Source organism: Artibeus jamaicensis, unplaced genomic scaffold (genome assembly GCF_021234435.1).
Source record: "Artibeus jamaicensis isolate MK-2021 breed Jamaican fruit bat unplaced genomic scaffold, CSHL_Jam_final scaffold_1031, whole genome shotgun sequence".
Classification (NCBI taxonomy): domain Eukaryota; kingdom Metazoa; phylum Chordata; class Mammalia; order Chiroptera; family Phyllostomidae; genus Artibeus; species Artibeus jamaicensis.
This window is the reverse complement of record NW_026522026.1, coordinates 5,898,618-6,042,796: the sequence shown is the minus strand read 5'-3', so window position 1 is coordinate 6,042,796 and position 144,179 is coordinate 5,898,618. Positions and strand designations below refer to the sequence as shown.

Sequence of the window (144,179 nt, the reverse complement as noted above, 5' to 3'; positions counted from 1 at the left end):
TGCTGGAGATTTCTCACCGGACTGTGCTCCATGGTCAGGTAGGCCAGTTGAAGTTGACAGTGATCAGATCAAGACATTAATTGAGAACAATCAACATTATACCAACAGGGGATAGCAGACATACTCAAAATATCCAAATCAATAGTTACTGGTGAAAATAAAAAATGTGTATTGTATTGTACAGAAAAAATCTAAATGAAATTTTTGACCAACCCAATATTTATAGTATGCATCTTAACTTTTAAAAAGTGGTAATATTTTATTTTCTGTTATAAAATTATTCTATTAAATCCAAAAGAGGCAAAGGAAGTATAGTAAGAACAAAGAACATTGAAAAGGAAATAAAGACACATATACAGATAATTGAACAAAAGCAGAAATAAGATTTGGAAACTAAAGAAATAATAACGAATCCTTCTATACTACTACATGCTTGGCACTATATTAGGCACTTTATGCTGTAAACTCATTTAATCTATGACAACCTGGTACTATTATATTATGCACATTTTCTAGATAAGGAGATTGATGCATAGAGTGGTTAAAAAAAAATACCTGCCCAAAGCCACATAGCTAGCAAGTAAAGAGGAAGCATTTGAACAAATGGTTTGGCTCCAGTTTGTACTCTCAAATATTATAGATACTGTCACTGAAATCAGTAAGCAGTCTTGAAATGTCTACTACATACTAGGCATTGTATAATACATAGGAAAAATAAGACAGTTTTGCTCACAAGAAATTCATAATGTTATGGGAGAAACCCGCAGCTAATTCACTTTGGGAACAAGTAAGAGAACAACTTAAGCCTGATGGGAAAAATCTCAGGTTTCAAATCAAAGTGGCTTGAAGAATCTCTCAGTGTGAAAGCTGATAAAGATGTAGAAAACACAAAAGAGGGTAAATTTTAGGTAAATTAGTCATTACTGGCCCTGATCATTAAGTAAATAAGCTTTGGAAAAATTGGTTTCAGGCTAATTTATTTTAGTTAATCAATTTTAGGCAACTGTTTTTGTTTGTTTAGAAGGACTGGTTTTATATAAAAGCCTATTGAGCACCTACTATAAAAACAAGTGATAGTCTGAGCATATGGAGATGAATATAAATTGATCTCTGCCCTAAGGCTGTGAGTTAGAATCACCAGAAGAACTTGTTAAAACACAAAAGGCCTCACTCCCAGATTTTCTAATTCACTAGGTCTAGGGTCTGACCAGAGAATTTCTGTTTCTAACAAGTTCCCGGGTGATGAGGTGATGCTGATGGTACCTGCAGCGGACCACATTTAGAAAACCACTGCCCTAGAGCAATCGCAAACTGACAGAGAAGGATATTGATATTTGGGAAGGCTTCACAGCTGAGTTTGTAATGAAAGGGTTTTGTAATGGAAGGCCATGGGGAAGGGAATTCTGGTCCAGGTTTGGCATTTCCAAAAGCAGGGACTGTCGGAGAGGGCTCTGGGAAAGCAAGTGGTTTAGGTTTTTGGGAACTAGAGACAACTTGTAGTGGACCCAGCAAAAGAAGCAGCCTTTGCCTGGGAAGCTAAGGAGCTTGACTTACTGTAGTTCTTGGGGAATCAAAGAATTTTAATAAAGACAGGGGAGAAACTATAATAAATTCATCACAAAGCTCCTTTGACACTCATAAAAGTTAGTGATATCTGCCTCATTCTTTAAAAAATAGAAAAATAGAAGTTAATAATGCAATAGTACTAAAAGCAATTATTTCTAAATGATCTTTTTTCCAAACAAAAGTCTGGAAGTGGTCTGCCTTTTCTGTACAGAGGGACTTTTATTAGACATTTTATTGAAACTCAAGACAAATTTATTTAATGGTGTAACAATACTTAAATAAAAGCATTTCAATTTCTTTTTCATTTCTGGTTGTAACCAACTACCTAGGAGGTAAATATAGTTGATTTTTTAGGTAGATGAATTTAAAATAATGTGTAAGCCTGAGGGGTAGGACTTTTCATTACTTAGGTTTACTTTGTTGTTTAGTATAATATTATCCAGCAGGATTTTTTCCATATTAAAAAGCCAAAGAACATTGTAAAATACTTAAATTTTAGTAGAATTAGAGCCAGCATAATAATAATACACATTTCTCAGGGATTATACTGAGACATAATACTGGTAAATATTTTAAAGAAGCGGATAAAGCCAAGAACAAATTTGGAATAGAAAAAACAAACTGGAAACCATTTAAAGAACATTCGTGTTCTACAAGGAACTACGAAACGAGAGGCTTTGTGCCCACTCATCGGAAGCTGTAACTAAGAATTGGTGGCAGCCAACCTGCACTGGTTCTTAGACTGGAGGAAGTTCCAGCATAACTGGAACCCATCAAGGGTAGAGTGTGTGCTAAGAGTGGAATGCCACAAAGGGAAATGTTTAATTTCCACAGCGGTTTGTAAATGCAACTGTGAATGCCTAATTCACATGAACAGTAGGTGGAAGGGACACTATTGTTCAGAACACAAAAGATGAAGAGAGGTAAATATCCAAAGCTCCCTCCCAAAATGCAATAAAAATTCAAGTGAACATTAAATGAAGTGGGAAAAAAAACCCTCCTGTCTACATGCAAATAAGTTTCTATAGCAACTAGCTTAATTCCAAAAACTGTGGGAAAAGACTCAATAAAAATGTAATAGGAAAAGGAAAACAGACTTAGGAAAAGCAGGCCTACTGCCAAAAACTTAAAATTCCCCTTTCTTTTTTCAAAGCATATCTATAAGTAGCAATACTTTTTTAGCAAAAATCACTTTTTTCCATTTAAAATTGAAATTGAATAAAATATAGCAAAGACATCTCAGTATTTCAAATCTGTTTACACTTTATTTTCTCTCTCTCCCTCTCTGTGTGTGTGTGTCTCTCTTCCCAGGCACATAACAAAGGGATATTTTCTTTTGACACTGGACAAGAAATGTGAGATTGCATATTTAAAAACCACAGAATCTTCTTAATCGTGATCATAATATTTACTATAGATTGCTTGTAAACCAAGATGCTAAACTGTACCTGCAGTAAGCAGACATTTCTTATCTGGCTTAGTCTTGCTTCATTTCCTGTCAAGCATTTACTGTAACAAATGACTCACTTATTCACTGCCATAGAATAAAAAGTATTGCAAAACTTCTTTGTTCTGGGAGACAATAGGATTTAGGGGACCAAATAGTAGTTTGGGGAGACAGGGTCAGTGAACACTAACCTGTCTTTGCTGTTCCTTGCCTTTGGATTTTAAGCAAAGCATTTATTTATATATCCATTCACTCATTTAATCATACTCATTGAACTCAAAAGGGATACCACAGTAGTTGTAAAGAAAAGCTAACTTAATAACATGAAAGAGGTTTGACAACATAAAATGCTTTATTTTTTTGAATATTTTATTTATTTATTTCTAGAGAGAGGGGAAGGGAAAGAGAAAGAGTAGGAGAAAAACATTAATCTGTGATTGCCTCTCATGTGTCCCCTACTGGGGACCAGGCCCACAACCCAGGCACGTGCCCTGACTGGGAATTGAACCGGTGGCCCTTTCCTTCCTAGGCCCATCACGTGCTCAATCCACTGAGCTACACCAGCCAGGGCAAAATGCTTTATTTAATAATATCTTCAGATATTGAAATATCATATATAACTTGTTAAATCATATTTTTGATTATATAAAGTATTCCCTGAAAATAACTAGGGAATTAAACTCTTAGAGATATTGTCAAATCTTTTAGGTCACTGAAAAAAACTGTTTTAGAGCCCAAACTGGTGTCCTACTTTAAAAGTTATCCTGACTTCAAAATAGAATAGGACTAAAGTTTATTCAATGTATTCATTCAGCAAACATTTAATAATACCTGCTAAGTGCCAAGAACACAGTCCATCCCTTGAAAAATTAGGCACATATAATGCTCTGGACACAATAAAATAATGAAATGTTGTTGAAGGGAGACAAGTGAATAAAAATAATTTTCTGTCAAATGTCCATAAATGGAAGCCATATTGGTAAAATTTACTTTAGGAAATAGAAAATAATATTTTTTCAGCCTCATAATCACACTCATTTACTAAAATGTCTGGATAACAAGCCTATTTTCGGTTTTGGATTGTTTTGGATTGTTAATGTAATATATTAACTTTTTTTTAAATAACAAAAGTAATACAAATAACTCCAGAGTGTAAAGTAAAAATGGAAGTCTCCAGTAATCTTGTTCCTCTGAAGTAACCACTATTAACATGTTTATTCATCCTGATTTTTTTCTATGCACTAAATTATATAATAGGTGACCCAAGAAAACAGAAATTTCCAAAGTACTGGGAAATCTGACTGTGAAACCTCTTCTATAATTGATGAGAGCTCAAGAGAGTCTTCAGTTACCCAAAGATTGCCAACAGTGTACCGCCAACACTGTATGCCTCCCTCAGTCAATCAGTGGTCTGTCGTGCTTCTTTGCCACAGCCGCGTATGAGTAGCCCGATACGGAGAACATATCTATCCAACTCCTTCCTAGTCCTGTTAATGTCCATAAAAGTAAGAGTTGAAAACTTCAAATCACAGTATCAAATTTTGGTCATCACCCTTCACAAGGCTTTAGCATATCCTGCTAATGATTCCTAGACTCGAACTTCATGACATCACATGTTGGGTATCACCAGCAGGGAGGCCTTTAATATGCCCCATTTCCCAGCTAGTATTCTCATTCTATTGACGTTTAAATTTTAAGAGACCCTCATAATTCTGGTCAAACATGCATGTAAAAAACAGGTTAATATTTGTTTCTTCAATGAGTATTCTTGAACACCTGCTTTATGTCAATGAACATTTAAGAAGTAATACACCGAGAGGCCATCAAAACCAAAATTCTCATTTTATAAGTAAGAAAATTAAGATCCAAGAAGTGAAGAGAGTTTTCCAAAGTTACACAGCCAGCTGGCTAAGAGGAGTCAACTCAGGACCTGTGTCTATATTCAGGTTAGGGGACTGTCGCAGGGAAGGAAGCTTCTAGGAGATGTATGCTCCCCAAGATAACAGAACAAAAGATAACATTTTAAGATAAATATACAAGATGTAGCATGATTAAGTATTTAATAATCCTTTACAATTTCCAAGAAATTGCTACTGAGAGCAGAAAAATAGAGCAACATATAAGAAACATCAAAAGCAAGATTAACAACTTAGTCTCCTTTCTGAGTAAAACACTCTATATGCTCATGAACTGCTCATAAGATGTTTTAGATCAAAAGATTTTCAACAGGCAGAACAAAATCTGTGCAAAATTCTAGGAGTACATGAAGGGCCTGTGGCATTAATTAAGCATCTTGGATCAGGCTCTCTTGTAAATTATATAAAGGAGTAAATTGATGCTGACATATTTCTATTCCAATGCTCTCTTTATGGCACATTTTAGTTTGCAGATACATAATCTTAGGAATAAAAATATAATAGAAGAAGAGCTGATAGTGATTTTAATCTACATCTTAATTGACCTTACTGAATTTCCTTACCTGATTTTGGCATTGTTGTACTCCTTGAGTGACAAATTTCCAATTCACAAATACCCAGGATATAAAACAGACTATTAGACAACTATAATATTTACAAAATAAACTTTTGGAAAGAAAATATTTTTGTTAGTTGGGGTCTGGTCTTACATGAAAGGCATTAAAGGAGCTTTCAAAAATTTTCTTTCTTTTTATTGTTGTCTTATTACAGTTGTGCCAATCCCCCCTCCTGTTGCTCTGCCTTGCCCCGCCCACCCCACTCCCATAGTCAATCCCCACCCTGCTGTCATGCCCATGGGTCGTTCATACTTGTTCTTTAAGTAGACCCTTCCCCTTCTTTCCTCCCTTAACCTCCTCCCCCATCCTCTAAATTTTTTCTGATTTGCAGTTTGCCTTTCAGTTAGGCAAGCTTATGAGACTTATGCACTTAAGAGATTTACAAGATTTAGTCTTACAGGATTTAGACATTCTCGTTTGTGAGACCAGTAAAGGCTTTTGAAAGAAATACATTATAAAGTCTCTAATTTTTTCTTCATTTTTAGTTTGTCATTCCCATCTAATCCTTCTATTAGAAGATTATCTCTGATAAAGGGTTAATATGCAAAATACAGAAAGAATTCATACAACTCAAAAGAAAAAACCCAACAATTCAATTTAAAAGTGGGCAGAGGGTTTGAATAAATATTATTTCCCAAAGAGAAAAAACAGATGGCCAACAGGTTCAAAAAAGGGGGCTCAACATCACTACTTATAAGGGAAATACAAATGAAATACACAATAAGGTATCACCCCACATCTATTAGAATGGTTGTTACCAAAAAGATGCAAAATAACACGCGTTGGTGAGGATGTGGAGAAAAGAAAACTCTTACAAAACAAGTAAGCAAAATATAACCAGAGACACTGAAATTAAGAACAATCTGACAGTAAGCAGAGGGGAGGTGCAAGGGGATAATGGGGGTAAGAGGGAAGGGTTTTCAGGAACAACTATAAAGGACATGTGGACAAAACCAAATGGGGGTGGAAGCAGGGAATGGAGTGGGGATGGCTGCGGTGTGGGGTGAGTGGTGGGGGGTAAATGCAGATAACTGTACTTGAACAATAAGATTGTTTTTTAAAAAAATAAAACTCTTGTGCAGTGCTAGTGGGAATGTCAATTGGTACAGCCACTATGGGAAACAATATGAAGATTCCTCAAAACATTAAAAATAGAACTGCCACATGATCCAGCAATTCCACTTCTAGGTATTTATCTAAGGAAATGAAAACACTAGCTCAGCAAGATATCTGCACAGCCATATTGCTGCAGCACTATTTAAAATATACAAGATATGGAGACAACCCATGTGTTCATCAATGGATGAACAGATAAAGAAGTGGTGGTACATATGCACAATATACAGTGAGGTACTAGCCACAAAAACAAAGGAAATCTTACCACTTATGACAACATGGATGGCCTTTGAAGGCATTATGTTAAGTGAGTAAGTCAGATAGAGAAAGACATAACATATAAACTCACTTAGATTAAGTGGAATCTAAGAAGAAGAAGACGAAAAAAACTAAGCTCATAGATAGAGAACAGAGTAGTGGGTGCCAGAGGCAGGGGCCTGAGAAGAGTAAAATGGGTAAAGGTGGTCAAATGGGTAAAGATGGTACAAACTTTCAATTATAAAATAAGTCCTGGGAGTGTAATGTACAGTATGGTGATTATAGTACCATATATTTAAAAGTTGCTAAGAGAGTAAATTTTAAAAGTTCTTATCATAAGAAAAAGAAAAAATATATAACTATACATAGTGATGAATGTTAACTAGTCTTAACTGTGGTTATTATCCACATATATAAATACATATAATTATGTTGTATACCTAAAACTAACACAATGTTATATATGTTATTTCACAATATAAAATCTCTAATGATTTCTATTTGTTTACCTTGACTTTATATGGTGAAAAGTTTAGTCCTACTAGATAACCACTTAAATAATCTATACTAATTTTCTACATAAGGGTTTAGTGAATAATATTTCTACAATAAAGGTTGTGGTTTAGAAATTTCAAGATAATTAGAACCACATTTAAATGTAAATATGAAAAATAGCCTGATGAAATAACGTGTATCATGAAGAGGTGGAAGGACTATGTCCTAAAGGTAAGACTGTCTACATGTGAGCCCTGTGCCTGCCACACATAGGCAGATCTTCTAGATGTGGAGATGCCTTCTGACAACTCTGAGTTTTTTATTTTTATCTGCTAAAAATGATAAGTGTAACTTTGATTTCTTCAAAATGGTGCTGTTGAAAAGATCAAATAGGTTGATCACACATCCAAAAGTTTGTAAAGCACTATAGAAAATCAGAAATACAGTATTAAGATATTTGAAAAACATGCAAAGTAATATTTCTTTTTTTTGTTTCATTCAAACTGGAGTAAACTGGAGAGGTTTATAATAACATTATATATTATATAATGTTTACATTATATATATAATGTTTATAATAAAATTATATATATATAAATTTCTAAACCAATAAAATAAATTAAGGCTTTATATATATGTATATAAAGCCTTAATTTATTTTATTGGACCTTTAACACACAACTCAAATTTCAGATAACTATATTTATTGTCTCAACTGGTTTTGATAAGACAATATTGTTTATAGGATAGCATGCATATGTCCATCCCATTAAGAATTTTAATCAGGACTCTGGCCAAGATGGAGGACTAGATAGATATATTTTGCTTCCTCACACAACCAAAAGGAAAACAATCAATTTAAAAATAGAAAACAACCAGAACTGCCAGAAAATCAAACTATATGGAAGTCCAAAAACCAATGAGTTAAAGAAGAAGTATTCATCCAGATCAGTAAAGGGGGCAGAGTAGGGCAGCTGGGGTGTGGGGGGAAGAAGACCTGTGGCAAGTTGGTGATGGGCAGACCGGGCAGTCCCACCTTCACGTGCGGATAAGCTGGGAGGAAAAACTGGGGACTGACAGACTGCATAACCCAGGGTTCCAGCATGGGAGACTAAAGCCTCAAAAACCTCTGGCAGTAAATATCTGTGGGGGTCTCAGCATTGGGAGAAACTCCCAGCCTCACAAGAGAGTTTGTTGGAGAGAAACACAGGGTCCTAGAACGTACACAAACCCACCCACCCAAGAATCAGCACCGGAAGGGCCCAATTTGCTTGTGGGTAGCAGGGGAAGTAACTGAAAGGGGGGCAAGAGCTGAGCAAGTGGCATTGTTCCCTTCTGACCCCTTCCCCACATACAGTGCCAGAATCAAAGAAGTGGGTTGCTCTGCTCTAGTGAATAACTAAGGCCCTGCCCTGTACAATGCAACAGGCAAGCTGAGAAGAAGAAACATGGCCCAAATGAAAGAACAGATTAAAACTCCAGAAAAAGAACTAAGTGATGAGGAGATACCCAACCTATCAGACGCAGAGTTCAAAACACTGGTAATCAGGGAATAAGAAGCATAACTGGTAGATACAAAATAGACAGGTGGAGGTTAAGAAAAGTATAGGAAATGGGGAAGCCAAAGAACTTATATGTATGACCATGCACATGAACTAAGGAGGAGGGGCAATGCAATACAGTGGGTGGATTCAGGGTGGAGGGGGAAAGGGGGAGGAAACATGGGGTAACTGAAATAGCATAATCAATAAAATATAATAAGAAAAACAAATATTGATCATCTGGGTTTGAGGAAAAATATTTTTCTCTCCATAAGAACTATCATAAAGCCACTGTCATAAAAGAAGAGGTAATGAAATGGTAATGCAAACACAAGAGAATAAAGTGCCATATGGATATTTCAGCAAGTTAATAATAAAAATAACATGTTGTTTGAATTTTATAATATTTGTGGTATTTCTAGTTTGTGACTTTTCTCATTCTAAATAAATATTCCATTTTATACCTAAAAAAAAAAAAGAATTTTAATTCTAGCCAGTGTGTCTCAGTTGGTTGGAGCATTGTCCTGTACCAAAATGCTGCAGGTTCAAATCTCAGTAAGGCACATACCTAGCTTGTGGGTTCAATCCCTGGTTGGGTCTTATATAATTCCTGGTCTGGGTGCGTATAGGGGGCAACTGATGGATGTTTCTCTCTCACATCGATGTTTCTCACTCTCCCTTCCTCTCTTCCATCCTTTCTTTCTAAAAAGCAATTTAAAGAAATGTCCTCAGGTGAAGATTAAAAAATTAATTTCAATCAGCTTCCTAATATGTGTCAAGGTGGGTGTATGGGAAAAGGTACATTAGATACAGATTTTTTACTTTACTAGTAAAACATTTACTAAATATCTTCTGGGGGAAAATACAGAGAAGGCTATTCTACCAAAATTTAGGGTGGCCATCTTCAAATAGAGAAAAACTTTTTTAAAAATGAAAAGAAACCCAACTTGAAAGATGATCAAAGAAAAGCCTCCAGGAAAGTCTCTTCTCCACCCAGTCAAGAAGGATACACTGAGAGCTTGCTTAAAAGAGAGAGGAAAGAGCTATAGGACAATAAGAATTGTTGATATGAAAGATTGTAAGAATGGCATCCTGGGAGTAAATCAGCCAAGGAAGATAAAGCACAAGTGTTCTTATGGGATAGAGAAACTGAAAATGCTTACAAAAAGAGAGATGCTAATGAGCTAGGGGGCTTCAAACATCCCTAAGGTTACGTGTTAAAGAAAGAGATATTTATGTCCGTGTCTATCTCTGCCACTAGATTTTTAGCTCCTTAAAGCAAGATGCTATATCTTATTCATACTAGTGTCTCCCCGAGTAACTACCTAAGTTCCTTGTTCATAAAAGGTACTCAGTGGGTATTGAGTTGAATTTCAATAAAAGATACCTGTATTATATCAGCAGGCTATGAAACAGTGCTAGGAATGAAGTAAGACAAATCTCAGTAAGTATATATTGACTTATTTATTCATTCTACAAATTCTTAGTGAGCACCATATTCTGGGAAAGCTCTGAAGAGAGAGCAATGGATCATATGTTAGGTTTGTTTTTCTTTACAAGAATATGATCCACATCTTCCAAGTTTACCGTTAGAAAAGTTTCTTGATAATCAGGAGACAGTTGGACCGCATGGCCCTGCCTTTCCCCCCTAACCTTCCCAGCCATCGGGATGTTTAAATTTAAAGTGATTGGCACTGAGACAACCGTACTGGGATGGGGGACTGGAGGAGGTGCAGGTCCTCCTTTTGGCACTATCCATGCTTCCTGTAATACAGCTAAAATAGTTTATTTAAGATTGGGAGATAACAAAGGGTAAACAAATGTAAATAATAGCATGCACTCGGATCATCTGGGTTGAAACTAGACCTTGTCCCCAAAGCACATGTGCTTCGGGGGAGGTGGAGGGAAGAAAATTATAAACCAGAGTTGGAGGTAGAAGAGGGTATGAGGGTGTAAGGGGACTAAATGGTAATGAAAAAAATGCAATACAAATAAATTATTTTAAAAAACCCCAAAGAGATCTTAGCTATGTTCTTCTTTCTTGGCTCTCCATACCATATGGTGGATCATGGGAATCATCTAGTTATCTTTAATAGTTATTATTCAAGAGTACATTTTTAAACATTCTGACTTGACCTTTGGAGATTCAATCTCATTTTATATCTATTTTGGGCCTACCCACTCAGTAAAACTTTCTTATCTGAGGACTAGCCTCTTTCCTTGGCAGTTATCAACAAGAAAGACCTCGTGCTACAGGCTCCATGAGCTGATAATTCTCACAAGACATACACACATATAGTAACTGAATAGGTGAGAAAGTTAGTCTGTACCATGAGAGTACTATACTCTCCAGTTTCTTCTTTCATTTCCTAAATAGGGAAATGGGCTCTTTATCTATTACAATAATAAGAATAATATAAAACAAAATTTGTTACTTGTGTCTAGCAAACCAAGTTCCATATTCATATCTCAGAAGGGGAAAAACACCCCTGTGTATATGCAAGTTCAAAATTTGGCTCAAAGCACTCCGTGAAGGGAAGGGATTTGTGGTGGAAAGATAGAATAGAAAGAGAAGCTACTCTTTTCAAATGTCTCCTATGTGCTAGTATAGTTTGAGCAAAACTCACAAATATCTCATTGGGTCTTCACAACAACCCTATGAATTCAGCTCATCTTATAGATGTGGAAACAAAACATAAAGGACCTAAGTAAGGAAGTCAGTTCGTGTTTAATTTGTAATTATTGTGCTGCATTGGATTGAACTCAGCTTAATGTAGTCACTCAATAGATATTTACTGTGAATTAACTATGCACAAGCATTACAATACCTCATAGAAGAAACAAATTACTTCCACTCTAGTAATGGATAAAAAAACAGTCCACTAATGAGGACATCTTTCATATCCACTGAAATAATATTTTCAGATGACAACAGTAGGGTAAATGCACCCATCCAGTGGTTTAAAAAGTGAATGTCTGGTGAGAAAAAAAGAGGTAATAAACATGTAATAGTATACTCCCTGAACATGTTCATTCAGGTTAAAAATTCTCAAGCTGTTTAAAAATTGAATTTGCTCAGTTATATTGAGTCATTCATTCAGAGACAGCCTGAGGGCTGGGACATTAATTAGAACCAATTGTAGCAGTTCCAAATCTAACACAGATCTCCACTTTAAAAGGCAGGGGGAGGATGGAGTGGGGAAGAGCTTCTTGTTCACAGAAAATAATTGTTTCAGAAAGATGAAAAGAAAAGACAAGTACGAGGGGAAGTTGTATCACAAGGTAGGAAAAGAACGGAATAGAAAACAAATGACTGCATGGACTTGGACATCAGTAAGACCTGGATTTGGATCCTGATTCCCTTGAAGTAAGTTATTTGACATCTTTGAGCCTCAGGTTTATCATTTACAAAATAGGGGAAATTATACTACCACTTATGGTGATTGTAAATGTTAAATAAGAAAATACAAATAAAATGTCAATGGGACCTTGGGACCTCTTAGTAAGTGGTTCCTATTACAATTATTAAGTGATTTAAAGAGACTGCATCCTTGAATTTAGCGAATAGTGCCATATTAATTTAATGAAAGGCTAAGCAATCTTTAAAATATATTTTACAACAGTGGTTCTTAATTAGTGTGTCCCCATTCATGGATTGGGGGGTGCATTTTGAGAGTTTACAGGGAAGGTTTTTGGACATCATAGTCATGCCAATAGAAGTGGGAAGTGATAATCAAGATTAGTGGACAGGGGTTGGAGATGCTAGAAATTCTAGAATTCTCAGGGAAGTCCTGCACATAAAAACATGCATGTGCTCTACAGTTATATAGCATTTTGATCAAAGAATTTGTGTTAATTTCAGTTGAAGAATTATAGAAGTATATTGTTTGAGTTCCCAGTAATCAGATAAGAAATGAAATATGAATTCTACTTCTGGATTTATTATTTAAGCAAAGTCATTTTACTTTTATTAGTCTATTTATCTGAAAAACATAGGCTTAAGATATTCTGTTATTAACACAACAAGATTTACAGCTTTCTGGCTCTCTAATTCTAAATCAAGACTGCTGATTATTGGTTCAGGCAATACTTCCCCAAGGGTGCTTCATGGAGCACTGGTAAGTTAGAATGTGGGTCCCCAACCCCCACCCATAAACCAGTATCAGTCTGAGGCCTGCTTGGAACCCGGCCTGGAGCGAAGCTCACCTGAGTTCTGCCTCCTGTTGCCCAGCTCCCCACATCCATTCACAGTAGACAAGCTGCCCCCCCACCCCATGCCAAAAAGGTTGGGATGCCTGGGTTAGGACATTAATGGGTATAAGAAAGTGGGGTTCTGTGGCCTGAGGAAAAAACTGGGTTAAATGAAATTAAACATGTTTCTGTAGGTAAGACAATTCAATTTCCTTGCTAAGCTTAAGAATATTGTGAATTTTCAAGAAAAGTACAGTGGATAGCTTTTTTTTTTTTCCAGTATATAAAGACCACAAAATGTCCTCCTCTCCCTATATCCTGAAAATCCCATGAAAGTAGCTTTCTGCATGGCGGATGTTGAGACACACTAATTCAAGATGATGTACATTTAATACAGTGTTTTAGAAAAGCTTATATTTTTGAAGGGCTGAATCCCCATGGTTAATTTTCAAGCATTATAACAAGCAATGGGGAAAACAGTTCTGTGTAGCGATTTTTTAAAATCACATCATATGGTGGAATCCTAACTTGTAAGTTCAGGTTGACAGAAAGGAGGAACTGAAAGGTTAGCAAAAGAAGACAAATTAAAATGTGTACTGAGCATGAGTCATTTCAGAACTACAGAGTGAAGGAGACGTTCTTTTCACAGCAAAAGATTCCTCTGTTTCATCAATGCTGTACAAAAAAACCCCATGTTTGGTTGACTAAATCAACATAATTAAATTTGAAAGGTCTTTTTATTTTTCTGCCTGTATTTTTTACAGTGCAAATTCATTAATGAATAGCTATTAAGAACAGCAACAACAAAATATATGACCTCCAAGGAAATGAGCATTCCCCTGTGATTTAACAGGTTGCATGTGAGCACAGGTATAGGACAGAAGCCGTATTTTGCCGGGTCTTGATTTTACCACTGAATGCTGAACCTCCAGTCTCCTGCAAAACACTTCTACCCCTCGCCTTGGAAAGACAGCTCAGAATAGATACAGAAGAAATGTAATATTACATATGGAAAATAGGAAGAAAGATGATTGAAATATTAGAAATACTACGTTTTCTTGATTATTTGGGGGAGATTAGGCCACCAATACAGGTGGGCTAAAAAGTAGAGTAAAATTCTAGAAAGAACACAAATAACATTATTCCTGTTGCAGAAAAGAGCATAATTTCCTTAATGATTATTTTAAAGGTCAGTTAGTAGAAGTTCACTAAATTTGTTTTGTGTGGGTGTGTCAGCAGTTGGTACTAGTTTTAAAAAAACTAAATGTTTGACATTTAAAGTTATTTTAGATTATACAAATCTCACATTTCAAAATGTAAATTATTTAATGAGTAGAATATCTGTTGAAAAATTCTATCATCTACTTTATTTGCTCTGCTATGCAGTGTGTTTCCGGACCAGTTTCCTGCACAGGATGGTTTATGAAAACTAATTTTAATAGCATACCAAGTAAAACTTAATCTACTATCAAAATAAAAACTAAACTAAATAGCCAGATAACGGATTCTAAAACCAGGTTAAGGCTTAACAAACATATACAGTCCTTAAAGACATAAACAATACTGAAGTCTAAGTTTTACCAAACACTTCTCAAGTCTTTACACGCACAACTCATTATCACTCTAATCCAGGGTCCAAATTCAGGACATTTATTGTGAGTCAACCCAGTAGTATGTCTTCTGATAGTAGGCAACATGACAGGTAGAATGTACTCATGATGTATTCTAGCCAAAAATGTATGATTTGAATCCAACAAACCCTTAGATATAATATCCGGTTTACTGGGGATAAACAGTCCCCACAGGGGACTGTGGAACAAACTAAATGATAACACAAGGAAGCAAATAAACAAACCAGAACATGTGACATTCTCTGGATCAATTTTTCTGGTTTCTTCAGCAAGACAGGACCATAAAATAAAAGTATGGTGCTAGATGAACAGGGTCTCATCCATATTAATCGTTAAGTGTCGTGTGGTCCTAAATGGGAGGCTTGCTCAAACCAGCTTTAAAGGGCATTTTTGTGTCACTAAGGAATTTTTAAAACTACATTCCGTGTTAGGTAAAATAAACATTTACTAAAATAGGTAGACATCATCAGCTGATAAATAGCAAGTTACAAGACAGTATATATAGTATGAGTTCATTTAGTTTTAAAAAATACACAGAGAACTAGAAAAATTACACCATTAGATGTTAAATATAGTGGATATATAATGCTTTTATTTTTGTTTGCCTATATTTTCTACAATGTAAATTCATTAATAAGGGCCTGTTAAGAACAACAACAAAATATATGACCTTCAAGGAAGTGACAGTGTCCCTGTGACTTACCAGGCTGCGTATTAGCAAGGGTATATGACAAAACCCAGGTTCTGCCAGGTCTTGATTCTACGAGTGAATGCCTCCAGTCTCCTGCAAAATGCTTCCACCCCATTCCACTCTTCCCCCCCTACTTCTCCATCAGTCACGTATTTCTGGGATTCTTTCACAAGTTGAGAGTACGTACTTCTTGTCTCCTAAAGACAGAAACAAAAAAAGACTTCAGCTTCTCACCGTACCCCAGAAGGTGTTGGATGAAATTCTTTCTCTGTCGGGCCTCTTACTCACTAGAGCCCCAGGAGGGAGGAGTGGCCAACCTGATGGGCTCTAGAGCTTGACATTTACTGAAGCACAATTTACTGATGGGTAGATTGCTGGGTCGCAAGTGCAACTCTGCACTTTTTTCCCCACACCGGATGGAGTAGACTGCGTGTCTAGTTCCAGTATGTTAGCTGGGTATCAGTATGTTAGCAGAACCTCTTTAGTGCTTCCCACCATGAGGCCGTGGCCTGCCACCCTCTGTTTCACCTGTAGCTGCCTGTCCACCATTCTCTCTCTTGCTCCTCACAGGTGATGACATAAGTCAGTCAACAGCAATCTTCATTTCTGTGAAAAAGAATACCTCACTTTGACTTCAGCCCAATTGTGTAGCTAGTTCAACTGTCTCTTCAGCAGTGTGGACATATTTTTAGAGGCTATATTCTTAGTTCACAGGCCTGTGCTCAATCCACTGAGCTACACCAGCCAGGGCTTTAAAAAATTATTTTTATTTATTCATTTTTAGAGAGGGGGGAAAGGAAGGAGAAGGAGTAGGAGAAAAACGTCAGTGTGTGGTTGCCTCTCATGTGTCCCCTACTGGGGACCTGGCCTGCAACCCAGGCATGCGCCCTGACTGGGAATTGAATCTGCGACCCTTTGCTTCGCAGGCCCATGCTCAATCCACTGAGCTACACCAGCCAGAGCTAGAGGCTATATTCTAAGTGTCCTTTGTTGAGAGGAAAAAATTCCAGAAAGATGTACTTGGTTTCTGAAAGAAATATAAAAATTCTTCAAATAGAAAATTTACAGCACAGGAAATATCAGTTCCTTACAAGACATTACAAAAATTATGGTACAGTACATGCTTTTAGAGTAACATACCAGATAGTCAAATCTTGATCAAATGTACTATGTATTTCTACCTCTTTGCTTTTTTAGGCACCCCTTCTACTTCTCTATTAAGTGTGTTATTTTAATTAAAAGGCATATAATAAAAACAAAAACAAAATAAATCCGAATGTTGAATGTCTATATTTTTTGCAAATTTGGAATATCATGGAAATTTCTTATCGGAAAAATCATCCTCATAGCAACTAACCATAACTTTACTAACAGAGTCACAATCTGTAGCTCATTCTTGCTACACAGAATTGCAAGTTGCTGTGAAAAACAAGAAACCAGAAAAACAAAAGCATATCCTTCCTCGATGCTTTTAGCATGAGAACACAGTGATGTCTGGTGTTTTTGCTGAAGCAGTTATGTGTGTCAACCTGTGTACTAGCATATATTCTTCTGTCCACCAACAGATTGGTCAGGTAAAAACATTAGTTTAATTTACCATACAATTATAAATCCTGCACTATAAAGGAAGGAAGAAAAAGAGTAAGGCTGGTGGATAGGTTAGTTCTGCGAAACAGATTAGGTTGTGCTATCAGAAAACAAGGCATTTTATCTGATAATGAAGAAATTCATTACAGGTAGAGAGCCAAAAGAGATATGCTTTTGACCAGTTATTTGTCTTATTGTAACAACATAATTACAAAACCTAAAGTAATATGTAACAATTTTTGTTATTATTTTCCATAATATTTTCAGTTGATTATGTTCGTCTTTAAGTTGTTTGAAGTATGTAATATCCTGTTTTTATTCCTCTATTTTTGATAGATCAGGAAGCTGAGAAATGAAGATCCTTTGGCAAACTGCCAAAGGTAGCAAAACTATTTAATGGCAGAGTTGGTCGTAGAACACATCATTCCTGTCTCCTCATCCAAAGAGAACAGATCTGTGTATTTCCAGTTTTTTAAGCTAGATCACCCTAGTTTGTAAAGAGATTACTTGAACTAAACACATGCTTTGAGTATTTTCTAGTTATGTCTTTTCCTTATGTCAATGTATTTTGTTTTTATGAATTTTTTTACTTGTGATAAAATCTCACAGAAAAAAGCACAGTAGCTGCTCTTTGAAGGTAGCTTTGAAAATTTTATAACGTTAATATAAATCAGCAGAAACCCGTACCCTATATTTATTCATTTAGACAAGAAACATTGTCACCTATTGTCAGACTTAACATTTAGTATTTCATTTGTTTTCATGCCAACCCTGCAAGTACGTACATATTATACTTATGTTTCAGAAGAAGTGAAGCAATTTGCCTGGGGTCATGTAGTTACTGGCAGAGCCAGAATTTGTATCCAGATCTGTCTTACTCCCAAAGTCACAGGATTTCTACTCCACCAGTTTACATGTCCTTCTCTCAAAGTGCTGTGGGTGCTCAGATGGGAAGAAAAATATATCTGATTGGGAGAGGGATCAAGTAAGGCTTCAGGAAGGAAGGAGCATTTGAGTTAGTGCTTGAAAGTGTGCTTGTTTTGATCATGTGGGAATGGAAGGTTGAGAAGTGGAAGCCAAGAACAATGTGAACAAATGGACAGAGAGGGACAGTCAGTACACGTAGAGGACAAGTTCGGATGGAATCTAGGGTGAATGAAAAAGAAATGTGTTACATTAGCAAGGTGTTTGAGGTTATAGAGATCCTTGAACAAGAGGCAGTGAGAGGCTTTACTAACTACCAGTGGCCTGGAAATAGAGGTATGAATATAACACACACACTCCTAAAATTTCAATGGTATCTGGATAAGTAGAATGATTCTCTTAAGAGGAGTTCCCCCCGCCTTTAATTTATAAAGAGTAAGAAAACCCTTCTATTCAATGACTCTGAATTTAAATGTAGATGGTGCTTTGGATATCAAAAGCAAACTCTACTGACCTTTCATTAAGATAGACAGATAGATAGATAGAGATATTAAATATTGGTTTCTAAAATCAGGCCATGGAAGTTTTATTGAGTGTCTTGCTTTAATTTAGATAAACATAATTATAAGTTTACCTTGTCATGGTAAAACTTTTAGTTATGAAGCTCAACTGTAAGGCTCATCAGCCACCTGATGTTGAAGAACTGGATTGTATCTATGCTGCACCTGTACTGAGGCTGCCCACTAGTTTATTTACTGTGGCAGCGTGTTTAACTAAAACATTATTTCCCAGCTTCCCTTTCAGCTGGCTGTGTCCTGTCATTAAGTACTGGCCAACGAAATCTAAGTAAATATTTTTTTTGCATGGGCCTTCCAGGAAATTGCTTAGTGGTAGGGGTGATTTTGTTCTGCCAGGAAAATGGATGTGATAGCTGGAATCCCAATGGCCATAATAGCTCTGCTAACCTCTTTGGTGCCTTTGAACAGAATAGAAAGAACACTGATCCTCGCAGATGAATTAGAAAAAGTTCCTCCTCTGTGTATATGCAATACATCACACTATACAGACCCCACTCACTTCTTGGTCTGGTGCCTTTGCAGTAAACAAACTGCACAACCATCTGAGGTGGCCCTGACAGCCATACTGGACCATGAGGCAGGAAAGAAAGGCATGTTCTACAGATAGCAAAGCTAAAGAGAGAAGGCAGCAGGTCCCTGCTGACCATGGATGTGCCATAACAGCCCTTGAATGGGCTACTTCCAGACTTCTTTTGCATGAGAAAAAAAATTTTGTCTGTCACTTATTTCTGATTTCTTTCACTAGCAGCTAATTGCTAGTAAATTAAGAACACATGTCATGTTTTGAGAAGTGCTACTATTAATTACTTAATTAAACAAATGTTCCTTGAGCATTATGTATCAGATACTCTGTAATATGCCAATAAAGACAGTTTACAATCTAGGATGTGAAAGACACATGTGTACTTACAAAGATAATTACAGTATACTGTAATATGGTTGTTCGGTCTCCATATTGCACAAAGGCATGTATGTGGCTAAGAGCTGAGTAGGAGCTGTGCTTTGACAGACTGCATTCACCAGAGGGGGATACCTTTCTCATATACCATCATAAATAGATGCCCCTTTTTAAAGACTAAAATTCAAGCCAATGATAATGCCTTATTGTTGCTTAGGTCGGTAATTTCCAAACTTATTTTAGCAGCAGCTAGCCATCTTTGAAAGAACTGTCATGAATAAACATGTATTAATCTGGATGTTTTGGTTTTAGTGGTCTAACTCAAATTAGTTTAGATGTATAAAAAATTTACTTATTTATTTATACTTATTATAATGGAGGTGGGCATAGTGGTCTAAGGAAATAAACAGTAGGGCTCTTAAGGAAGGCTTCACAAAGGAAATGATCCTTCAGCTAAAACTTGAAGGGTGATTTCAAGGAGTGGACAAAATGAAAAACAGCATACTATGCTGAAGAAAGAGCAGGTACGAAGATATCTAAAAGACAGCATGTCCTGTTTCAGAGATGAGAAGTAGAGAGAAAGACTGGTAGATAAGTGGCTATAGGTGGGGGTGGTAGGAGAGATAGCTTATTAAGAGACATACATGCTTGTGAAATTAGGTTTTAGTTTACAAATTATAGGAAGTCACTGAAAGGTTTTAAAGAAAAGAGTAATATGAATAGCACATGTTTTAGGAGGATGTTGGGATTATACTTTATCCCAAGGATACATTAATAGACAACATGCAAGAGCTCATGCAAAATGTGACAGGCTGACTTAAGAGAGCAGTACATTGAAATGGAGAGAATCAATTAATGAAAATATTTAGTAGATCAAACTGTTGGTTCACAGTGAGGATGGTGAAGGATGATTCCTAGGACCCTACACTGGGTGATCATTCGTATGATTGCATGACCATTAGCATGGTGGTACAATTTTGAATGAAAGAAGGTCACACAAGGTCAGGAATAGACAATCAGCACAGTTTAAGATATACTGATTTTGAAATATGTGCAGACCGACTCTAGGTGGACATATTCAGGAGGAAATTGACAATATAGATCTGAATATGTGGTAAGAACTCTGAATAAGAGGTGTAGATTTAGAAGTAGTAACTGTAAAGATGTACAAGCATACCTAGGAGATATTGAGAATTTAATTCAAAAGGACTTTAATAAAGTGAGTATCGCAGTAAAGCAAGTTGTAATCTCTTGCTGGTGGAGGGTCTTTCCTTCAATTTGTAATAAATGCAATGTCTGTGAAGTGCAATAAAGCAGAACACAATCAAATGAGGCATGCCTATAGTTAAAACTTGTATAGCTGGCTGTCTAAGATTCAAAGAGTTTGTTTGGAACCAAGATGAAAAAAATGTGAGAGACTCAAAAAGGAAAAGAGGTCTATTATGGCCTTCATGCTGCCAAATATCTTCCCACTAAGCAGTCAGTGTCTGATATTGCCATTGTTGTAATTTATTCCTTTAGGTTAAGGTTGTATCTCTAAGTAATTGCTTCTTAAAAATACCTTTGGGACAAATTAAATAGACAACAGAGTAGTTTAATGAAGAGAAAAAACGGAGCCAGCTATCCAGAGATCAATTTCTACCACTGACTTAGCCACTGACTGTCTGCATGATGTTCTGCAAGTAACCTTGCCTTAGGTTCCTCCTATGCAAAATGAGGAAGAACAGGTGACCTTCAATGTTTGGTAGACTGCAATTCAACCGATAATACTGTGTTACTGTACTGTGATTTTTCAAATGTACTTAGCAGCAGTTAGTGTTCTTTGAAAGAACTTTCCTGCAGAAACACAATGTGTTAGGATGTGTTGGTTGCTGAGGTTTAACTCAAGTTAGTTTACATGCAGAAGAAAATTTACTAGTTAATACATACTATGTGAAAAGGTGCAGCTGGACTCCATGGATGGCTGGAACCTGAGACTGGTGCATCAAATGACTCCCTCTCTACACTTCTCACCTCTGTGTGATGGCTTCATTCTACACAGGGTAGTATGTGGCCAGTCTCAAGACTTCCCTTTTCCTTCCTTCTTGTCTCAGACTACCATTATGATGGAATAGCCTTTCCCCCCTTTTTCCCTGAAAACATTCTGGGAATGCTTGCTTTGGCTTAAGTCATATGGCCCACACTGCAGCCAAGAAGTTGAGGGACTCTCATGAGCTGTAGTTGGCACTAGAATCACATGTTTATAGTACAGGCAGAAATAGTTTCCCAAAAGAAAAGGAGTATTGTTCACAGAAAAATGAAAGTTACCAGGCAGGCAGATGGTCAACATGTAAAACAGCTAAACCAGAAGCTTTTCAACTTAGGTCTCACCTATATGGTCCTCTTTGAGTATCTTAGGTGGCTTCTGAAGCATACCTTTGAAGATCCCACAAGGATCCTTGGAATATAGCATTCAAGTAATGGATTCTATTGATTGGTTAGCATGCCAGGTGCCTGCAGGTCCTTGACAAATGAAACCACTAGATATTTACTGAGGGTGGTGGTGTGTCTACCTAGTAGAAAAATTCCTGGAATACAGGGAAATTCTACAAAGAATGGTTCTGATGTTGATGGAGTTGGGGTGGGCATTCTGAATATTCAGGGATCAAGAGGATTGAGACAGAGAGTGTAGAAAGAGTAGGCAGGAGAGCATCAAGATGAACTTTGCCTACTTAGAGAAATAATAATTTGAGAAAATTGTTATTTCTCAATTCTCAATCTCATTTTAGCTAAGGCTAACATATCATATAGCACACTATTAATAATGGTGGGAAATGTCCTTATTTATTTAAGACAGTGGGATGGCCCTTGATGTCATCTGCAGTCATTCCAGAGAAAGGAACAAAGAGTACGCTGATGGAAACAGAGCTGATGGACCTGGAAAGGGACGGAGGCAATGAGTGAAGCCACTTTTCCTGAACAAACATACCTATGGTAAGTGGTGCCTCAAAAATGTTAGAAATAAAGTAATGGGGATATAGGGAGAGAGAGAAAGAGGACTAAGATGAATAAAATCTGAGAAGATAAAGAGAAGTGTATAGTCAGGTAAAATGTAGAACATATAGCCTTACCAGGAGTCTGGGACATAAAAACTCTAGATCATTTTGATTAGTACTTGTTTAAAAGTTGTACTAATGAATGTTATGTAAAATACATTTAATTATTTTACCAATTACACCTTACCAAATAATTTAAATGTGATACTTTTTTGAAAAGTTATATAGCTACTAATATAAAAATGTATACTGAAATCAGTAAAATCAAATTTAATTTTTTATCAAATAGTAATCATGTTCTCAAAATATTTTTCAATTCTTGCTTTTTGAGCAAGTTTTTCAAAGTAATTTCAGAAAACAAAGGAACACAATTACAAGGGATATTATAGATCCAGCTACCTGTGCTATCTATAGGAAAAACACAAACAGATTAGGTTTACTCAGATCAAATATTAATTGCTAATTTGGAAAAGACAGGTCATTAGAACATGAAGTACTTTTTTTTAAATTCAGAAGCAATCAACCAATTTTGTAATACAAGTAAACATAACCATTGCTTCAGAAAAAAAACTGTGTCTACACAGCAGTACTATTAAATCAATTTGATCAAGAGGTTTTACCTAAGCCAGAAGTTTTCACTTGTATAAATCGCTTCTTCAAAGACATTTTCTTGTGTTCTTACTTTTAATCTTAATTAAAAGTTGTAATACCTGACAAACATGGAAAATTCCTATGAAATAGGAAAAGCAGGTTAAAATGTTGTTGTAAACATTGATCTACTATAAAATTGCTTTTTAAAATGGCTTAAGTGTTACTCTTCAGTTGGAATTTCTTTTGAATTGGACCCTTAGAGGAGAGAGGTTTTTGTTTTTACATCAGTGAAGGTTTCTCAGTATTTTCATAGCGCCAAAAAAAAAAAAAACTATTTGAAATTATTTCTCAATTCTCAATCTCATTGCAAATGAGTAAAACAAAAATCTATTTTTGGATGATATTATATGTAAAAGCACTGCTTTCCTTTTGTTTTTAGCGAGTCAATTTGTTTGCTATGTATTGCACAGAGAACATCCCTGAAAGATTAACTTTAACCTGCATTCAATTGACCTTTTTATAATAAAATCCTCTATGCCTAACTCTGAATGTCACAATTACAATTATTCAATGGATTGGACAATTAGTATTTAAAACTTAAAGGCCAACAATGAACATCCCCTATATAAATCTGAGCTGCAGGACCAGCAAACGTCACCATTTAATTAGTCCTCCTTTAACATCCACGAAGGATCTCCCCTCCTTCCCTCTTTCCTCACTACAAGTCAGCCTGTGAACATGGCATGAATCGCTCAAGTGAAAATGCCAGTACCATCAGCCTTATCCTCCTGGGCATTGTTGTGACTATTAATTGTGTGTTACTTTTCATACTTTCAATTCTGGTTTGTCCTGTGAGAATTTCCTGTTTATGTATCTGCTTCCCCTATGACTGTGAGCTACTGAAGAATAGGGACTATTTATGCTTATCTTTGTATCTCTGATACTAAATACCATGTCTGGTGTATATAATACACCCTCTATGCAAGTCTGTTGTATGTGAATAAATAGCTAGGAATCTATATAGCTATAGGTATTAGAAGAAGCTTAAATCTGTGAGAATATGCTGTCATCTCATATTTATTTCCCTCTTTTTTTCAACATTTGTTAGTAGTTCTCCTTGAGAAAGAGTGTTTGTGTGCCAAGGAGAAATGCTGTGGTAAGATGCTATTGAGGCAGGTTTACCATTCTAGGTTCCTGAAGTGACTTGTTTGGCCTTGTTGCTTACAATGCCTAAAATAATTATTCATTATATGTCAGTTTAGACTCAAGATAGTTGAGAACGAATGGGACTTTTTCCAAGTTTAAGATAATTTTGATGCCTATTACAGAAGCTAGTATGGGAGTGGTGTTGCTAGGGAGAGACACAGAAACTTAACACAGGTGGAAAACAAAACTTCCTGAGGTCTACTAAGCCGTTAAGGGGCTTCTTTGCTCATTCATTCACACTTCCTGGTAACAAAGATGAAAGTGGTGAAATTGTTCTTCTGCAATGATGGACTCTTTTAATAGCTGATCAGTTTGGGCTAAATGGTGATTTGCATTTTTACCGCACCATTTTCCCCCAGGAGTTTAAATTGAGATTTTTTGATTCAATAATGGGGCCTAAGAGTAACTGCAACCAACACAACGTGCTTAGTGTGCTGAACACCCCTCTAGGAAAAAAAACCTGAACACTGCTAATATGCCCGTGACCAGCACTTGTAAGTACACAAGCCTGGAGTATGCATTGAGAAACAGATTGTGCAAAATTGCAACAGCAGTATTCTGTCTCTAGAGCTGGCATGATTTGCTTGTTTTTGGACTGCTGGTTGTAACAGCTGAATGGAACTGACCCATAAAAACAAAATTAAGCCCCAGAAACTTAAAATGTCAAGGCCACATTCAACAAATAAACATTCATATTTCTAGTTTACATTTTGATGTTTTCATTCTGCAGCCAAAAAACGTGATTATATCGCGAGAAGGGAGAGTGACAAAATAGGACGTGATTATCGCAGAGCGTCAGAGGTTCTTTTATTTACCTTTCGCTGTACAACCTACAGACATTACACATTTTAAAAAAACCCACTGAAGATGTCAGGAAACATTTCTTTCGCTCACTTCACCTCACCTGGCATCTCAGTCACCCAGACCAACGCTCAGCTTCTCTGTCAGGTTCTGGCGAACGTGCAGTAAACAGCGCCGAGTCCACGCACAAACGCGGGGGAGGTGGCTCGTCAGTCTCTCTCTCCCCGCACCCTGCATTTGTGGATGTGGGTTTTTTAACATCCTACCAGCCTTCCCAGCTCAGCTCGACACTCAAGAAAAGAGAGTAAGAAAACAGAGTAAAGCTGAAAATAGTAAGAACCCTAGGCCGCCGCAGGCGCACGCGCACAGGACTTGGCGCCTAGGGGGCGTGGCCGAGGCGGGGCGACGGAGCTCCGCCTTCCTCCACTCACCCCACCCCTCCGCTCAGGGGAGTGACTGACTCCCGCCAGGCCCTCCACGTCAATCAACCCTTCTTTCACTCCCTGTACCTTGTTATTAATCTCAATACGGATATCGCGCGGACGCCTCTTCCCCGGCCCTCGGGGGTGTGAACGTGTGTGAGAGCAAAGGCACCGAAAGCTGGCGTTTCTGTGTAGCAGCCTCGGCCCCGGCAGCAGCAAGCGCAGCAGCAACCCCCGCAGCGGCGGCAGCCTCAGCGCCAGGAGGCCAAGGCCAAGGCCAGGCTTTGCGCGGCTCTCGTAGTAGTAGCCGCGGCTCCGGCGGCTGCGGGGACGCAGCTTCCTCCGACTGTGGAATTCTTCTCGGCAGCCGCGGGACCTCTCTTGCGCGCCCAGGGTCACCGTCCCCGAAGCCCGGCAGCGCGGCCCTCATCCCCCTCCCCGCCCCCGTCCGTCTCCTTCTAGCTCCCATCAGCAGCCCTCCTCACCGCTGCCTCTGCGGTTCTTCAGGCGGCTCGGCCCGGCCCGCCCGGCCCGCCCGCCCCGCGTCCCCTCCGGCCGGTGCCTCTTTCCCCCGGCGGGCTGCCTGCATGTCTTTGCTGCCCTCAGCCCCGCCGCCACCGCCGCCACCGCCTCCCCCGCCGCCGCAGCACCAGCACCAGCCGCCCCGCCGCCGCCGCCGCCGCCGCCGCCCGGACCCCGGCGCGCTGAATGCAGGTGAGGACAGGGCGCAGGCCCTCCGGGCCCCTCTGCGCTCCCGGGAGCCCGAGCCCGGGTCCGGACCCCGCCGGCCGCGGCGGCTGCCCTTCGCGGTGGGAGGGAGCGAGGCCCGCCCGTGGGTGTTTGTGTTTGCGTCTGCGGCCGCGGCCCCGGAGGGGAAGCATCTGTGGGGGCCTGGAGCGCGCGCGCGCGCGTGTTTGTGTGTTTTCCCCTGCCGCGGGGAAATGGCTGCTGTTGCTCCTCCTGGGCCAGAAGAAGAGAATGAGGTAGAGTGTTTTCGTACCTCCGGGTAGGATCGAGAGTGATGGGAAGAGGAGCCCGTCCCCGGGGAGATGAGGTGGGAGAAGGACTACCGCCGTGTGTGTGGGCTGCGAGTTGGGACTTTGGCGGGCGGGGAGGCGGCCGTGAGGAGCCGACAGCTAGTGGGTGTGTGTCGGGTGCGGGGCTGCCCTCGTCTCCGTCGGAGGTTCCGGGGGTGGGTGTTGGGGGTGAGGGGCTTCCTCGCTCAGGGCCCGGGACTCCGGGGGTCCGCGTGTCCGGGACCCTCAAGTGGCGTGCCCCTCCCCCTTTGTGGCCGGGGCGCCGGAGCCTCTCGGCCGAGAGCGGCCGGGCGGGATCCCGGCCCGGGCGGGTGCGTGAGTGTGCCGCGCTTTCCCGGCAGCCCGGCCGGAGCGCTGCGGGTCGGGGCCGCGCCTCTGTCCTCGCGGCCGCGGCAGGAAGCGCGCCGGCCTGCGGCGCGGCCTAACCGCCTCAGCGCCCGCCCGCCCGCCTCCCGGGACGCCGGGCCAGGCGGGCCCGAGGCGCTGTCTCCGGCCCGGGCAGGTGAGGTCGGAGGCGGGACGTTCCGCTGGACGTCGCCTCCGCCGCCCGCGCGTCTCCAGAGGAGAGAGGAGGGCACGGTCCGACGTCGGAACTGCTGGCGCCCCCCAGCCCCGCCGGCGGTGGGACCTGAGGGAAAGTGAATCGGAGCAGTGAATCTCGGGGATTCGCGGGGTCCAGATCCCTTTCCATTCTTTTCTTAGGGCTACGTGGAGGGACTAGTGCACATTTTTATTTTTCATTGCAAATACTTTGTGGTTGGTAGCGTGTATGCATTTTTTTTCAAGATAAAGATTTTCTTGGAGGGGCGAGGGAAGAAAGGGAGGCTGGCCTCCGGGTCCTGTGGCGTGGGTGAGATCGGATCGATTTTGTGCATTTGAAATTGTTTTATCCTGCCTCCTAGGGGGAAAGGCGTGTACTCGCCGAGTGTAGGCCTGTGAGCAAGGGGAAGTTCCTGGAGCTGTCATCCTCCTTTAACTCCACCAACTCTTTAGCTTAGGCTCTTTAGATGGATTTGTGTGCTGGCAGTTTAGCTGAGCTGTTTGTACACATTGGAAGCACAGCACTACCTCTTGGGCGATACTACCTTATTACTTCCAGTTATCTTAATTGCCAGTCCACATAGTTGTGCACAAACAGACTTTCCCTCGGTCTTCCAAACCTACATCACGCAGCCTCTATTGTCTACTCAGAGTACTCCCGAAAAGCTATTTTGAGAGTAGTCTAAGTAAAACGCAACTCTGAAGAGAAATCTGCCAATAAGGAACGATGCATTTCAGAATTAAATATAATTGGTATTTGGCTAGTTATTTGCTGATTTCCTTTTTCTAGCACAAACACCCTCTTTCTATTTGCATCTATTTTAGCTCATCTAGCTAAAACCCTCCGGATATCATGATGTAGATTCGACCCTTGCAGGCCATGCTCTGTATAATAGCCAGAGATTGGTCCTTTCTCACAAAGAAATGTTCCATGCTGTTCACTACGAAGTGGGGGTAAGAATGAGTGGCATGGGGAGGGGGTGGTGGAGAGCTGTTTTCTGTGACCACTACTGGAAAAACAACACACAGTTGAATGGAACATCGATTTGTTTTACAGACCTCAGAACTCTGCCTGCGCCATTTTTCTTAGCTATTTCACCTTAGGCAAGGTACTTAATGTCTATAAGCCTCTGTTTTCTCATCTGCAAGAAGGATAATACACTTAGAGTAAAGTTGTCTGAGGATAGAATGAGGAAACATCTGTTTGGCATATAGTAAGTAGATGCATAGATAAATATTACTTCCTCTTTTTTGCAGACCTGATTGGGCATTGAAAAACGTAAGTACAAATATCTATTTAATTACTGAGAGCAGTATCAATGTGTCTAAGTTAAAAATCAAAGCAATAAAACATTGTCCAGTTTTTTGATATTCATAAAGTATATGTAAACAACTTTTCAAAATGTGTTTTTAGAATTCTCTATTTTTTAGAAATGACTGTCATTGAAACACCTAGTGTACTATTTTATAAAGACTGAATAGTCATACTTAATATTTTTTCATATTTTCAAATAGGCCGTTTCTCACCTTTGTTATTCTTTTTATGAGTTCTTGTTATGTAGTACTGGAAAAAAATTAAGTTATATGTATCACATACATGTTCCAAAGCAATCAAGCATTAAAAAGGATCAAAGAACTAGAATTTACTTTATATAGGTCCACAAAGTATAAGTGCCACAAAAATTTCTGTGTCATTTGTTTAGTTTATGTTGACTGGTTCTGGTAAACAAAACTTCATGGAATATTTTCCTGAGTGGAAGCAAAATATCTTCTATCAACTTTGAATAATTTTCCATTTTTATAACTCTGCATGGAGTAGTACAATAAATTGCTGTCCACTTAATTTTAATTGTGGAAAAAAACAGTGTCACGGAGTTAAAGAAAAAGGCAACACAGGTTAAATAAATGATTTGATTTTATTTATTTGCTTATTTATTTTAGTGAAGGCAAGGTGAAGAGAATATGGGAGAAGTTTTATTGGTTTAAGTTTGCTATATCTTTATTTACTAATGCCAAGTTTCCCAGTCACGCTTCATCTTATTATTATTTATATCAGCAATGTTGAGCTTTAAAAAAAATTCAGTGAAGCACTATAATTTCAACAAATTTGTGAAGGCTTTTTGGGGAGGATAATGGGGTTAACATTTTTAGAATGTAAAATGCCATGGTTTTGTTAAAAGTGAGTGCATTATGGGTATGTGTACATTTACAACAAATAAAATCTGCTATATAGTTGCATGTAAAGGAATAATTCTTACCTTAAAATTATAAATAATAATTCTTAAAGAGATTTTATTTATTTATTTTTTGAGAGAGGGGAAGGGAGGGAGAAAGAGAGGGAGAGAAACATCAATGTGTGGCTGCCTCTCACATGGCCCCAACTGGGGACCCGGCCTGCAACCCAGGCATGTGCCCTAACCCAGAATGGAACTGGCAACCCCTTGGTTCTCAGGCTGGCACTCAATCCACTGATCCACACCAGCCAGAGCTGTAAGTGATCATTTTTAATACTTTAAAAATAATAAAATAAAGTTTGCTGTTAACTAAGTGTTTGGTAGTTTTCACTAAATATTATAAACTGTAATATTTTAAAACATTTCATGCTTTTTTAATTTGGGAAAGTTGAGGAAAAATTTCTCTGAAATATGAATACAGGTGATGCTGACTAATATATTAAGATATGTGGATAGTAAAAAATTATTAACAGTGGTACTGCTTATGCTATCATTTAAATTAAAGGAATTATGTTACATCAAAATCAAAGTGGCAAATTGTTTAGATTTCAAAATGTAATGTTACTTAAATGGGCTTTTAAACAATCTTATCAAAATATCACTGATAAATGTCTTTAATTAGAGGGAATTGAAATATTTAGAGCTGTGCATGTATTACTTTGGGTAATGCTAATTAAGGTAATAAATACACTCCAGAATTTCAGCGGCTTAACACATACATGTTTACATTTTGCTCACATAACAGTCCAGTGCAGGTGTGCCTAGTTAGCAGGCTTGTGGCTTTCCTGCATGTGGCAATTGAGGGACCCAGACTCCTCATATCTTACAGCTCCACTATTCCCTAAGGCCTCTGAGCCCTGCCTATTACCCACAGATTGTTTCTTAAGAATCCCCAGACTTAAAGTGACAAACTTCAGCCCACATTTCATTGCTGAGAATTTGTCACAGAGTCTTATTTGAATGCAAGGGGAATGGAAATGTAGTCTCTAGAGAGTGGACAGCTTGGGGCTTTTGACAATGTTATACTATAGCATATATTTATGAAATTATGTCTAAAAATGAATTATAATATTTAAAAATTGCTTTCCATTTTCAAAGAATAAAATTGTGGGGAGGGAAAAGAAGAGAGTAGAGCCAAAGGAGGAAGAGGAGGGAACAGGAGCTTTCTTCTGTAAGTTTGAATGACAAGTGAATTTCAGTTATTTAAACATAGAAATAGCTGAGAGAATATAATTACAGTTGTACCTAATAACTTTTAATGAGTTTCTTCTTTACTATCCAGTTGTTGATTGCCATCATGATGTACTGGGTTCTGGCTGATGGAGTTATTTTTCTCTGTACTTTGAAATCTGTTCATTTTAAGTTTTAGTTTCTGGGGTAGAGTTTCATGGGAAATACATTTTTGAATTTTCTTTTGCTGTTGAGATAGAACATTATAATTATTACCGTACACTTGAAGAAATATCTCTTAGGGGGACCTTACTATGTCTGTTTGCTGTGTTTGTAATTCTAAAGTCATTGTAATTAAGATATGTGAGCCTTAACCCAGAAAGAACAACAAAATCATCAAGTAAACAACAAAGGCTTAATTATTAACTTGTGCTAGTGTTTTACGATGAAAATACTACAACTTTCTTAAACTGTACTAACATTGAACCTCTCATACATTAAATGCACTTTATTTCTGGATAATTTTATTTTTAATTGAATCACAGCTTATTCTTTTACTTCTTAGGATTCTTGTAAAGTGAAACCTCAGCTCTGTGGTTCACCTGTACTTAATTTTATTTTGAAGAGTTTGGTTATGAATATGGGGAATTTTATTTATATATAAATATTAATATATTTATAGTATTAGGGTTTATTTCTGGACTTTCAGTGTTATTCCACAGATCTATATGATTTTCCTTATGCCAGTAAGTACTGTCTTGACTACTGTAGCTTTATAATTGAAAAGTATGATTCCTCCAACATTTTTTTTTCAAGATTGTTTTGGCTATTTTATGTCTCTTGATATAGACAGGAAGACTTTGGAGTAGTCTGTAGTCTGGTTAACTTCTCCATGGTAAATCTTCCTAGTATTTACATTTTGAGAATTAAAAACCTTATTTGAGGGTCTATTTTCTTCCCATTATTATGCTCAATTCTAAAGAAAAGTAAAAAAGAAGTAGAAGAAATCCTTGTGAAGCTTACAGCTTGTGAATAAGGCAGGTAAAACAATTTAGTTATTTCAAAACAATAAACAAGTACAAGTCACTATAGTATAAGCTGTTTACAGACATTCTGAAAGGGAGTAACAAAATGGAATGAGTGGATCAGGGACTACATAAATAAAAGTTTTATGAGATATAATTCACTTACCATAGAAGTAGTCCATTTAAAATATATAACTCAGTAGTGATTAGTATATGCATTTGTGTAGCCATCACCACAATTTTAGAACATTTTAATCATCTGAACTGTAAATCTTGTATTAACTCTCATTTTCCCCCACCTTTACTTCTAGGCAATCACTGGTTGTTTTTTTCCCCCTGACTATATATTTACCTCTTCTGGACATTTCATGCAAATGGAATCTTAATATAATATGTGGTCTGTTATCTGGGCTTCTTTCTATTACTCTGTTTTCAGTGTTCATTCTTGTTATATACTTCATTCTTTTTATGGCTGTATAATATATACCCTTGTGTAGATATACCACATTTTATCAACTGATGGATATTTGAGTTGTTTCTACTTTTTGGCTACTGTAAATAATTTTGCAATGAACATGCATGTGTAAGTTTTTGAGTGTATAGTTTTTTTTCAGTTCTTTTTGAGGATATGCTGGATCATATGGTGCCTTGATGTTTAAACTCTTGAAGAACTTCCAGACTGTTTTCTAAAGCAGTCTCATCATTTCACATCTCCATCAACAGTGTGTATAAGGGCTCTAATTTCTCTACTTCCTTGCCAGCATTTGTTATCTGTCTTTTTGAGCATAGCTCTTCTACTGGACGTTAAGTAGCGTCACATTGTGATTTTGATTTGCTCTTCCTAATGATGCTGAGTGTCTTTTCATTTTCTTATTGGCCACATCCGTATCTTTGTTTCAGAGATGTGTATTCAGATCTTTTGACCATTTTAAAATTGTTTTTTATCTTTTCATTATTGAGTTGTAAGAGTCCTTTGTATATTAATAGATTCAAGTCCCTTATCATATATATGATTTGCAAATATTTCCCTGCATTCAGTGCTAAGTTGTATTTTCACTTTCCTTTGAAGAAGAAAAGTTTTTAATTTTGATGAAGTCTAACTTATTTTTTCTCCTGTTATTTGGGCTCTTGGTGTCATATTTGAGAAACCCTTTACGAATTTAACGTCGCAGTGATTTACCCTCCTGTTTCATCCTGTGTTTTAGAGTTTTAACTCTTACATTTAAATCTTGGATCTATTTTGAGTTAATTTCTATATGTGGTCTGATGTAGGAAGTCTAACATTATTGCTTTGCATGTGGAACCCACTTGTCCCAGTACCATTTTTTGAAGAGACTCATCTTTTCCTATAGCATTGTCTTGTCACTCTTGTCAAAATCAGTTAACCATAAATGTGAGGGTTTATTTCTGGACTTTCAGTGTTATTCCACTGATCTACATGATTTTTCTTACACCAGTAAATACTGTCTTGACTACTGTAGCTTTGTAATTGAAAAGTGTGAGCCCTCCCAACATTTTTTTCAAGATTGTTTTGGCTATTTTGGGTCTCTTGTATTTTTATATGAATTTAGAATTTGCTGGTTAATTTCTGCAAAGAAGCCAGCTGGGATTTTGATGGGAATAGTGTTGATCAATAGATCACTTTGGGAAGCATTGCCATCTTAATATTAAGTCTTCCTATTCATGTACAGGGATCTTCCCATGTATTTAGATCTTTGTTTCAACAATATTTTATAGTTTTCTTTTTTAAAAATATTTTTATTTATGTATTTTTAGAGAGAGGGGAGGGAAGGAGAAAGAGTGGGAGAGAAACATCAATGTGTGGTTGCCTCTCATGTGTCCCCTAGTGGGGACCTGGCCTGCAACCCAGGCATGTGCCCCGACTGGGAATTGAACCGGCAACCCTTTGCTTCACAGGCCTGCACTCAGTCCACTGAGCTACACCAGCCAGGGCATCAGCAATATTTTATAGTTTTCATATTGTCTTTTATAATTATTTTGTTGCATTTATTCCTAAATATTGTATTATTTTTATGCTATTGTAAATGGAATTGTTTTCTTAATTTCATTTTTGAGTTGTTCATTGTAAATGTATAAAAATATTTGTGTATAAATTTTTGTATTTTGCATCCTTACTGAACTGTTCATTAGTTCTACTGGATTTTTAGTATTTTCTGTATACCATGGATCATGTCACCTGTAAATAAATATAGTTGTACTTTTCCAATGCGGAAGCATTTTATTTCAAATTATTACCTAATTGCTCTGGCTAAAACCTCTAGTACGTTGTTGGAAGAAGTGTCAATAGCAGATATCCTTGTCATGTTTCTGATCTTGGGGGGAGTGCCTTCAGCCTTTGACTGTTAAGTATGGTGTTAACTGTGGGATTTTCATAGGTACCTCTTACCATTTTGAGAAGTTCCCTTCTCTTTCTAGTTTGTTGAGTGTTTTTTTATGAAGGGGTGTTAGGGTTGAGTTTTGATGAAAGTATGAAATATGGATTGGAAAAGTAAAGACTGTGTCCATTAATGAGTGGCAGTAATAATGCTTAACTTGCTTAGGAAAGAAAGACTAGCCTCCCTGCCCCTCTGTCTCTTTTCCCTTCTCATAATCTTCCTCCCCTCCCTACTCCTTTAATGCTCTCTAATTGTCTTCCCACTGATCCATAGAAACATATGGTGGGCCCTTAATTCTTCAGTGAAGATTTTCTGAATAATTTAGATTTCTTGAGCAATGGAGAATATTGGTTATTTTGAAAAACCCTAACAAAAATAGTGTGGACAATTTTGTTCTGATTAGTTTGATGGCTAGGTTGGAGGGGAGAATACAGGAAGCCTGGAGATTGCTAAATAAAAAATGAACTACTAATCATAGAATGTAAAAGAAAGGAACACACCTTTGTGGTATGGTTAATGAAGAATTCCATGTTTACTTTGAACCTGGCTGTCTTCTGACTTTTTTCCCAAAACATTTCAGTATTGATAGTTTTGTTTTTGTAAGTTTTCTAAAAAATATTTAATAGCTTTCTTCTTAGGAAATTTTGCTCTACAAGGCAAGGGTATGTATGTTTCACTTGACGTGGTTATTATCCTCTATTTAATTTTTGAAACTGTTTTTCCATGTGGCTACATTCTGATTAGATAAATATTTTTTAAAATTTATATTCTTGTCTTTCATGTTATAAGTGTCAGAAGTTAAATAACTTTGGGTTTAGCTACTAATGCCCTTTTAAGGTAGACTTGGAATGTGGTAATAGAATTTTGTTTTGTGTTCTCTTGTGTAGCAGGATTATTACTTTTCATTATTTTTTTGTCATTTAAAAATCTCATTCCAGATAAAATTTATTTCTAATTATTTTCAAAGAAATCAGTAGTTCACTTTGCTGTGTGACTCATTTATACTGAATAGATATGTGATGATTTGGGGTGTTCATTTACTAACAATAGAAACCAATGACACAAAATAGAAGTCATAACACTTTATCTTCCTTTTATTTGTCTTTTGCAGAGAAAACTCCTCTCTGTTAATCTTACAGTTTAGAATCTTATTTTTCTTTTCCCAGATAATTTAGATTCTCTAAAAGAGTAACAGACCAGAATTATATAATACCAGTTACAAATACTGCTAAGAGAGTAGGACTAAACTTAGTATATACCAGCTTTAATGCCTGCACAAAAACTTTATTGGAATCTTTACATGTGTATTCATTGCTTTCTGGTTTTAATGTTTATATTTAAACAAAGCAAAACCAGAAAACTGACAGGTTATGTTTTGCTGTAGATTCATATTGAGTACAGTCTTCTGCAGCATCTGTATGTAAGTTTATAAAGTAACATTGTGAATTGTGTACAGAATAACCTTGAAACACTATAAGAATTTTAATGAGTAGAAGCATATCTATCATATTAATAAATATTAAGTGTTAACTAGCTGTAAGCTAATGTAATTCAAGTTTCTGGAGACTAAAATGTTATTTAGAATATGGTCTTTTCTACCAGGATATGGAACTAATATTTATTAAACTACTGAGTACTAAGGACTGTGAAAAGCCATACTTTAAAAAGCTTTAAATATGTAATCTAAATTTGTTTTTATGAAAATTCTGTAATTTAGTGTCATTCTCATTCTGTATCTGGTTAAGAATGTGAATTTTGGATTCTTTGCTTTCTAGCTCTTGGGAGACTCATTTAACTTATCCATGCTTCTGTTTCCTCGTTTGAAATAGAGAGATAATTCTCCTTATCTTACAGGATTGTGGCGAAGATTAAATGAAATAATACCTGTAGAGTGCTTAGAATAATATGTGGCACATCCATAGTAAAAAACAAAACTAAACTAAAACTCTCCATATATGTTAGCTATTATTGTTTTTTATTATTAGGAGACATAAAGTTAAATAACAAGTTGTAAATGTTCGTAAAGTGAATATTTAAAATGGGATGTTTGACTCCAATATATTATTAACACTACTTGCAATTAGAGAGTAACCCTGGGTAAATAGCAAACAATAAAGGCCGAATATGGTGAGTAACAGAGAACATTAAAGGCTACAACATAGAGTACATACAGGTTTGTAACCTTACATGGGATGGATAAAGACAGGAGGTATAGAAGTTGATCTCACGTTTACCCTTAGGAGAAGGAAAAGGATCAATTACTGGGTTATTGCATCATCCTTTTTGCTTATATTCCAGCATCCATTAATGGTACTTTAACTTCTTTTCCTTTGTATGCATTGTCACCAAAGAAATCCATAAAAGTCCTTGGATGCTGCTTAACTTCCTTACATAAAATCTCCTATATGTTTTTGGTGTAGGGTTTTTTTTTGTCTTTTAACAATTCCATTCATTGCTGGCAAACCAAACCATAGTTTGCTGACCCCTAAATTCTTAAAACTCTAATTGATTTAATATCAATTTGCATGAATTAACTTCTTAGAATTCTAATCGATTTAATATTGATTAAAATTTATATTCTTGCTTTATAGTTGAGGAAAATGAAGCTTAGAGAGGTATATTTGTTGAAAGTCATATATATAGCAAGTAAATGTCAGAGCTCAAGTTCAGATTTAGGTTATTGGAATTCCTAAACCTGTGTACTTTCCAAGATATCCTGCTGCCTCATTGCTTTTAGGATAAAATGGAGATTTCACAGCATTATATATAAGGCTTTTCTTGATCTTGTCCTATGTACCTCTCCAGTTTTATTGTTTATTACTCCTCTCTATGCAACATACTCCCTAGCCTAGCTATCCTGAATGACTTATAGCCTAGATTATGCTTTCTTTGTGCTTACAATACTTTATATTTTATGGCCTCACTGACTTCTTTGATAATTCACCTCATGTGCTCTCTGCTGTAGGAAACCTTGCTGACACTTCCAGTCTTTGCTTTATGCTCTTTCTTTGTGCTCCCCCAGCATCTCATGCATTCCTCTTTCATAACATTTACCACACTGTCTTGTGTTTACCTGATTTATATCTCTGCTTTGCCATTAAACTGCGAGTTTTTAAGGGCAGAGATACCTCACCATTATAGCTCAGGTGTTTGATACATCCCTTACTAGGTACTGAGTGTTTGGTAAAACATATATTGTAGGCTTAATAACTATTTATTAAATAAATGAATACTCAAATGGCATTTCAGGCATTAGAAATTACATCAATAATTATGTAGTAGCAGAAATGCATGAGTCTAGATTCAAGGATGAAAGGGAAATTGAGTTAATTTCTGGTTAACTTCCAGAGCTTCAGTGGGAATGAGGCTGATAAGGCATATTGGGGAATGATTATTATGGGGTTTGAGTGCCTGTGTAAGGAATTAAAGTTACTTACTAAGTTGAACTCTAAAGCTGCGTCGTTTTAATCTAAAATTTGAGGTTCTCTTATTAATATCTAAGTTTTATGTTATGATACTGTTTTAGATGGCATTTTGTAGGGCATACTTATATGATTGTTTTGATTAATAGTTACTGTAAATGTGTCTCTAGATTGATATAATTACTGATATTACCTTTAAAGACATTGGGAACATTGAGTGATTTTTGAGTAGGCTGATAGTTTGAAAACAATTATTTAAGGTTAACTTATTTGAGGTCTGCAGAATGAGTTGAGAAGATCAGAATGGGTAGAGGGAGGCTCTTTTTTAAAGAGTCAAGTTAAACATGAAGTGATAGGTTAAGAAATAGATTTGAGTTAAATATGAAGTGATAAGTCAAGAAATAGATTTGTGTCCATTGGGATAGAAAAGAAAGCTTTTAACTGATATTGGTGATTGAATGTGAAGGAAGAGTCAGATATAACAGATATCAGAAGGAGATGATTTGGGGAAGAAAATTAGGAATTTTGTATTAGATAAATTGATTAAAATTGGAATGACTTCTATTTTTTGTAAATTTGGTCTCTGATTACTTTATGCCTGAATAACTAGAATATCCTCATGATTGATTTCCCTTATTGCTTCTAATGCATGGGTGGATATGGGTGAATGTTGGTATGAACAGTCTAGTGGTCTGGAGGACATTGTGGAGCCTTTTTAGAATAACAGTTTTGAGTGAATAAAAGAAAATAAGGTGTTATACTGAAATACTAGAATATATGAAAATAAATTTGTGATAGATTTAAGATATGTGTCTCTTTATCAATGCATTTAAATGACAAGATCAAGCAGTGAGTGTAACTACCATGATTTTGAACTAGTGATACATATAGATATATATCAGTGATATATATATATATTTGAAGTAGTGATATAGATGATATTTTGAGACATCTGTAACAACCATAATGTGATATGAAGATATAATTTGTGTTAGTGACAAAAATCACAGTTGCTATTAATATTATTAGGTCATCTAGGTCTATTTGAAAACTAAATTTTAACTAGAGGTTAGTGAAAATGGTGATATAATATTTTTCTATACAGATTTACAGATTTTCTGAGGTTTATGGATCCCAGACTTAAAATCCTTGCTTATTATATTGTCTCCTGGGTTCAATCTATTCTGTGTATTTTTGTCATAGTACTCTGCTTTGTAGATGGTAATTTTCTAGATGTCTGTTTTTGGAAAAAATATGTGTTCTTTGTAAAAAAAATAAAATGATACTGAAGAGCATAATTTTCTGGTTGTCATCAAGACTGCTAGTAGTGGTATAGTACCATTATCTGTTTCTGGGCAGTATGTATGTACTGATAGAACTATTTACATAAACACACATAAATAGAATCATACTGTTTGCTCTTTTTTAATTGCTTTTTATTTAACAATATATTATGGCCATTTTTAAAATCAGTAGACATACTTCATGCTTTAGCCCTGGCCAAGGTGGTTCAGTTGGAATGTCATCCTGCAAACTGGAAGCTTACAGGTTCGATTCCCCATCCGGGCACATGCCTGGATCCCAGTTTCAGCCTGTGGTTGAGGTGTGTATAAGAGGCAACTGATCAGTTTCTTTCTCACATTGGTGTTTGCCTCATTCTTTCTCTACCTCCTCCTCTCTCTAAAATCAGTAAGCATTTTCTCAGGTGAGGATTAAAAGATACTTTTATTTAATTATTTATGTGTTTCAGGTGTACAGCTTTGTAATATGTCATTGTGTTCACTACTCCAAGTCAGTCTCCTTCCTAAAAATTTTACAGCATTGGAATTGATATATATCACATAGCACAAAATTCCCCATTTTAAAGCATTTTTGTTCTATTGTGAACACTGTAACTATCAAATTATAGAATATTTCTGTCACCCTCAAAAGGTACCTCGTACCTGTGAGGTAGCAATTTCAGTTTACCCATCCTGCCATCTGTTGGCAACCACCAATACACTTTTTGTCTCTGTGGATTTGCCTGTTCTAGGCATTTCATGTAAGTGGAATCATACAATATGTGACCTTTTGTGCCTGGCTTCTTTCACTTACTGCAGTGTTTCCCAGTTATTCCATGTTGTAGCATATAGCACTACCTCATTCCTTTTTGTGGTTGAATAATACACTATTGTGTGAATATACCATATTTTGTTCACTTAATGTCAGCTGATGGATATTTGAGTTGTTTTTATTATTTTGGCTATTATAAATAATTCTGCTATAAACATTCATGAGCAAGTTATTGTGTGAACCTATGTTTTCATTTCTTGGTTATATAAGTAGGAATTACTTGGTTAAGTGGTAATTCTGTATTTAACTTTTTGAGGAATTGACATACTTTCCACAGCAGCTACATCATTTTACATTTGCACACAATATGCTTTTTAATGCTAAATTGTAATTCATTTTAATGTGATATAATTCAGTGCTTTATTGATTGGCAATAGATTTCCTTCGATTTGTCAATTATCAACACTAATGCACATATACCTTAGCACACTTTTTTTAAAAAGATTTATTTATATATTTTAACGATTTTATTTATTTATTTTTAGAGGAGAAGGGAAGGAGAGAGGGAGAGAAATATCAATGTATGGTTGCCTCTCATGTGTCCCCTGCTGGGAACTGGCCTGCAACCCAGGCATGTGCCCTGACTGGGAATTAAACCTACCACCCCTTGGTTCGCAGTCCGGGCTCAATCGACTAAGCTATGCCAGACAGGGCTCCTTAGCACACTTTTTTAAAGGATAAACTCTAGAAGTAGACTTGCTGGGTTAAAATGATTGCACATTTAAAATTTTGATACATCTTGACAGGTTGCCCTTTAGAAGTATTGTGTAAAATTATATTCCCACCAATTTCATAGTAGATGTCTATTCCTGAAACTCTTACATTAATCTTTACCATTCTGATAATAAAGAAATACGTATTTAAATTCATGATTATTTTATTAATAGTGGAGTTATATTTTCCACATTTTTTGAGCACTGTATTCTCTTGTGATATACCTCATCATGACCTTTACCCCCAGTTCTTCTCTTGGGATGTTTACATTTCTTTTATTGATATGTAAGAGCTGTTCATATTTTAGAAACATTGCCTTATTGTCTACTGTAAATATTATGGAGACTTTTTGCTTTAGTTTCCTCTTTACATACTGGCTTTGTGACTTCTTTCTTATAAACGTTAAAATTTTTTTATATTGTTTAATCTGTCACTCTTTTTCTTTAGGTCTTAGAAAAATTTTCTGCCCTCCACCATTATGAGGTGATTATTCTGCATTTTCTTCTAGCAATGTCTAAAATTAAGTTTGTACTGGTATAGGAAAAGAAGCTTTGATTTTGTGGTTGTACTTACCCATGTTCAAATTCCATTCCAGTCACTTATTAGCTGTGAGTTATTGGATATTTCATAATTTCTGTGTACTTCAACTTTCTCATCAGTAAAATGGCAATTGATAATATGTAGTTTATAATTTTAGTGAAATGCAATGTGATAATGCATGCAAGTAATCTAGTACAGTATCTGGACACAGTAGGGCATTCAGTGCATGGTTTCTTCTCTCTTCTAGTCATAAACTCTCCCATGCTTCGGCCAACTTAAATTCTGATTCAGAAGATAAGGGAAGGGAAGGTTTCAAGAAATGGAGGGTATACTCAGTTTCAGAACCAGAGAAGCCATACAGACTGAAAAGAGGATTGAAAATTGATTTAGTAATTTGACGTCATGTATATTTCATGAGAACATTTTCATTATTATTTTAATAGGATAAGAACTAAATAAAGTAATAACATACAGGAAGAATAATATGTACATATGCAACATGTATCAATCAATATTTATAGTGTCTTTGAGAAATAGTTGTTACTGTTTTCTTTTTTCTCTCATTGTTAAAATGCTTTTAAGAGGATAGGGTTAGCAATAGTAACATATATAGTATATTTATATTTTGTGTATAAATTGTGCACAAACTTATGTCATTTTTGCTATTACTAGCTATGAATTATAGTACTAGCACGTTTTACAGTTAATCATCAACCTAGTCAAGAACTGCTCCAATGGAATTTTATTCTCTGTAGCTCTTTTATGGAATTAACACACACATCCCTCTAAGAAATTACAGCTTTTTGTAAGCACTGTTACATATATTTTGTGGAAAGCAATTTTAAATACATTTGAGAAAGAAATGGGAAGTGCATAAATGTTTATAATATAATAGTCATTGCTTATATTTTTCTTATCTTAGACTCCAAAGTTTTAGGACAGGGAACACAGTTCTAACAATGAAAAATAATGGATTTTTGATAAATGCTAACAAAGCATTACATTTCTTTTTCTCTTTTTGTAAAACAACCTCAAAATAAAGTTTTAAAAATTGTTAATGAGAAATGTTTGTTTAGCTCTTAATTCACATGGAGAAATAAAAACACGGACTATGTGCCACTTGATTTTAGAAAATCATATCAAACTCTGTTTCTTGACTCTGGTAACTGTTGTTCCTAGTATGTTGTAAGTATACTGTCCTCATTTTGTCAGCCTTAAAACAAGAAGGAAATTCTGAATTGATTAGCTAGGAGGAAGGTAATGAGTTTAAGTAACAAAACAGGACATTTGTTCCTCTATGACATTTGATGAATTTGTCAAGTTGGCATTTTGACTGTAGGATTGAAATTCAGAAGAGTTTTTTTATTTAGTTTGCTTTGTTGCTTTTGCAGAGTATCTATCTGCCAGGAAAAAAATAGGAATTCACGTTAAAGGCTCTGCTACCTTTGTGGGAAATGATGAACAATACTCTTCCTTCTGCTGACGAAATCTAGGTATCTGTATTTTACAATGGCTGGTTTTTGCTTTCACATGGGGCCAAAGTATCCTTTTCCTGGAACCAAACTTGATTCAAAGCCTTTGTAAGTTCTCTTATTCTTTAGCCTTGTAAGCAACTATTTTAGGAACTATTTTAAAGCTGACACCCATTCCCTTCAAACCTTTTCCGCTCACTACAAAACACCACCTTCTTGGCTGTCATTTGTATGAGTATTGTGGGTACTCTCATTAGGTGTTTATTCATGCCAAAAAGTTAACTATAGTTTAATGCTATCTGCTTTGGATCAGTGTGAATCAGCATTGGCCCTGCCTTTTAAATTTTTTCATAATTAAGTTGCTGGCACCTTAGAACCCTTTCCTGGATGGAGCTTTTCTTTGTGCCTTATCAAGTTCTGTCCCAGACAGAGTTTGGTTACTGAAGGGCTTTCTGTTTCACACCACTGTTTTTAATGGAGCCTTACAGGTTTAGATATGGCTTTTCCAAATTCTAAACCTTGGTTTTCAGATAAACAAAAACTAGTTTTAACACCTTTTTGTGTATATTTTGCTGTGAACTGAAACATTGTATTATTTGGTTCAGGTCAAAAGTATGGAACAGCTATGGTTACTCTCAGACTTTCATAATCAGTCAACTTTCTGTTAAAGATTTAATGCAGTTACTTTCCCCCCAAATAGAAAAGTTAAAATAATTAAAAAGCTATTCGTTATGAAAATGATTCATTAATTAAATCCTTAGTTTTTGATATTATCATTTACTTTTCTAGTAACAGAAACCAACGATTTCTTGAATTAGTGTTTATATTTTCTTGAGACAATACAACATTCTTAGTTTATACAAGGATGATATTTTGCTTACATAAACAAACTTAAGAAATTGTATTTGTAAAGTATCACTCAATTCTTTGATTTACCACTAGAGAGGCAGAGCCTAAAATTGGAAGGAAGGAGAAGGAAAAAAATGGAAGTATTTTATTTCATTTAAAGTGTTAGACTGTAACTTCAATTTTTTCACAATTAAACATGTTGGACTGAATCTAGTTTTTCTAGTGGATTTGTTACTTTGATAGGAATTCTCGTACTCTTGATATACTTACTGTATTTAATCTAAATGATCTGTGATCCTTTTACAGCTGCCCTTGTAATTTGTTTCAGTTTGAATTTACTCTTGAATTTATTGCAGCATAGATGTTTTCATTCCTTTTGGGTTTGAAGAAGGACTGTGTTGTGAATTCCTGTTTACTCATTTTTCAGATTGAACAGTCAATTCAATTAGGAGACTACTTTTCTTTGGACAGTACTTGTTATTGATTAGCAGTTTTTGGAGAATACTTGCAGTGATCTTAAATTGTAGACATCCTTGCTTTTGTCTTTTCCCCTTCCAACTAACTTTGGTAGGTTAATTATAGGGGGAAAGAGGAATTCAAGGAGAATTTGCAACAGTCGGATACAGAAACTTTTGATGATCTTTATGTCAGGAGTCTGCTGGAAAATAGACAAATGACTGCATGCCTATCCTTGAATACATGCCAGATGTATTGGATGGATCCTTCCTAACTACATAATAGCCTCTTGAGTACATAACAGGGTGGAAACTTTGTTCCAATTCTGTGGCTTTTTTTCTTGCTTACTTGGATACCTTCTAACTGTCCTTTTCAGAGGGATGTGAGCTCTATTGGGTTAGGGTGACAGAATTTGGAGGACAAGAGTACAAATAGAAAAATTCAAACCATTTTTCTTACTTTGTCAGGGTCTATCTTAGTGACTTAATTAGGAAATGAATGGAGAGAGGAATTGTTGGTGTGAAAATTCATTAGAGAAATGGAAGCATTGTTTCCCCTGTTATCTCTAAGTTTGTTGAATAGTAAACTTCAATGTAATGGGGGTTACATTTGTTGTTCCTGTGTCATAAAAATGAACTGTTTCTGAATCACTATGTACTCATTCAGGTTACTTGGAGTCAGGGTATTAAGGGTATATTAGGATTTGGGTATCCTTGGGTCTCTGTACAAACTATTTAAATATCCTGCTAGTTAGGGTTGTACTTGTCTCCTTGGGACTTCTAATGGGGCTATACACTTGAAGAAAAATGAGAATTGTGTTACCAACTTATTAATATGTAGGACTTGTTTTGGGCTGTTGTAAAATCAAGACCTATTTGGACCTTCTGCTCCTCAACTCCCCTACTTCTAGGTAAATTTTTAAAAAATCAGTTTGCCTATGAATCAGTTTGCTGAAATTATCAAAATTGTTTTCTTTTACTTAGCAAAGTTATTTTGCAACTTATGTTGTCCTGTGTATCAATAGGTCATTTCTTTTTATTGCTGAATAATATTTTATTGTTTGTATTTTACCACATTTTACCTATTAGTCTGTTGATAAATATTTGGGTTGTTTCTAGTTTTGGGCTGTTACAGATAAAACTAAGAATATTTGTGATCAGTTGAGTTTTAGAGTGGCTGTATGTTTTCATTTCTCTTGGGTAAATGTCTAGGTGTAGGATGTCTAGGTCATATCATAGTTCTATATTAAACTTTTTAAGAAAATTGAAACTGCTTTTCAAAGTTGAACTGTTTTTCATTCTTATCTGCAATTATAGTTATTCTGCATTCTCACTTGGTCACTGTTAAATTTTAGCAATTCTAGTAGGTTTAATTTTCTTTTCCCTAATGACTAATGACATTGAGAATCTTATGTGCTTATTTGCACATATCATTTTTGGTGAAGTATATGTTAAAATGTTTTATTAAAAAATTCTTATTGAGGTTTTGAAAAAGATTGTATTTATTTATTTGTAGAGAAAGGGGGAAGAAGGGAGAAAGAGAGGGAGAGAAATGTTGATATGCAAGAGAAACACTGATTAGTTGCCTCCTGCACACCCCCAACCGGCAATCCATGCTTGTGCTCTGACTTGGAATCCAACCTGCAACCTCTCAGCTCATGGGACAACACCCAACCCACTGAGCCACACCAGTCAGAGTTCCTTCCTGAGAGTCATTTATGCTGCATACATATTTTTATTGTGTGATTTGCAAGTATTTCATCCCAGTTTGTGGATTGTTTTTTCTTTTTCTTAATAATGTCTTTCAAAGTACAAGTTGATTTTGATGTTGTTCAGCTTATTAATTTTTTGTTTTATGGGTCATGCTTCTGTTCTGTTATTTAGATCTTTGCCAAACTCAGAATCACTAAGATTTTCTTCTGTGTATTCTTCTAGAAATTTATAATTTTAGCCCTCACATAATGAAAGCACCTATAATTTAGATGTGATTACTAAGGGAATTATTAATACATGTTACTGATTTTGAGTTTTTATATATCCTGTGAGGTAAAGTTTGAGGCTCATTGTTTGAATATGACAATCTAATTGCTACAGCACTACTTGTTAAAGATTACTCTTATCTATTGAATTACCTTGGCACCTCTGTTGAAAAGTAATTGACCATATACCAGGGTGGGCAAAAGTAGATATAGTTGTTTGTGTGGAAAAAACCATATAGCTTATGATTATTACAACAGTTTTATTAACTCAAAAGAATGTTACAGCTGTAAACTTACTTTGACCACCCTGTGTATGTGTGAATTTACTTCTAGACTCTCTGTTTTGTTCTCTTGATCTGTTTGTTTATCCTTATGCTAATATCTTATTTCTCTGATTACTGTAGCTTAATAACTCTCAGAGTCAAACTGTCTTCTAATTTTTTCCTTTTAAAGTTATTTTTGCTGTTTTATGTCATTTGTATTTCCATATAAATTTTAGGGGTAAGCTTGTCAATTTCTATAGAAACTACCTGCTGGGATTTGATTGGGATTATATAGAATCTATAAGTCAGTTTGGGGAGAATTAACATTTTAGTGGTGTTGAGTCCTCTGTTCTATGACTATGATGTATGTCTCTATTTAGGTCTTTAATTTTTATCAGCAATGTATTATAGTTTTCAGTATACAGGTTTTGCGCATCTTTTTTCATATTAACTCAAGTATTATGTAAGTTTTGATGCTATTATAAGTGGCATTTAAAAAATTTCAGTTTCTGATTGCTTGTTCCTTGTATATGAAAATACAATAGATTCGAGGGGTATATTTATCTTTAGTTTGCATCCTTACTATACATACTTATCCGAGTAGCTTTTGTAGATTCTGTAGGATTTTTTAAATATATGCAATCTTATTGTTTGACAATAAGGGTAGGTTTAATTCTTCCTTCCAGTCTTAATGCCTTTTATGTATTTTTCTTGTTAGATTGCATGGGCTAGAACCTTCAGTACAAGTTGAATAGAAGAGCAAATATCCTTGCCTTCTTCTTGATCTTAGCAGGAAAACATTTAGAATTTCATTAAGTATCATGTTACCTATAGATTTTTCATAGATACCATTTTTCTGCCTGAGTATATATTTTTTATTTATATCATGTTTATTAAATTTATTTTTATTTAAATATAGTTGCTGTACAATCTTGTATTGGTTAAATTAATTTCAGGTGCCCAATATAGTCATTTGACATTTTTACACCTTAGAGTGTCATCACCCCACTAATTCTAGTAATCATTTTGTCACTGTGTAAACTTACCACAATATTATTGACTATATTCCCCTCCCCCTTTTTACTCACTCCCTAACTCCCTCCCTTCTGGTAACCATCCGTTTGGTTTCTGTTTTGTGAGCTTGTTTTTGTTTATTTGTTTGTTTTGTTTTTAGGTTCCACATGTAGGTGAAACTATACGGTATTTATCTTTCTCTGCCTGACTTATTTCACTTAGCATAATACTCTCTAGTCCATCCATGTTTTCACAAATGGCAAGATTTCACTCTTTTCTTGCTGCATAATATTCCATTATGTGTGCGTATACATACACACACTCACACATTTGTTTTTCTCCATTCGTCTATCAACGGACACCTAAGTTGCTTTCATATCTTGCCTAATGCAAATAATGCTGCTGCAGTGAACGTAGGGGTACATGTATCTTTTCAAATCAGTGTTCTAATTCATTTTCATTGGATAAATACCCAGAAGTGGAATTACTGGGTTGTGTGTTCTATCTATTTTTAGGTTTTTGAGGAATCTCCATACTGTTTTTTTATAGGGGCTCCACCAGTTTGCAGTTCCACCAACACTGCACAAAGGTTCTCTCTTCTCTATATCCTCACTAACACATTTTACCATATTTTGCTGTGTATAATGTACACTTTTTTGCCCAAATTTTTTAGGGATATATAAGGATGCACATTATACATGGGTATGATGATTCATACTGTAGATATATTAATGGGGTATAATAATCTCATGCATAATGTACACAAAAACATGGATGTGCATTATACTTGGGAGTGCATTGTACATGGCCAATATGATATTTGTTGAGTTTTTGATAATAGACATTTTGGTGTGGGATGGTATCTCCTTGTGTTACTGATTTGCATTAAGTGAGAGTTCTTTGTTTTTAAATAGGAATAGTTGTTGGGTTTTTTTCAGATGCTTTTTATACATCTACTGAGATCATGCACATATTTTTAGTTTGGATATATGTAGGTGCATTATATTGATTGTTTTGAATGTTAAGCAACTGCACATTCCTGGGATAATTGCCACTTGGTATGATGTATCATCTTTTTATATATAACTAGATTTGATTTGTTACAAATTAAAAAACATTTCATGTGCTCTCTTTTTCTGGTTTTGGTATTAGTTCACCTCATCTTTGTGGAAGAATTTGTTTTGAATTTGTTTCTTCCTTAGAGGCTAGTAATCAAGGTTGAGAATGACTGGGCCATATATGATCTTTGTTTCCCCCTGTTTCAAAATTTTATTTCTGTTCTCATATGATAGGATGTATATATTTGTATAAATGAAGAACAACTCATTTGCCCTATTACTTAACAAGTGAGGTGGCATGAGAAAAAGAAATGTTTTGGTAGGTATAGCCCAAAGCACGTCAATATTTGATTTGAATTTTTCAGTGAAGCAGAATTGACTCCAAGAAGCTGAAGATATATAGTAGAGGAGAAGACAAAATTTCACATACTTATATTGGTATGCTAGAGTTGGCTTGTGCTGGATTGAGAGTGCCAGGAATTTTGCAAGCCAGTTATTAAATACAACCTATTAAAATTAAGTTATATAACAAAATTAAATCCTACTAGAAAAATACTCAAAATACGTTACTTCCTAGTCATTTTACTGCTGTCTTTGCTATTGAGGTTATTTATGTCTGAAATATAAGTTAGCGTTAGTAGGCATCCTGTTGATAGCTTGAAATCTGCCATTCATATGGGAGACTTTGTACCACAAATGCAGGTTGGAGTATTTGTACAACAGAAATAGGCAAATGCTACAAATAGAGCTTATTTTGTTGATTAACTAGTCCTAACAAAGTGGTAGAGGAAATACTAATAGTCCAGCTTAAACTTTAATACATTCTAAGTCTGTTGTGAATAGCCCAAAATATTAAAGAAACATTTTTCTGGAATAGACAATCATTATCAACAAAAAAATTGCTCATGTCATTAACAGACAAGTAAAGTTCTGACAAGACTTTGTTTCACTTTTGTCTTTTTAATGTAAATGAAATAAATCATCAACCATCATTAATGTTGGTACAGTATTCATTTGTTGGTTGTAGCCATAAATTGGCTACAGAAACAAGAGTTCAGCAACAAATTAACTAAAACATTCTGTGAAAGTCTGTTGGCTCTATGGAACTTACAATAATAGGTAGTGTACAGTTTTTTATTATTTGTTAATTTTGTGATACATGCTTTATTTTAGTAAAATTCATAATTAATCACACATATACACTCCCATACTTTTCCCCACCAGAGAGCTTATCTGTCTTCTGATACTGAGCAGTTTCTGTAGTTAGTTACATTAGCTGTGTCTTTCTCAGTTCCCCTACCCAACACCTAGGAATTGATAGCTGCTGCTTAATCCTCAGGACCAGGCCCGGAGTTTTGGTGAAGTTTCTTTTCATTTTCCTGCTCTGTCCTCAGACTTTTCCAGGTCTGACATGTGAGGCAGTATGGCACAGGGGGCAAACACAAGGCCCATGGGCCAAATCTGGCCCTCCACCTTGTTTTATCTGACCTGGCACCTTGTTTCTACCTGGCGGCAGTGCCGAGCTTCTTGCCCCTAGTTAAGGAGTAGTGACATTTATACAGTCTTAAAATTACATTTGACCCTTTGAAGGTAGCCACGAGGCTGATGTGGCCTCCCAGTGAAAATGAGTTTGACCTCCTTGGTATATTGGGTAAGACTGGGACTATCAAATCACACTACCTGGGTTAAATCCCAGGTCTGCCAGCCACTAGCCATGTAACTAGAAATAAGTTCCTTGTACTTTTCTAAAATACAGTTAATTAAAATACTTACAACTTACCATAGTTGTGATTTCTAAGTGAATTAATACATGTAAAACACTATGGATAATGTTTTAATATGGTTGGTGCTAATCAAATGGTAGTTACAACCTGTTGTTTGTCTCCATTTTGAAGTTGCTGAGATGCTCAGCCTTTGGTGGAATACCTATCTGCTTGTCCTAGCACCTAGAGACAATTTTAATTGGCCAGGATGTCTTCTTTAGTCAAGAATTTGTGGGCATATGGAATTCATACCTTTTCCCCTTTCCCTGTATCATATAATTTTCCCAGTGTACTTGACTTTCTGATCACTCATTTAACAGGTACTCTGGACTTATGCTTATATCATTTTTGTGCAGGAATTATCAACATTGGAACTATTGACATTTTGAGCAAGATATTTCTTGTGATTGATGGCCTGTCAAGAGCATTGTAGGATGTTTAGCAGCATCCATGACTTCTACTTAACTACTTGCAGTTAGCACCATTCCCTCAAGTCATAACAACTAAAAATGTCTAGACATTGCCAAATGTCCTGAGGGGCAAAAATCATACCTGGTTGAGAGCTACATTTTTTTTTTACTTTTACTTTTTAAAGACTTTATTTATTTATCTTTAGAGGGGGAGGGAAGGAGAGAGGGAGAGAAATACCAAAGTATGGTTGCCTCTCATGGGTCCCCTGCTGGGAACTGGCCTGCAACCCAGGCATCTGTCCTGACTGGGAATGGAACTGCGATCCTTTGGTTTGTAGGCCCGTGCTCAGTCCACTGAGCTACACCAGCCAGGGCAAGAGCTACGTTTTTAGAGGGGACTTTAGTGTGTACTGTGTTAGGAGACTGTGACTTGTTATTTTAGTGTTTCTTTGAATAAGCCTTACTAATCAGCTCTTACATTTTAGACTGCCATTAGTTTTATTCAATAGATCTTTCTCATACTTTCACTTTAGTATAGTTGTTTGATTTAGTTGCTGCTACTGGGGTTGGTCAATAGAGCATCTTTTATTGATGACTGTTCAAACTGATAGCTTAAAAAAATTCTTTCTTGCCTGTGTAGTAGGTTCTATGGATTTAGGCATCTGGGTAAGTTTTCAGAGGATAACACCCAGACCTAAACTTTTTTTTTTGTATGTCATTGCTCTTTGGTTTCAAAAAGACAGAGAATCACATATTGTACTGATTTCGCTTGTTACGATATGTTCAGAGGTAGTTGGGAAAACAAATATTTCCTATGCCAAGAAAGGAAATTATTGCTTGGAGGAAGTTCATTGTCTTTAGGCAGTCATAAGGGAACTTTAGGCTCTTAAAAAAAATAGTAACCCAGGGTATTCTATTTTAACTAAAATTATTGAAAAACAAAAGAACAAATACAGTATAAAATATTACTTATAGTAAGTTCTTAAAACATGCTTTTGAATATAATCTTTATGCAGTCAGATATATGTATGTATGTGTATATTTTCTGGGAACAATATGATTTGTAATCCATAAATTAAAAATATTTATTTTCTTTGATATAGTTTGCCTTATCATAGTATTTTCATAATACCAAATGATTTTTAAAGTATTCTTATGTGTAAATGAGTGACTTACAGAAGAAAAATATCCTACATTTATATTTTAAATTAATACCCAAGCAAAATCAGTTTAATTTCCTTAATCAGAACATGGAAAAAACTTAAGAAAAATATTATTGATGCAACAGATGAATAACCCTTAGGGGAATCATGCCATAGTACACATATATAGTTTTAAGCTTAAAATAACTAAACATTCCACAAAAAGGTTTAAATATATTGCCTTTGATCAAAGAAAATACAGATATTTAAATGGTCACAGATTTTTCTATAACTCATTAATTTTGTAAATCTAAGTATTTTTAAATTACCTTTATTGGCAGAATTTTGTTTATCATTTTATTATTTATTAATTTATTTTTTGAGATTTTTATTTATTTATCTTTAGAGAGGAAGGGAAGGAGAGAAGGAGAAAAATATCAATGTATGGTTGCCTCTCATGTGTCCCCTGCTGGGAACTGGCCTGCAACCCAGGCATGTGCCCTGACTGGGAATCAAACCTCGACCGTGTAGTTTGCAGGCCCATGCTCAATCCACTGAGCTACACCAGCCAGGGCCTGTTTATCATTTTATTAATCTTTTCATTTTTATAGTATAAGATTGTTATTTATCTAGGTAATTTCCAGATGTCTGTAAGTAGTATGTATATGCCTTTCTCAGTATTGATGACATGTTAGGTTATTATCAGAATATGGCAAAGATTACTTTTTAAAATGTGAAAGATCTGCCTATATCTTCAAATATATGTTCAAATGCCTTTAAGATTTGTAATTTAAAGATAAAAGTTTTAATTGAAAAATAATAACAAAATACTACACATCTATTGAAAATACCAAATGCTGACAAGGATGTGGAGCAGCAGGAATTGTTTTCTTTTGAAATTCTTAAAAAATGTTTTAATTAGAGAGAGGAGGAGGTGACGGGGGAGGGGAGAAACAACAATGTGAAAGAGAAGCATTTATCGGTTGCCTTTCTTATGTGCCCCAATTGGGACTGAACCCACAACCTAGGCACATGTCCTGACTGGGAATCAAACCCACCACCTTTTCAGTTTGCAAGACAACACCCAGCCATACCTGCCAGAACAGGAACTCTTTCATTACTAATGGGAATGCAAAATGGTACAGCCACTTTGGAAGACTCTTTGGCAATTTCGTATAAAACTCAACAGTCTTATCATATGATCCAACCATTAATCATACTCCTTTGTATTTGCTCAAATGAATTGAAAACATATGTCACACAAAAACTTTCACGTGAATGTTTATAGCATCTTTCTTCATAATTACTAAAACTTGGAAGCAACCTAGATGTCTTTTGATTTAGCTTAATTCATTTTACATTTTCCATGTTGTGTGGATCAGTAGTTCAGTCCTTTTTATTGCTGAGTAGTATTTCATTGTATGGCTGAACCATAGTTTATCTGATCATCAGTGAGAGGACATTTAAGTTGTTCCCAGTTTTGGGTGATTAAGAATAAAGTTGCTGTATACATTTATGTACAAGTCTGTGTGTGATCATGTTATTTTTTTGTTAGGGAAACTATCTAAAAATGAGATTGCTAACTTGCATGTGTGCTATTTGTAACTTAATGAGAAACAACCAAACTGTTTTTCAAAGTGGTGGTACCATTTTCATTTTACCACCAGCAAAATATGAGTGTGTGTATGTATGTGAGTGAGTGTGTAAAAATCCACACAAGTATATTGGGAGGTTGTATGCAGCATCCTTGTCAGTCCGAGGTATTATATGATTAGTGGGGTAAACTACACAAAGGGCAAGGATGTTGTTCATCTTGTTCACTGTTGAAGTCCTACTGTTTGGTATAGTACATGATAGTGTGTCTGCAAAAAATATTTGTTGAATAAATATTAAACTGATCAGAAACATGGAATTCCAAAAATCTGAATATTATGGGTTTTTTTCCACAATGATGTGTAACTTTATCATCATAAAACATGGGTTTCCTTTTGTTTAGAGTGGTGACAAATTAGGAGATAACATGAAAACTTTGGGGTTCTTTTTCAATGTTTCATTTATGGACTTGAGTTGAATATGTCATTGAAGACAAGTGCTATCTAGAGGCTCTTGGTACAGAAGTAGAGTGGGAATACTAGTGAAATTGTTATTTATCTCAGGGTGTCTTCTAAGCTTTAGTTGCCACCAGTCTTTATGGTCTTACTATATGCAGTGTGATTTGCTAGGTGCTGTTTTTTAATTATCAGCTGATGAGCCCATTCAGGAAAGGTAAAAATATTTTTATGACATTTATGATGATTCATAGTTGTGTATAGTTAAAAGTAAATATTAATGAAGAAATAGAAACTTTATAAATGCTGCAGTGTAGGGTTGTTTTGCTTTATTAAAGGAGGTAAACTTAGATGTATTTTCTCAGAAAGGAAAATTATTTTGCCTGGCTGGTGTAGCTCAGTGGATTGAGCGCGGGCCTGGGAACCAAGCAACCACTGTTCGATTCCCAGTCAGGGCACATGCCTGGGTTGCAGGCCAGTTCTCTCCCTCTCTTCTTCCTTTCCCCTCTAAAGATAAATAAATAAAATCTTTAAAAAAAAAAGAAAGAAAATTATTTTAATGGTTAAGACCAAATGGGAACAATGTATGTTAGTAAAGGTGGGTGTTGAGTAAGTGAAAAAATAATGAGTTCCATAACCTTTGGGAATAAATGTTAATGGAAGACAGATTTATCTGAGAATGTGTAAAGATATAATGTCATTGACCTTTTGCTCTAAAATGTAAGCAGAAATTTCTAATTTAGGCTTAATTTTGTCTTCTTCCAGCTTGGGGAACTCTGGCAGCATTTGTATCTCTGCTTAAGATTGCAAACTACTGTTGAGATGATCAGTTACTATTTCCATGGAAATAAGTCTATTCTAATGATTTGTATTTTATAGTTGGATTCATTGAGTTAGAAGTTTCTGATTCATAATGAAGCAGTCTTTGATGGTTTTAGCATCCTCTCTTTCTTAGTCTGAATTTAAAATGAATATGTGCCCCTATATTCATTGCAATATTATTTACAATAGCCAAGATATGGAAGCAGCCCAAGTGCCCATCAATGGATGAGTGGATAAAAAAGCTGTGGTATATATACAATGGAATATTGTTATTTATAAAAAGGGAATGAAATCTTACCATTTGGGACAGTTTGGACAGACTTAGAGAGTATTATGTTAAATGAAATAAGTCAGTCAGGGAAAGACAAATACCAAATGATTTCACTTATATGTGAAATCTAAATAACAAATATCATATGATCTCACCAATTAGTGGAACCTAATCAACAAAACAAACAAGCAAGTATAATATAACCAGAGACATTGAAATAAAGAACAAACTGACAGTAACCAGAGGGGAGTGGGGAGTGGGATGACAGGGGAAAGAAGGGGAAGGTTTGTCAAGGAACATGGAAAAGACCCATGGACAAAGCCAAAAGGGGGTAGGATTGAGGCTGGGAGATAGGGGTGGGTGGGGCAGGAGAAGGTGGTGGTGGAGAAAGTGGAAACAACTGTGTTTGAACAGCAATAAAAAAATAAATTAAAAAATTACAGTGTAAACAAACAAAATTAAACAGACTCATAGATACAGAGAACAGACACATGGTTGCGAGAGGGGTCAGCTTTGGAGGACTGGGTGAAATAGGCCACAAGATTAAAAAATACAACTCGGTAGTTACAAAATAGTCATGGGGGTGTAAAGTACAGCAGAAGAAATATAGTCCATATTGTAAAAACGTTGTATGATGGGTACTGGAAAAGTTTACACTTTGTAAAGTATATGATTGTTTAACCACTATGCTATAAACCTGAAACTAATAACAAAATAATGTTAATTTTAGACTGTAATTAATAAAAATAATTAAAAATGAAATAATTTGAATTGTGCTGAAAATAGGGTGCTGAGAGGGAAACCGTGGTTTAACACCATAAGTACTTCTGTCTTTATATACACTGTAGACCCTGCTGTAGACCTTTTTCAGTCAACTGCTTCAGATGACCAATATTGAGAGTATAGTTGTAACCTTTGACAGACTGCTCTGATTTGGCTCAGATTATTATTATATTTTTATAGGGGAGAGAGTTAGTTATGATGCATTATTTTCCTAGCCCCAGATAAGAAACCTGAGTTTGAGATTTTTTAACAGTAGTATATTTGGCTCTATTTCATATATATTTTTTAATATGCTATTCATTGAAACAGCATGTTATGTAGTTATCTTGTATTTTATTTTGGTTTTGAAAATTCCCAACTTAAATTTTCCCAGGGCTCCTTCAGTCATGGAAAAAAAAAACTTGTTTATTTTCAGAATAGTTTGTGTAGGAACTAAGAAGTAGGAGATGTTCAGGTTTTTTTCAGGACTGATGCTTACTCTCAGGAATTTTGTGCTAGAATCTAGGAGGCCTGTGTAAGTGATAGGCTAAGGTCCAAGGAATGAAGGAGAGTAGATTTTCAAAGAAGCTTATGTGGTTAGTATTTGGAGGGCTCTGTGGAGTATTTTTTATAGTGTTGAAATGGGGTCAAAGACTGGGAAGTTTAAAAGGTTGTGTTGAGAAGAGGCTTTTAGTTTATTTTGTTATGTGATCAGGATCCCCAGTATAAATCAGGTTGATGTAATGGAAGGACCCTTTGGGAACTAATGTACGATGTAGAAATTAGAAACTTAGAAAAACTAATTCAAAAACCTGCTTTCAGGTTTTTCTTTCGTTCATTCAAATAAACGATTGAACAAAATAGAAACAGACTCATAGATACAAAGATCAGACAGGTATTTGCCAGAGGGAAGGGGATTTGGGGCTGGATGTAAAAGGTGAAAGGATTAAAAAGTATAAATTGGCCGTCACAAAATAGTCATGGGGATGTAGGGTACAGCACAGGGAATAATAGTCAATAATATCATAATAACTATGTACAGTGGCAAGTGGGTACTTGAAATATTGGGTGCCACTTTGTAAAGTATATGATTGTTTAACCCTATGCTGTATATTTGAAACTAATAGAAAATAATATTGAATATAGACTGTAATTGAAAAATAAAAAAACAATAATGAACAAAGAAAAATATTTCTCATCCTGGAAAGCAGAGAAGGATGGAGATGCTTGGAAGCCCTCCTAGTTATTTAGTTATCTTTTTTAGAGGTAAGGCAGTATATTTTTATCCAGTATTAAATAAACTTTTTTCAAATGGTAAAGAAAAAAAACTTCTTCCATTTCATAAGTTTGAAAAAGAAGATAGGAAAGGAAGTAACTGTTAATGCTTTCCAAAATAAAACATTTCAATTTCGTGGATAAAACAGTGAATCTGTCACTCAGTCATTAAGCCTTTGAATGACCTATATATGAGAAACCATATATCAGTGTAACATTTAGAGATTTAAATTAGCTTTGCTTATTATTTTATATTTTAAGTTATTTTAAAGTAGGTTTTTGTGGTATGTCTCCAAGGGGGTTGATACTGAGGAATGGGAGAGAAAAATAAAACTGAATAGAAGGAGTCAATAATACCAATTTTCTAAATTTGAGTTCTCCAAGTTGTTAGTAGCACTTTGAAAATCGCATGTTTGGGACAGTAGTGATTGCTGGAAGTATAGATTCTATTAAAGTACTTAGTTGATCCAAGTGAAAAATGTTTTAGCTTCAGTCAGACAATCCAAATCTAGATAAGTAACTTGTATTTTTATGGGCTTCCTAATCAGATCGAAAAAGACCTCTGACCCTTTATGTGACAATATTAATACTACTTTGGTTTTTACATATTGTAGGAATATTGGTAAACATGTTACGGATCTGTTTTGCAGAAACATTTATAAATTTTAACGGACTTACAAAGGTTGAAACTTGTGAAATATTAAAAATATATAGTTTTATATAGAAACTGTTTGATGATTACAAATAGAGGGCCAAAAGAGGTTTTTAAAATACTTAGGGAAGTTGAACACGTGGATTTATTACCATTTCTTGAGGTTAATTTTTAGAAAAACATTGATTGTTAATTGGCTCTGAGATGGGAAGGGTGGTTGGAAGATGGTATATTTCAGGATTATAAAACATAATCATTCCATAAATACATATTAAGTGCCTACTATGTGGAAGGAACTGCGTAGAGATATAAAAGGGATATGCGTCCACACAGAAATAACTCACAGTCTCCTTAAGAAACTTGTCATCTAGTGAGAGCCCATGATTAAAACAGCCAAATTAAATTGGCCTCTAATCCTATGCATTATACTTTATAAGAATGATTGAGTAAATTAATGAAACATACGTTTTTGCAAATTTTGTAGTATTTGTTTTTTATTCATCCTCATTGTAGGTAATGGATTTATAGCATGTCTTTGGATTTGGATCTGTTTGATTTAGCTTTGATCATGGCTTTGATCTTATGTTTTTGTAGACTCTTTATTAGTATGCAGAGGTACTCAGAGACACATGCTTTGTTGTACACAGTAGAAAATTCTGAAAACCTTGTTATTTAAAAATTTTATTTTCAGAGGTATTTTACATAGGTTGAATGTGGTAGAAATAAATTTTTTTCCATGTAGAAAATGATCTTTTTCTTTGTTCTGTTTGAAGATCTGGGACAGTTATGGGAAATAAAATACGATTTACTATCACCCAAGTTGTATGATAAAATTAAAGCAGAAAGATGTTAATTAACCTGGAAATTTGGAAGCTAATTACTATAAGAGATCAATGAATCTGGAAAACTTTCTCTTTGCCCCTTTTAGGAAGAGTGATAGAATGGCTGTTTTTAACTATGGAAGTAAGAGGGCAAATTATGGTATGGGAAACTCTAATTATACTCATAAACTTGCTTTGATTTCTTGAGACATGACAGAATACCTGTAATTTCTTTTCTCTTTTTATAACAAATTTCATACCGCATGAAAGTAACTCTTCCATTGAGATACAAATTCTGAACTCTACTTAGAAACACTTCCAGATTTAGACACTTTTTTGTGTGTATGTGTTGTGTGTGTATATTAAAGTATGAGCAAAGAATCAATTGTAGATACTATAAGGTAATTTACTGACAGCATGCAGGAGTTTAATTAGGTTTAGAACTTTGTTATTTACTATTCTTGTTAGATCTGAACTGGATTTTATTTTCTACCAGTTACCAAATGGTAATCTTGTATTGGACCCCTTTAATGGTTACTTTAAGAGCCATTTGTCATCTGTTTCATACATGGACACTAGAGGAGTTTTATGTCCACTTGATCACCACTTTTGATTGTTCAGTGGTTATTTTGTTAATTACACAAAGACTGTGAGATATTGGTTTCAGTGAGGGTGGCCATGTAAACTCATCATCCAAATCTGACACTTTTGTGAGTGAAAAGGACTGACATTATCTAAGAACAACAGATATAAACTAAGCCTGGCCCATGTAAATCCAGATATATGATCATCCTAATTAGTAAGCTTTTGATTGCAAATAATAGAAAACACAACTCAAACTAGTGTAAACAATAAGCAAAATGTATTGTTTTGCAAATCCAAAAACAAAACAAAACAGTGTCTGGAAGTACTACAGGTCTGGAATGGTGAGGAAATCTGGCTTTCTTCCTGTACTTTGTAGACTCTGACTTCTATGGCTGGCTTCCCTTATAGTTGTTGGATGGCTGCCAATAGCAATTTGATCATTTATGATCAGCGGGAGAGAGGGACCTGCTTCTCCCATAAACATAGAAGAGTTTCAAGCCTAGCGATTGTTAGATACTTCTGAATTAATTTATGTGACTAGGGGAATGTCATGTGCTGGTAGTTTGAGGTATGGGATATCCGAATATCACTGAGGCAAGAAGGATAGGATTATCCTGATTCTTTGAGACTAGTCAGAGTCCATTGATAAAACTGGTATAGGGTCAGTCTGTGTTGGCAGCAAGGCAGCTAAATGACGGATAATGGATGGAATGAATGTTTGGAAGCAACCGCAATGTTCATTGTGAAGTCCAGTGTCACTTCTTGTTTGAATTTTCCCCTGTGAATCTTTGACTGAATTCCTGCAAGAATGTAGCATACTGCAGACATATTTTTCTTCTAGTGAGAATTTGTGGTATAAAATCATTTAGTAGCCTGGCAAGGGGGAAACAACAAAAGAAAACTGAGTATCCTATTTTCCTCTCTTCTTCCTATAAGACTCTAAGGATTTTTTCTCTTTTTTTACAGACTAATAGGGATGCCAAAGGAAAAATATGATCCTCCAGATCCTCGCAAAATTTATACCATCATGTCAGCAGAGGAGGTAGCCAATGGGAAAAAATCTCACTGGGCAGAATTAGAAATCTCGGGTGAGTAGAATCTGAAGAATTTAATTCAGGGTAGAATGAACAAGAGTTGTATTGTTATATTTTTTATTTTGCACATTTTGAATTAGATGAAACAATCAAGAAACTATACTGAGATATCAATGTTTATCTATTTTATCTATAACTAATCTATCTATATTTGTTCATAAAATACCTTGAGCCAGAGTTAGCATCTGGAATTGAAGACATTAGGAGTCCATTTTCTAAGTAAAATCAGTTTTCTTTTCAAAAACTTTTTAGGTTTCTATTTGTTTATTCTTAGAAAGAAAGGGAGAGAAACACCGATGTGAGAGGGATGTGAGAGAGAAACATCAGTTTAATTGGTGGCCTCTCGCACACACACACCCCCAACTGGACTGGGGACTTGACCTGCAACTCATGCATGTGCCTTGACTGGGAATCAAACCAGCGACCTTTTGCTTTGCAGGATGATACCCAACCAACTGAGCTACATCAGTCAGGGCTAAAATCAGGTTTTTTGACATAATAGATTTTGCTTTGGCTTTTGCAGTTACTATTTTTGTAAGTTGAAACCTTTATGATCCTCCTATCATCACAATGTTGGTAGAGTAGGAAAGCTAGAGGCTGTTTATTTCAACACATGTGATAACTATTATATGGCCTTACATACTTAGGATTTGGTAAAATTGAATGTGATTTCTAAAAATTCATAAACTCAGTCTAATAGTGAGAAACATAATAAACTGAACTGAAGGACTTTCTGCAAAATACCTAATTAGTAGTCCTCAAAATTGTCAAGGTCAGAAAAACAAGGAAAGGATGAGAAAGTGTTATAGACTAGAAAAGACTAAAGAGACAGAATGACTAAATGCAAAATTGAATCCTGGAACCCAAAATTGTAAAAATGGGTGAAATCCAAATTAAATTAGTTAATAGTAATTTAACAGTGTTAGTTCTAGTTTTGACAAATATACCATCGTAAGATAAGATGTTAATATTAGGGAAAATTAGGTGAGTATACAGGAACTCTGTATTATCTTGGTAACTTTTCTGTATATCTAAAATTATTACAAAGTTTAAAGTTTATTAAAAATAGAATATGAGTACTCTTTTTCTTTTGTGAATCAATATAATACAGATTATATATATAGAATGTAGTTTTTTTCCCCAGGAGGCTTTCATTGGGAGTGTTAAACCCATGTTATATTGCCAATAGCAAGAATTACCTGTACATTTAGCTAAAAGGTAACTGGATGAGTAGGTGATGGATAATCAAAAGAATGAATATAAATTTAGGTTAGCCTAGGATTTCTCAAGTTGGTACTGCTGATACTTAGGGCCAGACAATCTTCTGTGGTTGTGGGCTGTTGTTGTGCACTGTAGGATGTTTGGCAGCATTTCTGGCCTCTGCCCACTAGAAGTCATAGCACTCCTCTAGTTAGACAACCCAAAATGTCTCCAGATTGCTAGAGTCTCTTGGGGATCGAAGTTGCCCCTGGTTGAGAACCACTCAATTAAACCCTGGGTAAAAGTGAAATAAATTTCTCTTAAAAACTTTGTTTTCCTATTAAAATGCAAAATCCTAGTTGTCATTTGAAGCCTAATTATATTGTAGATAGCGTGAAGGGATCTGTGGTAGAAAGAACCCTGAACAGAAGATCTAAGTTTGAGTTTATTGCTGCATGAAAAGTAACACTTTCCTTTTGAGATTTTGTGCCCTCTCTACCTCCTACTGCTTTTTAAATTAGAATCAGTTGTTTGAAGTAATATATAATTAAAATATCACTGTACTGTTGTAAAGTTTATAAAATGATCTTTTTTTGGTGGGTTAATCATTTTACTTGCATTTCACTATTTCTTTTTTTAAGATAATTTCTTTTTTTATAATTTATTATTTTTTAAAGATTTTATTTATTTTTAGAGAGAGGAAGGGAGGGAGCAAGAGAGGGAGAGAAACATCAATGTGTGGTTGCCCCTCATACACTCCCTACTGGGGGCCTGGCCTGCAACTCAGGCATATGCCCTGACTGGGAATCGAACTGGCAGCCCTTTGGTTTGCAGGCCAGTGCTCAGTCCACTGAGCCACATCAGACAGAGATTGATTCTTTTCAGTCCAGTGGATTGAAAGAATCCAATGGATATAGTTTAATAATGATAATTTTCATTGGCATATACAAGTGAGGAAACCATAAGGCAGAGTGTTTAAGTTTAAGTAACTCACATACTCTCAATCAAGTAGTATATGGCAAAACTGGGACTTGAATTCAAATTTCTTAAGATTCCAGAAATTGCAGTAAGCATTTAAAATAATCTCATGGTGTGGTCTTTAGTAAGATATCTTTCTTTTATTATTTTATATTATTTTTATTATGTTTTTATTTATAATCAACAATTTAAAAAATTTAAAAGAAATAAAGTTTATAAAATAAGCTTTATGCAAGTTGTTTAGATAATAAATATCACATTTTATAGAAGCTGAGGCTGAGTGATTTGCCCAGGCTTATATAGCTAGTAAATGGTAAAAATCAGGACTCTGAACTGTGTCTTACGACTTTCTAGTACATGTTCCACTATAGCTATAAGATGCCGATTTGTAAAACTTAATGTGTGACTATTTCTTCTAGTATGTTTACTTACTGTATAATATTAAACCCAAGTTAGTGTATAATTGTAACATCAGAAAGCTGGGGAAGAAGTCTCTTTTAGGGGTAAAATGGTTTTCCTTCTGGCTCATGTAAGGTTGGTTCCATATTGTAGTAATTACTCTTGCCTATTTAAGTTTGTAAATTAATTTAGGCATAGATAAATCTTGCAGTTAATTTTTATGGAGTATATGAGAAATACTTTTGTTAGGACTACGACTCAAAGTAAATTCATGATGTCTTACCACAAAAGCTCAATTCAGCCCATGCTTTCTCCTTGAGACCATATGATAACCTTGATTCTTTTCATTATGCCACATCTCATTTAATTCTTGAAGGGTCCATAAGAAAGAATGGTTGTCAAGTGAAAGTGTCCTGAAACTGAAGAAGGGCCAGGTGTGTTGGTATTGCAGTCAAATGGTATTAAATATAAAATTAAATGTCAAAGATAAAATACCTGTATATATTTGCAGACTCTTCTACTACTTTTTAGTTCTTGTAGTTCAGTCTTTGTCTTGGGCCTAGAGTTTAATGCTTCAATATTTTGCTTTTTAGGTAGAGTGCGGAGCTTAAGTACTTCACTTTGGTCATTGACACACTTGACAGCGCTGCACCTAAATGACAATTACCTTAGTCGCATTCCACCTGATATTGCCAAGCTTCATAATCTGGTTTACCTGGATCTGTCATCCAATAAACTCAGAAGTTTACCAGCAGAACTAGGAAACATGGTGTCTCTCAGGTGAGGAAATATTACAGATATGACTCACTTTGTGAAATTCTAAATTTACCAAATAAAAAAACTATGGGATGTTACTCATCTTGCAGTAGGGTTTCCATATGTGTTTCCAAGATCAAGTGATACCAGTTGCCCATGCACAGTGTTTCAGTTGGCCTTCCTTGACCTTTCTTTTTCTTCTTTTAAATTTGGAGGTTTGAGGTAAAAATGTGCTTGTATTACTAAGTTCTTTTGACAGACTTGAGGTGGGGTAGAACTATTGTAAAATACTGACTAAGCTCAACTATATGACCATAAGACTAATCAGCAATAGTTGGTAAGATTTTTAGGAACATATCTCTGTTTTATATAATATATATATATATAACTTATTAAGGAAATCTTAAAGCCCGATAAATGGATTTGTTTTTAGTTCTTCAGGGTTCTTTAAGAATGCACATGAGAAATTTTTTTGGCAATCTTAAAACCTTTTATAAACATTCCCAATACAAACAAGGATTGTTTTTCTATATTTATATGCTGAGTAATTCTTTGAAAAAAATTTTGCTCTATGTTTAAAATTAAACATATTATTTTAAAATCATGTTTCTCATCATCCTTTTATTGTTTTTGTTCATTTTCTATTTTTAAGATATGTTTTAATAAGAGAGCTCATCTAATAAGAAAGCTATGTATTTTTTCTACAGTCTGAGCAAAATTTTATAATCATAAACTGAGACCTTATCTATGCTATCTTATTATTTGTCCTACCTTATGTTGTTGTTATCGTGTTTTTTAATTCTCACATGAGGACATTTTTTTCATTGTTTTAGAGAGAGAGGAAGGGATGGAGGCAGGAAGAGGGAGAGAAACATTGATTGGTTGCCATCTTGTATACATCCCGTCTGGGGATCGAACCTGCAAACCTCTTGGGGAATCAAACCTGCAACCTTTCAGTCTATGGGATGATGCTCCAACCAACTGAGCTATACCAGCTAGGGCTATACTACCTTATGTTCTATTTTTTGTGTTTATGTTCTGTGTCAGTGATTGTTCATCATAGTATCTTGATGTAATATATTTGTAATCAGTTATAAAAATTGATACAAGTGATTGGCTAATAATAATAGTTAAATTCTGAACTTTAAAAAACTTACTTTTTTCTATTAATTAAACTAGGTTCAAGGATATCTGTTGTTTTGGACCATAAGAATACCTGTCACTCTGATATGATAGGCATTTGGCTAAGAGAGAAAGAATAGATTTACCCTGAAAATGATATACAACTCCTACACTGTTATTAATCTGTGCTAGATAATGAGAGTAAATTATGGAAACATTGTTAACAGTTGTGGCAGTTACACATTTTGTAGTACTTTAGTATTACATAATAGTTTTAGATAAGCATATAGAAATGTGCTTTGAATGTAAACATCACTCAAGGTATGTTGGAGAGAAGATTAAGAAAATAATTGTAGATATTAATAAAGCTTGACAAATTCAGCTAAAGCCTTTTTTTTTTAAACAGGGAATTGCTTTTAAATAACAATCTGTTACGGGTTTTGCCTTATGAACTTGGTCGGCTTTTCCAGCTACAAACTCTAGGTTTGAAAGGTGAGTAACTTTTTTAAAATGTAGCATTAACATTCAGTACTGAGATATTCTGAGTCTTTTAAAGACAGTCACCATATAGGTCAGGTTTTAGTACTTTCTCTTGAAAGAAAAGTGGTTCCTTAATATTGAATTGAACTTCAGGATTTCAATGTGCTGACATCATTTTAACAAACTTTTATGGGGAAATGTTTTGTTATGTTTTTATATTTTGCCTTTAATTTTCTATAACCCTAAAATGTCTTAGAAGAGGCATTTCAAATTAACACTAGTTTTTCTGGTGTCTTAATTTGTTTTTAAAGAATGACACAATAGAGTAAACTTTAACCTTAGCTGGAATAGCTCCTGTCAAGTCCTGATAGAGCAGATAAAATTGCATTGCAATTTGCATTTAATTACAAATTAAATATGTGATTGTATGAGGCAAAACATTATAACAGTAAAAATGAACTATACCTAGTAAGTATAATTATTCTAAATAAAATGTTTTAATCCAACATGCACCTGATAATCTTGTGTCAATTGGTTTGGGGTGAAAATCATACTGATTTTATAGTGACATAAATACTGAAATTTGTATAATTTTCTTTTATGGCATAAAAGGGTTTGTTTTAAATTCAGAGGATTAGTACAGATGTACTATATTGCTTAGACATTTTTTCTTTTTTTAAATCATATTGTTTATTACAGTTGTTCATACTTTTTTCCCTTTGCCCACATCTACCCAGACACCTACCTTCATCAGTCAATTCCCATACTATAGTCCGTGTCATGCATAAATGCTCCTTCACCTTCTTTTTCCCAGTCTCCCCCTCTCCCTCCCCAGGGACAGCAGTATTGGTTAAACATTTCATTCTATGCATGTGAGGAATGAAGATTAATCAAAGCCATATAAAGTATACACTTTCATGTATTTTGTTTTCCTCCTTCAAATATTATTTGAGTGTCCATTTACATGTTTTATTTGCAGTTGCTTATTCATATAATAGAGCATTAAAAATTAAACTTGAGTAAGAGTGGAAAGAATGCTGACATTGTTGGTTGAAATGACAGAAATGGTATTAGGCTTCCTTATACAGTTAACCCTTAGTGGTTAAGTCTTATTTTCTTGGTTTCTCTGTAGAATTTTTTGGATTTTTTTAAGTTACGCGTGAAGTGGAAAAATATTTTCTTGAGAATTAACCCAAGGCATGTGAAATTTAACTGTTGGGATATTTTACCTAATTCTGTATACCCTATATCTTATTTTTATATAGTTGAAACAGCCATCCAGCTAGAGTTGGAGTGGAAATAGGTCTGTTCCTTTCTAAAAATAATTATGAAATGGTTGTAATTTTTTAATAATCTTAGATTTATGACTTATAAAAGTCACATCTTTTACTGATTATAATTAATTATTTTTGTCTCTAAGAATAACCATTTTAACATCAATCAAAACAGCCATTGTCTCCCTTGTAATATTGATAGAGAAACATCAGTGATAAATGAATAATTTACTATTGAATCCAGTGGACTGACCTTTTGTACTGCACTTAGCATTCTTGAAAAAGCACATATTATATTACTGTTTCATAACTCTATTCTATTCTATCTCATATATAGACATGCCTCCAGAAAATTTATATTAAGTATCAACTGAATGAATCATTCTGAATATCTATTATCTACTTATTACTTCTTTCTATTTTACTGGTCAAAATGTTAGTCTTCTGAACTACAGTAGCCTTTGGATGCCTGAAACCAGTGATAATACCAACTCCTATATATACTATTTTTTCCTATACATTTCTGTGATGAAATTTAATTTACAAATTAGGCACAGTAAGAGATTAGCAACTAATAATAAAATAGAACAACTATGAAAATACTGCAATAAAAGCTATACGAATGTAGTCTCTCTCAAAATATTTTATTGTGTTGTACTCACCTTGTCACTTAATGGAAGCACATTATGGCTTCTCTTGGGCACATATGAATTGTAAGGAGCACTATGCCTGTGTATTGGGGCCATTTTTAAGTAAAGTAAGTGGTACTTGAACACAAGCACCGTGGAACCTCAGCAGTTGATGTGATAACTGAGATGGCGGCTAACAGGCAGGTAGCAGATGCACCATGGATACACCAGACAAAGGGGTGATTCATGATCAGGATGGGATAGCACGAGATATCATCATGCTGCTTAGATGGTATGCAATGTAAAACTTATTAACTGTTTATTTCTAGAATTTTCCATTTTATATTTTCGGACCTCAGTTTACCAGCATGTCACTGAAGCTGTAATAAGGGAAGGGGAGAGTACTGCCTTTTTCTGGCCTTTGATCCTAGTGCGCTTTTGTCTACTGATTCACAGTTGTGAAAATCTCTTCTTAGACCCGTAGTCTTTTAAATGAGGCATCAGCTCTGCTTTGCCAGCCTCAGCTCCACTTTGTTCATGCCTATAGATATTCTTTTTAATTAAATTATAGTTTGTTTTATGGGAAATACCTATATGCAGCCCTTTTCTATGAGTCTGCTTATCTGGCAGTACCCCTTTCTGTTCAGATGATCCAGTACAGAAGAGTAAGGACCTTTTAGAAATGAAAGAAAATCAGAGTCTTTTCTGCCTTCTTTCAAAAATTAAAGAGGGTAAAAAACAGGATTGGTTTTATAAAGCAATTGAAGGAATAAAATACCCCTATTTGAATGGTAGCTTTAAATTCTTAGGAAGGTAAAGTCTGAAATAATTTCTTAATCAGTTTTAATAGCCACATAGTGGTATTTTGTATACAAAATGGGAGGGGTGGAATGAAGCATTTAGGTTAGCACTGTGATATATATATATGTGTGTGTGTGTGCATGTGTGCACATACATATATACATATACACACATACATACATATATATATAAAAGAAACAATGAGAATGATCTGCCTCTGAGTTCCGTTTTGTCTTAAAATTGAAAAAAGGTGTGCTTTCTGCTATTTTCTCAGCTACCTCTGAAACACAGATACTGAAGTTTTGATAATGATTTTGATTATCTGGGCTCAACAAGATAATTTTTAGAAATTCTATTTTGAAAAAAAAGAAATTCTATTTTGAGATTTAAGGAATATGTGCAAAGGGTAGGTATTTGAAGAGTTAGGATAAAAAGGCCAATTTAAAAAGTACACACATGGCTAGTCCAGGCAAAATAACCACATGCATTCTAAAGGAAATAATAAGATGAATGACTGTACACTCATTACCTGACATTCTCAGTACCTTTTTTTTTTATCAAGTTTTTAAAAATATTTTATTTTTAGAGGGGGGAAGGGAAAGAGAAAGAGTGGGAGAGAAACATCAATGTGTGATTGCCTCTCACATGACCCCTACTGGGAACTTGGCCCATAACCCAGGCATGTGCTCTGACTGGGAATCTAACAGACAACACTTTGGTTCACAGGCCTGCACTCAATCCACTGAGCCACACCAGTCAGGGCACTTTTGTCTATTTTGTATTGTGAATGTCTTCTCCCGCTCTGTAGCTTTTCTTTAGTGGTATCTTTTAATGGATAGATTCGATATTTTTATTGTAGTTGAATTTTAAAGCCTTTCATACTTAGTGCATAGTATGTCTTGTTAAATAAACCCTGCCCTTCCCCAGGTCAGAAATACATTTCCCTATATCACCTCCCAAAAGTTTTGTGAGGTTTTACTCTTCACAGTTAATTTTTTCATTCATTTGGAATTGAATTTGAATATGATATGAGGGATCTACTTTGGGAAGGGGTCTAATATTTTTCCTTCTGAATAACCAGTTGTCTAAGCACCATTTAGTGAAGAGTTTTCCCTTTTCTCACTGTTCAGCAGAGTACCCTCTCACATCAGGTATGTCTAGGTTTGTTTCTAGGATCTTCCATATATCTAATCAATTTGTCTAACTGTTTGCTAATTACTACATTATCATAATTATTATGGCTTTATATTTAGACTTAATGTCTGGTTTGGGAATTCCCCTTATTTTTCTTCTGCATTGTCGTGACAGTGTGGGTGTCTTGTATCTTCCTCATGCATAAGAACAGCTTGTTACCTTTCATAACAGCTATTGGAACTTTGGAACTGCATTGAATATCTGGATCAATATAGGAAGAATGTATATCTTAAATATATTCAGTCTTCCTATCCATGAATTTGTGCAGCTTCTCCATTTATTTATATCTTATTAATGTCTTTGAATAAAATTTTATAACTTCCTGCACACTGGTCTAGCACATCTTTTGTGGGATTTGTTTTTAGGCACTTTATTAGTATTTTTCCAATTATAAACCATGTCTTTTTTATTTTAAAAGACATGGTTTCTCCTTAGTTGCTCTTGTGGTATATAAATATTGTATAATTTTTTTGAAAAATGGGCTTATAGTAAGCCTTCTTGGCTATATTTTCATTCTTTCTAAAAACTTGTCTGCAAGTTCATTTGGGTTTTATATACAGATAATAATTTCATCTACTAATAGTGACAGTTTTGTTTATTCCTTTCAAATTCTCATATATTTAATTTCTTTTCTGATTTTGATGTATTGACTAGGGTGTTTAGTACAGTATTAATAGAAGCCTTAATACTGGGCATTCTTCTCAGTTTTAAAGGAAATACTTTTTCTATTAAGGGAAAACATAAGAAAATATGTTTTCTATTAAGAAAGATATTTGCTCTGTATTTTTTATATATTTTTTTAGTTTCTAGAAGTTTTCTTTTATTCCTGCTTTCCTAATTCTTTTTCAAGTGCTGAATTTTATTAAATGCTTTAATTCATCTGTTGATATGATTCCATTATTTTCAGTTAGTAGGATTTATATTTGTAAGAACTATTGAGGCTTTCTCATAGTTAATGAATCCATTTTGTTGGACTGTTTCTGTACTTTTGGAACTTGTCAGCTTTTTAAGTTTTCAAACTTATTTGCATAAAAATATTCATGATATTTTAAAATATAGCTTTAAACTCTGTTCTATTTATAACTGTATTACCCTCTTCATTTTAAGATTACTTATGTGCCTTCTTTTTTTTTTTCTGATATATCTCCTCAGGGACATGTCAGTTATGTTTTTTTTCAGTGACTTAATGTAATAATTAAGATACTTTGCCAAGTTTTCCATTAAAATGGTGGATTTGTTTATTTCCCTATGTAATTCAGTCAGCTTTTGTAGCCTTTGAAATTATTAAGTGTACCAACTATGTGCATGTATTCTGTATATTGCTATACCTTCTGGTGAATTAAACCTGATATTAGGTAGTGAGCCTCTTTTTCTCTTGTTAGGCTTTTCATCTTATAGTCTATATGAATATTATAGCTATATACGTTTTCTTTTGGCTAATGTTTGTCTAATACATCTTTTCTCATCTGTTTACTTTCAACTTTTCTGCGTACTTGTTCTTAGGTGTATCTCTTACAATAGTATATAACTGGACTTTGTTTTTAATATGTGGCTTCAGACAAGTTGCCTTACCTATATTGTAATTGTTGATATTTTTATATTGTTACTGTCTTTTTCATTTTACTTTTTGTGATTTTTTTCTTTTTTCTTCTTTTTTTTATTTTTACTTTTCTAAAAATAGGGTTTTTTCCTCTTGTTTTTTTCTAGATTGTTGGTTTGGAATTTGTACCTTTTATTTCTAGACTCTTAAGTGATGAATTTTGAAACCTTACCTTGAATGTATTTTTGAGAGTAAAAATTTTAGTAACATTTTTACTGAGCTATAACTTATATTTGGTGAAATTCATCCCTTTGGTGAATGTTGGTGACAGACATATGCAGTTACGATGTGATGTTGAGATGACTTTTCTTCTTTAGTCTGTTTATATGCTGAATTGTGTTACAGATTTGCAAATATTAAACCAACCTTCTATTCCCATTTTATTTTTTAACTTTATTTTTATTGTTTATGCTGTTACAGTTGTTCCCAATTTTTCTTCCTTTTTTCACCTCCTCCCAGCCCTACCCTCTCCCTTCCCCAAGCCAGCCCCCACATTGTCCATGTCCATGGGTTGTGCATAAATGTTCTTTTGTTAATTCCTATTTCCATTTTAAATACTGTGTGGTCATTATGTATTCTCCCTTTAATATGTTGTTGGATTTGATTTGCTGATATTTTATTGAGGATTTATACATTTATGATGATAATACATAATGTTCTGTAACATTTTACTTATAATGTCTTTGGTTTGATTTCAGGATACTGCTTGCTGACCTCTTAAAATGAGTTGGAAGGTGTTTTTAACACTTCTGTTTTTGAAAAGAGTTTGCATACATTTGTATTACTCTATTTCTAAATGATCCGTTAAATTTTCCAATAAAACCATATGGGTCTGGAGTTTTCTTTGTTGAAATGTTTTAATCTAGTAATTCAATGTTTCTCATTGATACAGGACATTGAGGTTATCCTTTTCTTAGTACAGCCACTCTGGCTTGCTTTTTGTTATCGTTTGCATGGCATACCTTTACTTTCAACCTCTTTGTGCCTTTGAATCTATAGTGTGTCTCTTGTGGACAGCATGTAGTGAATTATGTTTTACTATAAGTCCTGCTAGCCTCTGCTTTTTAATTAGAATTTAATACACTTTTAATGTATTTGCTGATAAGGTAGGATGTATGTCTGACATTTTGCTGTTTGTTTTTTTATGTCTGATATTCTTCTTGTGTCTTTGTTCCTCAATTAATGACTTGTGTTTCTTTAAATGGATATTATCTAGTGTACCAATTAAATTCCCTTGTTTCTTTTGCTGTTATTTTAAATTATTTTTTCAGTGGTTACACTGAGAATTACAATTAACATCTTAATTTAGAACAATCTAATTTGGATTAATATCAACTTAATATCAATAATATTAAAAGAGGCCCTGGCCAGGTGGCTCTTATGTGAATAAAATTGTCTCTTATATGAATAAAAAAAGTAAAAAACAAAAGTTGCATTTAAATTATCTTGCATTTAAACTATGTAGTTACCTTTACTAGTACTCTTTATTTTTTCATATGGATTCAAGTTACTGTCACTATTCTTTTATTTCGGTTGGAAGGGATCCCTTTGGTATTTCTTGTAGTGATATGTTTGCTAGTGATATGCTCACTCAATTCTTGTTTATCTGAGAATGTCTTAATTTCTTTATTTTTGAAGGCTATTTTTGCTACATACAGAATTTTGGTGGACAGTTCTTTTTTCTTTTCAACTTTGAATATGTCATTCTTCTGTCTTTTGGCCTTTATGGTTTTTGATGACAAATCAGCTATGGTGATCTTACTGAGGATCCGTACATGATGAGTCACTCCTTTTGCATTGCATTCAAGATTCTGTTTGTCTTTGACTTCCCACAGTTTTATTACAGTTTGCCTAGGTGTGGATCTCTTTCATTTTAATTTACTTGGAGTTTGTTCAGCTTTTTGGATGAGTGTATTGTTCATCAAATTTGAGGTGCTTTTGGCCACTATTTACTAAAAAATTTTTCTGCATTTTTCTTGCTTTCTCTTCTGGGGACTTCTGTTATGCTTCTGCTGGTACATTTGATGTGTTGTTTGACTGTATAACCTCAATCTAAAAGTTCACAGATCTTTTTCCTATTTAATACTGCTCTTGAGCCCTTGTACTGTACTTTTTAACATCATAATTTTTATTTTGTTCCTTTTTATAATTTTTATTTTTTAATATTCTTTCTTGGGACACTATTCTTAAATGTTTAATTCTTCAGACATGATTTTCTCTAGCTATTTGAACATATTAAAATATTGTATTTTTAAAGTCTTTTCTAGTTAAGTCCTTGCTGTGGTTTTTATTGTCCTTGGGGACAATTTATATTGATTGTATTTCCCTCCACGTGTGTATGGGACATACTCTCATTTCTTTGCATGCTTCCTTATTTTTTTAATTAAGAGCTAGACATTTTAATTAATGTGGCAACTCTGAAATCAAAATCTCTCTCCTTCCCAGTGTTGTTTGTTGTTGCTACTTTGTTGCTTGTTGCTTTACTGACCTTATAACTGATTCTGTGAAGTTTGTATTCTTTATAGACTATGGCTATTGAACCCTTTATTTACTTATTTTAAAAGATTTTATTTATTTATTTTTGAAGAGAGGGGGAGCGAGAGAGGGAGATAAACATCGATGTAAGAGAGAAGCATTGATTGGTTACCTCTCACCCCGTCTGGGGACTGAACCTGTAGCCTAGGCTTGTGCTTTGACCAGGAATCAGACCAGTGACTTTTTGCAACCCCCAACCAACTGAGCCACACCAGGAAGGGCAAGCCCTTCATTTAATTTGGTTATCAGAGATTTCCTTAAATGCCAGGAACCAATAAATCTTCCACTCTTGGCTAAGTGGTCTGTGTGTGTTTTGGGGACACCGGAGTACACCTTCAGTACTCAGCCAGGAAGTTTGTAAGTCTGCCTTAGCCTTCACTTTATGTTTGTGCACAGCCTGAAGGTCAGAAAGTGGTGAGAGGTTAGGCTGTTTTTAGTTCTTTCCTAAGCATATGCATAGTGCTCCATATACATATGTCCTTCTGGGTTCCCCAAAACACGTAAGAGCTTTTCACAACCCTTATTGGTATCTTATTTCCAAGCTTTTAAGTTTTGGGGGTAGTCTATTATTTGCTTTATTTGCTTCCATGACCTCAGGTAGCCACAAAATTAAAACATTTTTCATTAATGGTTTCCTCAGACATGTTCCCAGAACTTTTCTCTCCCATCCAGTAGTCTTTTTTGGCATTCGGCAAGAGTCAAGGAACCAGCACCCAGGACAGGTAAAGGCCAGTCTTTGAAAGTGAGACTTTGAAAGTCTCCGGCTTGGTTTTGGTAGCTCCAGTGGTTGCCAAGCTGCCTCGGCAATGAAAACCCCAGGAGAAGTTAAAACTCCACAAATCACTGTTTTTACCCATATTGGTCTTTCTTCCTGAGTAAATACTCCCTGGATTGCTGCAATCACTTGGTTAATTTCCAGAGATCCGAAGTAATCTGACTGTATAGCCTGTGATTCTGTGATTCTCACAGTTTTTGCTTCTTCTTCTTGTTACTGCTTTTATGGAGGGACAAATTTTTGGAGGTTCTTACTTTGCCATTTTTTCCAAGTTTTTTATCCATTTCTTTTTGAGTGACTTATGGTAATTTCTGTCTTTCAAGGAATTTGTTCATTTCTTCTAAGTTGTTGAATTTATGGGAGCATTTAAAAAATATTTTGTATTATTTTACTGTCTAATGGGGTGTTCCCTCTTTGATTCTTAATATTTATAGGTTGTATCTTTTTGTCCTGGTCAAAGATAGGTTTATCAATTTGTTACCTCTTTTTCAGAGTATCATGTTTTGTGTTCAGTAGTAATCTCTTGTTTTTCTATTTTAAATTTTGTTGGTTTTTTCTGTCTTCTAGTTTCTTTGGGGATCATTTGCTCTTGTTTTATATTCTTAATATTGAAATTAGATAACTGATTTTAGATCTTTATTTTGTAATATAAACATTGCCATAAATTTTGCTCTAAACACCAAGTTAGCTGCATCCTATAAATTTTGATAATGTTTTTGTTTTAATTCAGTTAAAACATTTTAAATTCCCACGTGACTTCTTAGACCCATGGATAATTTAGAAGTATGATATTCATGTGCACTTGAATGCATATTTTTCTGTTTTTGAGGAGAATATTATGTAAATATCAGTCAAGCTGATTGACAGTATCATTCTGGTCTTCATCTTTACTGATTTACCGATAGTTCTTTTCTTTATGCCTACAGCTCCAATTAATGTATATTAAGATTTTTTATTCTAATTCTCTTACTATCTCATGTTTTACATCTTTTTGATTCTTGCTGATGCCTTTTGGATAATTTATTTGCTGTTTTTTCTTTTCACTAATTTTGTTTTCAGCCATATATAATCTACTGCCTAACTTATTCATCATATTTTTTCCTAGCATTTTATTGAGTATACTAAAGTATGTAGCTTGACTAATTTTGATTAAAGTATACACATATGTAACCACTGCCTTATTCAAGACATAAAATATTTTGTCACCCCAGAACAGTTCCTTTCCTACTTTCAAGGCTGTTGGAAACTGCCAACTAGATTTTCACTGTAGTTGTACAATTTTATACTCCCACCAGCAATTTCTGAGAATTTCAAGAACTGCACGTTTCTTTCTAACATTTTGTTTAATATTTTGTAATTTTATCCATTTTGGTGGTGGGTGTTGCATTGAAGATTTTGTTTGTTTTTGTACTAGCTAGAACCTTCATTTATGGAATTTCTATGGGTTTTGTATTTTCAAATCTCTTTTCCAGATGGTTGCATGCTTGTATTAACAAATACCACCTTTATTTCTTAAGTGAATATATAGACTGTTAACAATACCTTGTCTTTTGGTAAGAATAAGATAAATCTGTATTCTTAGTACTCAGATATCCTTGATCAGTATCATTTAAAAATTCATTTTCTTTATTGTTGTTCAGGTACAGTTGTCTCCATTCCTCACCTCCCCTGCTCCACCTGCCCCCATCTCCCACCCTCAGTCCTTACTTTCATCTCACATTTTACTGACTCATCTTGGTGTAACAGGTTTTCTTGTTCACTTGAAATATCTTCCTTTTCTCATATGTAATATAAATATTCCAACTAGGATGACTCCCCTTTTATATCATTCATTCTTTCTCATAAGTGCTTTTTGTTTTTCAGTTAAAATATTGTCCTCAAAGACAAATATAGAACCTATAGCAGTTACTTAAAGTGCCAAGTTGTGATATTACCTAAGAATTGACAACGATTAATATTTATATGATTATGTTTATATATACATGTGATTTTCACAAACATAAATAATGAGGATATAATATAAATAGTGGCATGTGGGAAAAATAATTCTTGAAGTTTTTCTTTATGAATACTAGAGCATTTCTTTAAATTCATGTTTTTTATGTTTAGATTAAATATTCATATATAAAATTATGTTTTCTAGTCTGGTCTTACTGTTGTAAGTCTTACATATTGTATTTTTGTCTTCTGCTTTAGGCAATCCTTTATCACAGGATATTCTCAATTTATACCAGGACCCAGATGGAACACGAAAGCTACTGAACTTTATGCTTGACAATCTTGCAGGTAACTTTTAGTGTCAAAGCAATAAATTGTACAGATATTACTATTAACTAATATGTCACATTTTACTTAAGAGCATCCGACCATTTTTTATAAGTGCTTATAGATATGCAATTCCTGCCATTAGTAGTATATCCCAGGGTAGTGTGATATTCTTCTTTTCCTACACTGAGTGCTTTTTCTGTTAACCAAGCAATATACAAGGAACCTTTGTTTCATTATCTCCTTTAATCTTTGTAAGAACCTAGGAGATAGGAATTTTTACTAGCATTGTACAGGCAAATTCTGAGATATAGAAAGTAAAGCAATTTATCCAACTAAACAGCTAGTTAATGACTGCTGTGAACCTAGGACATCACTTCTTTTTTGGTTAGAATTGACACTTTATTTTTTCAGTTAGTATTTCCTTCTCTTTGCTTGCTTTATGTTTATTTTTTCCTCTTTCTTATTTAGTATAAGAACTTAGATTGTTAATTTGAGACCTTTCCTTTTATATTAATGTAAGCATGTAGCTTACAAATGTACCTTGCAAATCTCTTTTAGTTGCATTTCACAAATTTTGATATGTTTTTTATTCTTATTCTGTTTAATGTATCTTCTCAAAATTCTCTTTGAGCCCTGGCTGGTGCAGCTCAGTGGATTGAGTGCTGGCCTGGGAACTGAAAGGTCACAAGTTTGATTCCCAGTCAGGGCACATGCCTGGGTTGTGGGCCAGGCCCCCATTTGGAGCATGCAAGACTCTAATGTTTCTCTTCCTCTCTTCATCCCTCCCTCCCTCCCTCGCTAAAAATAAATAAATAAAATCTTTTTAAAATTTCTTCTTTGATTCTTTGTCTTTGACTCATGGATTATTTACAAATGTTTACTTTTCTGTTGTATTTTATTGTTTGAGTCTGATTTACTGAGGTTCGTATTTTGAAGCTTTGTTGTTTGGTAAATACATATTTAGGATTGCTACATTTTCTTGGTGGCTTGATCTTTGCAATCATTATGTAATGACCCTCTTTGTTTCTAGTATTTACTTTGCTCTTAAGTATACTTTATCTGATGATAATAATATAACCACTCTCACTTTTTTAATGTGGGTATACTCTTTTTCCATCCTCATACTTAGAGACAGCATACAATTGAGTCGTGTCATTTTTTAATCTATTCCATCAAGATTCAACTCTTAACAATTTGTGTATTGAAACCATTTACATATAGTTTAATTGTAAATGTGTATAACTTGAGTTTACCATTTTAGTACTTGTTTTCTGATTGTTTCCTGCCTTTCCCCTTCCATTTATCTCTTCTTGTTTTCCTGTGGATTACTTAAACATATTTTAGGATTCTATCTTGTTTTATTTTTGCTGTTTTTGAGTACATTGTCTTCATAATTTTTTCTCTTTTCTTTATAATTTTCTTAGTGGTTGCTCTAAATATCACAACATCCATACTTAGCATAGACTACTGATGATGGTATTTTATCACGTAAATGAATTATTGATGCCTTACCTTCCATTTATGTTTTTACAACCTTTCCACTTTTAAATGTACAAGAGGGGACCTCCCCCCCGAAACAATTTATTTTTTAAAAATCATGTATTTATTCTTACATGTTTAAACTTAAATCACCCTCAAAGTACTCTCCATTTGATGCAATACACCTATTGAGATGTTTTTCCACTGCTCAAAACAGTTTTTGTAATTATGTTTTATTGATTACGTTCTTACAGTCCTTAATTTTTCCTTCTTTTCCCCTCTCCATGCAGCACCCTTCATTCCCTCAGGCAGTCCCCACAACTTTGTTCTTGTCCACTGGTCATGTGTATAAATTTTGTGGCTACTCCATTTCTTACATTGTACTTTACATCCCCATGGCTATTCTGTAAAACCACCAATTTGTACTTCCTAATTTGAACTTGTTGATTTGGATGCCTTTTAGTGTTCCTGGCATTTCTTGTTTCATCTTTTCTACATCAGCAAAATGTTTCCCTTTACAGACTTTTTCATTCAGGGAAACGAATGGAAAAAAAGTTGCTTGGGGTGAGATTGGGTGAATAGAGAGGATGGGACATGGGGGTCATGCTGTTTTTTGGTCAAAAACTGCTGAACACTCAGTACAGCGTGGGAAGGTGCACTCAGACATCACCCATCATGAAATGGACAAACACGTTGAAAGAGTCTTCAAAAAATTTCACTGAAGCCCAGTGCAGCCTCTCACAACAATGCCAGCTGGTACATGGTACAGACGGATTCCTAGATCACTCACCTAGTGAAAGAAGCCTGTACTGCAAGAGACCCACCCTCCAGAAGATAATTCCAGTATTTTGGGGTCTCCCCAGTTGTCTCTGGTGTTTTCCCTACCTATACTGAGGGCCACACAGATGTGGTTTGTGTTTCAACCATCATTTTAAGAAGCTCGTGTGGAGAAGGATGATTTGTTAAATTAACTCCTATTTTTTTTACTTGTTCCTTGTTTTTTTTTTCTGATATTCTGATTTTTCTGTTATTTTTTTCTTTCTGCTAAGAGAGGTTCCTTTAGCCATTCATTTCTCGAGGGCATATCTGCTAGCAACAAAGTGTCTTAGTTTTCTTATGATAACATCCTTATTTCCCCTTGATTTCTGAAGGATAATTTTATTGAATATAGAATTTGTGTTTGATGCTTTTCTTTCATCACTTAAAAAATGGCGTACCAATTTCTCTGGCCACCATGTTTTCAGAAAAGAAGCCTGTTGTTCCCTTATAGGTAATGGGTAATTATTACCTGATATGCTTGAGAGTTATGTGTTTAATTTTCAGTTTAATTATAATGTGTTTTGGTGTGGATTTGTTTGGGTTTATTCTACTTGAAGTTTGCTTACCCTCTTAAATTTGCAGACATATGTCATTTACTAAATTTGGGAATTTTTGGTCCTAGTCTCTTAAGAATAGTGTGTAAATCTACATTCATTCTCCCCTTCTTCTGGTCTCTGATTATATGAATTTAGAGCTTTTGTGAATTTGTGATAGTCCCACAGGTCTCAAGCTTCATTTACTTTTTCTTAGTTTATTTTTTGTTCATATTAAATAAATTCTATTGGTTCTTAAATTCAATCATTTTATCTTTTTTATATCTTCATTCTCGTGCCTTTTTTCTGAGTTTTATTATTTGTATTTTTTCAGTTCAGTAATTTCAGTTTGGTCCTTTTTATTTTTATATGTTTACTTTTCACTTTGAAACACCTTTTAATTTGCAGATGAACAGAAATAAAGCAAGACATTTAGATATCTAGGACCTTGGGAGGGTTGTAATAAATCAGAGGCACAGTATATGGGATGCATCCTTTCTTGTACTGGGCACAAATATGGCCTCTACCCTTGGACAGGGAAAGAACACTTCTCCCCATTCAGGTGGCTGCTCTGGGTGCCCAAGATGCAATGGGCTGAAAACACTCTGGGTTTAGTGAGGGAGGCCAGTGTCCCAGACACCCAGGCTTAAGGCTAAAGCACCATTTGTTTTATAAACAACACTTAAAATTTTCATGGTTCTAGGGACCTGATGTCAGGATCAAGATGTTGGCAGTGTTGGTTCCTTCGGGGAGGCCTGGTGAAGAATCCGTTTCGGGCTTTGCTTTGAGGTTTTGGGGATACCTCAAATTCTTGTCAGTTGTTGGTTTGTGTTTGCTTTGCCCCAGTCTCTGACCCCACTGTCACATGACTTCTGAGTGCCCAATTTGGTCCTTTGTAAAACATGTAACTTGGGCTTCATTGCTGGGGGTTTCTTTATTTGTCTCAAGAGAATTTGTAATTATTTCCAGAAGCAGCTTTACCATGGCTGTTCTAAAATCTGTCAGGTAATTTCAATATCTGGATTATTTCTGTTGCTGTTTGTTGGAGTTTTGTGTGAGTAGTTCTTTTCCTGATCTTTGATGTGACAAATAATTTTCAGTTATACCCTGGACATTTAGAATATTAAATTAGGAGATTCCTGTTGATACTTTTTCCTTTTTTTTTTTCCTGTTGATTTTTAAATCTGTTTTGGCTGGCGGTTGCCCAGTTTAGTTTTCAGGCTCATGTGATTCCATTACTGTGTGCAAACCATGCCCAGTGCTGCTGAACCCTGTGAGGTGTGGGATGGGCTGGCTCTTTTGGGCTGTGCTAGAGTGGTTGCCATCAGCAACACTGAATCACCCACATTGCCAAAAAAGAAAGGAACAGAGAGGAACTATAAAACAGCTGGTAAACGTTGAACAAAATGGCAATAAGTACATGCATAATAATAATTACATTAAAGGGTGAAGGGCTGGAAACAAATATTCCAAGCAAATGAACAGGGGGAAAAAATCTGGGGTAGCAATACTCGTATCAGACAAAATAGACTTCAAAAAAAGGGCCATAAAAACAGACCCAGAAGGTCACTTTATAATATTCAAGGGAAGAATCCATCAAGAAGACATAAACATTGTAAATATATATGCACCCAACATAGGAGCACCCAAATACATAAAGAAAATTTTGGAGGACTTTAAGAAAGATATTGACAGCAACACAATTATAGTAGGGGATTTCAACACCCCATTGTCAAAAATGGATAGATCTTCCAAACAAAATATCAACAAAGATATTGAAGCATTGAACAATGTCCTAGATCAAATGGACTTAACTGATATATAGAGAGAGCCTTTCATCCCAAAGAACTAATTACATTAAAGGATCATAAGAAACTCCTATGAACAATTATATGCCAACAAATTAGATAGCCTAGAAGAAATAAATTCCTGGAAACATAGACCCTGTCAAGACTGAATTTCGATGAGACAGAAAATCTGAATAGACTGATTAATAGTAATCAAAAACCTCCCAACAAACAAAATTCCAGGACTAGATGGTGTCATTTTTGAATTCAACCAAATATTCAAAGGAGGCTTAACACCAATCTTAAACTCTTCCAAATAATAGAAGATGAGGGAACTCTTCCAAACTTATTTTATGATGCAGCATTACCCTAATACCAAAACCAGACAAGAATGCCCCAAAAAGACAGAATTATAGGCCAATATCCTTGCAAAAAATCCTCAACTAAACATTAGGAAATGGAATTCAACAATACATTCAATACAGCACAATCAAGTAGGATTTATCCTAGGTATGTAATGGCGGTCCACCATTTACATTAACAAAATGAAAGATAAAGTCAAATGATCATCTCAGTAGATGCAGAAAAACATTTGACAAATTCAACATGTATTTTATGATAAAAACTCTTAAAGTGGATATGGAGGTAATGTACCTCAAAATAATAAAGGCCATAAATGACAAGCCCACAGCCAACATCATACTCAATGGTGAAAATCTGAAAACATTTCCTGTAAGAGCAGCAATACTACAAGGATACCCAATCTCTCCACTTCTATGTAACATAATATTGGAAGTCTGAGCCAGAACAGTTAAAGAAAAAGAAATAAAAGACATCCAAATTGTAAAGGAAGAAGCAAAACTGCCACTATTTGAGGATGACAATATTATATTTAGAAAACTCAAAAGACTGTTAAAAAACAGCTGTTAGAACTAATAAACGAATTCAATAAAGTTGAAGTACACAAGAAATGCTGCATTTCCATATACCAATAATGAAATATCAGAGAAATAAAGAAAACAGTCCCATTTATACTTGCATCAAAAAGAATAAAATACCTAGGAATAAATTTAACCCAGGGTGAAAGACATATATATTGAAAACAAGGCATTAATGAAAGAAATTGAAGAAGACACAAGTAAGTGGAAATATATTTTGTGTTCATGGATTAGAGGAATCAATATTGTTAAAATGTCCATATTACCCAGGCAATCTACAGATTCAGTGTAAACCTATCAAAATTACAAGTGACATTTTTCAAAAAACTAGAACAGTAATCATATTATTTGTATGGGACCACACACACACACACACACACACACACATCCAGATAGCTAAAGCAGCCTTGAAAAAGAAGAAGCTGGAGGTATCATGCCCCCTGATTTTAAACTTATATTACAAAGCCATGGTAGTTAAAACAGAATGGTACTGTCATAAAAACAGACACATAGATCAATGGAACAGAATAGAAAGCACAGAAATCAATTCATGGATATGTGGTCAATTAATTTACAACAAAGGACCCAAGAATATATTCAATACAGTGGGAAAGGACAGGCTCTTTAATAAATGGTGCTGGGAAAAATTTGTGCAGCCACATGTAAAAAAATGAATCTCAACCACTATCTTACATCATACACACGAATTTACTCTAAATGGATTAGAGATTTGAATGTAAGGCCTGAAACTATAAAACTAGATGAACACATAGACAGTGAGCTCCTTGACATAGGCCTTGATGATGATTTTTTTAATCTGACACCAAAACCAAAAATATATAAGTACTATATCATACTGAAAAGCTTTTGCACAGCAAAGGACATCATCAAGAAAATGAAAAGATAACTACTGAATAAGAGAAAATATTTGCAAATCATATATCTGATAAAAGACTAATATCCAAAAAACGTACAAAAACCTCCTACATAGCAAAAAAAAAACAATTCAATTAAAAATGGCAGAAGATCTAAATGGACATTTTCCCAAAGAAGACATTTATGTAACTATACATAAAAACATGTTCAACACCATTAGTCATCAGGGAAATGTCTATCAAAACCATAATGAATATCACCTCACACCTGTTAGAATGGCTGTTATAAAAAAGACAAGAAATAACAAGTGCTGTGAGGGTATGCAGGAAAGGGACCCCTGTGCGCTGTGGTGGAACTGTATATTGGTTCAGGCATGAAAAGTACAGCTGCTAAAACAGATATTGTCTAGGTAGACTTTTGACACAGGAATGGTTAGTAAAGAGATACTTCAAAATCTTGAATACTTTTGTGAAAATTTCTGTGGCTTGATGAAGATGGCATGTTTTTGTTTTAAAGAAATACATTTCTCAGCCACTAATACCCCTGTCAAATCTGCGAACTTGCTTTAGGTTGTTCTGTAATTGAAAATGTTTTTAAAAGAAAGAAGAAAAGGGAGTTGTTAATCTTAACTTAGAGAATTTTTTTCTTCTGATAGTTGGGTAATATTTAGTTCCATGGTATTAATAACCATATCTGAGCCTTTAATGTTTAACCAGTGTCATTTTCTATATAACCTAGTTATTGATGTTATGAAAAATTTAAATTAGGAAATTAAGGCCCATTAGAAAATACATTAATTTTACTATATATTCATGTGTATTGTTTTCTATTTTAAAGATATTTGAATGTTTGCCTTTGTTAGTAGCTCAGTTAGTTGAGTGTTGTCCCGGTACACCAGCACCAAAAGGTTGCGGCAACTGATCAGTGTTTCTCTTTCATATCAAGTTTCTCTCTCTCCACCCCCTCCCACCCTACCCCCAAAATCAATAAACATACACATCCTTGGGTGAGGATTTAAAAAAAAGGTATTCGAGTATTTTAGTTCATCAGTATGTTGGAACTTCATATAGCCTTCATTTCCTAGCAGGGAAAAAGGCTACATTAATGTGTAATTAAGATGTAAAAACCTGATTAAGGCTTCAAATAGTTACTTTTCATAAATACAATGTAAGTGGAAGTGCTATTGAGTTTCTTAATATTATTTTTGTATATTAGTTACATGTTTTCTGTATTGCTCTTCTTAAACTTCCTTTGACTTATAAATTTTCATGATATTGCATTATATTTTAAGTCAGTTTATAGGCCATTACAGCTGAAGAGAAAACAAGTTGATTTGCTATTATAAAGTAAGTGAAATGATACTGATTTTAGTAATCATCTTATGTTAAACTTTTATTTTTTTAGTTCATCCAGAGCAGCTTCCTCCGAGGCCATGGATTACATTAAAAGAAAGAGACCAAATTCTGCCATCAGGTAAATAGTTTTTATCTTTCCTTGACTTTTTAAAGAAATACTTGAAATGCCACTTGAGCAGTGATAACATGAACAGGCCTTCATTTTATCGATGGCTTATGCATAAGAATCTCCTGTCTTTCACAGTGATATACCTCTTGGTTTTAAAATGATTCCTGTTAGAATGGCTATTCTGTGTTAGAATGACATCTGCACACAGAGTATTATTGGGAGATATAAAGAAAAGTAAGAGTAGTAATAAATCTTCTGAAAAGTGTAACCTACTTAGGTACTTAAATTTTTCTTGAGAAGGTAGACTTATAACACTTGTGAAAGAATAATTTAGACTGGATCCATATTTGCTATTTTGGAAACAAAATATAATGCTAGGCCAGTGGTTTAGAAATCATATAGGTTGAGCATTTGGACAATTTAAGGATATGATTTAGCACTTCTAGAACTGCAGTAATGTAGAAAATATAAACCTTTATTACTTCTTTATAGAGACCAATAATGATTTGACATCATTTATAGGGTTTCTTACTGCTTATTAAGACATGTTACGATTGGGAATTCTACTTTAAAAAAGTTACAAATTGGTATTTCTCCAATTGCCTTTTTAATCACAAGAATAATAGTTCCCATGGTATCTAATTTCATTATAAAATTTAGAAATAAAAATTTTACTGTTTTAATAAGAAGATTAAACCAATCTCTGAATACTGATTCTTTAGTGATTTTTAATGGGTAAATCACAGAGTTTATTGTGTACTTTTTAAGCCCTTCTGTTTGTGAGGGTTTTTTTTTTTAGTTATGAAGTAAGAAGATTCAGAAAAAAATCATTTGCTTTGATATTGGGAAATGTGGGCAGTAGAACATCTTCATGGTTCTATTTGTATTTTAATAATACTGAGAAATATTATAATACATTTCTGTCTTCCAGAAGTAATCCTTTTCAGCCACCACACTCTAGATCTACAGTATCAGCCTGTGTTAAGAGGCACTGCGTCAATGCTATCACAAATAACATTCTGTTATCAGGATATACATTGATGGAGTGAAAAAAGAGTACCTAAGACTTTCTACAAAGCCTTAAGTTAGGCAGATTGATGTTATGGTTAGCCTTCCCTAATGCACAATTAATTAGTTCCTTTCTGGTATTAAAAACACCGTTTTTGAGTTAGTCAAAGCAACCCCTTTTCGAGCATGAGTGAACATAATTTTGAAGAAAAGCATTCCTGTTATTGCATAACTACATTTCCATTAGGAAAATAAACAACAGAAACAAGTTTTCAGTTGGTTGTTGAATTCTCTGAGTAATGTGTTCTTGGATTTTTCTTATTGAAAAACAAGTATGGATTTTTCTTGAGATGTATGATGCTTCACTGAGTAGACTGAATGCTAAAAAAAGATATTAAAAATGCCTTTTACTTCTGGTGCATAGGGAGATACGGATGATAAATAATGATGGTTAAGGGTGATCTATAGCTACAAAATTATAATTATTAAACTATGTAAGAATAAATACCAAAGAGTGAAAAAGGGATCAGTAACAAAATTGCGACCAGTCAGATCCCTAGGGGACTGTTGAACTAAGTTTGTCTTAATTTTTTTACCATCATCTGAATCTGAAACAACTTTAATCATGTTACTTTATTACTTGGATTTCTCACCTTTTATTAAAATATGTGATTCTCAACTGTGTCTGCCCATTCTAATCATCTGGGGTACTTTTTATAAATATGAATACCCATATCCTACTATATGGACCTAATTTGTCTAAGTAGAAGGGTGTCAGCTGTTCTTGTTTATTTGTTTTTAAAGCTCTATAAATTCATTGTAGTAGGCAGCTAGAACAACAAATTACTGGTTAAGATACTGGCTTTTCAAACTGATATGCTGTTATGTGACTCACCTGATAATTTTGTTAAATTGCAGATCCTGATTTGATAGGTTTTGGAGGGACCAAAGATTCTTTATTTGTAAGATAACTGATGTCTGGTCCTCAGAGCACACTTTTGAGTCGCAAGAATACAAACTACGTTCTCCCAACTATTAGTTTGCTCACAGCCTTTTTATAGTTCAAGGGCATTTTAAAATGAGAATATAATTTCAAAAATGAACAACTTGATTTGACAAGAAGGATTCTCGTATAACTTACCTTGGTTAGTCCATTTTGATCTGGCTCAGAGCAGTGAGAGCAGTAAGAGGTCCAAAAAAGTACTGTGTGGACATTTCATTAATAAAAATTAACGATATTATAACCTTTTAAAGAGAACAAAACTAAAATTTACTTTTATTTCAGTTATATAAAGAAGCTTTGCTCAACAAATTATGTGCAAAAATTAGCATTTTTATTTAAAACTTGTACATTTATTTATTAAAATAAATTTCCTAAAAATCTCAAATGTGAACTGTTAGTTTAATTCTAGTAAAATTGCTTTGGTGTGATGGACTCCAGTAGCTTTTGTGTATATCATGTAATACATTCTTGCCTGAGGCATTTCACAGTGATGATATTTTGAGTATATTTGTGTGCCCTTTGTACTTGTGCACATTATAATTGCTTTACAAAAAGTTGACTAATTTTTTCCCTTTTGTCTGTTGTTTTTCCCTCCACTTCTTAGCATCATTCACGGTTATGTGTTACAATGTGTTATGTGATAAATACGCTACCCGGCAGCTATATGGCTATTGCCCATCCTGGGCATTAAACTGGGAATACAGGAAAAAGGGAATTATGGAAGAAATTGTTAACTGTGACGCAGATATCATTAGTCTTCAGGTAACACAATAGAAATCCAATTGTCTTTAAGTTAAAGGTGAACTTAAAAATAAAAGATCTTCTGGAGAGATCCTGTGTACAAAGCAAAATTCAAAAGGAATTGTTTTCTCTACTTAAAAATTTGATTATTTTATTTTATTTTTTGAAACATAATGTTTTTATAGAAGGATTTTTACAGTTGTTTATCATTTGTCAAATTTAACAGATTTTTACAAATCCATTGATATATCAAATTAATGAGTTTAACCCCTGAAAAGGAAATATTAGCATACTATTCATAATATTAGTCATGCCACAAATTTTCCAAAAATGGACAATTTTAATAAGCACATAAGTTTCCATAGTGAAACTATTTTGCTAAGGACAGCCATCCATTTACACTCATTTACTATTTTCTTAAGTGAAAATTATCTCATGCATTATTCATGTTAACAATTCATCTCATCCACAAATTATTGGTAGTTCCAAAACAGAAAACTACAGATGATTGTGTTTTTTTTAAACATATGAATTTAACTTTTAATTTGTAAAAAAAAATAACCTTCCCACTGTTCCTTAATGATAAGCATTTTGAACATTTAAAAATATTGTATTATAAATCATGCAATTCTGCCTTACTGTAAAACCCACATCTGAAAATTAGGTTCTTCTGTTTATAACACTTTGTTATAATAAATTTAACTGAAGAGATGCCTTTCATTGAAATATGTTTCTTTTCAACACTCAACTAATGAATAGCCAAGAAAGTTTTATAGTAATTTTTAAGTAGGTTATTTCTTAGCAACTTGCAAAGCATGTAAAATCTTTTCAGCATAGCCTGAGAAGAAATTATTACTTTAAAAATATTTTTTGTATTATACTTTAACAAGTTACTTTTATGTTGTCCATGGTTTATATGACTTCCTGGGAAATAATAAATAAAAATCTTCAAAAATTAAATTTTTTTCAACACTGAGGACTGACACAGAGTTGGGGGGATGAGCAAACAAACAAAATTAGGCTTATTATTACTTAATTGTTTCTGTTTTGATTTCGTATTTGCAGTAATAACAGCCTTACACTCTTCTAAGTAAAAGTATAGTTTGACGGATAAAAACACCATAATAAAAAAAAATTTCTTACCAATATCACCCCAATGAATTTGATTTAAAAATTTTTTAAAGCAAGAAATGTTATATTATCAGAAATGGTAATTAAAAAAATTAAAATTATTATTTAAAATCTGCTCTGGGAAGTAGACTTGGCTGAATATGTTAATAAGAATTGAGTTTTCAAATGTAGGTCATATACAACTGTATACCAAAATATATTTCCTACTACAAAAGAAATACCTTATAAAGTGTTAATTGTAGGGAAATTGAACATTTTGAAAAAATATAAAATATGATGGAAGAAAACACTTAATTTCATTTCCCAAAGATAGCTGCTGTGTTAGAACTTCTAAACTGTGCCTTGTACACATTCTTATGCATTTATTTATTTGCAAATACACTTAAAAAATTGACATCACACTATTGACATATTTTCTTTATTGTTTATTGCACTTAATGTACTTTACGTATTACTAAAAAATTTCCAAATTAATTATATGAATATATCTTCATTGATTTATCATTTTCCCTGCCGTTGGACATTTAGGTATGTTACAAAACCATGTTGTTACAAGCATTACCATACGTAAATCATTATCTTCACAATTGATTTTTTCATTTGGAAGGATTTGTTAAAACTTGTGGGTCAAAAATAAAATAGTCTAACCTAATAATTACTAAATTAACAGAGACCATTGGATTCAGGTACCTAAAAATTCTTTAAAGTAGAATTTTTTGTTGATTGATCTTAAGCTTCTCGTTCTTGGGTATCATTCCTTTCTATAGCAGTTGAGAAAGATTAAAAATTCTTAAAATTACCTTTTTATATATAAAATTTACTATTCCCTACCACTTAATCTATAACATGACCAGCTGTTTTCGATTAATTACCAGTTGTGAGGAAGTGAAGTATAGTGGAATGAACTCTATATTGGGAATCAAGAGGCTTGGGTTCCACTAGCTGTTTGAGCATGAGAAAATTATGTAATACCTGGTTCTTTCAGGTTTACAAAGCTGCCATTGTGAAGTGGCAGCTGTTAGCAGTAAGGTAAGATAGATAATATTGTTATGTGAATTATTTGAACTTAGTCACAGCTTATTCATAATGCTTAACATTTTTATATCTTTATTAGCATTTTCCTCTGTCATGTGGATGATAACTTTTCTTTTATCTCAGGAAGTGGAAACAGAGCAATACTTCACTCTCTTTCTGCCAGCATTGAAGGAGCGTGGATATGATGGGTTTTTTTCTCCAAAGTCACGTGCCAAAATCATGTCTGAGCAGGAGAGAAAGCATGTGGATGGTTGTGCAATATTCTTCAAAACAGAAAAGTGAGTAAAGGAAAAAAAGCAAAATAGTGTGAACTTATTTCTTTAATTATTCCATGTTTGAAATCATCCTTGGGTTGATCCTTTAAAATAAACAAAAAGCTAGAAAACAAGTGATATAAAAATTGAATTTTAAGTAAATTTATACACTTGGTGGTAGTGTCATAATCATGCCCAAATGTATTTTCATGAAGTAAAATATTAGTTTTGGTGTAAAAAAGAAATTAGTACCATTTAAAATTAGAAATAAGTTTTTAATTTTTTTCCTGTGATTTTTTTTATTATTTGGCCTTTTTCAGAATCATTCATTTTATCTACCTTTTGATCTTTTTCAGTTAACATTTTATACATTTATTTAGCCATTTATTCACTAAATGATTACTGAGCAGTTACGTTGTACTGTGCTAGTCACAACTGACAAGTACTGCGCCAGTCACAATTGATACAGATATAGATAAGACCTTTATTAATCCCACTCAGAGCTGTAGTCTAGGAGGAAAATGTAAGCATGTAAGAAAATCACAAGATACTATGGTATATAAGATAAAAATAGGCATTAAAATAAGGCAAGACAGAAGAGAGGCCCAGAGCTTAGGAAAGTGGGGAGTTAAAAGATTGAGACAGGATAGTGGAAAGCAGTCATCAGATATAAAGAAAACATGACCTGTGGCTTTTTCCCAGGAGGCGGGCTGTTAATATAGTTGATTACAGTACAGTCAAAATGAGAATGTTATGAATCTGCTTATTAAAATACATAAATGATCTTTTAGAGGCCTCTGTGCTTTAATATTCTTGAGTTTAAAATGGAAAACTGTATTCAGCCTGCTTACTTCAGAGGTAGTTACAAGAATTAAATGAGGTAATGAGGGGCTAGGTTCTTTGTAAACTATTAAGTGTCCTGGACATGTTTTTGTTATCATATTTTTCTGTTTCTTTAGTCATTTGTAATTTTATTAGTTCTCCCTTACTGGGTTTAGTGTGTGTGTGCCCTGGATTTAGAACTGCATTTCCTGCTTGAGAGTGCAGAGCTGTCACCCACTCAGAAGGTCTCCCTTGAGGGTTGAGTGAGTGACTAGATGGTTAGAGGCAGATTCTTTTGGTTATCATCATGAGGAAAGAGAGAATAGTATTTTTGCCTCATGAAGGCTGCCAATTGTAGAGTGGAAAATTTGGAGGGACCTTTAATAGAAGACTGAAATATGTGAAGTCTGATAGGGTTTGAACCTCACAAATAATAATTTGGGTTTGATACATTAGTTAGAGAATCATCTACTTATAGGATAAGCGTATACATGCTTATGACTATTTTTCTGCTTAATACCTATTATAACAAAGCCAGTTAAATGTTTTTATTGATATAGGTATATTACCAGCATGTTATTTTAAGTAAATGAAGTAAGTGAATTTGAAAGATATTTGGCCTACTTTTCATTAATTTGAACCTACTTTCCTGTCTTCTCTGTGACTTTTTAGTAGAGACATTCCCATTTTAGTTAATAATTAGTACACAGCCCTGTAATTTCTTCTAGGTGACTTTTTATGAATTTTAGAATAATAGCAGCAATTACTTTCATAGTGTTTATGTGTCAGGTCTTTTATTTATATGTATTACCTTAATTTTAAAATCAACCCTCAGAGGTAGGAATGGAAGTACCAGCATTTCCCCATCTTTATAGATGAGGAAAACAAGGCACTGAAGATAGTCTGGCTTCATAGTCAGTGCTTTTAACCAATGTACTAAATGGAATCTTTAGGTTTCTTAGTTGAGCTTCTGATTTAACTTGTACCTCTTACAAGGTTACCTCATTTGGAAAGTTGCTTTAAATTTTATATTTGCTGCCTATACTCATATACAGAATTTCTTAAAACACCATAATAAGAAAGTGAATAGCACTGAGATATCTGTATCAAGCTCTTTTTCCATTTGCCATTGTTTCTTTCTGGAGAAAGCTAATACAGAAAAAATTTATCATTCCCTTCATGGTTTTGAGAGAAAAATCTAAAACGCCCTGATTTTACTAGGTACTTAAGATTTTGAACTAACAAACCTGTTATCTAGGAAACTTTAAACAACTGAATATTTGAAAATTGATGCTTGAATTTTTAAAAATACTGTTAATTAGTTAAGAGATGAATACATAGATAACACTAAGATGCATCATTTGGATTTCTTTCCTTCCTCAAATCTTTTTGCCTTAATAGTACATGGACCCAGCAACAGATAAAGACTTTGGGTGTGATTCATTATTACATTCTACCTCTTTTGAACAGTACATGAATAAGTAAATGCTTATTGATGCCATTCATATTAGCTAAAACTATACCATTCTATACTATTTGGAATTCAGCATAAAGTGTTCCCTTTATTCTATTATTTCTTCAAATTGGAGAGACAACACTGTACAAAGACAGTTTTAAAGCCAGGTTGTTCACTTACTTATGTGTGATCTTGAATGATTCCCTTGCCCTTTCTAGGCTTATTTCTTCATTTGTACATGTTTGTATATTACCTTATAAGGTAATTCAGTGTATAGATAACAAATAGTCAATAAAGCTAACATGTCAGACATTAGCTATAGAAGGGACTTACTATCTATACTCATTCTCAAAGTCTTGCTCTTCTAAAAACCAGAGTACCTGATAATTCTTAATTTCTTCTGTTGCCATTTGTTTCACTTCATTGAAAACAGTGGTACAGAGGAGGTAACAATAAATAGAGACTATAATAATTACTATTTTGGCAAAATGCTATAAGAAAAATCTCATCCATTATGATAAAAGGGTAGGTAGGATATGGCCTAGTGAAGGGCCATAAACTGTGCTAGGCCATAGATGAACAATATTCAGAGACAGAATACAATAAAATATTTTTTTAATTATTCATATTCTAATTTAATCTTTGGGGATTCAGAGGGCCTTCAAGATTTGGCAATACCTTTCGGTCATCATTATAAACATTTTTTTGGTAGATGCATAGAGATACCAGAAATTAAGGTTGGAATAATAAAATGCTTTTGCTTTGTTCTTTACCTAAATGAGTATTATCTTCAGTCTAAAGTGTTTTATAAAATATGTATTTGTGTGTATGTGTGTATAGAGAGACTGTTATTATAGATACATTTTTTACACTCAGAAATTTAATTTTTTTTTGCATATTTTGTCCTACAGAGTAGAGGTAATAGTTAGTAGAAGTGGAGTCTTACATCCAGATACACAATTTGCAGAAATTCTAAATGGAGAAAAATGGAGATGACACCAGACCTAGATTAGACTTGCTTGTTGTTCCTAAGGTTAGCAGTTCTGATCTGATCCTGCTTTATTTAAAATCAGTGAGAGAGGGAAAGATGAGAACAGCAATTTTCAGACACTGTGAAAAGGCATTCTATTCCAGTAGGACTGGGGACTAGTCAGTGATGGTGCTTAGTCCTTGCTGTATTGCCTCTGCCTTCTAACTTGCTTCCAGTCTCAGAGCTGTCAGCTAAGGCCAGGTCTTTGCTTTTCCTTACTACATTATTACAGGTAGTTTTGTGTTTGAGAAGAGGGCATACAGAGGTTATAGTATCATCTCAAAATGACCTGTTATGATAATCTGTCTCACTGGTTTCTCAGTTATTAATTTCTTCTATTTTATGTGGTAGTTTCATTTAGAATTTGTTGATGTGATTTTTTAAAAAACAGATTGTGATATCTGGTTTCTGATGTTAACTTTACCGTTGATTTAATCTTGAACATAAAATTACTGCTTTTGCCACAGTTTCCTTACCTTTCCATTAGGGATAATAGTAACAGTTCCACCTAACTTCAGAGGTTTCTTATGGGGTTAAAACAAACAAGAAAGTGAAAGTGCTTTCAGTAGTTAAAAGAGTTGTACAAATATAGGTAGTGTGGTGTATATCCACTTTTCTTTCCTATTTATCCAGTCTCTAAGCTTATCTTTCCTAGTAAATTATTTTCTGGCACTCCCATGATTACTTAAAGGGACTCAAGAGCACATTTTATACCACCTTGTAGTACTGAATACACAATAAAAACTTCTATTTGGTTTAGGTTTAAGAGTGCAGGGATATGATCCAGAAAGGGTCATAATTAACTTTTGTATGGTTATGCTCTTCTTGACTATGTACTACTACCTTGTTCCCTTTGGCTCGTAAATGAATTCAAGGAGGTAATATTACTTGTCTTTGCTCCTTAATTATAGTTAATGTACAATATCATATTACTTTCAGGTATACAACAGAGTGATTCAACATTTATATTCCTTATGAAGTGATCAGTACAATAAATCATGCATAGTTGTTACAGTATTATTGGCTGTGTTGCCTGTGTTGTACATTACATTCCTGAGACATGTAACTGGAAGTTTGTACTTCTTATTTCCCTTCCCCTTTTCTACCCAGTCTCCCCCCCCTCACCCCTCTGGCAACCATTAGTTTGTTCTGTATACAAGGGGGGAATTTCTTTATAAAAAATTGTGTATTTACTCTTGCATGTTTAAACTTAAGTTACCTTCAGAGTATTCTCCATTTGATGCAATACACCTGTCGAGACATTTTTTCCACTGCTCAAAACAGTTTTTGAACTTGTTGATTGGGATGCCTTTTAGTACTTCTGCCACTTTTTGTTTCACCTCTTCCACATCAGCAAAACATTTCCCTTTGAAGACTCTTTTCATCCAGGGAAACAAAAAAAGTCACTCAGGGTAAGATCTGATGGATAGGGAGGAAGGGGGATGGGGGCCGTGCTGTTTTTGGTTAAAATCTGCTGTAAGCAGTAAGCACAGTTTAGACAGGTGCACTTGTAAACCACCCATCATGAAATGGGCAAACACATTGAAAAAGTCTTCAAAAAAAAATTCACTGAAGCTGAATGAAGCCTTTCATAACAATGCCAGCTGGTACACTGATAAAGATGGGATCCTAGAACACTCACCTAGCAGGGGAAGCTGCTACTACAAGGGGACTGCCCTCCAGAAGATAAGTCCAGTTTTTTGGGGGGTAACCCCCTCATATATGAATTTGTTTGATTTTGTTTGTTCATTTTATTGTTTGGATTCCACATACATATAAGTGAAATTATATGGTATTATTTTGCTTGTTCATAGTTGGTGTTCACTATCCTGTCTCTAGCATTAATTTAATCACATCACAACACACAAAATTACTACTACATCACAAGATAGTAAGAAATTGATTTATTATTTTGTTATTTGAAGGGCTGTTTTGGACATGTTCTTCCTGTATTTGAAACATTCAACCTAATTCAAATCATATAAGAAGGGTGGGTTCCTTTTTCTTTGGTTTTTTTTGGTCATATTAATCTTCATTAAAATGATCTCTCATGTCCATTTAATCATCTGTGAAATAAGATTTTTAAAAAGATAAAGACAGTACAGAAGAACTCTTAGACTAAAATAAAATAGCATCAGGAATAATACTTACAGTGTCTGTGTACTTGCTACAAAGTAGGAATAATAAAATGAATTGAAATAGACAGGTTTAAGATTTTACATATTACAAGGCTTGATGAATAGAAAGTAACTATAAACCAGTATGTCTTATTTAAAGGAAACATCTAACATAAGGAATGGAGGAAGACCTCTATATGTCAAAGTATCACCTGTATGGAAATCTGTTAGAAAGAAGAAATAGAGTGGACTCATTTGGTTGTGTGTACAAGGTGAAAGTACAAGTATTGTTAATGTAGTATAGATAGAATATAGATAATTCTTGCTATATTATAAATGTATTATAATGATAAATATAGTATTAAACACAGAAACAAATTATAGGAGCTTACATCTACCTACCCAAGTGTTGGAAATCTCATTTTCTAAAAGCAGAGTACTTTAAAACTTCTTTAAGTTTCAAGAAGTATAGCTGTGTTCTTAATTGATTCTCACTGGAAAGAAGGAACTTTCTTTAGGTCCTTAGTTCTCAAGTATCTTTTTGGTTGTTCAGCTATAGTCACGTGCTGCCTAAGTATGTTCCTGTCAACAGTGGGCTGCATATGCAACAGATGTCCCATAGATTATACGGGAGCTGAATGTTTTCTATCACCTACTGCTGTTGCAACTATCATAAAGTAGATGTTGGTGTAAATAAGCCTACTGCACTACCAGTTGTGCTATGCTAAAAGTATAGCACATACAGTTACATACAATACATAATGCTTGATCATAAATGACTGTTACTGCTTTATATATTTACTCTACTTTTTATCATTATTTTAGAGTGCACTTTCTGTACTTCTAAAAAAAGTTTGCCGTAAAACAGTACACAGCAGCTTACACATTTCATGTTTACCATGTCTCTGGATCACATCATTTTCTCTTCTTGATTTAATCTTGTGTCGTTTTATATAGTATCATGCTGTACAGACTTGTAGCCTAGAAGCAGTAGGCTGCATACCATTTAGGTTGTGTGAGTACACACTACAATGTTCGCACAACAATGCAAGTGCCTATTTGTGCATTTCTCAGAATGTATTCATGTCACTAAGCACTGTGTGACTGTATTGGTGAAGCCGAAATGGTGGAACTTGAGAGTGTGACTCTGTCCCTTTTACTGTTGCTAAGTGCTAAGGGAAGCAGTGTTAATTATGATGACACATGTACTCTGTTTAGGAAAACTTTTTATTTTTCTGCACTTTTTGAAAGCAAAGACATTAATAAAAGAATACCTCAAGAAAATTGGGAAGCTTTTAAAAGTCAGAGTTGGGGAATACAATAGTAAATTATACTAATGAGGAAGAAAGTTGGAGGGGTATTTGGAGGCATCTAGTAAACTCAATAATTGTTCTGCATTCATTTTAAACATGTATTTTTATAATGAAGAAAAGTCAATAACCAAGATTTCTACCAAGAAAACTAAGAAATAGTAAAGGTTTGGTGAAAGTGGTAAGATAACCAGGAAGATATTTAAAATAACATTATGTACTGTAAAGAAGGAGGGATAGATAGATACAGCCATTATGGATTGTACAATCATTAATCGGAGATTGAGAGCTATGCAACTTCTATTTTGTATTCATGATCTCTATTGAGAATTTTTTTCAAAGTGGAAAGGCTAAGGCCAGGTGAAGAGGAGACTGGCAAACCAAGAACATGAGATTGGTAAACCAAAGAGAGTCACTAAACTGCCTTAACTAGTTAGGTTCCCAAATCAAGATAATTGTATCCCATAGTACTAAAAGGTCTTGTAAAAGTATGACTAGAGAACTGTCATGTGTTATCTGTTATGAATATTGGAGTTGAGTAGAAGCTCTAGCATGTCGGAGATGAATGAATCATCTCACTTTTCAAAAAGAATTGCCAAACTTCAGTTTTCCTCATCTTTGTAATGGAAATAAATAGTAATGCTGCCTCTTGCAATTCAGGTTCTCTAGAAAGAAGACTGAGTTAATTTGGTGTTCAGAAGTTTATAAGGGATCACCAACTGTGGGCAGGAACAAGGAATAAGCAGAATTAGGCACACAGAAGGAAGATGTGTTGCAGGGCTGACAACCCCCACTGGCCCCGCCTATACCGCTGGAGCTGAAATGGCCTATGACAATTAAGCGGGGCCAAAATACAGACTTTTATCCTGACTTATGATATATAATTGAATGCAGGCCATTCCCAGAAGTACTTGATCCCTTTGGTGAGGCAGTACTCTGCAACTGGAGCAATTCCTGAAAAATTGATGAGGAATTTGGGCAGTATACCTCCATGTCCACCTTTCACAAAGCTTTTGCGTATTTTAGGACTGGTATATATGAAGTACCTATCACAGATCTTGATATAAAATAGACCCTCAACAATGGGCTGCTTTTATTATTTGTTCTTCCCTATTGAGAATTTTGATTATTTCAAAGAAGACAAATATTCATATAAGATTTATAAAAACAAAAAAGTTGGCAGAGATATTTAATCTTTTGGAGAAATGGAATGAAGTTTCACAGTGCCCTTATATCTGAATGGATGAATTAATGAGCAGAAGCTCCAGACATGATACTTAACAGAAATAGGTAAAGCCTGCTGTTCTTAGATTATTAAAGTACGAGAAAGAGGGAGGGATAAAACCATTTGAGAGTACAGAAAAATATTTATATGCAAAAATGTTCATAATGGCATTAATTAATTAATAGCTGAAATCAGAAATAACTTAAATGCCTAACACAGAATAGTTAAATAAATTATGGTGAGTCTGTATAGTGAACTATAATACAGTCATAAAAATAGATTTTGAAGAATGTCTTTGGTAGAATGTTCATTAATAAGCCAAAATATAAACTTATAGAGTATTATCTTCAGTGTATAAAATATTTGTATATGCATGGAGAAAAGTCTGGGGAATAAAATTACTTACTGGAGATGTTGGGTTATAGGTGACTTTAAATTTTTTAATATTTTTCCTCATTTTCAAATCTATAGAAAACATATGTAGCATAATGAAATCATTTTTTCACTTGTTTTTACCATCTGTAAAGGCAAGACTAAGAGACCTGGTTTAAGGGTGTAAAAAAAGTTTTAGATCTATATTACTTCTTATTTGACTTATAATTAATATTACTGTCCCCAAGTCTTTATTAGTAAAAGTACAGTCCAAAATGAAGAAGGTAGTTCATTTATGCCCAATTCTGGGTAGTGTACCTTTTGGTAAACTTGAGTTGTTCATATGAACAACTATCTTACACCATATAACATACAAGGAATTTATCTTTTCTTTTCTAGAAAAGATTTGGGGGTATATTTAAAGTACAGTTGACCCTTGGATGACAGGGGTTTGAATTATGCAGATCCAATTATAAGTAGATGCTTTTCAATGGATGTACGTTAGGCCCTCCATATCCCCAGGGTTTGCATCCATGGATCTAATCAGCGTTTTCAAACATTACTAAAAGAGTGTTTTTGATTCATGGTTGGAATCTGCAGGTGCAGAGGACCAGCTGTGTTCATTGTCCTACACTCTTTTATATAAGGCACTTGAACATCCATGGATTTGGGTACTCATGGGGATCCTGGAACCAATTCCCTTCAGATACTGAGGGACAACTAAAGTTTTGGGGAGTCAAATGTTATACATGGATTTTCAACTGTGCTGGGAATTGGTGCCTTTAACCTCCATGTTGTTCAAGGGTGAACTGTAATGTCAGATGGAAGAGAAATTAGATTTATTATTTTACATTCCTTTAAAGAAAAGATATAGATCTAGGTATAATGGAAGAAAGGTACAGGAAAACAAATTTTAGTTAAGAGAGATAGTTCTAAAATCTAGATAGCACCCCTCCCCCTGCCTAATAATTGCCAGATTTTAGTAGGAGTAAAATATTTCAGTACTAAAAATATTATCATTAAGGAGGACTTGCAGGCTTTCCCACCGGACCCTAGGTTCCTATAAATGAGCCTGAAGATTTTTGTAAATGTTTATAAGATATTTAAAAAATCAAAAACAAATAATTGAACTGTAATTTAAAAGTAACAGGATCATTCACATCTTTTAAACCCAAATTTTAACACTTTGGAAGTCAACAACATTTCTGTTGTACAGTTTAGTTGACTTGTTTGGTGTAGACCTCCAAATTGATTTTTGCCTGCTTGCTTGTTTTTTCTGAGGTCAAGACCAGTTATTTACCACTTGTATCTGTGTGTCCATGTGAATCATGATTTTATTAATACCATGTAACCAAAACAAAATATATAAATAAATTGAATACTAAGAGTAAGACAGTAATTAGCATACACTCTGATTTCATATTTTAAAAAAGATTTTACTTATTTTTAGAGAGAGGAGAAGGGAGGGAGAAAGAAAGGGAGAGAAACACCAAATTGTGGTTGCCTCTCTTGCACCCCCTATTGGGGACCTGGCCCATAACCCAGGCACATGCCCTGATTGGAATTGAACCAAGAACCCTTGGCTTCACAGTCCAGTGCTCAGTCTACAAAGCCACACCAGCCAAGGCTAAGTTCATATTTTTATATTCAAAACACATTAATCGTTTTTAGTGTTTGATTTATTTAAACATAATACTTCTTTGATCTACTTCATCTTACCAGAAGTTGTTTGAAAAAGGTATTTCACTCTTTAAAGACATTTGAAAAAGTCTAATACAGAGGATGGTTGATTTTACCTATGGAACCTATGAATCTGCTTACTTTTATTTCTGTTGCCATAGTCAAAGCTGTCATCCAAATAACCTCAGAAAGTTTCTAACTGATCTCACAATTATCACTCTGGGCTCCTGTAATCCACAAAGCAGCTGGAGTGATCTTAAAAATGTATAAATCCAGTATGGCATCCTTGCTTAGAACCTTCTTCCTCTGCCTCTCATCTGTTTCCAACCTGTAAACATACAAAGCTCTTGCTGCTTCAGGGCCTTTTATTCTTCCTCTGTCTGGAATGCTTTTAATCCCATTTTTCACCCAGGTAACTCATCATCCTTCATGTTTCTTTTTGAAGGTCACCTCTTTAGAGGGTAGAAACTATACTCCCTTTAATCACTCTAGGTTAGAATTAGGTACGTGACCCAACCTTCTGAGAGCATCTGAGACATTCAGAATTGAAGCAGGGAGAATGAGTACCATTTCATGTAGCACAGTGTCCTATGGCATAGTAAGATATTAGTCAGTATTTTTGGAGGGATACATGTATGTTTCTATTTCAAAGCTAGAAGGAAGATACGGTGGCAGCCTGCTATAAGAACAAAGAAGTCTTCTCTACTTGACACCTAGTGAAAAGGAAACAGCATATTTATTAGGTTTTGGTCATTTATAAATATTTCACATACTCAATAAAAGTAGTATGAATAAGGGTAAGTAGCTTGACCAAGGACATATTGCTGATAAATGTCGGTGCTAGACTGTTCTTTTAAGCCCTACAACTCTACAATACTTAATTTGGCACTAAGGAAAGAAAATACTGTTAGTGCAGAAGCTATAATCACAAGGAGAGCCATTCTTCATCTTATAGAATCTGTTTCTCTCAGCACTTAAACATATCTAATTTCAGCTTTTTAGTAAAAGACAGAGGGAAAAACTGACTTCTCTTTAGCTGAGATAAGGATGTGTCCCTGCATTTTCTTGACAAATCTCTTGAAGTTGTGGGAATAGAACTGCAAACAGGATAGGCAGATTTTATTCTCTTCTTTCTCATTAATTTGCTGACTCAGTCAAGGTTCTGTTCACCTTTAAATACCAGAAATCCCAACAGTAGCTTAAAGAAATGGGAGAAGGGTAATTTTCTCACACTGCAACTCCAGAAATGACAATTTCAGAACTGGTTCAGCTGCTTCCCTATCCATAATGGTTTGTCTTTTTCCCTGCTGCTTCTCACCACATGGACAAAAAGGGCAAAGGGATTTATTATGCCATCATTACTAGGTGGTGCTTCCAAGAAAGTTTTTATGGCAATCAGACTTCTTACATCTTGTCCAGAACTGTATCACCTGGCCCCTTGTGGCTAGAAAATGCCTAGGGAGACAGTAAATAGTGTCTGTATCTTGTGCTCCATTTAATGTCTTTTACCATAGTCCAAGTACCCAATATCATAATAAACAATACATTGTACCTTGTAGATTTACATTGGTGCAGAAGCATACAGTGGAATTTAACCAAGTGGCAATGGCTAATTCAGATGGATCCGAAGCTATGCTGAACAGAGTGATGACAAAGGATAATATTGGTGTTGCTGTGGTATTAGAGGTCCACAAAGAACTATTTGGAGCAGGTGAGTGCAGTTTAAAATATTCTTACTAAAAATAAACATCACCCCAAGTTTTCCCATCTCAAACAAGTACTGAGAATCTTGCTATTATTTATTGCACAGTTTTTTCCTTGTCTTTTGTGGAAATTGGCAGGAAAATAGCACTAATTTTGTAAAGCATCATATATTTCTTGGGATATTACCAGTTAATCTGTAAAAATAAAGTCTTTAGTATGCCATTAATTCCAAAAGGTTATTTGAAATAGGAAATGTTTTAGTTAGGCTGAATTTAGAAATTATGATGAGTTGCTTCTCAGCCATATTTTTAGCTTCTTGAGAGTGAAAGCTTTTGTCTTTAAGTTTAAGTACTTGGCACATTTTCTCTAATTTCTTTGTTATATCTAAGTCATTGTCAGGGTAAGAGCTGGATCTTTTATCTACCTGCTACTTTTCTTTTGTATTTTGGATTTTTTATAGCTTCCATCAAAGTCAGAAGCTCATTATGTACTTTGCATATCCAGACCTTTTTTACTCCTTTCTACTGGCTGCCTTTGAGCATTTTGTTTTTTAACTATATTTTAGGCAAGAGTAAGGAGAAGCTGTAAGAATACATCAGGGCTTTTATTTGTAATATTTTTCTACTTGCTAGCTGTAGAAGAAAGTATTTTTGCTTTGAATATTTATTTGACTTATTCAGACCATACACATCTATCAGACCTCCTTTTTTCACCATTATTCAGTTTATCCATCATCAAAAACAATCTTTGATATTTTAAATTTTCTTCTTTTTTTAGCCTCTCCATTTTTACCACTTTTACATCCTTTACAGTCTCATTCTTCTCAAAAGATTGGCACATTTTGTAGCAGGGATTGTGAAAATTGGATTTCTTTCAGAGTTTTACTCGTCTTTTAATTTGCAAACGAGTAACTATAAATTATACAGTGGACATTTTCACATACTGAACTGTGTCACTCTTGTACTCCTAGAAGAAGAGTTCAATATTGTAGAAGGTTCTTTATAACTCCTTTGAAGGGGCAAGTTTTTCATATTTAATACAGTGAATATTTATTTAATCTACAGCCAAAAGTGACATTATAAAACTTCTAGGAAAAGAAGAGAGCTTAGAGGATTTCCGCTGCAGGTTTTTATCCTGTGATCAAATTGCTTTTAAAATAACTGTTTCTGCATGTATGACAGATACATCAGTTACTTGTTTATGCAACATCAAAGATAATTATAGCTTGGTAAGACAGAAGGGAACTTTACAAAAATAGTAGACTTAGAAAATTATTTTTTTCTGCAGTACTTATTTTTTCAATATAAACATTTCTGAGACATTTCTATAGAAATTTCAAAGGAAAAATTAATTTTGCATGTTCACTAATTTTCCAACAATACAAAAATATATAAATAAAAAGTGACAGGATCTCTTATTTATATTCTGTATGAATAGTTCTTGTTCATTTCTTTATACATTACTAACATACAGGATATGTATGTATAGTTTTATTTAAATGGATTATAACATAAATATTGAGCTTTATGCCTTACATGTTAACTAAGCTTAATTTTCACAATTTTAATGTAATTATGCTGTCCACCATTTTGAAAATACTATGTTAATATTTATTATGACAAAATTAAATAACAGAATTTTAAGGAAAAAAATTGGAGATTTTCTAGTTTAACATCTTATTGTTCAAATGCACCTAAGCAATAAAAAAGTAAGTGGCTTAAGACCACACAAAATAATTAGTAACAGCCCTGGCTGGTGTAGCTCAGTGGATTGAGTACGGGCCTGCGAACCAAAGGATTACAGTTCAATTCCCGGTCAGGGCACATGCCTGGGTTGCAGGCCAGTTCCCGACGGGGGACGCACGAGAGGCAACCATACATTGATATTTCTCTCTCCCTCTCTCCCCCTCTAAAGATAAATAAATAAAATCTTTAAAAAATAATTAGTAACAAAGCCAGGTATAAAACCCAAGTATCTAAAGTTTGAGATTACACTATTCCCTAATTTTCATTTTTTAAATTACCTGTTTTTACTAGGAACCTATCACTGATGTTCTCAGGCAATGCAAGGTGAGTGAGTATTGGGCAGCAAGAAGAATTTAAATTAAGATTTAGGCAACTCAAATAACTGAGAACCTGCCTCACTAGGTTATATTTTTATTTAAATGACAGGTATTTAAAGTGTTTGTTTACACTAAGAAGGCACCAATCAAGGTATTATAATCAAATATTGATTATATCATGGTAAAATTCCTAATTTAGTCATATAGAGTAGGAATGAGCAAACTTTCTCAAAAGGTCCAGATAGTTAGTATTTTAGGCCCTGAGGGCCATATATGGTCTCTAGCACAGTCTTTTAAACATTGTTTTGTAGAACTCTTTAGAAATGTTAAACCAGCCTTTGCTCACACAGGCTGCACAAAAACAGTAGGCCAGATTTAACCCATGGGCTGCAGTTCGTCACCCCAAATCTAGAGAATTCCTATGTTGGGATTACCAGAATCTCAGCATTTCAGCTTCTGAGAACTCCTTTATTAAGTAGAAGGTATAAATTAATGGAAAAGAGTAAAGAAGTAGCTGTGGGTTTGGGGAGAAAACCTTTTTGATACGTAAAACATAACTTCATCCTCCTTTTTCTAATGTTTTAGGTATGAAGCCTATTCATGCTGCAGACAAACAGCTGCTTATAGTGGCAAATGCCCACATGCATTGGGACCCAGAGTATTCGGACGTGAAACTCATCCAGACCATGATGTTTGTCTCAGAGGTTAAAAACATTCTGGAGAAAGCCTCTAGTCGGCCTGGCAGCCCAACTGCAGATCCTAATTCCATCCCGCTGGTGCTATGTGCAGATCTTAACTCATTGCCAGATTCAGGTATTTTAACATCATTTCTTTATTGCTTTCTGTTTTGCTTTTACTTCTAGTTGAAAGGCCAGCTAGCTTTTAACTTGTGAGTAGAGAATTTCTCTTCTAAATTAGGGAGTGTATTAGTAAGAATCCTAGGGATGGGACATAAGGTAATTGAAGAGAGTTGAGTAGAGAAACTATTTCTAAAGTTGTGTGCAGGGTTCAGAGAAACAAAACAATGAATGATGCAGTACTCTGCCCCTAAGGGAGTTAGGGACCATTTACCATGCTTTTGCCTGAGGGGAAGGTGATAGGAACTGTTATCAGAACTGAAAACGTAGTCATAAGGAGAGGGCCATGTAATAGGGGTGATGGCTTTGAATTAGTGATATGGCCAATTCCTGGCAAACCAACAAAAACGTAGCCTCAGTGGACTTGAGTATCCCTACTTCACTCTGTTCCCATTCTTTGCTCTCCTACCAGTATCTAACTAGAAGCTGTGGAGGTGGGTGAGGCTTGCACTTCATGCAGTTCAGGCACAGAGTGTAGTGGAAATAGATCTGAAGAGGCAGCCAGAAACAATTCAGCACAGAGAGCTATCTAACTTAATAACGCTGGCAACTTTTAAGTGAATTAATTAAATGATCATTTGAATACTGTTTAATATTACAGAAGCATGATCAGAGTTCTTCTAGGGTATCACTCAACAATAAATATAAAACAACCCAAATGCTTATACTTGGCCTACTTACAGAAGTCACAAATTTAGAAAAACATTACTTTTTCTACATAACAAATAAATGCTCAGCCCATCCTTTCACAAATGTTTGTCTTTACACCCTAGCCACACTGGCACCTTAACCATGCCCTCCTTTCCCAATTTTTTAAAATTACATTTGCTCTCAAGTACAAATTTTCCCCATCTTACTTGATCTGTGTAAGCCGATGAACTTACTTGGCAGCATGGCATAGTGAGCTGACTCTAAAGCTAGACTGTCAGGATTGGATCCTGGTTCTACCACTTTTGAGCTATACAATTAAAGACCAAGTTCCTCATTTTATAATAAGGGGATAATTATTTTATCTACCTCATGAGTTGTTTGTGAGGTTTAAGTGTGAAAGCTCTTAGATCAGTGCCTGGCATGTAGCAAATGGTAGATAAATGGTAGCTCCTTCAGTTATTCACAATATGGATCATATGCTCATCACTTACCACGTGTTGCTCTCATTTCTGATCACAAATAGATGGCTAACATTGTTCACTAATCATCGCCATGAGAAATGGGTTGTGATTTTTTTATATTTACTTATTCAGTGGAAGCAGTGTACTTTTTTCATTTTTTAAATCTTCCCCCCAAGGATGTTTAGAGAGAGAAGGAGAAAAATTGATGTGAGAGAGAAACATTGGTTGGTTGCCTCCCATATGTGCCCTGACCAGCTATTGAACCTACAACCTAGGCACTGTTTAGGCTTTAGCAATAACCACTTTTTCTGGCTCCTACTTGATGCTTCCATGCCCTGTGGCCTTGCCGACTGGGGAGACTGCCACTCCCAGACTTGCTAGGAATAAAGGGCTCTTCCACAACCAAACCTTTCACATGCAGAACAGCCGATCCAGAGCTCACCCCACCACCTCCTTTATCGGCTCTGGCACGTGGGGCCTCTGTCTACCCTGATTGGGAATCAAACCTGCAAACTTTACATGTATGGGATGATGCTCCAACTAAATGAGCCACCTGGCCAGGGCAGCAGCAGTGTACTTTTTAAAATTCTTCTACTCTCTTTGGCTTTTTAGACACACCTACTATTTTTGTCCTTTATAGTATCAGACTGAAAAAAATTGCTGTAGCTCAAAATAAAGAATGACATTGCACAGCTGAAACTAGACCTTGAAATGTTGAAAATGTGAAATCTACTTTATAAATGATTTTTTTTAATTACTATTTATGCTATATTTTATGTATTCCCAAAGTTGTTGATTGACTGCACAGGAGGGTGAAATACTAACAAGATGGTGGTTTGAGATAATATTCTAAAAGCATTTAGGGTCAAGCCCTGACCCATGTGGCTCAGTTGATTGGGTGTCAACCCACAAAGCAAAAGGTCTCCAGGTTGATTCTCAATAAGGGCACATGCTTGAGTTGTGGGTTGGGTCCTCAGTCAGGATGTGTAGCTAAGGCAATGATCGATGTTTCTCTCTCACATCAAATGTTTCTCTCCCTCTCTTTCTTCCTCCCTTCCCCTCTCTCTTAAACAAACAAACAAACAAACAAACGAAAAGAACCGAACAAACTTAAAACAAGGTTCAAGACATTCCTGGTGAATGCCATCCTAGGGCCTGGGACTTCTTTAGCTTGAAGAGCCATTAAGAACACTGAGAATATTTCTGGGTGATCCTGATACTTTGCTCTGAAATGGGCAAATAGCCTCCAGTTTGAATCAAGCATATGAAATTGATGGAACTGTATTTTTTAAAATAACAACAACAACAAAAAGGCACTTTCGTATTGCCTAATAAAAAGCATTCTGAACCAGGTGCATTCACATGGCAATGGATTTTGGCCATGAAATTTTGTATAAGGTCTAAATGCTAAATGGTAGTGTTTCTTTCTTCTTTATTCTACTAGGTGTTGTGGAATATTTAAGTAACGGAGGAGTAGCTGACAACCATAAAGACTTCAAGGAACTAAGGTACAATGAGTGTCTTATGAACTTCAGCTGCAATGGAAAGAATGGAAGCTCAGAAGGGAGAATCACGCATGGCTTTCAACTGAAGAGCGCCTATGAAAATAACTTGATGCCTTATACCAATTACACCTTTGATTTCAAAGTGAGTGGTTGCTCTGGGCTGCCATAGGGATTATTTTAAATATAAATGTGACAAGAAAAGTTTAAATTATTATGCTTAACTGCATTATCTTCAGGAGTTTTTAAATTTTCAGAATGTCTTGGCTAAGTATACACTTAAATGTAAGGAGGTTCATTAGGTTTTGTGATTGTTAGTGTTGACTTTAGAATACCTTTAAAACCCTTATTTGTTCAAATTTCAAATTACATTGATAATTGCAAAAACTCTCAAAGTGCTTACTATGTGCTAGGCATTGGAAGCACTTATATTTATTAATAGAATTAAATTTCACTTGTCCATACCATCTCTAACTTTCAGTAAGGATCCGAATAATAAGCACGTTGATGTAGCTAATTCACCTTGAATGAATTTATAGTATTCTCTCAAAACACTATAGTGTTCTCTCAAAATTTTCTTGGGATTTTTGCTTGATATCTTACTTATGTTTAAGTTGCCCAGGTTTCTTTGGGAGACAGGGTTAGAGATGGTTGTATTAGGGTCTGTCTTACTTCCACATAGTCATATCATACTAAAATACTCCCGGGCAGTGGAACACTCCAGCTTAATAAAAGAAAAGACAGTTCTATAAAGGACCTATTATGCAAGACCAGTTTTTCTTTAGAAAGATTGACTATAGTGGTTTTCTATAATTAATCCTTTTCCCTTTACTAATTTTCTGATTGTTCTACCTGTCTACAGCTCTTCTATTGTACCTCTGCTTGATTTTCCAGCATTTTGGGCATCTGTCCTAAATCTTATACTGTCCTGAAAAAAACCACAGATTTTAGGAAGTGGTTTGGTGTAAGAAGCCTACAGGGAATTTAGTAAAATACCAAGGGAAATATGTGAAATGGACTCTTACATATTCTCAGTAACCTTTTTCCATTTTCAGTGCTTGTTAGCCTCTTTCCAAGAAACAAATAATAGGAAAAGGAAAGGAAATTCAGGTACCGATGTTATTAGTCTGCTTTTATAATTATGAAGTAGAAAAATATTGCTCAGTAGTTGAATCCGATTTTTAGTATTTTTGTTGTTAGGTAATACTATCCAGCAGTAATTGGTTTTGTTCAAATCTCTCGTGCAGTGATGTGCTAGTAAATATTTAATAGATGGCTTTCTGGAAAAAGGAAGCCCTAATGCATAGTGTTTACTGATTTCTGTGGTATAAATACTCACACTGTAGTATATTTCAAGCTTGCAACATAATACCATTGAACACAGAGATGAGACAAAGTGTTAAGAAAGCAGGTACTAGCCAACTCTAGCACACCATTATACTCTTGTATAAGCTTAAAGGGAAACTTCTAAGTTTAATGATACACAATATACTATAGATTTAATTTCTATTTTTGTAACTTTAGTGGTATATACTAAATGCACACACATAGAGACACAGAGACAAATAATCCATCTTTGCCATACATCTCTGCCAGCATAATCCCAGTAAACCTAAAAGAAAGTCCCCCAAAATATGTGTTCAGTAATTCTACTGTACAACAATTATTGTTTTGGTATGTATACATGTAGGTAAAAAGACCAAATCATTTCTACCTCATCTGGGCTTTTATAAAGGTTACTTTTGCCTTAGTCATGAAGTCAAAATTAGGGATATAAAATTTGGGATATTACCATCAGTCATCTTCCTCGGTCAACTGAATTGTTTTAAAATCCTTTGTTGATGTTTTTCAAAAGATCTTATATGTGTTAATAATTGAATCAAAAATTGTATCGAACCATTTACATCCCCAAATAAGTACAGCTAAAGAACCAAAAGTATCTGACTCAGAGAATGTTTGCTGTTTGAACATGCAGAAAAGGATGAAAACGAAGTACAGGGCTATAAGAATCTGTGGGAAAGAGGCATGTATAGGAAATAATTAGTGCTATACCAGTGTTGAAAGCAATCTGTAAAAAAGGATAGGTAACATCAAATATAAAAATGTCCTGTGATTAGCATTCAATACAGTATCCTGCTGTTGCCTCAATGGAGTGTTGTTAAGTTTTATTCACTTGGCTTAGCATTTGTTTACTTTCTTGGTCTTTGAGTAAGTTAAAAATGTAGAAGAGCATTTAGAACTCAGTTTTATCTAATTAGAGCTGATTTGGAGGGAACCGAAGGGAAAGAAGTTAGGAGACTTACTTGCAGACCAGGTGTTTTAGTTTGGGCTGCTATAACAGAATACCACAGACTGTGTGGGCTTATACAACAACAGGAATTTATTGCACACAGTTTTGGAGGCTGGAAATGCAAGATCAGGGCGCCAGCATGGTCCAGTAGTGACAAAAGCCCTTTTTCAAGTTGCAGACAGCTGTATCTTGTTGTAGTCTCATGTGGCAGACAGGGCGAGAGTGTTCTCTCAAGTCTCTTTTATAGAGCACTGATCACCTTCGTGACCTCATCACCTCTCAAAGCCCCGCCTCCTAAAATCATCACATTGGAAGTTAGGATTTCAACAGATGAATTTTGGGGGTTCACAGACATTTAGTCCATAAGCTGAATAAACAGCTTAATTCAGAATTTCTGCTGCTGCTCTCCTTGCCCCACTTCGTCTAAATTAAAGGGTGAAACTGAACCATTTAATGGAAAGAGGAAGAACAGTTTTCCTATTATGTTAAATAGTAAACCTTTCTCCATTAAATCATGATGTATAATATTCTCCCCCCTTTTTTATAAATGAAGCATTATATTAGTTAATTAACTGTTTTCATCATTTTTACTTTTTCTCAAATACAATTCTATAGACTTAATATAGTCTTTACTAATATAAAGACTGCTTCCCTATAGTAGTCTTTTTTTAAAAAAGATAGCTTGATTCAAAAAAGGTTAAGAATCATTAGTCTGTAACCTTCTTTGCAAATATGATACAATGGACAACTGTACCTGTGTATGTACAAATATTTGGGCAGGTTCACAGACATGACCTTGCTAAGTGTTATAAGAACTTGTACTCTTGATATTTCAGACCAGGAGAATAGTTGCAAGTACTGCTTCCAATTAAATACATCATACTTTCTGGAGTGCCCAACATTTTTCCTGGGTCCTTTGTCTGCAAAGGATTCTAACTAGCTGCTGATACGCATAATGATAGTCTAATAAGTGATAGGATATAGGATGTTTTAGTCAACCTAAGTAATTGAGAATATTTCATTTGTATTTTGTTTACTTTATAGCTAAAGAAAAGGGTAGTCTCATAAAGGAAAGTAAGACCACCCTGACCTTAGTTAACTGTTTTCCTAAAATGTCACTGCAAAAGTAGGCTTAACCAAATGAAGGGATAATACCTGTACTCATAGCATTTCTTGACTTGGAGTATTAGTTGCATAAAGTTTGCCCCTGGATTCACGGAGATCTATTAATTTGTGGTTAAGTAAAATTAAGGAACTGTTTTGTTATTTTAGTCTTGGTCATGTCAAAATCAGCAAACTAAGGTAATTGTTTCTAGTATTTTACAATATAATTTTTTAATTAAAATTTATTTTTCTTTATTTTTTTGTAAAGTATCCCATTTTACTGTGATACCATATAAAATATTAGCTGGAACTCATTGTGTATAGTATTTGGTAAGTAGGTGCTTCCAGATCTGGAAATATTTCTCCATACTTGGGCTGGGCTCAGGCTGTCTTGATATGGGTAGGAAAAAAATTTGACTTCACCTTTGCATACATAGTCTGGGGCAGTAAAAGCACAATAGTTTTGAAACTTACTGATCAGACTCTGAGAGACAGAGCTGATAGTATATATGGTCACTGCTGAATACTTTCTTGCTAAGGTATTATTATGCATTAAGGTATCCAGAGTTTAGAGTATACGAGGATTTGTGAAAATAAGTATTCTAAACTATAGATTAGAACAATGAACTGTATGTAGTATTGTGTATGTATGTAACATGCAGGAAGGCCGAAGTAAGATTGGCAAGTCTGAAAACATGTTTTACCATGGCTTCTTTCAGATGTGTTTGGATATTTTGATGTGCAAACAATTAAAAATATTTCCAGTTACCATTAAAGGAATTAATGAGTCATATATTTTTATTATTTATATATTTATGTAAATGCCCTTATTTTTTACTTACTGTAACTATTAGAGTCAGTGCAATTTTCATAATGCTTACACTGATATGTTAGATTTCACTAACCAAACAAGCAAATTGTAAAGCTGCCTAGATATAATTTGGTATGCTTAGCTTCTCAGTTTGCTTATCATTTATACATAAGTGCAAGACTTTGTGATTCCAGCAGGGCACTGTGTTCCCCTTTTGAGCCACCTTTATTTCACATAATACACATTGAAGACTTGAGCTTTATTTTGCCCATTGTCAAGACAACCATAAGTATAGGTCACTCAGGTTGGCTTTTGCAAATTATGGATTGTTCTTTATATATCTCGAGTTCTTCTTTTTTCTAAGCATATATTTTTCTTTTTTCCCCCAACCCCCAATCTCTTTTCAGGGCGTGATTGACTACATTTTCTATTCCAAGACTCATATGAACGTGCTTGGTGTCCTGGGGCCTTTAGATCCTCAATGGCTGGTTGAGAACAACATCACTGGGTGTCCACACCCACACATCCCTTCAGACCACTTCTCACTGTTAACACAACTTGAACTCCACCCTCTCCTGCCTCTTGTCAATGGTGTTCACTTGCCTAATCGGAGGTAGTGGAGTACTGCCCCGTGAAGACGGGGATCTGTTGCTATGGACCTGTACAGTTGTAAATCAAAGTATGTAGGAGTGAAGTATGGCTGCTTCTTCAGGTTCCTTTCATTATGTGTTTGCTATAAGATTTTGTACATTTTTGTGCATATTGGTATCATTTGGCACTAGGGCTGGAACCAAAGTATTACTCTCTTTCCAAATTTTTAATTTATAACATGTTTTTAAATTGGACCGTCTTCATATTATATTAGGAGTCATCATTCATAATGGACAAATCACCAATTCCAGGCCCAACAACAGTGTTTTTGTCTTTCCAAAAACAAATGTTTTCCTTTCAGTGGTTTCAAATGACCCAACCATTTTTGTAAAAGGCAATTTTAAAAAACATGTAAGATTTTAAATTTGATGGTATGCCTTACAGGGAAAACTTTCTTGAATTTCAGTTTTGCATTATAACAAACTGATCTTTGGCTCCCAAAGCTATTTGCACATTAACAAAGCACTTAACTTTACTCGATCTGTACACAAACTATGATATAGCCTCTAGCCATATAAGAGAAATGGAAAAACTAAAGGTGGTTGCACAGTATGCTTTCAGAATCAAGCAGTTAACAGCACATGATATACTTTGTTGGGCAAACACTTCTTGGTTTTTTGTTTTATTTTGTTTTTTAAGGAATCACTCTGAATTTTGTTCTCCCGTATGTTTTAGCCTTATTGGAAATATTAATTCTAAGCCTGTCTCTCCAGTTTATTAATAGGGAAACAGCAGGTAATTTTACTGCCACATATCTTGCAAATAGAATTTGGTATATTTAGGAGACCCAAAAATTAGAGTCCAGTATTTTTCATTATTCCCAACTATCATTTTCTGCCTAGTTGTGCTGGAAAACATACTATATGATCTACATCATTTTTGCTGTTATAGTCAAATGTTAAAAAAAAATTACTGAATGAAGAGTCCCTGGTCAAAGTGTTAGAAGGGAAAGCTATTCAAATATTCCATGTGTTTCCCAAAGTAGGTCAAGTGGCTGTTGGTTTTGGCTTTTTGAGGTGACAATAGAAAGGATTTGGGGAGAGAGAGGACAGGGAGTAGCTGAAAACCTTGGATCATTTTTCCTGACTCTAGTTGCCAAATGGCCATTTATATGCTTTAAATCTTTGTTTTCATTGTCTGTCAGGGTTGAATTAAGAAGCTACTGGTTTATTCCCAACTGTTGATGCTGTTTAGATATGTTGGAATCTTTTTTTTTTGCCCCCAGGGGCCAGTTAAAAATCTGTGACTCAAGAGGCAGTGATGGTAATACCGTTTTGTGGGGGAAAAATTGGTTGGCTACTTGATGTTAATTATGGCACAAGTAACAGGAAAAGGTTGTGTCTGTGTTTTTAAGTTTTTCTTTATTCTGCTTTTTTGCTGCTATAAGAGTTTTCTGAAATTTATATTTTAACTTTTCATGCACTTTACTGTTTCTAGTCTCAAAATGTGATATTTTTAATAAATAAGAAATTTTCCATTATGTGAATGAAATTTTAAAAGAAAATAGCCTATATTTGTGTCTCACTAATATATAAAGTACAAGTCAAATTTAAATTATTTAATTAGTTTTAAATATATACAATTTGTCTCCTCTTTCAAACCTGACATCTTAGGCTGTTTTAGTAGTCTTAAATGATGCTTCTCCTTTGGTCATTTTATACTAATTTCTTCCATAGTAAATTAATCAGGCTATATAATATATTTCCCTGAAGGGTAATTTTACTGGGATGAGGGTGGTGGGATGATGTAATATCATATATGGGATCACTTCAGAAGGTTTCTGTAAAGCCTAAACTCCCTTTTAAAAGTGCCTAGTGATGAGGCATTGTTTGTCATCTATTATAATTGGAATGTCATTGTAGTTGAGTGAAGTTTGATGTAAATAAAATATTCTTTTAAAAATATTAAAGTACCAGAATAAGCAAACACACAAAGAGACAACCCTTAAGATGACAGATTTTCCTCAACGTGCAGGTATCCCGTCTTATATACCTCAAGCATTCAACACCTAGCCATGCAAATGATTACCTGAAGCATAGTACTGGAAAGTAGAATAGCATGAAAAACTTAATTTTGTGGACATTACCTTTTTTTGTAATCAGCTACTGTATGTTTTATTTTAAATCTTTTGTTTTCGGTGGGTTTTCTGCGCTGGAGGTATATGCACTAACAAAACATTTTCCTCCTTTCATATACGCATGTTAATTAGCAATGTGAGCAATATTTCCTACCATACTTCACTCCCAATATTTTTTGAGATGTTTGTATAAAATGGAATTTAAAGTTCACTTATGATTGTATATGAACCACAGAGGAGCCCATTTATTAATAAAAACTTTTTTAATAGTTAAATGTAGAGGGAAAAATAAAAAAATTGGGAAACATTGTAAACAGCTTAAGTTTATTTTGTGTATGATCGAGGCACTCTGTTGCAGGAAGGTGTGTAATTGGGTTCTCTCTGCTTCCAAATGCACTCTTTCAGACCATTCATTATCCTGTGTATTTTTAATGTGGTTTTAGTAAATGTTGGCAGTAGCTCTGTTGAAGTAGGTAATTGTGTTATGTTTTGGGTGGCACACATAATTGGGGCATGTGACCCAAATTTCATGTGCACGGTTTCCCTTTAGCCCACTGCCCAAATTTCACACACCCCTCCCCCTTTGTTCCCTTTGTAAAAGGAGTGGTACCTGTTTTGAGCTGCCAATTCAGATGATCAGAAATGCTGCTCTCCTCAGTATTGTCTTGTTAAAAACCATGCCATTTGGAACTTTGGCAGTGAGAAGCCAAAAGGAAGAGGTGAATGACATATGGTATATACTCAATGAGAATAAAATATTTATGCTCATATACTTTCTAGTTCTCAGAATAAGTTAATAAGCTTTATGCCATGGGGCTGCTGCATATTTTATCTGAAGATAAAATTCGGGCATTTGTAGATTGTGGTGTAATGTGTTTCGTTAACTGTCAAATATGATTTCTGATATTTATCTAAGAACTGGAGTGTTCTTTAAATTTACTAAAACAGTGTTGTTTGAGGAAGGAAAAACTGCACTGTTTGCCATTACAACAGTCATGCAAGTGCATGTCGTCACCTACTCTCTCAGGCATCAGTTTCCGCCTCATAGCTTTACACCTTGTGATGGGGAATATCGCAGCATCCTCAGGACTGACATCTGGGAAAGGCTCAGATCCACTTACTGCTCCTTGCTTGTTGACTTTGTTTTAAAATATTGTGCCTGGTGTCAACTATTAAGCAACAGCACTGCCTAAAAGCAAGCAGAGAACAGAATCCCAGCACCATTCTGTAGACAACTTTTTAGAATTCAGATATAGTAAATCTGTTCAAGATTTATGATGTTTTATGTAAAAAAAATTTTTGTACAACGTAGCTAAATATTTTTGTTTCATTTCTTTGATGTAAGGCGTGTGAACGATTGTTTGAATATCACATGTTAAAGTCAGGTATGGCACAATGGGTTCTGAGACCAGCTTTCCCCTCCCATTTGCCTTGTTCCAAGTTCTTTGTTTTGAAATTACTTTTCTGATATTCATAGGCAAATATTTAATTTTACTAATAAGTATCCTGTGTGAATGTATTGAAGGAACCATTGTGTTTTAGTGTTGTAGTTTGCAGAAATATAAAGCTTCATTTCTAATTTGTCCCTTTTCTTTGGTGTCTTAAAGTCATATATTAAATCACAGAGAAGCAAGGGAGAAAGTTGAAAGATATCTAAGGCTCATATCACTTTATTCTATGGTGGGTTATATTAGAATTGAGAACGTGGCGCATTAAAACTGGAACATGAGCAAACATATTGTGCTCCATTTTAAAATTGTATGTCCTTAGTTAAATGGCTGAAAAGTTTGTATTTGAATTTCCAAGAGTTTCTAAAAATCACTAATGCCAGCTGTACTTTCAAATCAAATAGCAAGACATAGAGGAAGCACAAAAAAAAATAGGTTAAATGTGTTCTTTGATGGAACCAGAGACGCGGTTCATCATCTAATGCATGGCTAGATTTTCTAGCAATAAAAATTGACTGTATCCCAATACTTACCTGTTTCTAAGGTCTTATATTCTGAGTTTCTGAGGGATTTTAATAGCTTTATAAAATACATTGAATGATCAGTAGCTCTGGAAAACATCATCAGTTTCTGATACCTTTGGTGGGCCATAAGAATAATGGTTTATAGCAAGCAAAGATTTTATGACACATTTTCAAAATAGCACACTCATGCATATATTTTTGACAGAAATGTGAATTTTCACACTTGTAAGGTAGTCTCTTTCTCTTCCATCTCCTTTCCCCTTTAAAAAAATGACCTTTCTGAATGTGTGTAGAAGATATATTTCACCTTTTCCTTCTGAATTGGGTCACGGTTGCAGAACTCTGAATTGCAGGGAAATGAGAGTATATTTCTAAGCCAGGAACTTCAACTGAAGTTTTGAAATTGTACACAGATGAGAAATCTTATACTATGGTTGCTTTAAGCTTTGTGATAGCTTCCTCATCACCTTTGAATATGAATTCAAACATAAGTAAATTAGTACATCTATAACCTGGCTTATTCACCAAAAGTTGTGCTTTGTTTAAGAACAAAATGTCAAGAGCATCTTTCATTTTACAGAATGATATGTAAATCTTTATTGTAGAACTGTCATCTTAAAGCTTAAACGTAAAAAGAAACAAAACCCTTGTAGCTATACTGCAGGGTATTCCAAATGAGATCCTCAGAAAGGGAAAAAAAACCCAAACATTTCTTTTTAAGAAGGTGGTAAGGGAGAGCATGTGTGTTTCTTGTTTTAGCCAAATACCTTCTGTTAAATCATGAGTCTTAAGAGCAAGAAATAGGGAGACACCAGGAAATGCAAGCTTTATTAACCTAGTTAGTCATTTCTTTTGGCATAAGCTTGTTTGGTTAGACTTAGGTTATTCTTGGAACCAAAAGGAAAACGAACATGTTGAGGTTTTTATTCAACAAACATGATGCCACTGAAGCAATGGAAGTTTTTAAGTAAAATAGTTTGTACTTTCAAAGCATATGAAATAAGGACATTTCTGCCTATTAAATGTTAATTTTTTATGGCACGTACTATAAACTTAGCATGTATTGGAATTAGAAGTTGTGTCATCAAAAATAAATCACATTATGAAAAAGGTGTGCAGATGCCAAGTGACATGACTCTTTTGGCATTGGTACATTTGCTTTCAGAAACTTTGAGGAGGCATAGTTTGGTGCCTATTAGTACTTTTTGTTATAACAATCTCCCTGAATTTAGGTAACTTTCCTGTTTGTATGTTTTCTACTTTTAACTTTGAAGTATCAGAATCATGGTGATCCCCCTTGGAAGTGGTCCTTTCTTGCTCATTTCAGTTTTGTGTTAGTTTCTAATTATATATGGCTGTGTTTTGTTTCAAGCTATCAGTGGTTTTACGTACCACATTTGTTTAATTAGTTAACTCATACAATTGGCTCAGTGTTGATGTGTCAAATAATGGCTTTGCTCCTTACTGAACAGGCTTAGTTTCCTGCTACTTGTTTCAATCTTAATGCAGTAAGCGATACAGTAGTCTGGGTGTGTATACAGAAACTGTATTGTCCTTTCTCTGTGCTTAACTTGCTAAAAATATATTCCTTTACCTGTGAAACTCCTGAGTGGTGCTTCGCCAACTTTTAGGGGAGGAAGGGGTTTTGATGGCTGTGTTACCACACACTGGATCAGGAATTGTTCAGTGTTGTGAGTGGCAAATTTCTTAAACACCAGCAGCACTGAGAAGTGCACTACGGGCATTCGTACAGTTGTCCTAATGCAAGCAATTCTTTTATCTAGGAGAAGCTGAGGAATAGAGTTTATCGAAGTACTTGGAATATTTTGAGGAGGATGAACATTTCAATTTTGCTTTTTGTTCTCTCCAGTGGGGTGGTATGAATGGAGGGGGGTTTTTTTGGTTTCTTGTTTTTGTTTTTTTTAAGAGAAGGAGTATGTGTGCTCCTTTTCTCTATGAAAGGGCCAGGGTGTTGGTCAAATTCACCATGAATTAATTTATATCTTCTATCATGATTTCTTTCAACTGTATAACAAGTGCCAACTCATTGTCCATGAGATAACCTACTCTTCTACTCAGTTTACCATTGGAATTAGGAAAGGTTCATTTATTTTAGTACTTGGCATTAAATTCATTGTTTCACATACATTTGAGCCATTCTGTGGCCTATAAAGTGTTTTTGTAGCTAATTTAATGGTTGGAAAGCAAAGCACATGAGTTTAAAACTGAGCAAGTTGTTTTGATGATTTTTTCCCTGAATACATGCTAGTTTCTATTGATATTATTCTAAGACAAATTGGTTTTACATTGTGTATTTACTTTGCTTTTGTTCTAAGAAAAAGCCTAGCACTAAATCAGTTTGTTACTGTGCTCTAATAATCAGCTTAAAATCTAAGATTTTTTTAAAATTAGAAGATTTAATGAAGTGCCATGTAATTGTAGCTTACTAGTGTTTAATGTTTAATAGATTGGTTTTGTAGTATTCTAATCATTTAACAGTCTGTCACCCCTGGAGAAGGTGATTCTACACTTTTTGAACACATTCTCTCTTACAAAATCACCAGCTGATTTATTTTTCTATTTATTACAGTCAAACAATTGATGAGGTCTGAATCTTGACCATGCTGCTCAGCTGAGATGTTTTTCACAATAGACACTGTACAAATGTGCGTGCAAAAGGACACAGTTGGGTGGTAGTATTTTTTCATTAATGTGAACATTGACTAAACAAAGCAGTCCTGCCTTTTAAATCTGTGGCAGCTCAGAAGGGAGGTGCTTAAGAACCTTAACTACTATGTCAGATGACAAAATACTTTTTTCCATTTTGGAGATTGGGTACTGCTCACACATGATGTATAGGGCTAAATATATGCTTGTTTCCTTGCACCTGTGTACTTCCCCTTCTCTCCCTTTCTTCCCCTGTAGGCAATAAATGGCCATTTTGCAACTGCATACCTTTGTGTTGGTTTTTTACTCTCCATGTGTGCAGTTAAGTGTCTGCGTTTAGGTCAGTGCATCTCTTACAAAGTAGGGAGAACCCAGGTAATTCAGGGAAAAAATTACAAATTTATGCTATTTTTTCCTAGTGAAAACTACATTAGTATTCAAACAATACTTTGTCTAGAATCAGTTCAGAAGCTAGTCATGTTATGAAGACTTACTTTGGCTGAAGAAATATGAGTAGAAGGGACTTTGTCAGTTCTGAGTGGGGCTTTAAGAACCAGTGTGCAATTTGCCATATTCCCTCTCCTTGCCTTGGTGACCATAGAAATGCGTTGAGATCAAACCTCATCCTAGATCTTTGAGTGACTCATGAGCAGACCTCCTGTACTGACCTGCAAAGGATGCATCGTGTGTGTGAAACAACTGCTAAAAGAGTAGTGTCTTAATACAACAAAGGTTTGTTATTAAGGCATAATCTAGCCCATTCTGACCGCTAGACATCCTCAGACAAATCTGCTGAGTTGCCAGTATGGACAGGTGGACCTGCCAACACTTAGTAAGTTCGTTCAACAAACAAATACCTACTATGAACAAGGTGTTTGGGGGTATATAAGATGGAGAGGCTCCCTGTCTTCCAAGAATTCACATTCCAAACCCTCTTCTATCTCTGACACAGGTGAAAATATTGAAGTATTTTAGTCAGTAAAGGTATCTGAAGTCTTAGAATCTTGGAAGGGGGAACAGAAGGGTACAGTAAAATAATGAGGAATTCTGAAAACTACATGTTGGGATATCCAGTTGAAATGTGATTGTAAAATAGGGTGTGATAGAGGCCAGATTATTCTTGAAGAGAGTGAAACAACAACAAAAAACCCCAGCTGTCCATCTCCTAAGTGCTTAAACAAGATAATGGCAGCTTATTTTGGAACAGATTGCTAACGTCGAAAATGCTAACATTGACAAATCTTGAGGCTGAAAGCTCTGAGCCTACAGATTGTTTTCTCTACTGAGCATTCCATGTGAGCATGTCATTGACCCCGAGGCCCTTCTCTGTACAGAGGCCTTGGTGTTGTCCAGCCTTTAGGAAGTTCTACAAAAGTAGAAGCACTCGCCCCTGAAGTGGATCTTGAAAGAACCAAGTTTTAGCATAATGCCTTACAAAGAAGAGACTCCTAAGATAGGGCAGTCATGCCATTTACCAAGTGTCACTGAATCTTATCATGTGACTTGGGCAAAATGTATCCTCATGGGTAAAATGGATATAAGAAACTAAACCTCATGAAGTGGTTCTCTCAAGCCCAGGCACCAAGACAAGGGCTTGAATGCAGACAGTTTGGAGAAGTGATCCCATGAAAGCAGCACAGGGACTAAGAAAAATAAAATTGGGAAGGAGAGAGTTAAGTCAAGGGTGCATTATTGAGCTGGTCACCCCTCTGGGCACGTGGGTCATAAAGCTGCCACAGACCCTCTGAGGAACAGACTAGAATATTGTTCTCATGAAGGGTGGGTGAGGAGAGCATTTATTTACAGGCTCCATCTCCCATGAGGAAACACGCTCCACATGTGTTCATTTTTTTCCCTGTCCATGTTTGTGCATCGGTCAAATTCACTAAGCAGGTTCCTGCTGGTGTCCCATACAGTAATGGTGGAGACACGGGGTGATGGGATGCAGAAAACAAATTTAGTGCGGCTAAGGCAAAGTGCTATTAAGTTTTCCTTGTGGGTAGCTGGTTGCCGAGGCAGTGGTGAGAGTAAGAGAAGAGAATTCCTGTGAGGCAGGGCAGTGGATTTCCACAGACTGTGCCCCTTGTGCCTCTGGGGTTTGTTTGGACCCACTGTTAAGTCCATTTCATCACAGCCGTCTAGGTCACGACAGGCTACAACATCAACCAAATACAGAGGAATAGTGGAGCAAGGTACAGTCTGCTCCTGTGGCAGTTTCTGAGGCTATGATTAATATTTGTCATCTTTCTGCTTCCATTATACGTCCCGGATTTTGCTCAGCTTTGCACCAACACATCAGTGGGCCTATGTTGCTCCCCTAAGAAAGGGTGACTCAGCCCCTGGCATGAAAGAATAAAGAGGTACCCGGTGAATCCCTATGGTTCCAGAAGTGTTTCTGTCTGCCTCCTGTTGTGTAGCTGGAACCACACCTTCTCACACCAATGCAATGCATCTTTGCTTGTACACCAGCATTGTGAGCCCCAAAGGACTCCTTCCAGTGAGGCACCTACATCCAATGCCTGCACAATATGTGGCTATAAAGGATTGGTCTTAGTCCACCTCAGCAACTCTGAAGCACCGTGCCATCTTCAGAGTTCCTCAGGGTGCCTTCGTTCAGACTGCACGGTGACCCACCTACCTCCTTGGTTCAGCTGATTGCTGCCACAGGGTTTGATTCTAGGAGCACTCACTAATATGTTTCCTGCATCTTTATCTCCATCTAAAGCGTGCTCCCCAAGGAACAAAGCTTGCCAGGCCAAGTTTCAAGGAGGATATCACGACTGCCTACAGGACTCCTTGCTAATACTTTCAATCTTGAATCACTAGACAACCCTAGTGTGTTAATAAATGGTTCTTTATGCAGGCTTATTTGGGTCTTGCTGATCCAATACTTTCAAGATCCACTTCCTCATGTTTCTTCAGTTCCTGGTCCTAATGTTAGCCCAGGAGTTAGAATCCTTTGGCTGTGAACGCTGTTTCCTTTGGTGCAGGCACTCTGTTCCTCTGCTCAGGCTGTGCCCTGCTGTCACCGCAGTTACTGAGTCCTGAGTTCAAAGAGAGGAGGTATGGGTTGCTCTTTGAGAAGAGCAGCATTGCCTTTTTTTGAAAATTGTTTATGCTGTTACAGTCTTTCCCACTGTTTCTCCCTTTGACCACTTCCACCCAGCCCCACCCTCTGCCCTCCCCAAGCAAGTCCCCACATTGTCCACGTCCATGGGTTGTGCACAAATGTTCTTTGGTTAATCCCTTCCCCACCTTTCATCCTGCTCCCCACACTCCCCTCTGGCAGCTGTCAGTCTGTTTCATCCATCTAAGCTTCTGTTATATTTTGTTCCTTAGCTTATTGTGTTCATTAGATTCCATATATAATAGGTTCATGTGGTATTTGTTTTTCACTGACTGGCTTAATTCGTTTAGCATCATATTCTCCAGGTCCATCCATGCTGTTGCAAAATGTAAGAATTTATCTTTTTTACTGCTGTGTAGTACTCCATTGTGTAAATGTACCACAGCTTTTCTGTTTATTCATCTATTGATGGGGGCACTTAGGCCATTTCCAAATCTTGGCTATTGTGAATAGTGCTGCTATAAACATAGGGGTGCATATATTTTTTGTATTGGTGTTTCATAATCCTTAGGCTGTATTCTCAGACCTGGAATTGCTGGGTCAAAGGTGGTTCCATTTTTAATTTTTTGAGGATACTCCGTACTGTTTTCCACAGTAGCTGTACCCGTCTGCATTCCCACCATAGTGCCCTAGGATTCCCTTTTCTCCACATCATTGCCAGCACTTGTTGTTTCTTGCTTTATTGATGGTAGCCATTCTGACGGTATACAGTGGTATCTCACTGAGGATAGGTGTCACAACTCCTCATGTCAAGCTATACTATAAGGCCACTGTAATGAATACAGTCTGGTACTGGCATAAGAGCAGACATATAGGTCAATGGAACAGAACAGAGAGCCCAGGAATAAACCCACCGCTTTATGATCGATTGATACTGGATGAAGGCAGGAAGAGCATGCAATGGCGCAAAGACAGTCTCTTCAATAAATGGTGTTGGGAAAACCGGCCTGGTGTGTGCAAAAACTGAAAGCAGACTACCATCTTAAACCCTACAAAAAATAAACTCAAAATGAAGAAAGGCCTTAAATGTAAGTCACGAAACCATAAAGATCCTAGAAGAAAACATAGGTAGTAAAATGTCAGATATCCTCTGTGGTAATATTTTTGCTGATACATCCCCTAGGGCACTGGAAACAAAGGAGAAAATAAATAAATGGGACTACATCTCACTGAAAAGCATCTGCACAGCTTAAGAAACCATCAGCAAGATGAACAGGGAGCCCCCTGTGTTGGAGAATATTTTCCCAATGATGCATCTGACAAGGGCTAAATCTCCAAAGAACTAATGCAACTCAACACCAGGAAGACAAACACCCAACTAAGAAATGGGCAAAAGCATTGTCTTTTGAAACACCTGCTACAAGTGAGAACTTTGCAAGTTATCCCAACAAAGGGACGTTTTTTTTTCTTTTATCAAGGGTGAGGGACCAAACTTCTCTGACTTTTCTGCCAAATGTCCTCACCCCAGGTTTTGGAGTCTCACTTTGAATGTGCAGCCACTTTGAGTGGAGACTGTGCCTGTATGACCTGTGGCTCTGCTGCCACCCTGCAAATCCTGGGCTGATCTTCAGCGCTGTTTGTCCAGTGGCTGCTGAAGTAACGGTCATCACACACGACCCTGGGTATTTCTGACTTTCACATCATGTTTTGAATTGTGGCTAATCTGAGGCTGTCATTGTCTTTTTTCAAGTTGTCTAAAGGCAGCGTTGAGAACCAGACAACCCACACACCTTACAATAACCGCTGTGACGCATTGTTTAAGTGCTACTGCGCCCCACGAACGCTGAAGCTTCCCTCCACCTGCACTTCAAACCCAGCACCAGTAAAGGCACATGGGGTCATCAGCCAGCAATGGGGAGACCGGAGAGGGATCCAGGTCTGGAATCCCATCTTGAGCAGTTGCTTTTGGGGGCTCCTTCTGATATGGTTGGGAGTGGCTCAGCAGTTTGCACATTATGAACCCAGTCAAAATTCCCATCTCTAAAATCCCCCAGACTTCTTTGCCTAGGCTGTGTGACCAGGTATGTTAGCAACTGTCCTCGCTGAGCACTTGAAATGATAATTTAAAAATATATATCTGGCATATTATATATCTCCTTTGGTGTATTTGCTATTGCTTATTGGAGCAAGCCCTGCACTTTTCTATCAGGGCTATGCTGAGATACAACTCTTGTTACAAGACTAGAGAAAATGATGGGTGATTAGAATGAATTCTGCAAGGAATAATCATTCTCTTCTCAGGCAACTGCCGCAAGTGAAGTCGTGTAATGGTTTTTCTGCAAGTAAAGGTTGGTTGCCTCAGTTGGGTGGTTAAATTGACAGGAGGAAAACTGCTCCAGTGAGCTAGGGAGGTGCAGGGACTTGTCAAGTTCAGAGCTCGCAGCCTCATCTTTGTCTGCCCAAATATCAGCCTCCCATGTCTCATTGAAACACTCCTTTCTGTCCAGGTCCTTATATTAGCACAAAACACCTGATTGGACCACACTTTTAACTAATGTTACAACTTTGCAACCTATGTTATTAAGCCTTTGGCCTGATTCTCAGCCATGTCTACTTTATGGCTACAGGGATATAGAATGCGGCTGTGTAACTTAGGATTTTATGTCAGAAGTTCAAGGACTTATGTTTATGTTTTTCTTTGTGTACACTCTTCAGGGCAGTTAGAAGCACCTATACCATGTAATAATTCTTGTTAATTTTAATTGTTATCATAATGGTCAAGTGCATCAGTTACTTGACCAAAGCCCTGTCTTCACATTATACTATGTCTCAAGAAACCATAGCTTATAGTTTAAGTTTAAATTTTGATGCCACTGCATGGCACTTGCTAGTGTGCTCATTTCTTTCTTGTAAGGAAGCCCCCACTGCATTCGTGGTCAAACAGATAACAACCCAATCCCGGAGTTCCAGGTTGAGTAGCAGTTTTCTACAACCATTCCTGGTACCAAGACATGTATCAGTAAGAGCACACATTTTTATTTGGAAAAATAAAAACCACTTTGGGTATTGCAGTCAAAAGAATTTAGTAAAGAGGATTGCTTATAAAGGTAATGAAAGAATCTGGGAGTCAAATAAGAAAAGAATGAGGTCATCCTGGAGTTAGGAAAAGCAGCAGCAAACCGCTAGCACCATTGGGTGGGGGAAGTGTAGGGGGCAGTATGTTGCCAGTGCTCAGAAGTGAAGCCATCTAGTAGGGGCTGGGGCCTCTGAGTGGCTATCTTGTGAGGTCTGAGATGCATAGGAACAACGGTCCCTGGAAAATGGTGCTGTGGAGGAAACACAGCCACGTCAGGGACGCCTCCAAAGCAGAGACAGGGCAAAATACCCTGGCTGCTTCTCTTCTCCACTTCCAGCCACACTTCCCACTTGCTGAAACTCCCCAGAAGCTACTTGTCAAGGGACCCTGGGAAATGCAGACCCTGAGATAAAAGGGAGGCGATGACTCTGAGAGCAAGTAGGCAAACAGGCAGCCCAAGAGGCATGTCCCTTCTGTGTAATTCTGTACGGACTTGGTACTGTGGGTGGACTCATGGAGATGACGGTATACAGAGCTTGCTTCAGAGAAACTTGCACATATATGACTAATTTATATGTCATTTGTAGTAACAGCATGAACATCAGACAAATCTTGTATAATCCTAGCGTTGTCTTCTGGCAGGGCTGCCTACATAATTTTTAGAAAGAACTCACCATAGATACTGTCTTACGAGAGGTGTGAAATGACTTCAAGTAGCAAGCTTTTAAATAAGATTCTACCTACTTTCCTTATTCTCACTGCTTTATTCAAAACTCACCTGTTAACTGAGGAAATAAGAATACCCCAGAACAAGATACACCTTCCTTCTATAAGCTTGGCTTTCTTTAGTAATTCGCAGCTACACAGCCAAAACGATTTGTGTAAATTTAGTAAACCACAAACGATGTGTGGCAATGAGGTACGAAGCATATGGATAGGAAATAGTGTGGGGAATCCTGCTTTGAGATACGTGTTTCTGTGGAAACGTTAATCTCCATTTCTAGTATTTCCACATCTATAGAATAATCTATGGGAGAAAAACAGGAACCCCCTTCTTCTGTTTAAGAGTCTGATTCTAAGCTGCGCTGCACATATTCTTTCCCAGGTTTGGCTCATGGCCTTCATAGTTTTTGAACTGTACCAACCAAGTCGGATAAGTTTGGAAATTTACATTTTTACTAACCTGTTAGTTAGATGCAGACACTTACACCAGTGATTCATGAAACATCTTCCTCACCCCCCCTCCCCAACCCCAGTGGAAGGAGGGAAGATTTGCTAGAGAGGCAGAGAGCATGAGAATATGCTACTTCTTTCAACCATCCAGATTGGGTTTCTGCCTAACACAACTGGCCAAGCAGTTGTTTCTGAAGTGTCTTGGATGCTGTTCACATGACCAGGGTCTCAGTTTTACATGCTAATACCTTCCATTAGAACTCAGGGGTGTCTTTGGCAATCACTGTGAGCATCTGACTTTACAAATCCACCGCTTAAAAACCATGTGACACCGAATACTGGATTCCACGTGAAAAAGGCTAAATGTGGATCTTCCCCTCTGATGCAGGCCAGCTCATGGGCTCACTTTAGGGGGGAGGGCACAGAGGCGGTACGAAATGCACAGGGTAAGTGGGGGAGGCACGAGGATACCGTAAACTAGGTCCTTTTGGGGGCAGGTTTTTTCCATTTTTGCACAGCGCCCTCCTTAAATGTTTATCAGACGAATTCATTAAAGAAGACTGAGAACACGACAACCCTTCTAACGTTTGAAAATTGTTACCAAATGTGAGAGAAATTATTAAGCCTTTTTTTCTTCGCTTTCCTTCCCTGAAAGATACACAGAATAATAAATTAATCAAGTGTGGCAATTCATAACAATGGAAGAGTGATCAAGGAATTAATGGAAACTCGTACCTCCCCTCTGCATAGTTCCTTCTCAAGTATCAAGCCACAATGGACTGGCTTTGTTATTGGTTTGACCCTCTGTTTTTCTCGGATGCTACGCAGGTGTGGTCCTCTGACCCAATTACATTCTGAGTACAAATGGAGTGACTGGAAATGTCTCTTTGTCGGTCAGGGCTGAACTGTGGCTTAACCACCTGCTGCCTTGATACATAGTGAAGTAGCTCCTCCAAGTAAATGGCACCATCTGTCCATCGAAATACCCAGCTGTCTGGAGGGCCAAGTGTTATGTCGGGTGGGCTCTCAGTGTCTCTTGCCCTATCCTGAAAACAGACATCAGAGAGAGAAAGAAATTCTTTCAGGATGTATGCCAAAGACCTCAGAGTGCCTTATATTATAAGTTTTTTAAATGAATGTATTTATTTGTCCATTTGCCAGAAGTCGGCGATTACCACACAAAATTGGGACCTTGCCTGTCTGAAATGGCCTTGGTGGGACTGATCTTCTAACGGAACCGTGTGCTCACGGGCGACCCTGCGTCTCCCCACAGACACCCACAGGAGAGTGTCGGGGAAGAGATGAAGTGGGGAAAATGTTCTGCTTTTCTGCTTCCCTGCTCTGTGACTCCGAGAGGTGCCAGGAGGAGGGCCTGGGATGACTTTGAGAGGAAAGAGAGAGAAGCAATGAGAGAAATGAAAAGGCCGATTTAATGGTGGTGGTGTTGGAGGGTTGGCAGGAGAAGAAAGAGTTCCGGGAACTGGTGGGAGCGATCAGATTGGTTTGTCCCACCTGTCAGCTGTGGGTTTAGGCTGGTGAGGGTGCTATGCTTACAGCGTAGCTATCGTATTCACACCAATTTGTTATTATCATGAACATGTAAAAGTATTTTTAGACTAATAGCAGTTTACTTTTTATCTTTTTAGGAATATATGTGCAAGCCAAAATGATGAGATGAAAATACAGCAAAATGATTACTACTTATTTAATTCATTTTTATATCCCACTTTTTTTTCCATTTAACATCGTAACTTAGGCATATGTCCAGGTTAATAAACATACTTCAGAACCACAGAATATTACAAAGCCACTCAAAATATTTTGGTTCAGCTCTCATAGGGCCAACTTTTGTATTTAATGTGTATATAAATTGCTTCTAATATTTTACTACTATATATCACTGAAACTAACATAAATGTACTAACATGTTTTTCTTTTCAATATCAAAACCCACTTTGCTGACACTTAGAATGAGTGCAGTTGCAGAAGAGCATTAAGATATTATGTGGTTCAGACCAAGCCCCGTATGGGAGCTTGGGTTTCTAATCCACCTCTAACCCAGGGGGCCGGGGTGAAACTCCTAGCAGATGGCGCTGCTGCTCAGGATGCTGCTGACGGAGCATCCCAGGAATTTAAAGACTTGCTTAAACAGGGTTAATACGAGGCCTTTGGAAAGACAGCTGGTGTGTAGCACAGTTAGAGATCAGAACGTTAGCTCCATTCCCCGGGAAACAGAGAACAGAGTTAGGATCAGTGAAAGCCATGTAGGGAAAGGAAAAGGCAGAAAGGTTCTATGTAAGGGAGCAATTGAATGAGAGGGTAGATTGTACTAAGGTAAAACATAGTAACTACTGAAGATGGAGGAGGGGGATGGGGAAAGGAAGGAAGACACAGGATGGACCACACCACCTCCCAGCCTCCACTCTTGACATGTGGACAGAGATCTAGCCCACGGCCCATTTCCCAACTCTACAGTTCATTTTGTCTCACATTTTGCCACTGTGTGGATGTAAGTTAGCAGAGCTCCAGTCACCCTGGACTGTTAGGCACTTAACATGGCTAATTCACACTGTGAGAGGATACAGTGGGTTGTTACCAAGTTGGAAGGAGCTAGTAATGTCTTGGAGTTAAAACCTCATCGAGGACAATGGCTGACATCTACTGCAGTCCAATTCTGCAGATTCACTGATGAATTAGTCTTCATGGAGTACTGTGATAGATGCTGAAGGGGGTTGAAATGAAAACCATTAGACACAGCCTCGGCTTTCAGGTAGCTTATTATGTAAAATAAGGTATAACGATGTGGATGGAATTAGATGCACTATGACAGTAATGCAAGGTAACTGAGAAAGCCGGTGCAGAGAAAGTGGCAGGAGGTTCAGAAGTTAGAGAGAGAGACAAGGATCAGCGAGGTAGACATTGAATTTTTATTAAAGGATGTGGGAAAATATTAACACAAAGATGTTGGAGTGCATTGCAAATGCAGCGAGTCAGCCTATCCACACCTTCTATTTCTGACATAAATTAATGTCTAATAATATAGTTTCACTCTTTAATGACCCAATTTTCATAAGGCCTACAGAATGATCAAAGAAAAGACCATGGGTTTGGGTTCAAATTTCAATCCATTTCTTATCTGTGTGACCTTGAATGAATTACTCAGTCTCTTTGATGACCTTCTTACCTATAAAAATGGAGAACATAAGGATGGACTTCACAAAGTTGTTGTAGGAATTAAGGAGGAAAATGTGTTAATATACTTGCTCAGTAAGAGCTGGTGTTCTGCTTGCTTCGCCTCTGTAAGGCATCTGGTCCCAACCGTCTGTAGCCACTCGCGGCTCCTTGGTAACACCAGAGGGCGACATCACCCCATCCTTACATCAAAGGCTTCCAGGGGCCAGAGCCTTCTTAACAGTTTCTAAATGCCTTAGGAGTAGAGGAAGCAGGAACTCTGTGTTCCAGAACATGAAAAGGGCATTTAGAGATGAACCATGGACAGGCTTTGGAGCAGCTGCTCTGTCCCTCTATGGACGACAGCTGTGTGTAAAGATGCCATTGGAAGGCACCGTTCCAGCCATCTATTTTTGCCAGTTGGGTCGGGAGGATTTCTGGTACTAATATAGCAGCAAAACCTTACATTGGGCATCTAAATGACCTGCTCTATTACTACTAGAAAACCACTGTGTGTATGTGATATCTCTGAAAAGGCGGCTGGACTTTGTTAGAGAGTCAGAACTGTGGTGCCCATGTGTTCCAGTTTGCCCGGGACAATCTGGGTTCATGCCCGGCATAATTATCACAGTGCCCCTTTTACTCCCAAAGTGTCCTGGTTTGGAGGGTAAGTGACATGGCCTCTCTACTCAGAACAGTAAAGGGATACTCACAAGTAGAATGGGTCAGACCTAGCAAGAGTCTCGGGGTCTGGCTTTGGAGTCACAGAAAGACAGACATACGTGAGTTAAAATCCCAGCCTTTTCTGTGTGTCGCTGACAAAATATTTAACTTTTTTAAGCCTTATTTTTCTGATGTATGGATTAGAAGTACTAACAGGACATGAGCAATGCACTGTACTAGTTAATCCTCCTCATTAAAGGGATTACCAGGATCTCTGGCACAGAGCGACAGATGGCAGCTGTCCTTGTGATGACTTCTCAAACTTATGGTAAGATTCAGGCTGTCCCCTTGGCTGTATAGGTGGGAGAAAAGGTGAAGAAATTCCGGACCAAAGTAAAATGAATTGCTCAGGGCCATAAGACAGTTGTCAAGCTGCTCGATATTAGAGCCAAATGGGCGCCCGTGGCTCAGAACGCTCAGTCTGGCGCCCCAAGGTGGCCACTGTCTCTGTGGCTGTCATCTGGAGTTCGAGATGTGGACACATTTCTACCCCAAAGGCGTTAGCAGATGCTGGAGCCAACATTATTCTAGAGCTTAGAAGAAAATAGGTATTGGAATACTCCTCGACATTTTCCTTTCCATTTTACTGCAACATGTTTCAAACACATGAGTGAGAATAAAGACTCTTGTGATGAACACCTGTGTATGAACCTTTATCACGTCCCAAGATTATGCTGTAGTGGCTCAAGTCCTGTTTTCGAAACATTAAATGTCATAAATTAAGACCTCCTGTTTACCCCCACTTTGTAAAAATTCTCTCTTATTTAGTGTATAGTAACATGTAACAGGGTTTAAACCTTTATTTATGTGGTTATCATACATATTCTTCTACAACTTTTTTTTGTTTGCTGTTTTTGAAATTTATGCATGCTGACAAATACTGTATGGCATGGCATGATATGAGTATTCCACAATCATTCCTGCATTTTCCTCATAGATGATGTTTAGGTTGGTTCCAGTTCTCACATGTGTTTCTCTGGGGTGACAGCCAAAGTGGAATTTCAGGGCCTTAGGGCACGAGTGTCTTCAGCTTTACTCTGTTTTGCCCATTTTACCAAAAGTTTTCCAGAGTGGTTGTTTTGATTTCCATGTATTTTAAATTTTTCCCCAGATGAAAATACATTATTTATTTTAAAAAATTATATTTATTTCAGCAACCAAGTAATAGAAAAATCACTCTAGTTGTAAAACATATGCACTTTTAAGAGGTGGGGAAACGAGTATTTATTGAATGCCTACTATGTGTGTAGCCCTGAGCCAGGTGAATTACATTTGTTCCTTTGTTTGCTTTTCAATCCATCCTATGGCTACAAGTCACCACATTCTCTTAATTCTGCCTCAAAAAAGTCTCTGAAGTTCATCCCTTCCACAATTTAAGAAGTTTTTACAAAAGTACAGATAACACCAGCTGAGCTGCAGTGTTCTCCTTGCTTCTGGATGTTGACCTCATCAATCTATCCTTTGCAGTTACCAGAATTGTTTCTTTAAGCACACAAATGGAATCTTGTTACTCACTTCTGTGGAAATGTCTTAGAATTTTTCATAGACTAGGAGATAAACATAACTTTTTGAATGGGGTCAGATTTTGAAAGAATTTGCTGCATTCTGGAAGTTTTAATATGTTATATTATCATTTCCATTTATTTCAAGATATTTTCTCATTTCTTTATAATTTATTTTTTAACCCATTGTTCAATAGTGTGTTGTTTACCATATATAGTATGTTGCTTACAATAGTGTGTTATTTACTGCATCTTATGACTTTTCAAGGTTTAATTTTGTTATTGACTTCTAATTTTATTTCATTGTGATTAGAAAAGATACTTAGTATGATTTCAGACTTCTTAAATTTGTTAGGACTTCTTCTGTGGCCTAACCTGTGGTCTAACATTTGTTTATCTGGGAAAATCTTTATTTCACTTTCATTTTTGAAGGACAGTTTTGCTGGATATAGAATGCTTATTTGGCAGATTTTTTTTTTCTTTTAGCACTTTGAATATATTATCCCACTGTCTCCCGGCTTGCAGGATTCTACTGAGAAACTCACTGACAGTCTTGTGGAAGCTCCTTTGTACATGCCAAGTTACTTTCTCTTGTTGCCTCCAAGATTTTTCTCTTTTATTTTTGACAATTTGATGATAATGTGTCTTGGTGTGGGAGTCTTTGGATTCATTTTTCTTGAGTTTGGGTGTCCATTTCCTTCCTCAGATTCGGGAAATTTTTTGGCCATCATTTTTTCAAATAAGCACTCTGCCCACTTTTCTCTCTCTCTCACCTTCTAGGGCTCTTATAGTGCCCACAAATACGCTCACTAAGTCGTCTGCTCTGGGGCATCTTAAATTCCTTAGGTTGTTTTCACTTTTCTTCTTCATTCTTTTTTCTTTTTCCTCTAACTTAACAATTTGAAATGATGGGTCTTTGAGTTCACTGATTCTTCTTCTTCTTTTTTTTAAATCTTCACTGAGGACATTTCTTCATTGCTTTTAGAGAAAGGAAAGGAAAGAGAGAAACATCAATGTGAGAGAGAAGCATCTTTTGGTTGCCTCTTCCACACACCTGGATTGAGGATGCATCCAAACCCTGACCGGGGATCGGGACCAAACATAAAACCTAGATATGTGCCCTGATGAGGGATCAAACCAGCAACCTTTCAGTTTGGGGACGATGTTCCAACCAAATGAGCCACACCAGCCAGGGCTAAGTTCACAGATTCTTTCCTGTGCTTGATCAAATTTTTGGAAATCCTCTAGTGAATTTTCCAATTCAATGATTGTATTTTCAACTTCAGACTTTGTTTCTTTCTTATAGTTTCTTTTTGTTGATTTTCTCATTTTTGTTCATGCATCATCATTTCCTGATTCGTTAGTTGTTCATCTGTGTTCTCTTATAGCTCATTGAGTTTCTCTCAGCTGGTTATTGTAAATTGTTTGTCAGGTAATTCATAGATTTCCATTTCTTCACAGTCAGTTTCTGGAGGTGTATTTTGTTTCTTTGACATTGCCTTGTTTCCCTGTTTCTTCATATGTCTTGTTATGTTTTCCTGGGATTTGGGGATTTAAAAGAAGAGCCACTTCTCCCATTTTTTACAGACTGGCTTTGTACGGGGAAAGACCATCAGCAATCGACCTGGCTAGAGATTCTGGCAGCCTCTTGGACCTTCTCTGGCATGTGTCTTCTCTAGGCGTACACCTGTAATTTTGCAGTTGTAGGTAGTTGCCTGTTTCTTTTTGGGGGGACCTCTAGTCTCTTGCTTTCTCAGGCGTATGTCTGAACTTTTTTGGTTTCCTGGTGGTGCAATGCACCCCTGAGGTAGTCTTTGTTCTCAGCAACCTTCAGGAATCCAAAGGAGGTCAGTTCCCTGTCAGTGTTTCAAGTAGGCTAGATAAAATTATCCTTGGTGATTCCTGAAAAGCTGGAAAGTTGAACAAATTTTTCTACTCTTTCTCTCCTGAGGGAGAAGCCATGAATTGGGTATTTTCTCTGGGTTGGGCTGTGTTGTGCCAGCTTTGGGGAAGGGTTATATGGGGTAAAAGGTAGTGGTTTTTCTCATTCATTTCAATACAGTTGTTCTTGCATTTGCACTGTAAATGAAAAAAAAAGCAGTTTCCTTGGATACTGTAACTGCTTAGCTGTTTTCTGAAGTTCATGAAAAGGCTTTCTGTATCATATATTGTTCTTAAATTAGTGTCTTTGTGGGGCACTGAGGTCTGGGGATCTCTATTCTGTCATGTTGTCACTATCACTCCTTAACTGGGACACTATTAAGAGTGAACTTAATATATGAGAATATATATATATATAACATATGTAAATATATATATATATATTTAAATACATACACATATATATGTAAATATATGTATATATACATAAAACTTAACTGTGACATCTTTGAAAGGAAGTGAATAGAATCATTACAATTATATACACTTTTAAATTTATTTATTAACTATGTAACATTTGGTTTTGTTATCTTGAGAACCTATAAAATAGTTCTATTTAAAATATTATATACATATGTACCTTGAGCCAAAATATCGTAACTACAAAAAGCAAGTAAATTTATCTTCAATGTTGAAATTTAAACTAAATTTACAATAACATCCACCATAATGAGAGATGTTGTACTTTTACCATCATGAACTTCCGACCCGGATTCCCCACAACGGAAGAGAACAATGAGCGCTCCCTGATCTTCACCTGACTGGCTTGTCCTCTGCGGCATCTGAAAGCTTGGGTGTAAAACTGACATAACTTAACACTGTGAGGAGTTCTTTTTCTGCTATTTGAGCCAACGCATTGACAGCTCTCACTCTTGTACATGGAGAGAACACTTAAAACTAAAAATCAGAAAAATAATTTATAATTTTGCTCCATACAAAAAGTCGTGCTTCCTCTGGGGATATGTCGAAACTCTGAAGCAAGCATGTGAAATCAGCTTCTTTGGACACCGTTTTTACATAACAACTGCTAACTTTTTTTTTAGAAGGAATCGTATTTTCTTTTTTAAAAAGCAATGATTTTGTTGAAGTGTAGTTCATGTACTTCACAGAAAACTGCCTAGATTGTAAGTACAGAGCTTAATGAACACAGTTAAGGGAACATCAGCTGCACCCTGTTGTCCCACCATTAAACACTCTCACTCCCCAGGAGTTGTCATCATCCTGACACCTATCACCATCCTTTAACGTCCCCTACTTCTGAACTTCAGGTAAGTGGAAGTGCACATTATGTATTCTTTTGCTTCTGACTCCTTTTCCCTAATATAATATTTGTGAAATTCATCCATGTTGCATATAGCAGGAGTTTGTCTCTTTTACTTGCTTCAAAGTATTCCTTTTTATAAATGCCACAATTTATTTATCTATTCTACTAAATTTATACTATTTCATTTCAGTTTTAACTATTACGAAAATGCTACTATGAACTCTGTTATGCCTTTGGGGGCACATATGTACTTAATTTTGTTGAGTAGATACATAGAAGTATAATGGCTGTACCATGGGGTATGCATATGTTCAGCTTTAATAGACACTGCAAAACAGAGAGAGGACACAGATAAATAAAACCAGAACTGAAAGGCAAGTGACAACTCATACTACAGAGATAAAAAGGGTCATAGAGACTACTATAAACAGGTACACAACAACATGTTGGACAATGTAGAATAAATGGATAAATTCCTAGAAACATACACTCTTCCAAAACCAAATCTAGAAGAAATTTAAAGTCTGACCAGATTGATTACTAGTAAGGAAATTGAATCAGTAGTCAAAAATTTCCCAGAAAACAAAAGTCCAGGATCAGATGGCTTCCCAGTGAGTTTTACCAAACATTCAAAGAAAATTTAATACCTATTTTTTCAAATTCTCCCCCAAAATGGAAGAGGAATAAATGCTTCCAAATTCATTTTACAAAGCCAGCATTACCCTGATACCAAAACCAGGCAAGGGCACCACAAGAAAAGAAACAATAGGCCAATATCCCAGATGCACAGAGATGCAAAAATTCTCAACTAAATATTAGCAAGCCAATTTCAACAATACATTAAAAGGATCATACACCATGATCAATTGGGACTTATGCCAGGGATGCAAGGATGGTTCAACATTTGCAAATCAATCAATTTGATACATCACATTAATAAAATAAATTATAAAAAGTATGACCATCTAATAGATGTAGAAAAAGCATTTGACAAAATTCAATATCCCTTTATGATTAAAAAAACTCTCAGTAAAATTGGTACAGAGGGAACATACCTCAAGATAATAAAGGCTATCTATGATGAACCCACAGCTAACATTATACTCAATGATAAAAAGATTAAAAGCTTTTCCTATAAGTTCAGGAACAAGACAAGGATGCCCATTCTTGCCACTTTTATTCAACATAGTGATGAAAGTCCTAGCCAGAACAGTTAGGCAAGAGAAAGAAGTAAAAGTCATCCAAATAGGGAAGAAATAAATAAAACTGTCACTATTGCAGATGACATGGTCTTACATATAGAAAACCCTAAAGACTACATCAGAAAAAAGCTGTTAGAACTAATAAATGAATTCAGTAAAGTTGCAAGGTAATGAAACCAGTATATAAAAGTTGGTTACATTTCTATGCACTAACAATGAACTCTCAGAAACAATTAAGAGAAGAATTTCATTTACGGTGGTACCAAAAAGGATAAAATACCAAGAATAAATTCCAGAAGGTGAAAGAGCTATACACTTAAAATCACAAGACATTGATGAAAGAATCTGAAAAAGACATAGATAAATAGAAAGATATTCTGTGCTTATGGATTAAAAGAATTATTATGTTAAAATGTCTATATTACCTAAAAGATTCCATGCAATTCCTATAAAAATTCCAATGAAATTTTTTAAAGAAATAAAACAAACAATATCAAAATTTGTATGGAATCAATCACAAAAGACCCAGAACAGCCAAAACAATCTTGGAAAAGGGCAAAGCTGGATGTATAATGCTCCCAGACTACAAACTATAGCACAAAGTTGTCATAATCAAAATTGTATGGTAATTACATAAAAATACCCATGGATCAACAGAACAGAATAGAGAGCCTTGAAATAAACCCTGGCATATAAGATCAAATTACTTATGACAAAAGGGCCATCAATGTACAATGGGAAGAGACAGTCTCTTCGAAAATGGTTTGGGAAAACAGTACAACCACGTGTAAAAGAAAGAAATGAAATCCATATCTTATACCTAAAAACGAATAAAAGCACTAAAGAGAAAAAGAGCCAGAATATGGGCTTATAACCCAGCTATTTCAGTGGATCAGTGTCAGGAGATTTTTCTCCTTTTCCCTAAGCATCATTTCCACCCTACTCCCCTTCTCTAAGGTCCAGAATGAACCTAATGTTCCCTATTAGGAACTAACCAATAACAAGGGGAGAGGATAGAGGGAAGCAGCTCAAAGTGGAGGGGACAGGAAATACTTGAATGGCCTTAGAGAATGAAATTTTGATTTAGATCTAATTGAACAGTTTTATTAAATTAAAAGTAAAGCTATTTTTATACCCAAGAGTAACAAAAATAATAATAATAATAATGGGATGTGCCTAAAATTTTATTCAGACATAGGACTGACTGAGCTCAATGGAGTCAAAGGCATTTGTGTGAAAGTAAATCTTAAGCTTGTTTATAATGTGCGCCTACTGGGTCCAACTTGTTTCGTAGGCCATTTGCAAGACCAGCACCCAATGTAAACTTCTAAGGCATGACTGTGTGTGTGTGGTGGGATGAAATTAGAAATCAGAGAAGAGGAAGGGTCTGAGAAGATGGGAGGCCCAGATGTTGACTGGACAGTCAACCCGGAAATTGTATTCCATCTATGGTATGGTAAGGAGTGTGGTAGGAAGGAAAAGAGTGGGTTTCACATCACAGAAGCTGAGGGATGTCCCTTGACAGATGACAGCCAGAGAGATGTTGAGAGAAGCTTGTATAAACAGAATAAGTGGGATTACTGATTCAGTGCTATGGAGCTGTGGTTTGGAAGCTTCAGTGAGGAGTGTGCCGACCTCATCTCTTGTCTTGGTTTTGGGTTGGGATGCAAGAAAGGAAGGCCACTAATTGAGAGACTTGAGGAGAAAGAGGAAGTATGTGGACAGTTAATGGAGTTTGCAAAGAAATGAAGAAAGAAGCCAGCAAGAGTCGATACTGGGAAACAAGGATAAGGGACAAGTTCAGGGGTGGAGGTAAGTAAGGCTGAGGGGATAATAAGGGCAAGATCTGGAGAGGTCCCTGCAGAGATGCCAATGATTTTATGGACAAAGGAGATGCGGGAAGGAGCAGGCAGCCAAGGGAAGTGGGAACAATGAAGCTATTGACAAAACTACTTGCTGCTAAATTATTTATTCTATACTTGATGCATTGGTGTCACCTAACTTGTCATATGAATAATGACCCCATCAAGTTGCAAAACCCAAATACCAATGCTAAGAAGAACTCGGGGTTTCTCTGACCAGTGCCTTTTTATTGTGAAATTATTCCATTGGAAAAAGGGAATTTCCAGTGGAAATAATAGACTGTAAATTGTTTACTTGGCAAAACAGCATTAGTCTAAGCTAAGGACCTTGATACACAAGGATACGATAACAGAAGTTTACCTGCCAAGTACTTTCAGAATGAAATGGTAGGGAAATTTTTCCTGACTTGCAGGAAATGCAAAGAACATTTTGCAAAGAAAATGTTCTGAAAGATACTGTATTATATTTAAGGAATGAAAAAGTCAGCCAATTAACAAATAAACTAGGTGGAAATCAAGCAAAAGACGAGTTGAAATAGTTTTAAGATGATAGCCAAAGATTTATCCTCAATATTGAAACAAATAAAAAAATAATTTTCAGGGCTGCTTTGCTTAGATTTGCTGTCCCCATTTTTTCTCAGGGTGCATTTACTGCCGAAAAAGGACAGAGAGAAAAAAGGAGTGAAGAGTAACAATTAAAGCACAAAAGTACTTAGATGACATGTTATCAAATATATAAGAAGTTTATAAAAGTTTGTGTGTGCTGTACATTTAAGTTTTATTTTTTCCAACCAAGATGCACTTATTGAATCTTGATCTTGCATCTAGCACTGTACTTAGCGCTCAGCATGATTCAGTAAAGGTATAGATAGGATTCTTACTTTGATGGAATTTAGGCTGTTAGGAAAACAGCACTAACCACATGAGATGTTCCAAAGAGAGGATACAAGATGTTTTGAAATAAATTAATTAAATGTGATCAGGCACATTGATAGACATGAAAGATAATAGTTTCATGGTTAAAGAACTTACTAGGAGAAGTGATATGATGAAGAATGCATCTTGCAAAATGCTATCTCATAACTACAAAAAACTTGCCCTTGATCATACCTACTAGGTTCACAGTCTAAGTCAAACAAAGGTAGGCACTTCATCAGAATAGTTCCTGGAGTTTGATCCATGGAACAGTGTTACCCTGAGATGCCTTGAGAAAAAGGATCTCTGCAGTCAAACTTGAGAAATGTGGTATACTATGTCTCCTTCTTGGAGAATCATAGTAACGTGTGTATGTCAAAGGCTCTGAGAAGCCCTGCAGCAAAGAACTCAAGTTAAACTGTTCTGTCCTACAAATTCCAAACCTTTCTTGACTATGGAGCTGTCTTACTTCTACTCACTGAACCCACTTTGGCAAATGCCGTGTTAAAGGATACACAGGAGATACTCAGGATTTAATGGATTGGAAAAGCAAACAAAGGAAGACTAATTTGCACCTGGACAAGGGGTTTATTTACCAATATTCTAAATAAAAGCTAAGGCCCTAGTGACTGAGCCTCAGCACAGAGTCTTGGGAAATGAAAACACAAATATGATTCCAGGTGCCTTGAGAAATAATTTAGACCCTTATTGTGGGGGTTTATACGGTACACCACATACAAGTCTTCCCAATGATGTTCTCTAAATATTCTTTCCGTTCCCTAAATGTCTATACTTACACAGCCATTCAGACATCCCCCCTGCTCTACTCATGGACATGTTTCTTCTACCATCTTGCTGCCCAACCATGTCTGCTCCCTCCTGTACCCCTGCTCTTTTTACTATTACCTATAGCAAGATGAACATAAAGTGTTGAGGAATTAACACAACAAAAATACATAAGACTTTTTAAGATAATTTAAAATTGTGATAGATGACAAACCAGAATGCTGGCGGCATAAATGGAGAGAGAGGTGGCCTGTGTCCCTGAGTAGAATGGGGTATTATTATAAAAATTGTAAGTCTCTTAGGTAATTAATATATCCAGTGCAATTCTATCAGGTTGGTTTTTGAGAAACTTAACAAATTTATCCTGAAATTTGGAAAAATAAAGATCCATAAAAGCTGTTAAGCCAACACTGGAAAATATGACAGATAATAGGAATACTTAAAAGCTATATTCCTGAAAACAGCGAAAGACAAAAAGTTCAGTAGAATAAACTATAGAAAAAAAGAATATATAGAGAAAATAGAGTTCATAAATGTTGTATATGAGTATTTGTTTTAAAATAAGGGCAACTTCACAACCACTGGGGGAATTACAGAATGTTTCCAAATGAATTTGGGGAAAGTAGCAGACTATCCAGGCAAAAAGTTGGATACCTACCTCACAACATACAAAAATGAACCCCAGATGGATTGCAGACATAATATGAATTAAAGCCATAGAGCTAATAGTTTAAAGCATAGGAGAATATTTTTGTAATTTTTGCAATTAAGAAAAGATATTTGAACAACAATAAAGTAATTTAAAAAAATAAGAGCCTAAAAGCACAAACTGCTGGGTAAAGTATTGGTGGAACCGACCATAGCAATTCCTCTGTGAAGTACTTTGCAGACGAAGTTCATAGACCAGAAGCTGGTTGGCAGAGGCAGAGGAAGACGTCTGCAAGGGTGAGGTCAAGGAGAGATGTTCTCAGAGGACCAAAAAAAATCTAGCACACCTCTTTTTCTCATTTTTCTTTGTTCTCATATATATGCATTAATTTAATTTTTATTATGGAAATTTTAATTTCTGGATGATATTTTGACAGTTTTATTTTTCAACAATTTTTGTTGTCGCTGGAGAGTATGCCAATGATATTAGCAATTCAGTCAGCTCAGCAGCTGTGCTCAGGGCTCTCACAGTGCCATTGCTTTGGAGTCACACACCTCGGCTTTATGTTCAATAATGTTCAATAGCATTATGTTCAATAATGCTATCATTCATGGAAACCAAGAGCATTCAGTCTTTTGAGAACAGGTTCTTTCTAACCAACAGACTGACCTAATGACCAGGATGCCTCTTTACGTTTTAATGGTTATGGAGGGAGCATGTGTTTTGCATTATCATTAGTCTTTCACTCAGCATACCAGTGGATTAGTTTACAGCAATCAGAATGTCTCTTACTCTCCAGAGAAGCATCTTTCAAGTATAAGGCCACCTATGATGTCAAATGTAGGATGTCAACATGGGTATTGGTAGAGGGAGGTTTCATGTGGGCCTGATAAACCCTTCACTGATCTAGAACCTCTTCTCCCCCAGACTCTGAGTCTCCCTTCTGTTGACAGTGCTAGAGAGATCAACTCTAGGAAATGCTATCTTCCTGTCTCTCATTCGTCTATTTCCAAGTGATCCTTTTTCTTCTGTTAAATCCTCCTTCATTTTGGAAACACACATGTGCTAAGCAGTGCAGTCTGGACAGGAAATGGGGGTGTCCACAGTAATACATGATGTTTCCTTCCTCACTTATTATGGCATCTCCTGTCATCTTCTGCAGGCTCTCTGACTTATTGCCAATCTCCTGCCTTCTCTTCCAAGACTTCCAGGATACCACTTATATATGCTCATAAATAAACTCTCACAACTTCCTCTGACCTCTGAGGTTGCTACTGCCCCAGAACTAAGGGCTGCCATCCATAGCACTGATATCTGCCCTGAGAGTGCCGCCCCTTGCTCAAAAGCTGTCACCCACTGGCACCACTGAGCCACAGGTACACTTAGGATGGTGCCGAACCCATCATGTAGAGCCCTGCTGCTTGCCCCCTTCCCTAGGAGTTGACTAGCTGCTGTCACTGCTGTGCCTTTGACATTGACCATCTTCTGTTATGCTCCAGCTCCATGTTGTACTGGGTCACTGCTGACCTTCACTGAATCCAGGTCACACACTGACTTGTACAGCTGTGTCACACTCCTACCCTCTTCCAAAAGTAGCATGGCCTTATACTTCTAACATTGTACACAGAGACTCACTCATGTGCCAAATAGCTCTCAAGTGTTGACATGAGTTCCAGGGGTCAGAGAACAAATTCAAGTGCTCAGACATGAGTTCCCCTTCATGCCAAAGACTGATATATTGTTGTGCAAATTTGTCTTTATTCTCCTTGTTCTTAAGATGGGTTCTTTCCTTGAAATTCCTTATTTAGCAGATAGTCAATATCTGTATGAACAAGCCTGAATATTGGTTTAGGCTTAGCTGGGAGCACCCCATTCTCCATTTCCAACCCACCCAATAATACACAAATTTTGGTATGTTGATAGTTTTCTGGAGAACATTTTAAGGAGACTTATGAATCACAATTTTATTCATTCTGTCAATTTTACTGGAAAAGCCTTGTATTTTATTTCAATGTATCTTTCTAATCATATTTTTGTTTTCTACTTTTTTCAATTAATATTATAACAATTTTTATGTTGTTACATGGCTTTATAACAATTCTTTCCAATGGTTACATAATACTTCATCAGATAACTGTAGCCTACCAAACCTATCATTCTCCTGTTATGGTCCATTTGTATTGCTCTGTTGATTGTGTGCTAGTTAGGAAAAGCTAGGTTATGCTATTACAAAACATGACTGCAAAATATAAATTGCCTAAGAGACAAAGGTTTATTTCTTTGCTAACATAGTCATCTGTAGATCTAGATAGCTCGTCAGGGCACCTGTTCTCCACGCAATGGCTCAGATACCTAAGCTGGTTTAATCCTGTGGCTTTCCTCTCTGAATAAAAAGCTTCCACTGTAATCACAGGGGAAGGGGCTGGAGAGTTCATGTAGGCTTTCATTGCCATAGCCTAGGAGTAACACACATTCACTTCCTTCATAGCCCATTAGTCACAACTAGTCACTGGGCCTTCTCTGACTGTGGGAGGTGGACTGAGCACACCGGGAACCAATAGATGAAGGGGCCAAGCATCAAGAAAACCAATGGGCTAGGAGGCTGAGTATGGGAGGGGCGAATAGACTATTTGATAGTATTACTGTCTTTGCCATGGGTTGCTTACACATAAGAACCCTTGCCCCTTTTCTGGACTTTCATATTTGCACTTATTTTTCCAAACTTACTGAGATATAATTAACATAAGACATTGGGTAGGTTTATATGTCTTTCTTTGACTTATTGTACTTCACTCACATATGCCTTCAAGGTTCATTCATGTTGTCACAAATAGCAGAATTTCCTTCTTTTCAGGGCAGATAATAGTCCATTACATTTATAGGAGTTGCCCTAGGAGTTGACTAGCTGCTGTCACTGCTGTGCCTTTGACATTGGCCATCTTCTGTTATGCCCCAGCTCCATGTTGTACTGGGTCACTGATTAGGGCAACAGATTAGGGATGGCCAGTAAGAAGTGAGCAGGAGCCTGAGTCTCTGACGACCATTAAGGTACTCTGTATGCTTGGGACTGTTTGCTTCTGGACTTCCTCTACGTGGGAAAGAAATATCTAGCTCTCCTGAGTCAGTTTTTCTGATCTCTATCCCACACAGGCAAACCTAAACTGATACAAATATTGATAAAACATGCAAAATAACTCATGATTATTTTCTATATTTAACACAAAAATGAGAATTGTATTAATAAATCAATCACATCTTCTTTATCCATTTTCTGTTGACGGATACATGGGTAGTTTCCATATCTTGGCTTTTGTAAATAATGCTACAATGAACCTGAGGGTACAGCTATCTCTTCAAGATTCTGTTTTCATTTCCTTCAGATATGTCCTAGAAGTGGGATTGCTGGATAACATGGTAGTTCTATTTTTAATTTTTTTGAGAAACCTCCGTACTGTTTTCCTTAGTGGAGCTACCAATTTATATTCCTACCAGCAGGGCACAAGCACGCCCTTTTCTCCACACCCTCTCCAACACTGATTATCTTTGGTCTTTTTGATAATAGCCATTCTAACAAGTATAAGGCAATATCTCATCATGGTTTCCATTTGCATTTTCCCTGAGATTAATAATGTGTACCTTTTCATGTACCTGTTGACCATTTGTATATATTCTTTGGAAAAACGTTTATTCAATTCTTCTGCCCATTTTTAAATTGGATTTCTTTTTTAAAATTTTTATTAGTTCTTTATATATTTTGGATATTAACCTTTTATCAGATATATGAGTTGCAAATATTTTTGTCCATTCTGTAGGTTACCTTTTTATTTTGTTATTTTTTCCTTTTGCTCTGCCAAAGCTTTTTATTTTAATGTAGTTCCACTTGTTTATTTTTGCTTTCATTGCTTGTGTTTTGGTGTATGTCACCATATTTGCCAACAATTTTCAACAGCAGTTGAGATTTTAAAATAGTGTCTTAGGATCCAAAGAGAAAAGAAAATAGCAACAACATAAGAAAGCAAGGTGGACTGTGGAGTAGAGGTGTGTAGAGACGTCTATAGCGTACTTAACTCCAGGGTGTTAGTCCCTCTAAGGTTTTATGAAACCCTATTTTAGGGGAATTGAGGTCAGGAATGTTCTCAGATGCCTTGTTTCTTTAGATTCAGTTCTAACTGGGGTCATTATTTCCATATACATTCTAAATAAATAGCCTCTTTCCACATAGTGGTGTTTGGTGGCTGCACTTTTCTGAAGTTTCTTCTAACAGGCCGAGGAAGGACAGACGTGATACCAAAGCAAGGAAAATGACCTTGCTTGTTATTTTGTTACTATTGGTATTTCATGATGGAAAAAAAATTTAAAATTAAGGAAAAACAAATATGAGGTTTTTTCCAAAAAGAAAAGCGTATGGGCTGCTTTTCGTTGTTGTTTAAACTTGAATAGGTCCATTTTTTTTCTAAAGTATCATAGTGCTATATACCATTGAGAAGAGTACTAGAGACTTCTTATATTCATTCTCCCTTTTCTCTCAATAGAAGCCCAACTTTTAGTTGATCTCCTAGCTACTTAGCTAAAATACTCATCTGTAGCTAGTTGCAATGAAGTGACTGAAAGCTGGCCTATAACATGTAAGTAGGATTTCTGGTAAGTCACCTGAAAGGTGCTCCAATGCATTTTTTCCTTCCTCCATCCTGTTGCTAGGACCTGGACCCATGGCTAGATATCCACCCCCACATTGGGTTATGAGAATGAGGGCAACGGATTAGGGATGGCCAGTAAGAAGTGAGCAGGAGCCTGAGTCTCTGACGACCATTAAGGTACTCTGTATGCTTGGGACTGTTTGCTTCTGGACTTCTTCTACATGGGAGAGAAATATCTAGCTCTCCTGAGTCAGTTTTTCTGATCTCTATCCCACACAGGCAAACCTAAACTGATACAAATATTGATAAAACATGCAAAATAACTCATGATTATTTTCTATATTTAACACAAAAATTAGAATTGTATTAATAAAAGAGTGCATAGCAGAAAGATATCTTCAGCTTCTAAAAGGTAAGTTCATTAAATCCATATAAAAAATGAACCTTGACTCCCACATGATATCAGATGAGAAATTCAACTTAAGATGAATCAAAGGCCTACACATGAAAACTATCAAATTTTAGGATTTGAAAGTAGGCAAAGATGTCTTAGATAGGACAAAGAAAGGAATGACCATGAAAAGAAAAGTTGATTTAAACTATATGTCATCAAAATTTAAAACAGTCATCATTATAAAATGAAAACAATCAAGTTCACAGAACTGAAAAGTATTTGCAAAACATATATCTGACAAAGGGCTTATATCTAGAATATATAAGGAACTCTCACAATTTTATAATTAAAAAAATTAAGAGCATGAGCAAAAGATTTGAGCTGATACAAAGAAAAATAATAAATAGGCATTAAGTACATAAAAATTGTTCAGTATCATTAGTCGTCACAGAAGTAAAAATGGAAACTACAATATGATACC

The 144,179-nt window shown here is 35.7% G+C and overlaps 1 protein-coding gene across 5 annotated transcripts; it reads left to right on the top strand.

Annotated features, from left to right (window-relative positions):
* The first annotated feature begins 25,856 nt into the window (after positions 1 to 25,856).
* On the top strand, positions 25,857 to 117,621 carry CNOT6L (CCR4-NOT transcription complex subunit 6 like). 5 transcript variants are annotated; one of them, XM_037147064.2, is made up of 12 exons: positions 25,857 to 26,225; positions 59,309 to 59,430; positions 62,607 to 62,793; positions 64,298 to 64,383; positions 75,376 to 75,465; positions 83,284 to 83,352; positions 85,959 to 86,116; positions 88,385 to 88,539; positions 100,087 to 100,238; positions 102,879 to 103,106; positions 105,707 to 105,909; positions 110,377 to 117,621. In XM_037147064.2, exons 2-12 carry the CDS (start codon positions 59,319 to 59,321, stop codon positions 110,584 to 110,586), a joined length of 1,650 nt encoding a protein of 549 aa, XP_037002959.2. In that variant the 5' UTR covers positions 25,857 to 26,225; positions 59,309 to 59,318; the 3' UTR covers positions 110,587 to 117,621. The 5 variants fall into 5 exon arrangements, with proteins under 5 accessions (XP_037002959.2, XP_037002956.2, XP_037002955.2 ...); XM_037147061.2 differs by lacking the exon at positions 25,857 to 26,225 and adding an exon at positions 26,359 to 26,494; XM_037147060.2 differs by lacking the exon at positions 25,857 to 26,225 and adding an exon at positions 26,478 to 26,565.
* The last annotated feature ends 26,558 nt before the right edge of the window (positions 117,622 to 144,179 follow it).

Excerpts from the sequence above, each read along its gene's own strand:
- CNOT6L (XM_037147061.2), top strand. Across the intron at positions 64,384-75,375 it reads ACAAACTCTAGGTTTGAAAG|GCAATCCTTTATCACAGGAT; the intron begins GTGAGTAACTTT and ends CTTCTGCTTTAG. Across the intron at positions 88,540-100,086 it reads ATATTCTTCAAAACAGAAAA|ATTTACATTGGTGCAGAAGC; the intron begins GTGAGTAAAGGA and ends TGTACCTTGTAG.